General features: G+C 44.5%; 1 protein-coding gene across 1 annotated transcript; it reads left to right on the forward strand.

Moving 5' to 3' along the window:
• Positions 1-37,451: 37,451 nt before the first annotated feature.
• Positions 37,452-99,296, forward strand: SNTA1 (syntrophin alpha 1). Its single transcript, XM_081866799.1, has 8 exons — positions 37,452-37,811; positions 41,795-41,980; positions 88,207-88,402; positions 89,221-89,428; positions 92,252-92,382; positions 95,075-95,271; positions 96,270-96,457; positions 98,208-99,296. The coding sequence occupies exons 1-8, from the start codon at positions 37,538-37,540 to the stop codon at positions 98,298-98,300; spliced, it is 1,473 nt and encodes a 490-aa protein (XP_081722925.1). The 5' UTR covers positions 37,452-37,537; the 3' UTR covers positions 98,301-99,296.
• Positions 99,297-132,346: the final 33,050 nt, after the last annotated feature.

A 132,346-nucleotide genomic window follows, 5' to 3' on the forward strand; every position in this document is an offset into this window, starting at 1 on the left:
TCTGCAGGGGTAGGATTGCTGTGGACAACATTACAATGTTGAAAACATTTCAACTCCAGGTCCTGTGTTTTTTGATGATGCATATTATCCATGTTGCTCCAAGAAGCTCTCTTGTGTTCTGGTCTCAGGAAATCTGGAGATGCCCACATATGGGACAATGTCACTTCAGCTCATGTCACTTTCCTGTCGGGGAGGGAGCTCGAAGTCCAACGCATCCTGTTTACCCCAGTCCTTAGCTTTGCTTCATGTGGGATGCAGCTGCCAGATGTCTGAGCAGCACATCTTTTTTTCTCTCTTTTCCTTGAGATGCACAGCTGGTATCCCTGTGGTGGAATGCAGCATATATGAAGCTGGAAGGGCTTTAGAAAATGTCTGGTCGTCTGTCCTGCCATCTGGACCCAATGCCCATCTTGATGACCGAAGGCAGTTAAATCATCAATCACAGCTCTCACCTAAGTAGCACAACAGCAACAGGTCTCCATCTTCTAAGCTCCCTTCCTGGGAATTGTAGCAACTACAAAACACAGCCAGTGTGGTGTAGTGCTTAAGAGCGATAGACTCGTAATCTGGGGAACTGGGTTTGCGTCTCCGCTCCTCCACATGCAGCTGCTGGGTGACCTTGGGCCAGTCACACTTCTCTGAAGTCTCTCAGCCCCACTCACCTCACAGAGTGTTTGTTGTGGAGGAGGAAGGGAAAGGAGAATGTTAGCCGCTTTGAGACTCCTTCGGGTAGTGATAAAGCGGGATATCAAATCCAAACTCTTCTACTAGGTCTAAGTTGCCCACTTACAGATCGCCAAATAATGAGGAAATGTATCTCTTTAATAAATAAATAAAAAGAGGATGAACAAGGATACCAATTCACATAAAATGTGAAGATGGGAATTTATATGTAAAGGTGCCAATTTAGAAATAATTGCTAGAATTTAAATAGAAAAACAGTGCATCTCACCTTAGTGAGAACAACTGGGACCAGGCAACCAGCAGCTCAGTCTGCTATTGTCTGATGAGCAGCATCAATGCGTCACCTAGTTGTAAAACAATGCTGTGAGGTAAGCCATTATTATTATTACCCCTCATATTGCACATGGGGGACTGAGAGAGAGAAAATGGACTTCCACAAGGTGGAATTCCCTCATGCTGAAACTTGGGGGGGGGCGTGCCAGTGGCTAGAGGCTTCACGCATGTGTGTGTATGTGAACACACATTTCCTTCCTCATTTCAAGAATGTAAGAGGCATTGTCGCAGTTCAAGGACACCCCCGCCAGACAAAAGTGCTGCAGGAGGACCTGGGCACAGCTGATGAGGGGTATCACCTGGGAGGTTGTGTGACTTAGAGAGTGTCTGGATGGCTGCATAGAGAGGCCTGGATGCCTGCAATAGGAGCCAGCTCCTAGGGGCCAAGGTCCCTTCAGCTTCCCCAATAAAATATTCAAGGGGGCCACTCCCCAAGTTGATGGGCATTGCCATTCAATGGTGTGCTTGTGCCGCATCTTGTGATCAGTTATGAATGGCAGGGCTTATCTTGGGTCCCCCAATATTTTATTCAACTTGGTACGCCTGATGCCTACATTTGATTCCCTGTGAAGTGCTAACTAGGCTTTGGGAAGAATGTAGGAGGACTCTAGGACCCTGTCAGAGCCCCACACCTTCTTCCCAAAACCCAGCACTTCATTTATCAGGCTCTGAGAAGGCACCCCCCTCAAATCAGTGCCCAGTGCATGAGCACTGCTCACACAGCTTTAAATCTGCCCCTGCCAAGGCTACCTGGTGGCATAGGTGAGCCTTGAACAGGGGGCATCCTGAATCATTGCTTTAGCTAGTACACCTTTCATTACTTAAGATGTGAAACATGCATAGGATCATGGGAAGGTGCCTGCAAGGTCAACCTATTTGTTCATCTAGCCTAGCATGGTCCACACAGGTGGGCAGCAGCTCCCCAGAGACTTGGGCAACAACCTTTCCCATCATTGGCTACTGGATCCCTACCTTGTCTGGGAATGCCAGCAGCTTACCCTGGGACCTGCTGCAGCAAAGCAGAACCTCTGTCCCCTGTTTGCCTAATCTTGCTTATGACATTACACCTGAACCAAGTGCCCATTTGTCCTGGTTGCAAAACTGCTGTGACAACCAAAATCAGCACAAACAATGGGCTGGGGCTGAGCTGGATGGATAAAAGTGGGGCTGGGTCAGGTGTGCGTAGGAGGCAAAATGTTTGAAGCTTGAGGGAGGGAGGCTAAGGAGGCAAGGTCCAGAGCCTAAGAAATCCCAGAGTCCAGGCTTTGGCAGAAATGTTAGAAGGAACTAGGTATAGATAGATGGTTAATGCATTAAAAGGGGAAAAAAATAGGTTACAATATGTTAAAATTAACTATAAGACAGAAAATAGATGAAGATGGAAAGGACTTGCTGAAATAGTTAACTGAAGTGGAATACAAAAAGGGAGGCGTTGAGGAAGTCAATGAAACAAGTGTATGAAAGTTAAGATCGAAAAGATTGGAAGTGTTTTTAATTGTTTTTGTTTTGTTTTGCTAATTTAATGTTTTATGTAGTGTTTTTGTTTTTGTTTCTGTTTTTCTATGTTTAACTTTTCTTTTTTCTTTTTGTAATTTCCAAAATCTTAATAAATATTATTTAAAAAAAAAAAAATCCCAGAGTCCAGGCTATCAGCAGCCAGAATTCTGGAACTGTGCTTGGAACTGAGTCTTCATGCCTAACCTTGTGAGAATTATCAGTGTAAGCGGGGAAGCCAGGGGGATAATGAAAGCACTCACAATTGAACAGGTGCTAATGAGCCCAGGCCTGCTAAAGATCAAAAGGTGAGCCAGGTGCACAGGTTTCAGAATGAGATGTTGAAGAAATACCAGCTGCAGGCACAGCAGGCTTTGGAAGATGCTTTCAAGCTGAATTTATTTATTTGCAGAATGTTCTTCAGGTAAGAAGTTGTTCCTTACCACTCCGAAAAACTATGGCCGCAATGGCCATTTATACAGGTACAGGCTTTATTATTTTCTCCAAAGATTGTTAAGATTCCTGTGAAGATTTTGGATAAATACTATTTGAAATGACTGAGGTATCTAGAGCTTTGGCCAGTCCTGCTAGCAAATGCTTGTGCTTTGACTTCCACTAGCACAATAAGGCTCCTCTCCTCTTTTCTCCCCATGCACCCACAAATGGCCTCAGGAAGAAAAAACATGCAGGAGGAGGAGAAGGGAGATTGTTCTATCAGACAAGTTGAAAGAGATCCCCCCCCCACTACTGCGTGTAGAGTCAGTGGCCATTTTCAGACAATTATATACTGATTTGTCGAGCTATGACAAGAACAAGCCTTTTGCCTTTGCTGTGAGTTGCCATTAAATCAGGAAGTCTGTAATTAGTTTCCTGTTGCATCTCAACTGGGAAATTATGGTTACCCGCTTCAGACATGGGTAAACCATGGTGTGAAGTTGGGTAGATATTATGGCTTGTTCCAGAGCTGGTAACCATGGCTTCCAGGCTCAGATAAAATGGGAAACCGTGGTTAATTAGAAGGGACCCAATCAGGATCAAAAGGCTTGTGCAAAGCTCAGCTTAATATGTGGATATATATCCACATATTGGGATCACTCTATTTGCAAAGTTGGGTTCTATAAAAGATATATGAGCAAATGGTGCACAAAACGGTTTTTCCTAGAGCTGCGTTCTGCTGGGTGTGTGTACCCTTAAAGGTAAAGGGACCCCTGACCTTTAGGTCCAGTCGTGACTGACTCTGGGGTTGCAGCGCTCATCTTGCTTTATTGGCCGAGGGAGCCAGAGTACAGCTTCTGGGTCATGTGGCCAGCATGACTAAGCCGCTTCTGGTGAACCAGAGCAGCGCACGGAAACGCCGTTTACCTTCCCGCCGGAGCGGTACCTATTTATCTACTTGCACTTTAATGTGCTTTCGAACTGCTAGGTTGGCAGGAGCAGGGACTGAGCAACGGGAGCTTACCCCGTCGCGGGGATTCGAACCGCCGACCTTCTGATCGGCAAGTCGTAGGTGCTGTGGTTTAACCCACAGCGCCACCCGCGTCCCTGTGTGGACCTTTACAGATGATATTAATATGGCTTTGGAGCGTATGGTTTAAGAAGTCTGGGTATTTTCATGCACAGCTGGCTGTTACCATGCACAAACTTTTTTTTTTTTTTTAAAAAAAGATTGCTTTGTACAGTTCATTACCATATCTGGCCGTACATGAGAAGAAGAAGAGTGTCTGTGCAGCTATTGATTTTTCTAAAATGAGTTTAAATTATCTCATGGTTTGTGCGTGTTCATTCATCAGGTTTTACATATGCATGCAGGGGCAACATGGGTCATGCTTATTTTGTTAGCCGAAAAACAAGATTACGATTACTGTGAACAAGGCTTTAAAACATTTACTTCTCCTAATTGTATGGTACATGACAAAGTGCAGCCACAAAGCAAGTTTGAAAAGCACTGTATATCAAACTCAGGTTGTTTCCTTAGCAGGCTTGTTCTACAATCTTGGTTTCTGCCTTCATCATATACAAGAACATTTGTAACAGCAGCAGTCTCGCCCCTACAACGGAACATCCATTTCTCCAAAACAAACTAAAGAAAATCCCCACAATACTAAGCAGGTTCACACAGTCCATGCTTAAAGCATGGAAGGAAAAATAAGGCCCTGGCTTATCACCCACTATTCCAACATGCAGCACAAAACCTCCAAATAAAAACCTGGCAAGCCAAAGGTCCAGTGGCGTAGTGTGGGGGGTGCAGGGGGGGGGGTCGGCTGCACTGGGCGCAACATCTGGGGGTTAGGGTTAGGGGGCGCAAATCCACGGGTTAGGGGGCGCAAATCTACGGGTTAGGGGGTGCAAATTACTTGCCTTGCCCCGGGTGCTGACAACCCACGCTACGCCACTGCAAAGGTCTACACTATCTAAAAGATTTCTATAAAAACCACAAACCCATACCAACACAAGAAATACAAGACAAACTAGGGGACACCCAAATACCCTAGCTAGCACACCACCAACTATACGCCACCTTAAGCAAACCAGCAGTAAAATCAGCAGCCACTAGGCCCTTGACCACCTTCAAAAATCTTCTCCTGACAGCAGAGGGACACAGCAAAGGGGTGGTATCCACAATATACACAATACTGCTCCAGAATCCCACAAACCCCTTGAAAAAGCAATGGGAAGACAGCACAGGCTATGAAATAAAGTCTTCCCAATAGACCAGAATGTGGTCTAAACCTCCGTTTAAATCCATCTCAGCCAAAAGAAGGGAACTCACCTACAGATGGTACTTAACTCCACGGAGACTGGCAATGATACGCCCAGGAACCTCACCAAAATGTTGGAGAGGCTGCAGCTCCACAGGCACATACCTCCACATGTGGTGGGAATGCCCCCAAATTCAACCCTTCTGGACAGCAGTCCTACAAGAAATATGCAAAGTAACTAAACAGGTATTAAAACTCACCCCAGACCTGGCCCTACTGAACATTTTCCAAGATCATAATGACCACTCACATTATAAAGAGCTTATAACTCACCTACTCTCAGCAGCCAGAAGCCTCATAGCCAGACACTGGAGAGACCTGACAGGAGTGAACATGGACAACTGGTACCAAATCGTATGGGAAAATCGTTGGTTAGCTTACTAGAAAAGCTAACCAACAGACTGAAACTGACATGGGAACAAATAGAAGAGGATGCCTTCACCCCAGTATGGCTCCCCTTTATCACATATACAGCCCAACAAGCCAACAAGAAGAACCCACCAACAACACACAAATCAGTCTGGCTAACTTGACCAAACAATTCCTCCCCTCCTCACATACACAAAAATCTCACTGCAGCCAACTAAACACAATCAACCACACCCTGGGCCCCTCAACTCAACCTCTCTCACTACCAAGGAAATATAATAAACAGAAAGAGAACCTACCCAAATGACGTTGACATAAAACCCCCACATACACACTTCTCCCACCTCCTTTTTCTCTTTCTCCAACTTTATTCTGCATACAACACTAATGTCTCTCATCATATGTAACTGACATATAGAAAAAAACTTTACAACCTGAGAAAAGAGACAATGCATGTACTTTTGTAAACCAATAAAATCTTTATTAAAAATAATTCAAAACAAAACAGCAGCAGTCTCTTGGTTTCCCAGGCATCTATCACACTTCTTTTTCTGAAATCACAGTCCCTTACCTGCGACATCAGTTTTCTGCTATAGGCATGATTAAGTTGGCACACACAATGGATTAGCTATCCAACCTGGATGAAAGTGAGATCAGATAAAGCCTTTAGAAACAGGGTCAATGATGTCATACAAAGGACACCGGCAAGAATAAAAATTAGAGAAACAAATCAACCCCCTATAAACTTGCCCACTTTCAAAATGTCTCCTACCAAATGTGGGCAAACCACAGTTTTGAAACGAGCCTATTCAGTTTATACATTCCATAGGCCTCTGTACACTTCCCTGTTGACTCTTCTGTCTAAGCAACAGAAGTTCAACACACACACACACACACACACACACACACAATTTCCTGCCATAGTATAGCAGAAATGCCTTTGCTATCAATCTGGCTGCAAATGTGAGTAATTCACAAGTACTGTGTAGATTTCAGATGCATTTGGGCTGTAACAGTCCTCAGAACCTGTGTCAGGAATGTTTTTTTGGAGGCCAGCTATCAAACAGTTAAGACACAACTGTATTCTTGGAAGGATTCACTGGAGGAAGTGTAAAAAAGAGCAACTCAAATTATCTGAGGGATGGAGCACCTTTCTTATGAATAAAAAAACTTTAAAAGTTGCATATATATATATGGCTAAGGAGGACCATGACAGATTTATAAAATTATAAAGATGTAGCGGGAGGGGTTGTATCCAACTAAGTCCCCTCCCTTTCCCCCTCCTCCCAAATCTGCTCTGGGGTTTTCCTGACCCTTCAGAGCAGTTTTCGAGGGGAAGGGGGTTGACACAGGTAGAGGAATTTCTGTTGTAGGATCAGAAGTCATTCCTCTCATTACAGCAACTTAGAGATTCCAAAAAGAGTGAGCCTGACAGATCTCTCCAGGAAGGTCATTCTAGTAACACAGACTCCACTCATTGCCTACTTTAAAGTGGACAAGCCTTTGCATGAATGGAGAGTTAAATCTATTACTTCCCCAGGCAAGCAATTATGATGTCTTCACGGCAAGGTGGGAGCCTCATCTGGCTATAATGCATCTTGTAGAGACTTATTTTGCAAGATGCTAAAGTGGACAGAAGCAAAAGGAGGGCAGGGCTCCTCTTGTATGCACCAGAGATGCACAGAAAATGGCATTGCAGTAAGTGCAGCTGTGCTTGCTCATGTGTGGTCACATGTGTGTGTTGTTACCAGCACACGCCCTGATTGGTGCACCGCAGAATTTTTATGGGCATTGCAGCCCTGGGCATCATTTTTATGCCATTTCTGCATTTTCTGCATTGTGTTTTTCCCTCCTTCCACTCTTCCAGCAAAGCCCTCTACAGCGTAACGGGAGTACGTATAGGATTGCTCTGCATTTGGAGAGCATTTGGAGCGTTTGGAGCCCTGTGACAGATGGAAGATGGAGGTTGGGAACAGATTGGTCCAGATGACCCTGCTGTCACTTAAATCTGCCACTAGCCTAGATTGCTTTCTCCTTAAAAAGCACGTGTGCAGGGTGAAATCCACAAAGCAAAGAAATTCTTCCAGAGAGATGTGCCTATGTTTGCACAACGTTGTCTTCTGCTGTTATTCCCGAACCAGGGTTGCATGATTAAAATGTCAAAAATGAAGGGAATTTTTGAAAAAATGAAGGCAACTTTTGATCTAGGGAGTCTGCGTCCAAATGAAGTTCGGTGGTGTTCATTAGCCCTGGGGGGTGGGAGAGCAGGTGAAAAGAAAAAAAAGAACATCTTTCCATTATCAGCTGTGGAACTGAATTGTTATGAAATAATGACCAAAGTATTCAGAACTCATAGGCAAACAGTGAACTATTAGGGCAGTAGGGATAACAAATCTATGAAAATAAATAATCAGTCAGTGGTGGGTGGTGCCCTTGGGACTGATAAGGCAGAATTCACTGATGGTAGGTGGAGCTACAGTAAATGAAAGACGGAGTCAGCTAATTCTAGTTTCACCCTCACCCTTCTCCCTGCTTAGGTTCTGCTACAAGGGGCAATACAGGGACTAAGGAGGAGGAAGCTGTCAGGCAGAGCCATCCCTTGGACTCGTGTGAGAGTTGGGGCCTGGTTAAGAGCAGAAGGACATTGGTTGGGCAATGCCCCACTGACCCAAATAAACCAGCCTCCATTTTCATCAGTAACACATCAACCTTTGCATCATTGTAATGTATACAATTCAATTAGGCTACAGGTATTATCTCTTGAAATAGAATTCACAGTGGCATAGACTCCAGTTGTTGTCACCCATCTGTCTCAGGAGACAATGGAGGAATGTGCCTTTTGGGGTGAGGTCAAACCGCCAGAGTTACAGCACCTGCTGTGGCTGTAGAGGCTGATACAGGAGACATGTTTTGTTGCAGCTTGGGCAGATGAAGGTGTCTGGTTGTGCTGCTGATGATGTACCATGGCATTTATTCTCTCTGTGCTCCTTCCAGTGGTCATTCCTCCGCTGGTCACTGCTGCGGATACATGACCTGACTGCCTGTCTCCAGGAAGATTTCTACATCTTCAAGGGATTTCCACGCGGTGCAGTTGATTTCCAGGGATGATCCCTATTCCCTGGTCCATGTCTTTGGTAGATGATCAGTGACCCTATTTTGTCCCTATTGCTGCCTTTGTGGGTACCTTGTTTTGTTAATGTGAATTTACTAGAATTGTCATTATTCAGTGTTCATATCTAGAAGTTCAATTTCTGACCCTCCTAATGTTGTTGGATTCAGCCAAAGATGATGGAGGTTGTAGTCAAGTTATCTCTTCTTCTCTGGCAATCACTCATAATCGAGTAAGATTGCCTTTCATACACATGGTCTTAACAGTGAGTCTGTAAGTGACCGTGGAGGCCAATTCTGAATCCACACGTCCTTCCATGGTGGGGATATAGGTTTCCTAGTGGGAGTTGGTCATGGTGAGGGTTTGCCAAGTGTGCCTTCCTCTTAGCATGTTTCTCCCTTTAGTCCTGAGTTTGAGCATCTTCAAAGTCCATGACACCTTTGATAAAGGCTGTTCTCCAATTGGAGCATTTGCAGGCCAGTGTTTCCCAATTGTCGGTGTTTATACTACATTTTTAAAGATTTGCCTTGAGAGAGTCTTTCAACCACTGATTTGCCTTGAGATTTGCCACTTTTGTTGACCACCAGTATTACGCTTTCCATTTTTAAGTTAAGAACAGAATAGTTGTTTTGGAAGATGATAATCAGGCATCCGAACTACATGACCAAATGGTGTTTCCATGCGCTCTGGCACTTGTCATGGTGTTCTGTTGCACCAGAAGTGGTTTAGTCATGCTGGCCACATGACCCAGAAAGCTGTCTGTGGACAAACACCTGCTCCCTCGGCCTGAAGTGAGATAAGCGTCGCACCCCATAGCCACCTTTGACTGGACTTAACAGTCCATGGGTCATTTGCCTTACCTTTAGTCAAGTAATATCTGGTAGGCCAACAGATTGTCCAACTCTGGAGTAGATTGATAGATGTATCTTCCTCTAGTGCACATGTAAGGAAATAGATGCACATGAACACTACAGCACCATGCAGCACACAGACTACCACTTCACATACTTGCAGGAGCTGATCACTTATTGCAGGACAATTATGGGTCTTAGGGTGCCATCAGCAAAAACACTTCCTGACTTTTAAATCAAGTCAAGTTGACACATGGCTACTATAGCATACAGCAGGTAGAGCCTTTGGTAATATGGAATAGTGGAAGGGATGAAGCTTGCAAAGTAACCCTTGGCATGTGTGTGTGTGTGTGTGTGTGTGTGTGTGTGCTGGGTGGAGCGGAGGGCAGGGAGTTAAAATGCATGTCCCCATTTACGATCATAGTGAGGAAACCATTCTCATTCTTAAGTTTCCGAGTCACAAAGAACAAATACCAGTTTAGGGATCCCATTACCAAGGAAGGCTTAGCTGTTGTGAGCAGCTCTCTTCTGTGATGGCTGTTTAAGAATGGTTGTAAAACAAGAGAGATTTAAAGCACATTCAAAGCACATTTCTCCCCTCAAAGAATTCCAGGCACTCTCCTTTGAGAGTGCTGGGAATTATAACTCTGTGAGGAGCAAACTGCAGTGCCTGGAATTATTTGAGGGGGGAAATATGTGCTTGAAAGGTGTGTATGCAGCTTAGATGTCAAGATACTCTCCTTGTCTTTCAGACTTGATCAGCTTAAATCAGTTAGGTTCTCCAGCTTTTAGAAACTTTCCTCATGAACTTGGATTACAGTCCTAAACACTCTTATGAGGGAGTTAACCCCAATGAGGTCCATGGGACAGACTTCATTGTGTGAGCCTTAGTTTCCCCTTCCCCTCAGTATTCAGGATGTCATCTTTACAGGTGCTGCCCCTGCTGGAAATGTTTCCATTCTCTGCAGGCTCCCTTTTAAGTGCCTGGCTAGGAAGAGCAGATCTGCTGGTATGGCAGCTGCTGCCACCTCCATCCATCGCCGCTTCACTTCAAGCTCTCACTGTGAGCTCACCCCACTGCAGCTTCCCGTCCTTCTGCTTCCTGGGCCATTGCACGAGGCCCAAACAAAGCAGGCCTCAGTGACAGGCTCCCTTCTGCAGACTGACAATGGGACACTCACACTTCTCCCATGTGACCGCCTTGGCAGCTTGGAGACGGATGATTCCGGAAGACTGTGGGGGATCGCTTTGGCTTTGCTTTCATGAATAACAAATGTCCCAGATCACCACAGTGTACTAGTAGCAGAAGTAGTAGTAGTAGTAGTAATAATAATAATAATAATAATAATAATAATAATAAATTTCACAACAATAACAATAACTATAGCATTTTACAAAAAGAGAGAGAGAGAAGCTTACAGTCTACAGTAGACTAAGGTTAGAAAGAGATATGGAGATAGGGTAAACAATGGAAGAATACAATACAACTTTAGTTATTCATACTTATAGGCTAAGAATGCAATCCCAATCTGAGGATCAAGTGGAAGATGGAGAGCACTCTGATGTGGCCATGAAAACCTCCTCAGAAATAGAACTACTGCCAGTGGAGTCTTTGCCAGTATTTCACCATGAAACAGAACATTCCAGGGGTGGCCCAGAGGGGGTCTTGTATCCATGGCATCCAAAGCCCCTTTGTTCCTTCAGGAAATGTCTGGACATTTTGAAGCTATGGGGCTTTTGTGGAGGGTTGGAAATATTGGGTGGGTGGGTGCAATACTCTCTTTTTTTGGTATTTGTGCATATTGACAGTCATTCAGCTATTTTACAAACGTAAGATGTATTATGTATAACTTAGTATACCATAGAAATGTCATGTCTGGTATATTAAAAGTACAGTTTATTCCTAGAATAATTACAAATTGAATTTGTAACAATAAAAAATAAAAAAGGGCTGAGAAAAAGAGGCGAGGGGGAACAAAACTCAAGGAACACTACACGAAATTTAATTACCGGTAGTCTCCTTTTCTAAATGATCACTATCGGTTTATTTCTTCATATTTGTCGTCATATTTTTTCGTGGACTTCTAAAAGCTGAAGGTTTGTCTTAACTGAAACAAGCTACTACCCTTTCACATGCCCGTTTATTTGTTGATTTGGTGTCATATTTCCAAACACCTGAAGATAATATGTATAGGTCAGTGACATCTCTTAGAGTTAATGTCTTTCTCAGCTTTCCCCAACAACTCCCAACAGGGCCAGGTGCAGGGCCAATGGTCAGGCACATTGGGAATTGTCACCAAAAGCATCTAGTGGGCACCAGGTTGGGAACAGCTGGCTTTAGTAGTTCACTAATACAGTATCACAACTATTTAGGAGGAAAGTATCAGTTTTACATGTGTACAGATACTTGTTAAAACAAATTACATTATTACATCAATATCCCGGCTTTCTTCCAAGCAGCAATACCCACCCTCAATAACAACAACACCCATTTTATCCTCCCAACAATCCTGCGAAGTTGGCCTGAGAGGCAGTGGCTGGTCCAAAGCCACCAAGCGAACTTCATGGCTGAGTAGGGATTCAAACCTGGGTCTCCCCTGTCAGGTACTCCAGACACACAGAACAAAACCAATGAAACCAGTTGCAAGGCAATGTGAATAATGCAGAGGGTAACCACGCAGATAGTCAAGCTAAGGGAATGCAAGGCTTTCAAGACGACCTAATGAGACCGTGTCAAGTGGCAATGATAAATCTCTCTCTCTGCCTAGTGCTAGACAGGGTGAAGTTAGCCATGAACTTTGGCAGAGTCAATCTCTGAATGGCGGCTGTTTGGGTCTCCTGCTCCCGAAAGCAGTCTTCAATAGCAAGGCAGATTGAAGGAGGGGTGGGAGGTTGCATTATACTGCTGGGGGTTAATATCATTTTCATAGAGGGCACAGGGTCTCAAACAAACAAGGGGCCATTGACCAGATGGGGAGATGTGTCTGTTTAATCATGTGATTCAGGCTCCTATTAATCACAACAAAGGAGGGTGCCTTCCTAGCAGCTGGCCCCGAGAAAGAGGTTAAAGAGACATGTGTTGGGGCAAAGCACCGAGGAAGCAGGGTGGCAGAGTGACCAGACCCTTTGTCTCCAGGGTCATTAGCCATCTGACTAGAGGAGCAGGTGGGGAGAAACCTATTCCAAGCATGATCCTCTTTAACTCCAAAAGATACCTAGAAGCTGCTGGAGCTTGGCAGGGATTTGGGAAATGCAGGATTCAATCAAGGGCTCTGGAAGTAAAGGGGTGGGGAGCAGACAGTCTCCGGGGAGGTGGGGACGTCTGGACAATCATGTTCGGCGAATGTGCTGCCTTTGTTGCCCAGGCTGATAATGAATAAATTTGAGTTAAGGAGCCGGATCCTCCCAATTATGCACACTCAGTGTCCTCTTCCTGATCCAGCTCGCAATGCCATGAGCGCTCTTATCAACCCAGGGCCCCTGGCAGAGGGCGGAAAAGCAGCGCACACAATTGCAATCAATAACCACCAGATGAATCTTTTCCTGTGAAGAATGGAGCTCTCACTTGGCTGCCCGTAAGGAGAGAGGAGGAGGAGGACACTCTTTATTCCGATTAGGCGCCAGTGCTCTTCTTCAAGCTGATAATAAATAAAAGATGTCAGCCAATGCCAGATAAAGCAGATCTTTGGCTGCAACGGCTCAAATAAAAAGGGTGGTGGTTTTGGGGTTGTTGTTTTTTAAGGAAACAAGACTTTCCTCTAGAGATGTTACAGTGAGAGCTAGTTTATAACTTTGCAAGGAAGCACGTGGAAGCATTGCCAGTGTTTAGGATCTCATTAACATGTCAGCATTTTACTCTGGATGTTTTAAAGCCACAAAAATAACACGATGCATGATAATAGTACCTATGTATATCTGTCTACACTCACTCACCACACTGTAATTCTATTTCCCTTTCATCTTGGAAAATAACTATTAATTATCCGTGTAGCATTAAATTCAGAAAGTCTAAAACATCTGTCTTGGGTGCCCATAGTCTGAGCCGCAGGAGAAATCTCTCTGATTAACTGGGGCTCTACCCTATAGCTATTTTATTCTGCGGTTAACCCAGTGTGAGAAGCTTTATGTTAATAGCAATCACATCACCCAGATGCAAGTGACCAAAGAGGCTATTTGCAGGATGTAGTGGGGTGGCAGGCCTTGGGTGCTGAGAACTTATAAGAAGGGTGTGGAACCTGTGACTTTCCACAGCCTGTGAACATTAGTTATGCTGGCTGAGGCTGGTGGGAGCTGCATACCAAAAAGTCTGGAGGTTTAAAAATTCCCTGCCCTTGCCCTATAGGCTTGAGAGTGTTTGGGCAACTGAATCTTGCACCTCTCTTTCTCAAATGACAAAAAGATCCTGAATCCAGTAAATGAAGCATGCTCCTTGACACTCTTAACATGCAAGTGTCACTTATACAAGTAAATGCCATGGCTAGGGAAGGAAAGGATCACGTGTGCAAGATTGGGAGAAAGTAGGCACCTTCTTGCTGCCATCCATTGATCTCTGCACTACTGTGGGCACTCAAACCCAGGCAGTTCTTGAACCGAGAAGGCTTCAAGCTGTGTAAAATACAGCTATTGCCCTAAGTCATGGATGGAGAACCTGTAGGCCTCTAAACGTTGTTGGATTCCATCAGTCCTAGCCAGCATGGCCAAGGGTCAATAATGGAGTTGTCATCTATGGTGTGTTAGGGGAGGGGAACATATTATGCTCCTTCTGGGGTGGTTGGTCCATCTTATGGTAACTTGAAGCAATGGGCAATCAAGCCCTACACCACCCTGCCCTGCACCTAGTCTGGAGATATCCAAAACTGAGCATCCTTGGGTTCCTCTGTTTGTGCCTTCTCTAGAAGCATCTCCTAGATTAAGCTGGCTGTGGACTGAGTGAAGAAGAAAAGAGAAATATCAGGGATTTTCCTCCTCTCTCTTTGTCCTTGCCTGGACAATTTCTCATAAGCCTTCATTTATAACAGTGGTTCTCAACCTGTGGGTCCCCAGATGTTGTTAGACTACAACTCCCATCATCCCTGAGCTCTGGCCTTGCTGATGGGAGTTGTAGTTCAACAACATCTGGGGACCCACAGGTTGAGAAAGGCTGATGTTCTCTTTCGAGTTCTCTTATACTTCTTAAATTCCAGCCTAGAGCAATACTCTGTTGCTTCAGTATTATAGTGACCTTGGAATGGGAAGGTCATTTCAGCTCAAGGAGTGCATTCCCTTCTGCGCAACCTTCCAGGGACCACATCCACAATCTAATAGAGGGTGGGGGCAGAGGCAAACTGGGAGCAGCAACGAATGTAAATCTTACCTTTGTAAAGTTGGCTACACAGGTTCACACAACCCTCTCTATTCTCAATTGAAGCAAGCAACAGGCTTAATCAAAGTTCAAGGACACCACACAACCAGGCAAAAACACTCAAGGAGAAAGCAAAGTGATAATTGCTAACTGTGGCCTGGGGAGAGGACCCAGAAAGAGAATCTTGGGCAAGGGTCACATTTGGACTCTAGGGCTAGGCTAGAAGTTCCTCATCTTCATGCAATTGGATTACCTTAAACCTCCCACCCCTTTTTGGGTCTGTTTGTGTAAACAGACCTATGCCTAGGATGGGGAAACTTTGGCCCTCTATATGTTGTTGGACTAGAACTCCCACCAGCCTTGACTATTGGCCATGCTGGTTGGGGCTGATGGGAAATATAGTTCAGCAACATCTGGAGGGCCAAAATATGTTTAGATGGTAAATCACTTGATAGAAAATGGGATGGGGTGGGTAACAGCAATGGGGATTAGAGCACTGTTCTGTTTCTGTTCTGCTTGTTTAATACACAGACATTAAAGTTTAAAAACTCTCAAATGTTAGCTGATTGTGCATACTGCAGCCTTTATTCTTTTATACCTCCTGCTACTAAACCTAGCCTGGAAAACTGTTATTGTTGAAAACTCAAAAGGCACCCTTAAACAAAAGTAAACATATTTTATTTTCATATATATCATTATTTAAGCCAGCCTCGTTATTTTGAGAATGGTGGCTCAAACTGTGCTAATCCCACATGTCCACCCCTTTGCCTTCCCTGAAGAAGAAAGCATTTTAAAAATAATTCCTCCTCATGAAGCAGGAAACACATCATCTTCCAAGTCCCAGGCATAACCTTTCCAAGTCCTTGCTGTGTGAATAGGAGTCGACTGCAGGCTTGCAGACAGCACCTCATTATCTGGACTAAGCCTTGATTTTCAGCGCCTGCAAATCTCTCCTTAGCAAAGACAGCAGTGGGCTAATTTCAATTAGCTGCTCTGTGCCATATGAATTCTATTAATATCGAAGTAATGAGGTAATTACTGTGATTTGAAGAAATTACTAGGGAATTGCTCTGGATGAAATCTAGCGAGCAGCAAATGAAAACATCTGTTTTCAAAGGAACAAAAGAATATTTTAAGAGGGAATTTTCGCTCCCCCACCCCACCCAAATTCCATTCTTCCTTTTTAAAAGGAATAACACATTCAACCTCTCTGATATTATCTCTGTGGAGAGTGGCACATGCTGAAGAAGGGGGAATGGTGCTGAACCTTTTGTACTTCCGTACCTGACTGGAACTGACTGTGATGACCTCAGAGTCCAGCAGTGACCTGGACACCGAGGCTAAGTGGTGTTAATGCAGAAATCACCAGGCCCAAGGGCCACCAGTGAACTGGGCACCCCCCAAGCCTCAAAAGACAGACACCACCCTGAACCGAGGTGTCAGAGACACCTTTGAGAGGGAGTTTGGGAGCACAGGTGCAGGATCCAATACAGGCAGTGCACGCAGCATAACCTTATAAGGTAACTGTTCCCAACCTTGGTCTCTTCAGGTGTTTCAGCCTACAACTCCCATCCCATCAGCTCCTGCCACCATAGCCAATGGTGAGGCATGATGGGAGTTGTAGTCCCAATATATATATATATATATATATGAAGGGAGCCAGGGTAGGAGAGACTGACAGAGTAATGACAGACAGAGTGCTAGGCCAGAGGCCTAGACCTTTCATGCCTTCCACTTTTCAAGGCATAGAGAAGCTGAGAGGGGCATTTGGATGTCAAGGCATAAAAGACTCCAGCCAAATCCCAGATGTCTGAGCAGCAAGTTGCTCATTAGGAGATCTCTTTGGAGCTGTGACAACGGCACTGCCTTGTTGCATAGGCTCTTTTGCAGGAACAGGACATGACAAGGACAATGCAGGGATGCGTCAGACAGGGCTTGGAGGACACACCAGTTAGGAAGCTAGAGGAGAACCATTTAAACCACTGTGATGCCTCTCTTACAGTCCTAGATTCCCCCCAAGAATCCTCAGAACTATAGTTTGTTAAGGGTTGTTAGGAAACCTCTGTTCCCCTCACAGAGATACAGTTTCAGAGTAGTTTAACAACCAACCCTCTTATGTACTAAAATGCTGCCGTGTAAATGAGATCCTCAAGATTGTTTGTGTTTCCTTGGTCTATAGAAACTGGAATTGTTGGGTGTTATCTTGGAAGTGGATGTTTCGAATAATGTTCTACACAGGCGGTGACCATTTTGCATGAGGGTTCCGTCCCCGGCCCCCACGCGCGTAAGCAGGCCTCGCCCCATTACGCCCCCTGTTCTCCCTTCTTCCAGGTCCAAAAGGACCTGCACATCAGCAATCGCACATCATTTGGATGCGCCAAAATGCTCACTGTGTGTATATAGTTGACAGGTGAAGAATCAGAAATTCTTTTTTTCTTTTTTAATCCCCTTCTGTCTTTCTTCTTTCTTCTTTTTCTTTTCCTCCTTTCAGTTTGTGTTTTTATTTAGATTAGTTGGGTATTTGATATTAACCTTTGTATAATTTCTTTCAAACCTTAATAAAATTTATTGGGGGGGGAGGAGGACTGATGATGTTTCCAGGCGATTTGTGGGAACTGCCATTCCTAGGATTCTTTGGGGGCCCCATGGCTGTTAAAGTGGTATAATGCTTTAAGTGTAAAGTGTGCATGTGGCCTAATTACTATCTCCTTCTAACGAGAACTGAACGATGAGAGTAAACATCTGACTCCAATATAATTAAGTCTAGTGCAGCCTAATAACTAAGCTATATAATGACAACACCCACCCCAACTCCCTTTTGCTTAAAACAGTTTAATAAATCAGCACTGTTAAAACATCTGTAGCTCAGGTAATCAGTCACTCATCTCTAAATCTGAAGGGCCTCCAAATAACTTGATTGGGACGATCGCCAATCTGAGTGGTTTAACTTTGCTGCCAGTCTTACGAGCTGTGAGACTCAGGCAGAACCCCAGAAGAGTCACTTGGGTTTTCAGCATCTGTGAACCTGATTATGTACTAAGAGAATAGTTCATCAAGCAGGCATAGGCAACCTTGGCCCTCCAGATGTTTTGGGACTACAACACCCATCATCCCTAGCTAATAAGACCAGTGGTCAGGGATGATGGGATCTGTAGTCCCAAAACATCTGGAGGGCTAAGTTTGCCTATGCCTGCTTGATGAACTATTCTCTCACAGTTATTGTTCTCCATTTACGGTATATAACTATATAATAAAAATCAATAAGAGATATATAGAGATATATATTTACAAAAACTTGGGTTTTCAACTACTAGGTGCCTTCACATTTGGTAATAGCACTTTTCAAGAACCACAAGAAGTTGTAAACAATTTATGTTCAGTAATTAACATTCAGTCTCAGGTATTTCAGCATCTGAAGTCTGCTGAGCCTTTTCTCTTATCATTTTGATATAATTTCTCTCCCCCAGCAATAAAGTTAGTATTTGTCTGTTAGGTCCCATGACAGCAGGCTGTAGTGGATCAAGAGCTGGAACCAAAGAGGGCAAACCAGCAGAACAAGCCAAGCATAAGAACTGAAGAGCAATCAGGATCAGAGCAAGGCTAGATACATCTAGAGTGCAGGTAGAGCTTGTTGCTCAAGCAAAGCACCTGAGCCAAGAATCCTCTTATATTCCTTCCAGCCCAGGAGGAGCCAATGGCCATTCTGGGTGGAGTCGGGTCTTTCCTGGGAAGCTGCAGGGCTGATCATTGCACAGGTCAGCTATTGTTCTTAAAGTGGTTAAACGAGGGTGGGGGTCTTTGGTCCTCCAGATGTTGAACTGCATCTCCCACCCGCATGGCCAATAGTCAAGGCTGATGCGGGAGGCGGTGTAGTCCAACACAACATCTGGAAGGCTAATGTTCCCCATCCTTGCTAAAAAAAAAAGCCTCTGGATTATTTGGAGGTCTGTTCTAAATCTGTACTCTCTCTTCAGGAGTTGTGCACTCAGAGAACTCTTCCCACATTGTTCTGTAGTAGAGTGCCCAGCAATGACAAACATCACTGTTCCCAGAGGAATAGGCTCCAATCTAACACACAGGCTTTCCCCTCTTGACTCACAGAATAGCTCTTGGCCGACCTCTGCTGGCAGCCTTAAATGGTGCGCTCAATCTCTCTCTTCCTGCCTCCCTCCCTCTCACTCACTGTACCAATGCATTTTGGCAAGCGTGTTACATGGGTTGGTTCCATGGTACGATCCCACTCTACTGCACCCAACCATACCTATGCACCACCCATAGGTTTTAGATTGTCCCTCTAGTCTCCTTAACCTCCCCATGTATTTCAACGAGGACCCTGTGATCCTGCATTGCAGGGGGTTGGACTAGATGACCCTCAGGATCATCCAGCTCTACAATCCTATGATTCCTTGATCATCATCTGAGGCCCTTCTTTGTGTGTCTTCTTCTGGGGTGTGGCAACAGAGGATGGGCCTTTTCTGTGGTGGCTCCCTGCTTGTGGAATGCTCTCCCCAGGGATGGTCGGCTGGTTCCTTCATTCCTCTTTTCCCAGGCCTTTGGCTAATTGAACGATCTATGGCCTTTTAAACTGGGACACAGGGGGCGGTATTGTTTTCATTTGTCCCTATGTGGCACGATTTCCTGCTTTCAATATTGCAAACAGCCCTGTGATCCTCAAACGAAGGGTGATATAGAAAATTAATAAATAAACAAACCAGGGAAGGGAAGATGCAGCAGAATTCATCTCTCTTACTCTGCCATCGCTAGCCAGGCCCGCGGGATTTCCTGGCCCTATCTGGGCTCTTTCTCTGGGATCTTAACACAGCAAAGGGGCAGGCTACAGACAACCTCTTACACCGCTTCATGTTCTCCAAGTACCTGGTAGTACCACCGCCACCACTCTAGGGATCACTTACAGCCCAAGATACCAAGAGTCCTACAATCTCAGTTATTACTGGAGACGAAATTAAATTTCACACAAATTCAAAATCTGGCAACATTCCAGCACTGTCATTCGGTTGTTTAAATTCTAAGAGAGATCCCACTTTGCTTCAAAGTTCTGCTTTCAAGGCAACACATGCAGGTACACACACACACACACAAACACATATTACAGTATGTATACGTCTTGCCAATAAATTCTACAGCATTAATGTAGGGTTGGTGAGAGCACCCTTTAATTCTCTAGCTTGCTGCTGCGAGCCTTGGGATTCTGGCTGACTCAGGGCAGGGGTGGCAATTGCTCTCATATGAGAAAGAAGAGGAGGAAAGTGGGAAGTACATAGGTGGGGAGCAGCCCAAGAGAGGGGACAGCACCTCCTCCCCTTACCTTTAGAGAGCCTCAGAGTAGACAGATTTCCTAGCAATGGGGGAGGGCATCAACCAGCTGGGAGGGGAGGCTGGGCAGCTGGAGGAGAAGGACCCTGAGAAGCTGACTCCTGTTTCATCACCAATAACTGGGTTTGCCTCTGCTCTTGGCTGTGGACGCATCAGAATTGCATGCCACCAAAAGCACAGGTCGTAGTGTGCCTATCTTGTCTTTAAAAGCTGGCAGTAGGGGCATGACCAGTTGTTGATAAATCTTTACAACTTTCATTCAACCTTACACCCCTGATGTCCTTTTCGTATACTGTCCCCACATGCTTTATATCAGGCACCCCAAAACTCAGCCCTCCAGATGTTTTGGGACTACAACTCCCAACATCCCTAGCTAACAGGACCAGTGGTCAGGGATGATGGGATCTGTAGTCCCAAAACATCTGGAGGGCCGAGTTTGGGGGTGCCTGCTTTCTATCAATAAAATATAAAACAATACAATCAGTGCTATTTTCTAGAAAAAGAGGGGCTGGAACTTGTCATGAACACCTCCCTCGCTCTCTTAGAATGGCAAAAGTGCCCATTTGAGAGGTGCTGAAACTGTGAGTTCCCCCTAAAAAAAGCCCTGATTACAATAGAATAAAAATCAAATGTAATACAACATGCAGGAAAAAAGGCAGAATGAAATTATCCACTGATTTCATTAAAATTTGAGTGCAAAAAAATGACAGGTAGTAGAAGCACCAATAGTATATAACTCTACGTATTCACAGGCCATAGCCTGAAAGCATATTCTTGAAGCTAAGCAGGTCCAGCTTTAGTGAGTATCTGGATAGGATTCAATCTCCAAACACCAGGTGTGCCGTCTTAACTTCCATGATGGAAGAAGTCAGGGCATAAAATTGTAATTTTAAATGTCTCCCTCCCTGCTTTTATTCTCTTACACACACATGGTAAACGTGGTTAAAAGATTATTTCCTCAACATGGGAAGCATTAGAGATCCCTGAAGGGATTAGCTGGTTCTGATTCTGAACACCAGCAAATGGATCCCACTCAGTATTTATGCCAGTAATGGGATGAAGGCCTTCTAATTTAATAATCTAGATAATGTCAAATTAATCCTATCCCACAAGAGGTTATGACATCCCTCGCATTCTGACTGGTAGCTCAAAAGGGTAATTATGCCCAACAGCCATCTCTAGACAAGAAGAGAGGAAGTGCCAGTTACACACGCATGATTAGCTGTGTAAATAAATCTAAAAAGAAATTTACCAAGTCACTGGGCCATTAGACTCTGGTGTAAATGTCTGAAACATTTGCAAAGGCCAAAATCCAATGCAGAGTTAAGTCAACAACAGGCCCTGCTTCTTTATCCTATGAAATCGAACAACTGTGCAGTTTTTCTTATTCTTTCCCTATGTGTGTTAACTCAAAGTGTGTGTGTTATACAGTATTCCCTAAATGATTCCTAAAGGTTCCCCCCCCCCCAGATTAAAATTAGAAACATACAGTACTTCACCCTACAGAGAGAGAGAGAGAGAGAGATTTATCTGGACCAAACTAAACACAAGGGGGAAAATGTGATTCTGTTTGCAGTTTTGAGAAAGTACCTAATCTGTCCTTCCCAGACTGACAAAGCTTGCCCTACACAGTCATAGTCCTCTCTTCAGAAGTTCACCCAGTGTGTGGATAGCAGTGTTGGGGATGGAAGAAGACAGGGCAACAGTGATAGTACAGCCCCAATCTTCCTCACACATGGCTGTTAATTACGAGAGAAGCAAAAAGCGAACAAGGCCAGGCATGGGAATTCTGGTTTGGAGCCACACTAAGGCTGCACCATGGGATTAGTTGGTTTCTTGGGAAGATGTCTCTGCTCATACCTGATATTTTGGCAGGTGATGGAGCAGAAGACTTCCCCATGGCAAAAGTATGGAGCATCCCAGACAAACTTATCATATCTCACCCCCTTCTGTGCTCTGGCATGCATTTTGTGACTCGGTGCTATAATGGTTGTGTATAAGAGGGGATTTCAAATATTTGCAAATATTTATTTTGGTTCTACTGTTTTCCTACATCCTATTGGATGAGTGGCCATTCCTTCCCCAGCAGCACAGCACAAACAATGCCAATGAGAGGGAACCAAGCAAACTTCACATCTGCCACAAAGTTTCTTGGACAATTCAATTTTAGTCTGGGTTCTTTATTTGTAACAAATGCCGCCTGTTATTTTTTTATATCATACTCTTCCTCCAAGAGGTTAAGGAGGTTTACATGAAACAATCCCATTTTATTTCCACTACAACCCTGTGAGGTAGGCTAGGCAGGACATACTAACAGTCACCCAATAAGCTTTGTAATGGAGTGAGATTTCAACTTAGTTCTCCTTGTTTCAACCCCAGCACTCTGTCCACTGAATCACACTGGCTTTTATTTAAAATACTAAATACACACTTGGAATGGGTTTTCATGTCCCTACAAAGAAAACAACATGATGTTCTGCACAAACCCCAATGGATTATTAAACTATTAGGCATGTGATGTATATATTTTATAATTGCCCAGATTTCCACCGGTATCAATTATGATGAACAACATAGGGAAAGAATCACATCCAAATCATACTGGGTAATCAATCATTCTTCTCAAGCCTATCTTTCTCTGTTAAACATTGTATTTTTGACCAGCAGGGGGAGCCTAAAGGCTAGAGCGAAACTTTATGGGTTATTGAATGCTTCCACACCTGAACATCATCCTGAACATATTTTGTCCAGAACAGAGCATGGAGACATTCCACCTGATACACAGACACTCTTTATAAAGCATCTGGATAACAATGGTCTTTCTATAGATTATGTCAATACCCTTTAAAAATGCTCCCACACTTATTACAGGTGCCATCAGGGTAACCCAGCCAGATAGAACCAGCCAGATAGGCAGGGTATAAATAATAAAATCATCATCAGTGGTTCATCACACAAAATATCATGAGAACTGCCTAGCTGGGTGCCAGTAGGAAATTCACACAATGTTTTCGTTGCTCAAATGTTGTGTGCCCGTCCCACTCGTCTGTCCATTGATTAATATCAGTTTGCTTTACTATCATGTTCAGCTCATGGCTATTGAAAAAGCATGCTGGCTAACAGCTAATCTGGATATTCACAATGGTGATACTGTGAATCTGAAACCAGCACAAGTGGCCATGTTTTGGTTCAGATACTGACCCAGTGAATACTTCAACATACAGTACATCAGGAAATACATTGAGATCACTGCTCACTAGTAATGCGAAAACATCCAGACTTTGAGATGAGGTGGCACATGTTTGCCCTCACCTGTCGGAGGTAGTATGCTGCTGCACCCAGATAAGTAACTGGTTGGCCATTGTGAGAACAGGATTCTGGGCTACATTGCCCGACAGCCTGATCCAGCAGGCCCTTTTATGTTCTTATCTTCTTATGCTAATGATCTTGACACACATTGGAGCATTCACAAGAAATAATGGCAACTGATGTTGCCATACACAAATAATAACGTGAACTGATAGCCCCACCAGGCATAAGAATACAGTAATGCAATCCCCATCCCCTGACCTCTGGGAGAATATTTGGTCTCTGAATGCACAAAACTCCCTTGAAAGTTTTGTGACTTTTGAGAATTTCTTCTCAGTGGGAACATTTTTCCACTCTCTGATCACAAGCTCTTCATTTCATGTCAGTAGCAGTTAATTTAATTAATGTTACTAGGGGAAAATGTCTAGCCCTTTTTCTATAAATACACATGAGGTTTTGAACACAGCTCCTTCTCTATGCCTGGAGTCTGGCAGAGAAGCAAGGTGCTATAACAGATCTGGGAGTAGCAGAGTTTAGGGGTGCAAGGGCATTCATAACTGCTAGCGTTAGTGAATGTTAGAAATTAATGCAGGGTAGAATTTAGATAAGATTTGGAGTTTTGAAGGAAAAATGTCTGGCCAGAGCCTTACCTGCAATAGAAGTCATTAACAGTGACAAAAGGTGTTGGAAGCAAGTCATTAACACATCAATGAAAACTATGATGAGGGCAAGAAATTCTCTCCCTGTGGACAGAGGGTTGAGTTCCCATGGTTACTGTGGAAGGAGAAAGGTTTAGGATTTCAGCTCCAAAGTCTAGGAAAACAGGGGAGGGGGCAGGCTGAGCCCACAGGGCAAAAAAGGGTTGCATTACACAAGGCTTGGTTTTTTTCCTAGCAAGTGTTTCTGGGAAGAAGGGGGTAGAGCCAGGACTCCAGACAGAGGCCACTTGAGGCAGAACCACGATCCTGGCTGGGTGGGACAGAGGCACAGAGTTGGCGTGCAGGATGCCTTGAACTCCAATGCTGCCCTGCTGTGGGGAACAAAACCCTCCTGAGATGTGATGCTCTGAATTCTCTCCAAAGAAGACCCAGGTGTAAACACGTGTGCAACAAATCATATTTCTTAAAGCCCCTGGTCTCCACTGTGCCTTGACTTCCCAACGGAAACACAACCCTGGGTGTTGTCAGGGCTTCAGGAATTCCACTCCTTCCTGTTGGCAGCAAGAAGCAGAGAAACAAGATAAAGGCCCTTTTAATGAGTTTATTCATTCATAACAGCAAGAGACAAAAGAACTCCCGTCTACCCTAATCATGGCGTTGCTCCAAACTGAGCTCCTCCTCCCTCCTTCCTAGCAACAACATCTCCCTTTACGGTGGCCCCTCGTGGCCAAATGTCTCTGATTCCTTTGTTCCTGCACTCTTAACGAACACAGCGTTCCGGGAGAAGGGGGATCAGAAATACTCTCCAGTGACAACGGGTCAGTTGGCTGCTCTGCCAGAGTTTCCACCCCTCCTCCTTCTAACACTTCCCAACTCTTCTCCTTGCCTATCTCTGAGCTGTGACTTCCCTCAAACCCCTGCTGTAAATCAATGCTGCATTCCCCTTCTCCAGCGGCATCAGGAAAAGGGGGGGGGGTCATCTCCACCATTCCTCCTCTCTCTCGCCCTCTTGAATCCAATCCCTGACAGGTGTGTGCCTGGAACCCCCCGCAATCTTGCAGCCTTTGTAACAAGTACTACAATTAGCCAGAAGGTGAAGCCTGTCTTTGATATGACCTTATTTCTTATTGGCCTGTGTGGATGCTGTTAAGAGGCACATGCTTGGAGCAGAAATAAACCAGGAAAGACGTGGGTTGTATACAGCATTAATCATCTTCAGAGTAGACCTTCCAACATCAGCGGATATGAGTAACTTAGGTCCATTATTTCCAGTGGGCCTAACTCACTTAGAAATAGCCTAATGCTCTGTAAAGCTGTATCACAGCCTTAACGGATGCAGTTAAATATTATCATTTTATGCATTATGCGTGCTCTAGGGAGCTCCAGGCAGTGTTTGTAGGGTTCTAAGGCAGCCCAGTACCATCCAACCACAGCAACTGACCATAGCCAAACGCAGGCTGCATTCAGAAGTGGAATGTATTGTGTTAGTTTTACTGGATGTAATGCTAGTATTCCTGTCTCAATATCTTATGTTCCTTTTACATCACAGTATCTGTTTACTACTGGAACTGTGGCTTTGTGATCAATATACGTACCACCATGTCGGACTAAATGATGAACAACAGGAAAGAACCACATGCTAGATACTGCCTCAAATTGTGTCACATCACATTACAAGACAAAGCTGCTGTTTATCTTAATGGGGCTGAAAATGGATTCCCCCGTAAACAATTAACATGGAAATTAGCACTAAACTTCTGCTAAATTCCAGAAGTTGCTTTGATATCATGTGAAAGATCACATAAAACGTGAAAATTAACAGGCAAAGAAACATCAGAAAGGCAGAATAAAGTGCCACATCTGAATACAGCCCCACATAGGATAAGGGAAATTGCTGCATCAGGTGCCTTCAGAATGTTTTGCCTCAAGAAGAAATTCCTGAATTATTACAGTGTTCTGCTGGGAGACACAACAAAAGGAAACTGGACACCAGTTCTTTTCTCCTGTCAAAAATATTCTCAGTACTGGGGATAGTAGATTATGGCCAGAAACCACTTATGACTGGGGAGAACACCATGCACAAATGATGTAGGCATTATAAATGCAGAGTTGCTAGCAGAGCAGCAACATGTAGCCAGTGGCAGAGGAAGCCGCTTGGGTGCTGGGGGCGGGGTGAGCCGCCCATAGGGGTAGGGTGCACCACGGGGCCTCTGGAATCTGCCTGCCTCCTCCCACTCAGCCGCCCTACAGCTGGGGGGAGGCAGCGGGTGGACCATTTGGGCAGCACAGAACCTGTATGTGTCCAAGCCACTGTGTCTCTCCCAGGAGAGATGCATGACTTGGCTGAACTGCAGGTCCCGTGGTGAGTGCTGCCCGGCATTTTGTCACCCCCCCCCCTCAGTGGTGACACCTGGGGCAGACAGCACCCACCACACCCTCCCTTCCTCCACCCCTGCATGGGTGGAGTATAATCTGAGAGTATTAGATGGAAGAGGTCTTAGTGCAGTGTTGGGGAGTTTTTGACCCTTCAGCTGTTGTTGGACTCCCATCAAGCCAGTGGTCAGGAATGATGGGAACTGTAGTCCAGCAACACCTGGAGCCCCCCAGGGTCCCCATCCCTAAGTTAGCAAAAGATTAGTCCCAATTATTGCCATCTTCAAATATATCAAGGGCTGTCACATGGATGAGGGAACAAGCTTGTTTTCTCTTGCTCTGGAGGGTGCAACTCGAACAAATGGCTTCAAGTTACAAGAATGGAGATTCCAACTAAACATCGGGAAACACTTTCTGACAATAAGAGCTGTTCAAGTGGAACAGTCTCCCTCAGGAGGCTGTGGACTCTCCTTCCTTGGAGGTTTTTAAGCAGAGGTTGGATGGCCATCTGTCATGGTTGCTTTAGCTGAGATTCCTGCATTGCAGAGGGTTGGACTAGATGACTCTTGGGGTCCCTTCCAATTCTGCAGTTCTATGATTCTAATTAGTCTAGCCCAAAAGTGACTCGCTTCTATCTTCCTAGTGGCCTACTTTCCAATAGTTCCACACAGTGCTCCAGACACCAGTTTGGGGCAACTCTGCAGTTGGGTAACATTATAAGGCAAAGATAAAGGTTCCCCTGACCGTTAGGTCCAGTCACGGACGACTCTAGGGTTCGCGCTCATCTCGCTCTATAGGCCGAGGGAGCTGGCATTTGTCCATAGACAGCTTCCAGGTCATGTGGCCAGCATGACTAAGCCGCTTCTGGAGAACCAGAGCAGCAGACGGAAACGCTGTTTACCTTCCCCCCGGAGCGGTACCTATTTATCTACCTGCACTTTGCCGTGCTTTCAAACTGCTAGGTTGGCAGGAGCAGGGACTGAGCAACAGGAGCTCACGCCATCACAGGGATTAAAACTGCTGACCTGATCGGCAAGCCCTAGGCTCTGTGGTTTAGACCACAGCGCCACCCGCGTCCCTTGGGTAACATTATACTCTCTAACAATCTTTTTGATTGTAATACTTTTGCTTCAAAATGTGGGAAGCCAGCCCTGTTGCACTGGGGGACCCCTCCACCTCACCCTGCTGAGCGGGGCCCTGGACCTTTGTCCTAAAGCCCTGTTCTGATGGCACCACTGGTTTATGGGGCTGAACAATCCAACCCTCTCACAGAGCACCGAGGTTTGTGTAATGAAGTTGGCAGTCAGCTAGAAGCAAAGTACACTCAGGCAGGGAGTGCAGATGTTCAGATGTTGAGAGGTTATTAATTTGTGGGGGCTAGGAATGATTGCAGGGGTACATCAAGAAGAGGCAATGTGTAGTGATCCTTTGGCTTCTCAGAATATACAATAAAACCCCAAATCAAAGGTGGTTTGAGGATCAGATCTGGGCTGTGAGCTGCTGATTAGTCACCTCTAGTCTAGCCTGAAAGAAGATGTTTTGCTCCAAGCAAAAAAACATTGGCAGGTGGGGAACAGAGCTCATGGAATAATCTTGAACTTGACAGTGGTGGTCTTGTAGATGTCAAATATAGATCTAGCCTCTTTCCTTCTTTAAGTTGTGCTTAACCACAAAAGTAACTTGTTCTATGCATTACAGATAATCTATCTATCTATCTATCTATCTATCTATCTATCTATCTATCTATCATCTATCTGCAGCATTTATATTCCACCCTGTGGCCAAAAAGACTCTCAGAGCTGCTTACCATTTCTGAGATGGTCCCTACCCTCAGGCTCACTATCTGAAAAGACATGACTCATGAAGAAAGAGGGAATGGGAGGGCAGAGGGATATGCTGTGGTCTTTAGCCCATGAAGTCTTATGCCTCAGTAGATATTGTTACTCTGTAAGATTTTCAAGACTCTTTGCCATGTTTGCTTTCCGCTAATCTGTCAGCCAGCTTTGGCATTTAAATGCTCTCCCATCCTAAAAAAGATATGCATCCATTTCACTGGATTAGCGTGGCAGAGCAATTTCATGATAGGAGAGTTGGGCGGATAATATGAATAACTTATGACAAACACTTCAGCAGAGTCACCGCAATCGCATCAGAGGGCAAAAGAGCTCTGAGTTAATATGGAGAAATGGAGCTTAATGAAATGTCACTGCTGAAGTGCCTGAACGATCTTTTAGCTTGATATATAAGATACACAGCAGAAGCGAGGATGCAGAAGGGAGCCTTTCTGTTAGCAAGATGTGCTTCATGAGCATAGCCAGTTCCCCCTCTTTCTCGCCCAGCTTTTTAACTATCAGAGAAAGAAAAATAAAAGCTGCTTCTATGTGCAGCTGAAAGAGGATTTAGTAATTATGCATCTTTCCATCCCGCCTATCATTATGGTGACAAACAGTACCTTCTAATAATGTGCTGAGCAACATGACAGCCATCTCTTGCATCTTCTTCCTCCAAGGTGACAGGAGCACAGGTCCTTTCTGTCTGGGCAAAGCAAGGGCCATTCACTCACACCTTATTCAACACTGACTTCGCCATTGAATATAGATTTGGTAGAGGAGCTGCAGCCAATGTAGATGAAACACAACTCTCCAAATACATGCCACCTGCTTTCATGAGTTCATCTAAAGCCACCTCAGGTGTGCATGATGTCTGAAATGGCCATAAGTGAGGAGAAGGCCTCCAGTGATTATTAGTCACAAAGGCTATCTCCATATTACTACCAGCAGCAGAAGTGTTGTGCTTCTGAGTACCTGTTGCTTCGAATCATGAGCAGGAAAGCATTGCTGCATTCATGCCCTGCTTTGGAGCTTCCCGCAGGCATCTGGTTGGCCATTGTGAGAACAGCCTGCTGGACTAGATATTTATTTATTTATAAAAACATTTATCCACTGCTGCATCATAAAAAATATATCACAGCGGATTCCAACAATATAAAAACCAGAGAGAGAACGAATAAATAGATTAGGTGGCAGTCCATTAAGTTTTACTCCAAAGGAGACCCACAGAAATCAATGAACATGACTAAGTTCTGTCAATTAATTCTTCTTAGTAAAATTTAGTTGAGTACCACTAATTTTATCCCCATGAAACATCTTTAGGTATGTACGCTTAAATAATCTAAGGTACAAATTTGCCTGACACCCTGAAGGTTGCTCCTCACAATAGAACAAGGCTAAGGAACCTGTGGCCCTCCAGATGTTGTTGGGAGAATAACTACATCTACCCTGAGCATTGACCATATGCTTGCTGGCCTGTGGCTGTTGGAGTCCCACAACTTCTATAGGATCACAGATTCCTGCATCCCTGCAGTAGACAATACTATGCTAGACAAACCAGTACTTTCATTCAATATAAGTCAGTTTCTTGTGTCAGGAGGTGGTGGCGCAATTACCCAGTTTCATCTTCATCTTCCTCAATTTATAGCAGCAGCCTTGAAACAAAGCCAATTACTTGGAAGCAGCTCCACTGATGGTGATTTGTAATTGATAAAACAAATGGCCAAAGCACTATAGGAGAGCTCCTTCGCCCCCGTGATTTTGCTTTTTAGTTGAAGTCAACAGTAATTCTTGTGAAAAAGTAGTTTTCAGGGCCACAGGGCAAATGTCTTCTGTCCTGTCCATGGGACAGCATGAAAATATATTATTTCTTTGATCTAGGGAAACTGGCATCAATCCCTGCAATAACAGTTTCAAAAGTGTTTTAAAGTTCTGATAATTCATTTGCATCTAACAAGGATGTCATACTACCTGCTACCTCAGGGATGAGGAAGCTCTGGCTCTCTGGCCATAGCAAGACTACAATTCCTGTCATACCTGAACATTGGCTAGGGGATGATGGGAGTTGGAGTCCAACTTCTGAGGAGCCACACATTCCCCTTCTCTATGCTAATGAAAAAGAATGCTGGGAAATATATAGGCCGGGACCCAGCCTAGTCCTTTAGGATGCAACCCTATCCCCATTTACCTGGGAATAAGTACCACTGAATGTATGGAAGTGATGTATGGAAGTGAGAGCTGGACCATAAAGAAGGCTGATCGCCGAAGAATTGATGCTTTTGAATTATGGTGCTGGAGGAGACTCTTGAGAGTCCCATGGACTGCAAGAAGATCAAACCTATCCATTCTGAAGGAAATCAGCCCTGAGTGCTCACTGGAAGGACAGATCCTGAAGCTGGGACTCCAATACTTTGGCCACCTCGTGAGAAGAGAAGAGTTCCTGGAAAAGACCCTGATGTTGGGAAAGATTGAGGGCACAAGGAGAAGGGGACGACAGAGGACGAGATGGTTGGACAGTGTTCTCGAAGCTACCAGCATGAGTTTGACCAAACTGCGGGAGACAATGGAAGACAGGAGTGCCTGGCGTGCTCTGTCCATGAGGTCACGAAGAGTCGGACACAACTAAACGACTAAACAACAACAAGAATCACTGAAAATTATGGACCTGCACAGGCTTGCACTGTAGATAATAATCCAGAAGAAAAAGCGCCACCAGGACCAACAATTTCCAATGCAATAGGAATCCCCTAGCTGTTACCTTCGTGATCAAAATTATTTATTCCATTTCTTTAACATTAAGAAGGCATTATCCTAGATGCTTTGCTATATGTTAGCTGACAGCCCTCTGCTTTCACCATATGAATGACAGTATTCATAGAAACATTCTTCCTTTAATGCATTGACAGTAAGTCTAAAATCCCCATGGTATCAACACTTTGTAGTCATCTAAGTCCCTTTGAAAGGTCTCTTGCTGTCACCTGAGTGAGGAAGAGAGAGGGAGATGGGACTAGATTTTCAAAAGAGATCAAAGTTCAGGCTTTCAAGTGATCATCTCAACTGAAGGCAGAATTTCAAAAGAGCTTTGTGCATGTTGCACTGTTTCACACTGAACCAGTTATTTTGGCATCCCTAGTTTTCGAGAAAAGAAAAGAAAAATCACGAATCTTAAAAGCAAGCTGGTGATTTCTCTACCTCTGGATCAAAAGAGGAGGATGAATAAAGAGCAGAACCTTGTTTACTTGCAAAACAAAACTTTTTGGCTGTCTATATAGTTTGGAACTTACAGTTTTATAATATAGCTGTGTGTTACAGTGTGGAACAGGGCAGTACTTCCAAACATGTGGGTCTCAAATCCTGTGAAAGTGGGTTGTGGGAATTTTATAAGTAAACCCAAAATTATTATTTTGGTCTTAATTGCTCTTAACTGGCACAATGAACGCTTCTTAAAACTATTTGCTTTGCTGGCATATCATAATGCTGTGTCGACACTTGTAACTGAATGTCAGAAAGGCTTGAGTCTTACATATTAACACCTGGGAACTGCTCTCTGGTGACAGTTTGCCACAAGCTGTGCATGCAGGGAGTTGTTTTGAGGAGCCTCTGCATCAGAGGCAAGCTGTAATAATCACCCAAAACAACTCCCTGCACAAGCACCTTGTGGCACATTGCCACCAGATCTTCTGCCAGGGTTAATAGTTAACCCACAGGAGATTTGAAGCCTGCATGGTGAAAATTTATCCACTGCATTCCAGCTTAAGGAACAGAGAAGTTTGAGTGATGGCATTCAGAGTCGTTGAACTGTCATCGTAAGCTGCTTTGAGGTGGTTTGTTGATTATTATTATTATTAAGCCGTGTATAAATTGTATGTATGTATGTGTATGTATGTATGTATATATATGTGTGTGTATATATATATATATAAGTAGTAAATGTGTTATGCCTCTCAAAGAGAAATTTTTGAAAGTGAGGTTATCAATTTTTTGGCTTCATTTCCCAAAATACTCAGTTACCGCGGAATAGCCTGAGCTTGCTGATGAAGAAGTACCTGTGTTGCTGACATATCTTTGCAAGACAGGTTTTTCAGCAATGACTGCTATGAGGACAAAATGCAATAGCAGGCTATGTATCAATAAAAACTTGAGACTTTGTCTGACAACCATCAAATCCCACACTTAACCCACTCGTTGGCAAAATGCAAATTCCACCATCCCACTGATACTTGCCAAAATGGACTTCCTCATGAATAAAACCATTAAAAATATCCATAGTTTGTTATATCTAGCACTGCTTGTGTAACCGTATGTTTTTGGAATAAATATTTATAGATTATGAAGCAATACCCAGCAATTAGATGGTTGGTATTCTTCCATTCCCATAAACAAAACTGTGAATAACTTTGTAGGTACTATAAATATTTCAACAAATTCCACATTAATAGGAGTGTTAAGTAAATTTGTGCTTAAGTAAACTTGTGCTTGGTTATAAAATAGGGAAACTCGCAGTTAAAATGCACGAAGCCCCAGCAAGACCCAGAATTCACAAGACAATAAATCAATGGGTAAGCATATCAAGTAAATTTGGACTTGTGGGTTGTCATACCGAAAAGGCTGGGAATAACTGGAATAGAGGAATGTCAACTACAAGACAGAGGGGTGAGCTTAGGGGCCAATGTTTCCCTATCCCATCCCACACACCTACAATTCTGTATACCTGCGTTCATCTCCTGAACCACTTCCTACAATGATTGGAGGACGACCATTGCTCTAGGACAGGGACGGAAAACCTGTGGTTCTCCAAACCCAGCAAGTCTGACCAATGGTCAGGGATGAGGTGAGCTACAGTCCAACAACATCTGGAGGGCCACAGGTTCCTCATCCAAACTCCAGGAACCTCCATTAAATTCTGGGGTTGGAGAAACAGAGATGTTTACACATCTCTGAGTAGAGAAGTTCCAGGGTGCAGGGCTTACCAGATTTCGTTTTGTTTTGAAGGAGCTCACTGGAAGCTTATGTGGCATTTTTATTTATATTTTTATCCTTAGAGAAGTGGGGCAGTCAGGGGAAGAGCTCCAGCTTTGATTTAAAATGCTAGGCCACATCCACACCATATATTTAAAGCACATTACTTCCCCCAAAGAATTCTGGGAACGGTAATTTGTTAAGGGTGATGGAAGCTGTAACTCTGTGAGGGGTAAACTACAAACACCTGTGAAGGCAAGGCTATGTTGTGATGGCAATTCCTGTCTAAGGCTGCATTTAAAGGTAGGAAAGGCTGCGTAATTATGGAGGCAGCTGACCGGAGGGCACCTAAGGTAAGAACCTCTCCCCAGCCTATTTAGTCCCAGAGTCTAAAGTTACCTTACTGCACAATAATAGCAAATCGGTTCATGGCTCATGTTCTGCCATGACAATAAATCTATCGCCACTCTGTCATGCAATGTGAAGTGCTGAAAAGACAAAAGCAGCATATTAGTGGGCAGGCAGCAGCCATGAGGAAAGTGGCACAGAGCTTGCTCTCGGATATGCAAACTCCACAAGTCTCCAGAAAACAGGCAAGTACAAAAAAACAACAACAACCCCACAGAATTGGGATGGAGTGACCTGAAAAGTAGTGTCAGGAAGAACCTACATGGAGTGGGACACAGATGTTCTAACTGGTCCTCTCTGCTGATGAAATTGCAGACACCACAGTTCCTATGGTGCACCTGGGCTAATAATAATAATAATAATAATAATAATAATAATAATAATAATAATAATAATAATTTATTTGTACCCCGCCCATCTGGCTGGGTTTCCCCAGCCACTCTGGGCGGCTTCCAACAAAGATGAAAAGTACACTAAAATGTCACATATTAAAAACTTCCCTGAACAGGGCTGCCTTCAGATGTCTTCTGAATGTCAGGTAGTTGTTTATCGCTTTGACATCTGATGGGAGGGCGTTCCACAGGGCGGGCGCCACTACCGAGAAGGCCCTCTGCCTGGTTCCCTGTAACTTGTCCTCTCACAGTGAGGGAACTGCCAGAAGGCCCTCGGAGCTGGACCTCCTGGGACCACAGCAGCTCTTTCCTGAGTGCATCGCTTTGCCTCTTGAAGTAGGAATGGCAATGTGAGATTTTTATTTCTTTATCCATTGCATTTCTAAACTGCCCATATTTTAAATTGTTGTTACTTGCCCTGGGACCCACTAGTGAACTGTGGGTAGTAAACATATTTATTTATTATTATAGCTTAGCTCTCTGGGTGGCTTACAATCCCATTAAAAATATGAAACGTGGCCCAAGGTTTAGACAAATAATAACAATAAAACCAATTATAAACAACAGCAAAAAATAAGATAAAAAAAACTAACAATGACATAGCAGCTAAAACAGCTAGGAATAAAGCCAGAAAAAGGACTAAATTGGTGCAAGAATCTAAAAGCACCAGTTAAATATATCCACTGTAATTAAAAGGCCTGGGACAACATGAATGTCTTCACAGGGCATCTAAAAGTCCATAGAGTGGGCACCAGGTGAGCTTCTCTTGAGAGGACATTTGATAACTGGGATGGGATCACCAAAAAGACCTCTTCCTGGTAACTACTTGTCACCCTTCATTAGGTAGGGTGACTTGGGAGAAAGCCCTCCAGTGAGGCTCTCTAGGGCAGGGGTCAGCAAACTTTTTCAGCAGGGGGCCGGTCCACAGTCCCTCAAACCTTGTGTCGGGCCAGACTATATTTTTTGGGGGGAAATGAACGAATTCCTATGCCCCACAAATAACCCAGAGGTGCATTTTAAATAAAAGCACACATTCTACTCATGTAAAACAGCAGGCAAGCCCCACAAATAACCCAGACATGCATTTTAAATAAAAGGACACATTCTACTCATGTAAAAACATGATGATTCCCGGACCGTCCATGGGATGGATTGAGAAGGTGATTGGGCCTCATCCGGCCCCCGGGCCTTAGTTTGCCTACCCATGCTCTAGGGCCATACAGGCGTATATGGGAGAAAGTGATCTTACACTGTAAGTTGTCCTGCTAGAATATTCCAATGAAAGCAGTGCTTTTCTGCCCCTAAGGCAAGTTTCCATGGAAACAGGTCAGGAATTACTGAACCTACTGGCACCTCTGAGTCTTGCCTCTTTTTTCCTGCTTTTTCCTGACAGTGCATACAGCCTCTCACAGAGCCTAAAGAGCACCAGTTGCTGGTGTATCCTGAATGTGTACCTAACACAGCGCATCACATTTTTCCATATGATGCCATCTTTCTTACTAAACATTACCAGCACGTACCGAGCCTTCAAACTCAATGTGCACAGCATGCTAAAAAACGTTATCAGTTTGTGATAAGTTAGAAACAAAACCAATGTCTTACAAGATTGCATTTTTTTCATCCACCTCGAAGGAGCTCAAAGCAGCGTTTCCCACTGCCTTTGTTATCACAATATTGTGAACAAACAACAGGACCGGGGAATCATTATCAGCCTGAGGGCCACAATCCTTTCTGGGCAACCTTTCAAGGGCCGTATGCCAGTGGGGGCTGGGCAAGACTGGGCAGATCAATGAATGTTAACTTCACCTTTGTTGGGTAGGCTAGTTTCTACACATCCCTCTTTCTATTCTCCATCCAGGCAAAGCACAAAGCACCCCAAGAGTTGAAGGACATATGTGAAGGCAGGCAAAAACACTCAGTGTGAAAACAGGACCAGTGAGAGGTGTGGTCTATGGAGAAGGAGCGTGGCCACAACAATGGCTCTCAGATGTTTCTGATGTACATTGCCCCCTATCACTGTTATTTTTTAGATGGTAGGGGAAAGTATATTCTGAAACTGAAAAATTCTTCAGTAGGGTGCGTCAGCCATGGGACCTGACTGAGATCACTTGCACTTGACACTTGCTTTGGCACAGTGGAAAGCTGCTCTTGTGGTTAGTAATGTAAAACAAGTGTGCCTATTTTCATCTGACAAATGTTGAAAGAGACAGGAGTCTGTCTGCAGCAGTGCAGCCAAGGAAGGCAACGAAAAAGATCCAACGGTGATCTCCCTCTGCTTGCTCTGTTCTGCCAGAGTAACAGGGCATCTCTGAAAGGCTAGCATGAGAGGGATTCAAGTTCACACTGGGAAATGTTGGTTTGCACCATTAAAGTGGATTTAAAGCTGCCACTGTAGTACAATAAATCTACTTTAGGAAGAAAAAAAAACCAGAAGAAAAAAAAACCAGGAAATGCATGGAAAAGTGTAGCATGAAGGTTTAACGCGAAGTCGTATAAACACCCCACAAACAAATCAGATTGAACGCTTAAAAAAAAAAAGATGGATATAATCTAACCTCCGCATATGCTTTGTGCAAACAAATCAGGATACTTACAGAATAAATTGGTTATCTGAAGGAACCCTCACCAGCATGCCTTTAAAAATAAATAGGTAAAAATCAACAGGTAAAGCCTTTCCCCACATGGAAATGCAAAACTGTGGGAGATGTTACCTGCTGAATTTCATCCTACCAGGCAGCTAAAATGCTGGGGCCCTGCACAGTGATGCAGTCAGGTGATTGTAGATTCCAATCTTAAAGGGTCTTAAGGTTAGATGCTTTAGATCTAAGGTTAAATCCCTTAGATTTAGTCACATATTTCAAAGGGCCAGCCCTGCTCCGTTTAGGGCTCTGCACTGATCCGAAAACCCTAATGTGGCGGTTTCCTGGGCAGCAGCGGAGGCTGAATTGCAGCTGATGCCCGTTATATCCGGGTCGCCTGAGAAAGCGTGCGGCGGACGGTCAGTTTTCCGAGACGCCCTCTCTCCACGCCGTCTCCTTTGGCCGGGGCGGCTTCCGGGCCTGCGCGAAATGAGTCTGGGGTGTTTCTCCAGACGGGGCGTCGCCCGACCAGCGCCGACGGGCCACGTGCCGGCGGGTCCCTCCCCCCGGGCTTGGAGGGGAGGGTCCGGGGGCGGGTCCGGGGGCGGGGCAGCGGCGGGCGGTGGCTGCTGCTGCTGCTCGCTCGGCTGCCCGTCCGCCCGGCCGGTGGCTTCTCGCTGCGCGTCCCGGCTCCACTCCAGGCAGGCAGGCAGGCAGGAGGCGGCGGCGGCGGCTAGCCGAGGAATGCGCTGAAGATGGCGGCCGGCCGGAGAGCTCCCAAGAGCGGCTTGCTGGAGCTGCGGGCGCCGGGCGAGCAGTGGCTGCGGGTGCTCGTCACCCTTTCCGACGACTTCTTGAGCGTCAGCCCCAGCAGCAAGGGCGCCGACGAGCCGCTGCAGCCGCCGCCCAGCCCCGTGCAGCTGAATGGCGGCGAGCCGGGCGCCCCTGTCCCGGACTCCCTCGCCAACATCAAGCGCACCGTGCGGATCGTCAAGCAGGACGTCGGAGGGCTCGGCATCAGTATCAAAGGTCAGGGGCGAGGGACGGGACGGGGGGCAAGAGCCAAAGGACCCGGTGGCTCGCCAGTTTGAGCAGTTTCGCTTTTCCCGCCCCACTCTTTTCTCGCTCTCAACCTGCTGTGCGCCCCGGGCGCCCGGACAGACTTGGGAACGAACCTGCATATCTCTCCAGAGCCGAGTTTGCCTCCGCCGGCTGCGGGAGTGGATATTTTTGGGCACTCGGCAATCGCCTCGCCTCTGCCCTGCCCCTGCGGTGGCGGAGATGACACTGGGCAAACTTGAGCCGTGTGTTCGCCACTTCGGGGCTCTTGCAAACATGTCAGTTTAAAAGGGAAAAAAGCTCCGAGGGACTGGGGCGCATAAGCTTCTGGGGGAAGTCTCCATTTCAGTTCTGATGAAGCGCGGGGTATTAACTGCAACCGCTTTGGGAGCTGCTTAGCTGCCCGGAAGGAATTGGAACGGTGTTAAAGTTGGGAACGTGGTGGTTAGGGACCCCGAGGAGTCTTGCATTCTTCCTGTAGGTCCAATCCAGGCATCTCACGAACGTGCTAACTGAACGTTTTCTAAGAATTTTATTGCACAACCAAGTGGAGAAGGCATTCTGTGTTGCTCAGAGTTTGCATGCTTCATTGGGAACGCTGGTTAATTAATAAGTGACTTAAAAAAAATAAGACTGTGAATTTGTAGTCTGCTGGACCAACATAGCTATCTGATCCTGATTCCATCAGTAGCAACATTGTAATCAACACAACATAGTATCAACACAAATGTTTCTTCTCAATTTAGATTGTTGCAGAATGCAAACAGAATTGTATTCAGTGTTACTCCTGCTCAGAGCAGATCTGTTGAAATTGATGAACATTTGTGTTAATTTCAATGAGGCTACTCTGTGTAAAACACAGTTGGAGACGACCAATTGATTAGATTTACAAGACATCAGTGCTGCAAAGGCCTTTGACCATATAAGCAACAAAAATTGACTTGGCTGACAACTGAGCTTTGAATCTCAGCCACTTAGTACTGAATTTAATGTGGTATCTGAAGAGCCACTTCATAGGATGATCAGTTCCCATGCAGAGATGATTTACATGTAGGGTAAAAAAAACTTTGGGTGTGAAGTGACCCTGGCAGTGCAGTCTTATACATGTTTACCAAGAAGTAAATTCTGTTATGCTCACTGGGACTTAATCCCAGGTAAGTGCGTATAGGATTGAAGAAGAAGAAGAGAAGAGTTTGGATTTGATATCCCGCCTTTCACTCCCCTTCAGGAGTCTCAAAGCAGCTAACATTCTCCTTTCCCTTCCTCCCCCACAACAAACACTCTGTGAGGTGAGTGGGGCTGAGAGACTTCAAAGAAGTGTGACTGGCCCAAGGTCACCCAGCAGCTGCATGTGGGGGAGCGGAGACACGAACCCAGTTCCCCAGATTACGAGACTACCACTCTTAACCACTACACCATACTGGCAGCCTAAATGACCTGAAAACTGTGTAGATTAACTTTGTGGCTGTATAAAATCCCAACTTTCTAATAATGGGACTGCTCAGTGCTCAGGTGTGCACTTTGGCTTCAGAAACTTTCAACACCCATGTGTGTGCTTTACACACACATTATGAACAGTCCCATCAAACGGAAGAGGTCAGTTGTCTGATAATACCAAGTAAACTGTCCACTACTTACTCGCAACTACACAAGCTCAGCTTTGTATATGCAATATTCTCTTACTAGTTATTAGTTAGGAATCTAATAACATCTAGGGGAGAGGGTCCCCTACCCCACCTTACCCCACTGGCTAGATCTAATAACATCTAGTCAGAAGGTCCCCTACCTCACCTTAAGAACTGGGTAATGTTCTCTGCAACCCTAGAAATGCCACACAAGTGGAAATTCTGGGAGGCCTGAAGTTAGTTCTGGCAGCATTTTTAGCGTAACATGTGCCATGTGAGTTGATGCAAAGCTTTGCCCTCCATCACATACAGCTGCCTTCTCAACCCTAGCCTCTAAAAAGGATTTGGGCTGCAAATGTGAACACCCTTACTTTGGACTATGCCCCATTGTATCTCAGTGGAACTTAACTCTTAAGTAGATGTGTACAGGATTGCACCGTCAAACACGTAAGGCTAGATCCTGGAAAACCTCTTGTATGATAAATGATGGTGTGAAAATTGAAACTGCAGAGAGATCTAGAAACTGAGACATTTGCCAAGTACATTCTTTATTTCTTAGTTGTGTATTTACTGGTAGAATGCATGCCTGCAGTTGGGCTAGATGGAAGCATACTTTTGCATCAGAAAAGTAGGCCATGTTCTCACTTACTTTTTAGTCTAGGGAGTTCATTTCTTGTAGGTCTAGAAAGCAGGACAGGGACACTTTTACAAATCAAATATGCATTCCAGTCACCGGAATTATAAATGTCAAAAATTCAAGTACTACTTGTCAAAAGTGCCAAAGATTTAACGAAGAAAATTAGCATGATAGAAGATTCCGTGAGTAATGGGAGATCCATGGGGGCATAAACTTGAAGATTCAGGCCCCTTTGTTTGACCTTCAGAATTGGGGGAGACAGCACACCTTGTGGAGAAAGTGGGTCTCTGGTTTTTTCCTGCAATAGCAATTGTGTAAGGAGGAGATTTATGACTACATTAGTAACATTTTATTTGGCCTTTAAGTAGCAATGTAAGGTGGAGGAACTGACATTATTCAGACTCATGCATCTGATGAAGTAGGCTCCAATCTCAAAGATTTATATGCTGCAGTATATCTGTTTGTCTTTAAGGTGCAACAATGCATTTTGTTTTGTTGCAACCAATGAATGCAGCTGCTGCTCTGAAATCCATTTAGCAGCATTAAATGACTTGAAGATCATGCAGGTTGAACTTCATGACTGCATGAGATCTACTAATCTAGATTTCTTGGCAGTGTGGTTGCTTAATGCACAGGTGTCCTCAGTTAAGATCCTTTCAATTAAGAGCTAAAATAGAGTATTCGTGTAAAATTTAGACATGCATTTATATCTTTTAGATTAACTTGTGGACCCCATTGTTAAATTACATTATGCATGTAAAATTAGCATACTATCTTTCTGTCTGTGGGGAGTTTTTTTGCTTTTCAAAATGAAGGTACATTCGAAACATGTAATACCCTTGACTATTGGAGTTTGACCATTGACTCAAAGCTTGTGTTTCTTCAGATATTATTGGATTCAGCATAGTCAAAGATGCTGGAAGTTGGAGTCCAGCAACAGCTGAAGAGCCACAGGTTTTCCACCCTGCTCTTAAAGAGCTACCATTCTGTTTAGCTAGTACAGGGTAGTGACTCTGAGCAATATTCAAGTGCATTATTCTTGAGCTTCATGTCCACAGGACACTCTTCAAAATTTTTAAATGTTTTTTTTAAAAATTGCAAATAAAAATCAGCATTTTTTCCACTGAAGCCAGTGGCTGCTAGGGTTGATTCATTGGCCCCTAATGTCTTAGGAGAGGGGATATTTTTGAATATAAATCTTTGGAATAAATGCATAATTCATTTATATGTTGCTCACAGCTTGGTACATTTGATTGCTGCAAACTACAGGGCACCTGTATGCAGCTGTTGCTGATCCATTGATCTATAAACATACTAATATAATTGTAGAATTGGTCCATGGGGCACAGTCTAGAGTGATAATCTTATAAAATACTGTGCAATATGGCATCTCTTAAAACGAAGCAAAAAACTGCACAGGTAACTTCTATCTTCTTTCCTTTTACTAGTGTACCAGTTGGGGGGTATGGAAGCCTTGCACACTGAATATTTTGTTAAGCCATGTGTTGCTCCTTTCTACAGCAGGACTGGGAACCTGTGGCATTCTGGATGTTGCTGGGCTCCCATCAGCCCCAGCTGCAATGGCCAGTGGTTAGGGATGACGGAGAATGCATAGGGTCTTCACTCCTCATCTTCGTATTCTTTGAAATGCAACACCTGACTTGTTTTCCTTTTTTGGCTTTTGCTTCAAGGTGGCCGGGAAAACAAAATGCCCATTCTGATTTCCAAGATTTTTAAGGGGCTGGCTGCAGATCAGACGGAGGCCCTGTTTGTAGGAGATGCCATCCTTTCTGTCAACGGTGGTGACCTCTCTGATGCGACACATGATGAGGCAGTGCAAGCATTGAAGAAGACTGGCAAGGAAGTGGTCTTGGAAGGTAAGCAGGCTGTATTGCGGATGGGCTGAGATGTTGAGGATCCCTGCCCTTTTCACTTCTGAACTTTTACCAACAGAATCCTTGGTTCACTCTGTTCCTGTGCAGTGCACAGGTGAATAATCTTCCTAGTGATGCTCCCCAGGTTTACTGAAGCAAGGGCCAACCTGGAGGATGTGTGGTGGTGACTAATATTTTAAGATAGTTTAAATTAATAGAATGCTGGGGTGAAACAAGTGCTCTATACTACTTGCAATCACGCTAGCACATTTCTGTTCTGTGCCAGGAATGGGGAATCTCTTTCAGCCTGAGGGCCACATTCACTTGTCAACAAGTGTCTGGGGTCCATATTCCAGAGGCAGAAAGGATGCAGAGCAATGGATGTGACTTTCGGACCTTTGAACAGGAGTCTGTATTTCAGCTAAGGAAAAGTCTGAGCTTTCTGTACACACTGCCACACATCTCTCCATCCAGACATTCAAGAGGCATTTCCCCCCATTCAGTAACATGCAGTGATACCTTGGTTCTCAAACTTAATCTGTTCCAGAAGTCCATTCCAAAACCAAGGCGCTCTTTCCCATAGAAAGTACTTCAAAATGGATTAATCCATTCCAGACTTTTAAAAACAACCCGTAAAACAGCACTTGAACATGAATTTTATTATCTAACGAGACCATTGATCCATAAAATGAAAGCAATAATCAATGTACTGTACTGTCAAATAAATAAGACAGTATTGTAGATGATAAAAAAATTAAATTAATTTTTTTTCTTACCTGCACTGATAGTAGTCATTGTTTGGATGGGGGGCTTTTATACATTTCCCCAGTCACACAATCAATCAGTCAGTAGCTGAACTGGGTTCCACACAGTCACAAAAACAAATTAACCGAAAAGGACTCAAAAATGCAAAATAAATAGCAAAAACAAAAGCTTCAGATACAGTGGTACCTTGGTTCTCAAACTTAACCCATTCCGGAAGTCTGTTTGACTTCTGAAATGTTCAAAAAACCAAAGTGTGGCTTCTGATTGGTGCAGGCGCCCAGGAAACAAAAGCCGATAACCACATCAGATGTTCGGCTTCTGAAAAACGTTTGAAAACCGGAACACTTCCGGGTTTTTGGTGTTTGGGAACCAAGGCATTTGAGAACCAAGTTACCACTGTATTCCAGGTAGAAGCACTTGAACATGGCTGGTGAGAGGGGCAGAATCCCAAGGCCTGGATGGAGACTCCTGCAAAAATGCACCTGGTCCCCAGTCCTGAAGTTTCCCACTCCTGTCCTATTCTGTGGCTCCTTTCCTGGCTATGCCAATATGCTTTGCAGAGATACCAGCTGTGTTGGAACACGGAGGCACCTGGGAGAATAGTCTTCGCTGGCAGCTTGCCAGGAGCCTTAGGAACAGACCTAATCTGCCTGCAGATTGGAATACTGGTCCCAGATAAAAACACACGAATGTGCCAGCCTATCTGCTCACACTAGAAATTCTTGCTTTTATCTCCCTTAACAGATTAATTGCAGGTGCCTGCTCTGTCATTCTCTCCCCGCCCTTCATTCTCTACAACAAAAATCTGCCGACTCAACATCTTTGTGAGGAAAAAGTGCAACTCTAGGCTATGTCTCTTAAGCCAACTTGAGGTGCAGCCTTTGTTAACTGCCGAAATCCAGATTTAGCTCTGGAGTCACTTGACGAAAGCAGATATGTATTTATTGTCTCATTTTAGTGAGAGCTTGAATCCTGATGCCGCTCTCTAGCTCTGTAACAGTACAAATCATTGTAGATAGCATAGCTGGTTGTCCTAAGAGGAGTGAATGGCTACAGTAAAGCGCTTCTATCTCTTTGAACATAGGACAAGATCCCAAGTAGAACCGAGATTACTTTTATGTAGAAACATATTGAAAATCATGGTCTTAGCTGCTGTCCCGAGCTTTGAAGTAATCAGAAGATTAATCTTCTAGTTAGTAACTTGATGGGGTTTGATTGTCCGGTAATGAAAGAATATATTGTAGCGTCTCTGTTCTGGACATCAGGAGTTTTATTGATTGGAGAATCTGTAATCTGTAACAGTAAAGAGGTGGAGGAGAGACCCTTCTGAGTCTGTGTTTTTTCCAGATGTATTAGTCTGTCTTTTCTATCGACCAGGAGGATAAGTCTGGTACTGGCTTCATTTCTGCAAAGTCCTCTTGTTACCTGAGGAAACCCAAACAGGTTATAGATCATGTTCAGCGGAGATGTGAACTGCCACAAACAGTTGCAAATATCTGAAAAATGAACTCACTGGCTCAAATATATGGGTCTGCTGCCTTTTCCCTCTCCCCTCCTTGTGTATTGCACATGCCCTTCCTTTTATTTATCACTTGAAATAAATTTTGGCCTGGTTCACCTGTCACACTGAGCCAAACCATGACTTAGCACAAACATTCCTTGGTTGTTTCATTGTTGCACCAAGCTGAGCTAAGCTATAGTTTGGCATGGCATGTTGTCTGAACCTGGGCTTGTGGTTTAGCTCTCTCCACGCTGGCCACAAGCTGTAACTAAGGTTCATTCTTTGACTTGTTACTTGTGGTTAGTATAGAGAGAGGTAAACCACAAGCCCACGGTCAGACAATACGATAAGCCAAACCATGGCTTAGTTCAGTTTGAGGCAGCAACAGAACAACAATCAAGGGGCGGCCACAACCTCTTCCCTATTTAACCCCTGCACTTGTATGCTTGCCCTAAACCATAGTTTGGCTTAGCATAATATCCAAACCTTTGTTTAGTTGTCAGATACAGTGGTACCTCGGGTTAAGAACTTAATTCGTTCTGGAGGTCCGTTCTTAACCTGAAACTGTTCTTAACCTGAGGTACCACTTTAGCTAATGGGGCCTCTTGCTGCTGCTGCACAGCTGCCACACAATTTCTGTTCTCATCCTGAAGCAAAGTTCTTAACCTGAGGTACTATTTCTGGGTTAGTGGAGTCTGTAACCTGAAGCGTATATAACCTGAAGAGTCTGTAACCCGAGGTACCACTGTATCTGGAAAAAGTCTATGACAAGCCTGAATGCAATCAAACAGGGGAAACACAAGCATTCTTAAGAACGACCATCTTTAAGGATGTTATTTATTTGTTTGTTACATTTATGTGCCACCTTTCCTCCAAGGAGGTCAAGGCGGAATACATGGTTTCCCCCCTCCTCATTTAATCCCCACATCAACCCTGCAAGGCAGGTTGGGCTAAGTGGCAGTGACAGGCCCCAAATCACCCTGTGAGCTTCATGGCCCAGTGTGGGTTTGAACCCTGGTCTCCCAGGTCCCAGTCTGACACACTAGCCACTGCACGACACTGGCTTTTCATGGAGGATAAGGCTACCTGTGGCTACTAACTCTCATGGTGATGTTCTGCCTCCAGTGCCAGAGGCAATATGCTTCTGAATACCAGTTGCTGGAAATCACAGGAGAGGAGAGTGCTGTTTCCCTCAAGACCCACTTGCAGGCTTCCCATAGGCATCTGGTTGGCCACTGTGAGAAGAAGATGCTGGAATAGATGGTCCATTGGCATGATCCTGTGGGGCTCTTCTTATGGTCTTATCTCTACTGGATGGGTCTGATGTGAGTTGTAGACCAAACAATTAATGGACACTAGATTGAGGAAGGATGATATAGAATAGTTGGCTCACTCATCGTTGCTGCCCCTATAGTTGTGGACCTGAGGTTTAGAAATTGTGGCCAGCTTCAAACCATGTTTTTGAAAATCCATCTTTCCATTGTGTATAGCTTTAGGGTGGTCTTTGGTACTCGCCCTACTCAAGAGGAGACCCACTGAAGTCAATGGACATGGCAAACTTAGGTTTGTTCGTTTCAGTAGGTCAACTCTTGAGTTGCAATTAGTGCATTTCCACCCTAAGGTTTGTAGAGAGAGGGGAAAGTCTTTTTCTAACTTAAAGGATCGTATTGCTTGCCATAACAGCTCTAAATATTTAGACATTTTTTGGTTTTGATCTAATGCTGAACAGTATAATTTAAAAATTCTCAATTCAGAACCCTCTATTCCTTTTATTAGTATTCCTTACATTTAGGTGACTAGTTTATTGTTGCTATGGTGACCGGAATTGCTTAGAAATTATTGGTTTTCTTTGTAATGCCGTGTGGTCTTGTTTGCTTATACCTCTAAATATTTAAAAAAAAGGGGGGAGTGGTCATTCAGTGGATTTCCTGCTAAGCTGGGATGTGATTCCTTAGTGCCCAAGAAAAAAGGAAGTTTAATGTAAGAAGAGAGAGACTGGGAAGAATTTCAGCTTGCCAGATGGAATGCTCCCCATCTCCTCTCCCTGCACGCTGTTCTCGGTGTGGGGGAGTCCTCTGATTCCTTCCAGAGCCAATTTGGGGTGCATGCAGGGTGGTGAGGGGGCAAGAAAGCCCCATTGTGCTAGTGGAAGTCCTTGAATGCAGCCCATTGAACTGTTTCCAATGTTAGTCCTACTCAGAGGACACCCACTGAAATTAATGGGTGTGACTAATTAAGGTCCACTAAATTCACTGGGTCTATTCTGGGTAGAGTTTTGCTGGAATCACCCCTGGGGCTCCAGTCCTTGTTTGGCCTTGTAGCTCATTGAGTGTTTCCCTCGCCCAAGGTTTCTCCCTTGGCCTTGTCCTTACATTTCAAGCTCACCGGGAGGGATAAAACGGTGTGTGAGAACAGGGAACACAGCATGCCACATCCTGAACTTCTTGAAGGAAGGGTGAACAGGACAAAAATAAGACACATGCAGCTAATCCCATTTCCATCAATAGAACCTTTTAATTTGAGATGTCATGTATACCTAACAGTACTTGGAGGCATTCGACAAAGCAGTCTGTCTGTGCCTGTGAATATCTTGACAAGTATTTAAAACAGGTCCTTCTCCTATCGCAAACCACCAGGCATAGATCCCCTTCTTCCATGGCACTGTCCACTTTGATTATGATGAATAGGCAACTGATGAATGTCCAGGGACCTGAGAGAACAGGGTGCAGGACTTGGTGGAATTTGTTCTGGCAGGGCGACATGATGCTCCCTAGCTGCTGTTCAGCTCCTATCATGTCCAGCTAGCATGGCCAGTGGTTATGGAAGTCAGAGTCCAGCAACTGGAAGGCACCACGTTGGCTATTTCTGAGTTACACATTTTTGGTGCTCCCTGGGGTGTTAAGTGTGAAGATCTCATAATGTTCCAGGAGGTGGGTGGAGAACTAAGAACTTGCTGTGTTTTGTTTATTTTGCTGTCTTGAAACTGAGAGCGCGAGGACTAGAAGGGGCAATTTGCAGGAAATTGATCTTTCTGTTTCCACTTAACAAGCAAGAGGTTGCTCCGAAAGGGTCTGCTTTTACACGGGCTTTGAGGAAATCACAACACATTCTTCATCGTACATTGCGTTGTGTGGTTGTGGCTCTCTCAAACGTTTTCTTATTTGTTTCATTTAATGTAGATTTATGTCAGGTTTGTTATGGCCTGTGGTTGAGCAAATAAACTTCTAAAAATGTTATATAATAGCAAATACTAAAAAAAAAAAATATAATTTTTTACGTCTCTGTGGCTCTTTTGCTGAAAGGAAACTTAAGTCTGGGAGGCAGCTGGGAAGGTGTGATAGGTTTCATTTAACAGTACCATACTGATAGTGGTCACTTAGCCCTGCTTCAAAAAATTATCTTGAACTACTGGGAAGATATCAGTTAGTTGGCATAATCCTGTTGCATGTAGTTAACATTATTTGCACATCATGTTAGTTAATAAGACCACACCTGCATGCAATTGTTTGCCACGTTGCATTTATTTTACTGGTAACTTTGTGAGTGTTCTCCAGGGCAAAATACCTCAAGTAAGTCTCAGAAAAATTACAGCTGAAATATCTTTTTTAAGTGGAATCCATTTCTGACCGCCCCCCCCCCCAGCCTCCTTTTCAGTCACACTTCTGCAAAACAGACAGGCTGTTGCGTAATTAATCAGTTGCCCAGTTAAATCTGCATATAAATTAAGCTGACGATGGGGAACCAGATTTCGATGGAACGCTGCTCCCATCATTCCTGACCATTGGCCATGTTGGCTAGGGCTGATGGGAGTTGGCTAGGGCTGATGAACATCTGGAGGGCACCACGTTGACTGCCCCTGATATCTCTATCAGTTTGTGTTGGGGCAAGGGGTACTGCTAGTGGGTGGGCAAAATCCTGTGCACCCCAAGGGATCATCATGCCCTAAGGTCCACCTCACATGGTGGTTCCCTGCAGCAACAGCTGTTTTCCCAGAACCAGACCTTAATTTGTGAGGGACACTTGTGGTTTTTAATCCCCTTGGGCATCCATTTCACATATTTGCAGAAGTGTTTGCAAGCAATGCTGGCTCAAAAACCTCGACCATTTTTCAGCTGGACATGGAGCTGTTTGTGCATCCCTACCAGTTACCTTGGCTGCTCATCACCCTTCCTAAAGAGATCTGTATACATTCTGGGTCTTTGCTAGACTCTCCTGTCTATTTCTCCCATTCTCCAGTTTGTAAGTTATTCCCCTCCCCACTTTCCAGTCTCTGCTGAGTCCAAGCTGATTTTAGCTGTGCTCAGCCGTTTCAGCTGATTAGCTGCGTTTCCCCTCCTCCCTTGTTTTTGCTTCTTCTTTCCCCAAAGCCCACAGAACCACACATAGCTTTGTGGAATGTGCTGCTCTGCCCTGCCGATCTCATTGAGTTTTATAACCTAAAGGGAAACACAAAACCCCTTTCTTTCGGACCTTGCAAGCATTGCTTCGTCAAGCTGCTAGCTGGGTACAACACTTTCTTTGTTTCTCTTTTATTTCCTAGGCAAAAAGAAAAACGAACTTAAAAAAAAAAAGCCCCAAGTTTCTGATCCAAAAGTAAAGTAGAAGAGATTTGGCCACTTAAATAGAATTGTAGAGTTGGAAGGGACCACAAGGGTCATCCAGTCTGACCACCTTGCAAGGCAGAAATCATTTGCCCAATGTGGGGCTCGAACCCACAAACCTGAGATTAGGTGTCTCATGCTCTACTGACTGAGCTGTCCAGCATCCTGGAGGGCTTGTAGGAGGGCTTGTCCTAAAAGGCTAAAAACGTCGTGAACCTAGAAAGCTGCTTTATACTGAGTAAGACCACAGCAAATCTAGCTCAGTATTGTCAGCACTGGGAGTGAGGAACCTCTGGCATGCCAGACCTCCCCATTTGGTCCGCCAGGATACCTGCCCTACAAATATGATTTCAGGTATGGGGGCAGGAAGAATCCTGGCTCAGCTGAAAGGGCATTTGCAGTCTTAACACCGCAATTTTCTTGCCAACCCAACCAACCACTGCAGCAAATTTCTTGCTATCAGTATGCCCATTAGTCAGAGCCAGTGTGTGTGTGTGTGTGTGTGTGTACATTGCACAGTTATCCCATAAAGGTAAAAGGACCCATGACCATTAGGTCCAGTCGTGGCCGACTATGGGGTTGCGGCGCTCATCTCGCTTTATTGGCCGAGGGAGCCGGCGTTTGTCCACAGACAGCTTCCGGGTCATGTGGCCAGCATGACTAAGCCGCTTCTGCCGAACCAAAGCAGTGCACGGAAACGCCATTTACCTTCCTGCCGGAGCGGTACCTATTTATCTACAGTGGTGCCTCGCAAGACGAAATAAATTCATTCCGCAAGTCTCTTCGTCTTGCGAGTTTTTCGTCTTGCGATGCACGGTTTTCCATAGGAATGCATTGAAAATCAATTAATGCGTTCCTATGGAAACCGCCTTCCCCCGACCTCTTCTGGCGGGCAGCATTTTAAAATCGCCCGGGACAGCGGAGGACTTCTCCGCTGTCCGGGCGATTTAAAAGCCCCTGGGAAGGCAAGCAGGGGGGACAAAGACTTTTGCCCCCCGCCTGCCTTCAGAAGAGGTCCAGGACAGGCTTCGCGGACCTCTCCGCAAGCAGCGGGAGCGCTCCTTGCGGAGAGTTGCCAGCGCGCCCAGGCTTCGCGGCCCCGCCGCCCGGCTTCGGGACATTGTTCCGATGCCAGGCGGTGGGGGGAGGCTTTCTCGCCCCGCCGCCCAGCATCGGGACGATGCCCCGAAGCCGGGCGGCGGGGGGAGGCGTTCCTGCCCCGCCGCCCGGCATCGGGATGATGCCCCGAAGCCGGGCGGCGGGGGGAGGCTTTCCCGCCCCGAAGCCGGGCGGCGGGGGGAGGCGTTCCCGCCCCGCCGCTCGGCTTCGGGACATCGTTCCGATGCCGGGCGGCGGGGGGAGACTTTCCCGCCCCGCTGCTCGGCTTCGGGACATCGTCCCGATGCCGGGCGGCGGGGGGAGGCGTTCCCGCCTCGCTGCCCGGCATCGGGGCATCCTTCCGAAGCCCGGCGGCGGGAGGAGGTGTCCCCGCCCCGCCGCCAGGCTTCGGAGGAGGTCCGAGGACAGCGGGGAAGGCGAGCTGCGCTTCCCCACTGTCCCGGAGATTTCCCTATGGGCTGTCGTCTTGCGAAGCAAGCCCATAGGGAAATTCGTCTTGCGAAGCGCCTCCAAAACGGAAAACCCTTTCGTCTAGCGGGTTTTCCGTCTTGCGAGGCGTTCGTCTTGCGGGGCACCACTGTACTTGCACTTTGACGTGCTTTCAAACTGCTAGGTTGGCAGGAGCAGGGACCGAGCAACGGGCGCTCACCCCGTCACGGGGATTCAAACCGCCGACCTTCTGATCGGCAAGTCCTAGGCTCTGTGGTTTAACCCACAGTGCCACCTGCATCCCTCAGTTATCCCATAGGAGATATAATTGGACACATGCCCTCATCCCTAAGTGTTGCATCCCTAGTTATGGCATAAGGAAGGAGAGCCTAAGCTGAATGCAATTGTGGTCTTTACAGTTCACCTATTCCCTTAGTTGGTGTTGTCTAGAAGCTGTGCCACAAATTATAAGCGATAGGTATGATAGCTCAAGCCCAGCACAGTAAAATGAATGCTGTAAAGTGATCACACATTCAGTAGGCTGTGGGGTTAGGGAGGAAACTCTTCCATTTTGCCTTTAGTTGTCTTTTGGAAACACTCAGTTATGAAACAGTTGTATCAACTTAAAAATGTGAAAAGCCCATCTGATCTCCTGCTATCACAGGCTGTTACATTGTGGGGTGTTGCATAAAGCTGTGTGTGTGCTTGTGTGTGTGTGTGTGTGTGTGTGTGTTTTTACTTGGCACGCCTCTCTGGCTGAAGACTTAATCTCAGCAACAGCCTTCTCCGTCTCAAACACTTCCAGCTGTGCAGTTTTTGCATGACTGACCTGTGTATAGTCCTTGAAAGATCCCACCAGAGAAGAGATTGGTAACAAAAGAAAGGCGATGGAAAGAAAGTTAGAGTGCTTGGATGGGGGAAAGAAATAAACAGCTGTGGGGGTTGCAGATTGGACAATCCAGGATGGCAGTAAATGGCGTCAAGCTTCCCACCTAGCTAAAGACTGAGCTGCCTTTGGGTTGGTTAACAACAGCCTGGAGTAGTTTATCAGAAGACTATTAAGAAGAGATGGAAGGACCATCTGATCTGGGATTCTGTTCCTAGAGGGACCAAGCAGATGCTTCTGGGAAGCCCACCAACAGGAAATGGGCACTTTCCTGTTAATGCAACAGCTATGATGAGTCATACCACCTCTGATCCTGGCAGTACTATGTATTGTGACTAGTAGCCATCAGTAGTCTTAGCTTCCACAAATTTGTCACCATGGGCATATTGATTCCTGCAGCATCTGACCACAGCACACAGCTGTACAGTGATGTGTGCTTTACTCATCATGTCCATTCAGTTGTGTGTGTAATAACATTTGCTTCACCACAGGGTTGGATGCTACAGACAGGTGCCATCGGGGGCACACACACACAAAGCAGGGAATTGATTCAAAATGGTTCTAAAGTCCGGTACTCTTCAGCTATCGGCTGTTTCCAGGTGCTTCATGAGTATTCAGTAATGTTTGCCAACACTCCTAAATATAAAAGAGGAAGATCTAGGCTGAAGCCTTGACAACCCTCGGTCACGCATCAGCTCAGTTCAGGCATTGCATCCAGCCATGGCTGAGGAGGTTGAGCTATACTCTAGTAGCGTTTTGTTTGAATTGATAAACCACAGTGTGAGCTCAGCCAGCAAATCCGAATTGGAAACTATTATTTGTTCTGCCTGTGGCTTGGCATAATGTTTGAACTGATGAAGTATAGCGATCATTCTTTCTCTGGAGGCTGCAGCACCATGAGTATAGGAGTGGAGTTTTTTGGACTTATGAAGCAGAGTGCTGAGAGGAGGGGAAACTAAACCAGATAAGCAGTGCTAACCCTTGATTTCCCTCTTGTACTCTTGGAAACTGGGACTGTCGTTTGCATCCTGAACAATGGCTAGTGCAATCTCAGGTTTGGTATGAGATCTGAATTGAGTAGCCAGACACCTACACATCACTAGAGCATGTTAAAAAAAGTAAAACTAATAAAGTTAAGGTAGGTTAATATCCAGATTTTCCCTGATCTGTTCTTAAATTATGTCAGAAATAAAAAGATAAGGACTTTACTATACAAGGTTAAACACTCTGTTAGAGATAGACCATTTATATCCCACTCTTCCTCCCAAAGAAATCCAGCCAACACATCTTAGCCTAACTCACATCACTGGCTTGTTGTGAAGATGAATTGGGAGAACCACATAAACTACTCTGAGCAACTTGAGGATGGGATATATAGATGCAATAAATCAATAGAAGAAAGGAACAATGATGTGTTGTTAAGCTGCAATTTCATAATAATAAAGCAACGTACCGGTACCAAAGTAGCTTCAGGTCATGCACAAGTATGCCGTTAACTCTTCTTCTCATTGATTAAAGTTTGCCATCACCCAAAGATCAACTAAAGCTTGAGATAAACAAATCTACCAGTTTAGCTTGCAGACATACTTTTGAGACACAACGGCAGTGCCTCCATTTGCTTTTTGTCCTGATCAGTTTACTATATAGAGTGACATTAAATGCTTAATTTTCATCCTGGGAAGTACCATATTTTTCACCCCATAGGACGCACCGCTCCATAGGACGCACCTAGGGTTTTTTTTGGGAGGGGGAATAAAGATTTTTTTTTATTCCCCCCCCCCAGGCACGGGGCTGGCACGGGGGAAGCCCGATCCGACCCCAGACCCCAGAACAGCCTGCTATCTGCAAGCCTAGGGAGCCGCGGCGGTCTCCCCAGGCTTGCGGAGAGCTGTGCGAAGCCCGGGCTGTGGGAAGCCCGGGAGCGCAGGCAGCTCTGTGCAACCCTCAGGAGCCCGGCGCGAAGTCCCGCCGGTCTCCTGAGGGTTGCGCAGAGCTTCCTGAAGCCTGGAGAGCGAGAGGGGTCAGTGCACACCGACTCCTCTCGCTCTCCAGGCTTCAGCGAAAGCCTGTCTTCGCCCCATAGGACGCACACACATTTCCCCTTCATTTTTGGAGGGGAAAAAGTGCGTCCTATAAGGCGAAAAATGCGGTATCCGAAGCAGTTCAATTGATGTTCTTTGTGAGAGCCTGTTTGCTGTGTTACGGATTGTATTATCTCCAGAGCCACCCCTATTGATAACTTGGTAATTTATATGTAATCAGTTTAATTATCAGAACCATTTAATATGCCTAAATAAAAAGGCAGTGTGGGGTGGAGGAAATCAGTCTTAATATTGAGGATCATTCCCGTCCCCCCAATAGCAGCTGGCTGGTCTGAACCTATGGATGTCTCTTGTAATGCTGAACCCATTGTTATGGCAAAGAAGTATGCCATTTGGAGCAAATCCCCATAAAAATGGATTTATCTAGCGATTGGTTTGAACCATGTAACAATTACCATATGAAGCCTTCTTGTGCCTATGATTACAACAATTGCCAAAAGCAGTTATGAGGAGCCTGCGGCCCTACCACCCCCGTCACCCCTGAATGTTGGCCGTCTGTTCTTGATGGATGTTGGAATCAAATAATGTCTGAAGGGACACAGATTCCCCAGCGACTGTAATTCTGCATCCAACGGCTTTTAGCACACAGCCACGAGTTGATAGTTCTGACAGTGCGTCTTGTAATTGGGCCATGTAGCTTGAATACAGTGTTGCTGGGCAAAGAAATATAGCGGCATGAGCCTTCCCCTTTTAGCGGGAGCTGATTTGGATTTGACAGAAGCAGTGATGTGAGTCGGCCCGCACAAGATGGGTGAGAAAGTAAGCGGTCGTGCCTCATCTGAATCTGAACACGGCTGCCGAGTCTAACTTTAGGCCAAGCAGTTTATTTCCATTTTCTATTACAGCAAAGCTGCTTCTATAATATTGCTAGAGTTAGCACAGTGGGGTGTCTGCCATCTGCTCTTTATAGCCTCTCATGCTTGTTCTCCTCCAGCCAGCCTCACCCACATGAGGGTTCCTCCCCCCCCCAACCTTAAACAAAACTGCAAGGGAAGAATATTGCATGCACAGAGAGGCACTGGGATTTGCCTCTTGGACAGCTGCTCTGGACAACTGAAAACCGGCAGTCTTCTCTGGTTTGATCTGTATTTGTGCCAAAGCTTAAAGAAAAGTGACAACACTGATAACTGTACAGAGGCCTGCCATTTGCTGATATGCCCAGTCAAAACCTCTCAGATGGAAGCTGTCTGAAGCCTTTGCAGAGTTATAGGTTGTACAAGAGAAGAAACGAGGGTTCTGTGTGCTGCTCTTGAGAAGGAAACTCAACCCAAACAGCTCCATGACTTGGCTTTGCCAAGTGGCTCAGGAGAAGAAGAAGAGGAGTTTGGATTTGATATCCCGCCCGCTTTATCACTACCCGAAGGAGTTGCAAAGTGGCTAACATTCTCCTTTCCCTTCCTCCCCCACAACAAACACTCTGTGAGGTGAGTGGGGCTGAGAGACTTCAAAGAAGTTGAGGGTTTTCTGCCTCCTGTTTTCTCACTCAGCCTGTTACTCTCTGTGCCAATTAAAGGGCAACTTGTACATGTGCATATGTTTAAATTAGTTAAACAGTGTGATCCTATCCTTGCCTATTCAAAAGTAAGCTACATTCACTTTGCATGGGTTTTATGCCCAGCTATGCCTTTCGACAGGATTGCAGCCAAATATGGACAAGTGGGCTGCTTTATTTTTTGCATTTACACCCCACCTTTTTCTGCAAAGAGCTGAAGGTGGTGAACATGGTTCTCCCCCTCCTTGTTTAATCCCCACAACAACCCTGTGAAGTAGGTTAGGCTGAGAAGCAGTGGTTGGCCCAACGTCACTCAGCTTCATAGCCGAGTGGGAATTGGAACCCTGGTCTCCCTAGTCCTAGTCTGACATTCTAACCATGGATGGCTGCCTGCCATTCATAGCCTTGAGTCATAAGTATTGAAGAAGCTGGACTGTGTGCACAGTCAGATGAGCTGGCTAGAAGGGAGAATCCCAATCTCTAGTGTATAGAATCATTGAATTGTGGACTTGGAAGGGCAATGAAGGACATTTCGTCCAATGCCCTCCAATGCAGAAATCCTTTGCCCAACATGGGGCTTGAACCCACAACCCTGAGATGGAGAATCTCATGCTCTACCAACTGAGCTATAGATAAAAGCCAGCGTATAAAACAAAGCCATTCACTAGTATGCTTTGGAGTAAATTGCCTGCTGCTGTTGCTGCAGAATGTCCTGAGGTCTTTTGAGAAATTCAGGTTGTAGTTTTTATGTGGTTTTTAAAGCCTTTTGAAGCATAACTGGAATGGCCAAGGGGAAAAAGCCTCTTTTTTTCAGAGGCTGTGTTACAAAGGAAGCTGTTACCATTGGCCCATATAGCTTGGTGTTGCCCACACTGACTTGCAGCAGCTGTTCCAGGGTTTTGTGCCAGAGTCCCTCCCAGTCAATGATTCAGAGTCCCTCCCAGTCCTGCTTGGAGATGCTGTGGATTGTGCAGGGCCTTCTGCATGCCTTCTGCTCCTGAGCTACTGTCCTTCCTCTTTAGTTTGCCCAAGAAGATGGTGCCTTTTTTTGCACCACATGTATCTATGAATCCTGGGTGGAACATTGGCCAGATGGTATTTGGTCATGGACATATATAGATTAATAGGGATATTTATGGTGCTCTTCCACCCATTCCCTGCACAGTCATAATCTGCATAATTCTCTGTATAGGTACTGTGTGTACAGCACAAAATCAGTATTAAGCTTAAGAAAAGTAAACTCCCCCTTCAGGTGTGCAGATTAACTTCAGGTGTGGGCGGATGGTGATGGTGGGGTTTGGGGATGAGTGTGCCAGCTCTGCTTCTCCATGTCTTTGTCCCCATTGCCCTTCAAGAGTTGGACAGTGACTGTGTGAACGGTGGAGCCTCTTGTGCTCTTGAAGGCTTCCCATGCATATTAGAGTCCTGGAAAATCAGGGTTCTAAAATGCACTGGAAGCCTAAACGAGTAGAAATGGTTCTTTGCTTCACACAAGCTGGCTTCCAACTCCAGGAAGTTGGTGAGAACCACAGCTGGGAGCAGAGCTTGTCGCCCCCTGTCTGCCCCCACAACTTGTGTGCTAAGTTAAACCAAAATCCTTTGTCTCACTGTTTCCTCTAGTCTGGAGGGGCTTGTAATTTTTATTTTTATCTTTTTATAATACAGAGACTGTTTACCAAAGACAAACGCATGCACACCAGAAGTAGCAACCACTCTTCAAAATTTCTTTGCAATGGTCTTTCAAAAAACTATTATCATTCTCCAGCCTGAAGCTCCATTGGGGTCTAGTTATTATACCAGCCTTCCTCAAGCAGGTTCTCTCCAGATGTTTTTGGACTACAACCCCCATCAGATGGGAGTTGTAGTCCAAAACATCTGGAAGGCACTTGCTCAAGGAAAGCTGAATTAGACCATGTGAGTTTACTCAAGCATTATTTTAAAAACTGGCCTCTTAATCATATAATACCCTCCTTTCCGCCCTTTCTTTCCATTTCCATACTGCTTGGGAGAAGGAGAGAGATTCTTTCAGCAATCCCAAGCATGCTTTGCCGGTTCCTGTGACCACTGCATGTTTTTTCAATTAGCTCAAAAGTTTTCCAGATGCAGCTGAGACCTCAGCGTATCCAAAATGAAATGCACTAAGCTGAAAAATAAGGCTGAGTCAGCTCTTTCTCTCTCTGCAATGTTAATTATGTCAGCCCACACACCACGGAGCCTGACCTCTAACTAAGAGCGACCTCCTTGCCTGTCACGAACCTTATCCACTATTATCAAAACAACTCCTAATGTGCGCTCCTAAAATATCCATGTACATGGTTTGATCCTATCTATTTGCTAATTCTTTCAATAATGTGCTGTGGCACATGATCTTATTATCGCCAGGTTAGGAACAAGGGTATTGCCTTTCCTGAGCTGGTCAGGTGGAAAGCCATTGATTCACATGAGCCTTGCAAAAATGTTTTCTAGAGTATTCTGGCTGTGGTGTGTGTTCTGTTGTAGTGAAATCATATTATCTGTCTTGCAGCTGTGTTTGAAATGAGCAGATTAGTCTTCTGGAATCAAGCAGCTTCAGTTCATCATCCCAGTCATCTATTTTGCCTCACTTTCCTTTTTTTAAAAATATTTCCCTTCTTCACCTGTCCAGTGATGGAAATTTTGACTTCCTCCTCTATAAGCTCTTGTCTCCTTCACTTGTTTTTGATTTTTTTTTAATTAAAAAAACAGACTTTGAGTCAAAGATTTCATGGTTAACCAGGTTGTATTTGGGACCTGGGCATCTGAATAATTGCCTCCTTTTCCTGAATACATGCTTGCACACTCAGATTTCCCCTAGAGACCCCACATCATATTCCGCTTCTAGTTAAGCTGCGGTGGGTGAGCATGAGAGACAAGGAACCTTGGTGCTAGTGCTGTGTTTTAGATGCTTTACTATGGAATAGTTGGTCAGTTTCCTCCCCCACTTGTCTTCCTAGGCAGGGTGTAGGCCAGCCTTTGCCAGCTGCACATGCTGAGGCTGATGTGAAGTGTAGTCCAAAACATCTGGAGGGCACCTGATTGGCAAAGGCAGATCGAGATGCAGTTGCTTCAGTGTGCATTAGGTCTGGGCATTAACTTTCCCCTTCATTGGATTCTGTTTCTGGTTTTGCTGCTTCCGTCTGTTGAGTTTTGCTGATCTGATGCTTTGCTTTCTTTTTAACTGATGATGTATATTTTTTATGATTAATTGCTACCCGCGATGGATGGAAAGGCACAGTGAAAAACGTTTTAGCAACATAAAATAAAATGAATGCCTCGCAGGGGTCATATTGCAACACTGGAGAAAGCCCTTTTTCTGTAAAAGAACATGTTTCAGCTACTTTTCCTCTTCTGTTTTGAACAATTGATGAACCAGCTAACAACGGCTATGTTTCTAACTGTATGTCTGCAAGAGAGAAGAACTTTGCCAAGCTTCTGAATGTTAGTCGCTTCCTAATATTCTATTCTAATTGCGCAGTTTCCATCTCTTAAAGGTAGGTCAGTGTCGGGTGGGATGCAGTTTCATGTTCCCTATATGTCTGAATTTGCATTCTTTGAATAAACTCTCTCTATATATATTCATAAAGAAGATTTCTGAATTTTGCCAAGGGTATTCAGAAGTGCTTGACCGAAGCTCGCAGAAGCCTTGGTCTCAGTGACACCATGTTATTCGAGGTATATTGTCAAACGAGGTTGAGACTTCCTGGGTTTCAATAAAGATGAGACACAAAGAGCTTAGAGTTGTAGCCCTTCTTCTGTCAACCGCTTACATTTACTTGGGTGTAGAGTTGTGTATTGGAGTGGTAGTTGCTACTCTGGTTCAAACCACAGAGTAGACTTAGGGTCAAGCTACACATTACACCTGTGCAGTTAGTCAGGAATTACAGCCAGCCAGGAATTGTTTTTCGGGATCCAGCATGTAGGGAAGAAAGGTTTATCCCTACCCTCCTTAGCTATAACCCCCCCCCCGCCAATTAGTTAGGAGGCTTAGAGTTGTATCCAATGCTAGTCCTACACAGAGTAGACCCACTGAAGCCCATTAACATCAGTGGACCTGCTGTGTGTAGAAGGAGCATTGATTACAGCCCAGAGGAAAGAAAGAAGTTTTAATTGGTTCTGCAGCCATGGGGAAAAGAGATTTTTGTCTAAATCATAGCTGGGGAGGGAAGGGAATAAACCTGCTCCCTTCATGCTGTGGTCCTGATAGCTATTTGTTATCTCTAATTAATTAAAGAAAAATAAGATGCATAGTTCGCTGCTGTGCATTAAATACAGTGTATAGTTTCACCCTCGGTTTGTCATTCTAAAATTTTTAGTCCCTCTGGGGCTGAGCCTGAGATGTATGTTGGCTCAACCTCCTTCCTGTCCAAAAGTGCTTTTTCCACAGATCAGTTGATCTTGCTTGAAGAAGGGAGCGGGGGGGGGGGGTAAAGAAACACCAGCCCTTCTGCTTGCTGATGACTTTTCTGGCTAGGATTGTTGAAAAGAATTGTGGCATTTGTCCTGGGATTTATTTCGCTTTAATATTTTTGGTTCCTTTGAAATTAATCCATGCCTGCTGGCAAAACTAACAGTCTCTCGGTGCTCTAAAAACTTAAAAGACTTACAAAAAAACCCACGAAGTTGGAGCACTTTTAATGCCCACATTGCAGTGGGATTGCTACAAATGCATTTAAATCTCACCCACTGAAATCAATGGGACTTAACAGTGGCTTGTACCGCTGTGCTTTATATATTTTATATATAAAGAATGCATCTATTCATTGTAAATGCTTCCACTTCTACTTGATGGGTATTTAGATACCATTTGTTGCTATAAAATATATTCTGTCTCTGAATAGTGTCTAATTTGATGCTATTTTGAACTTCTTTGTTTGCTGGCTTTAGTGCCCCCTTGAATTGCCCTTTATTGTGGAACTGAGTCAGTTTAGGATGCTCAGAGACCCAGCTTTGTTGCTGGGGTGGTTTCCGTATCACAGAGCACCTTTCAGCAACTGGGTTTGTGTGCCAGCTGTATCCCCTGCTGTGTAGAGAGACAGCCTGACCACAGTTAACCATGCTCTGGTTATCTCCAGATTTGACTCCTGCAGTTCATGATACAAGGGGGCTGTCCTTGAAGACAGTTCAGAAACTCCTGTTGGTTCAAAATACAACCACTGGGCTGCTAACAGGGCCAAGTGCATATCTCACCGGTTGAATAAACAGGTTTGGTGCCTGCCAGTTAATTTGCAAGCGCAATTCAAAGTGTTGGTGTTTGCTCTTTTATAAAGCCTTACGTTACTTGGGAGCTACGTACCTGAAGGATTAACTGTAACTGAGGCAAAACATAAGCCCTCACTTCTGAATATGTGTAGGTTTGGAATGGGGCGATGGGTGATCACAGTGGCGTAGCGTGGGTTGTCAGCACCCGGGGCAAGGCAAGTAATTTGCACCCCCTAACCCGGGGCAAGGCAAGTAATTTGCGCCCCTAACCTGCCGCCGCTGTCAGCTTCTTCTTGCTGCTGCCTGGGCTGGGGTATTTACGGTAAGGTAGCCACGGCGGCGGCGGCGGGTCCGTGTCAGGTGATCTGAGGCGAGTTGCCGCTGGCGCTGCCGTCCAAATGACGCCGCTTGCCCGGAGGAGGAGGAGGGCAGAGAGGCGAGGAAAATGCAACATGGCCCAGCAGCTGCAGCAGCAGTGGTGGCGGCGGCGGCGCCGCCGCTGTGAGGAGGGGCTGCCTGGTGTGCCCTCATGCGCGGGGACCACGGCGAGTGCTGAGAGCTGCTGCCGGACGCCTTCAGCCCGGACGTGCACACAGCTCGTCGGTTCCGCGAGACATGGGGCTCTGCTACAGCCTGCGCCCGAGGCTCTTCGGCGACTCCGGAGGCGGCGAGCGCGCCCCCCCCCCCAGATGTTGCGCCCGGTGCGGCCGGCCCCCCCTGCACCCCCCATGCTACGCCACTGGGTGATCAGTCAAAGAGCTTAGTCAAATCTTCGCCAATCTGATGCCATCCAGTTGTTTTGAACCACAGCCCTCATTTGCCCCAGTCAGCATGGCCAGTGGTCAGGAATAATGGGAGTTGTAGTCTAACCTGGTGCTCTTCAGGACCCCACAGAGCTAGCTTTCTTTCTTTCTTTCTTTCTTTCTTTCTTTCTTTCTTTCTTTCTTTCTTTCTGGTAACATCCTCTTGATTATTCCATGTGGAGGAGGATTTTTGTTCAATACCACTGGCATGGATAAGGCTGCCAAGAAATAAGGAAATTGTAGAACTCTGTCATTGAGGGAAGCTGTCGTGATTGCAGGATATCATATAACGAAACCAGTAGTTTCAAAAATTAAAAAGCAAAGTGTTTCAGGCCTCCTCGTTTGGCTTTCTTGGATGCATACATGCAACTGATCTATATGACAGCTATTTGGGGGAACTTTAAAAAGCTACAGCCTTGCCACAGGGAACCCAGCTTAACTGATTCCATGTGCAACTTGCTAATAAAACGCTCACTGCTGTAATCTATACACTATTTATATCAAAGTAGTCCTTGATGTCTCATGAACGTCAGCTGCATCTCAGTTAAGATTCCTTTAGCTTAAAGTGATTTTTTCCTCCGAGTAGTGAATTTAGCTGTTTGAGGACTTCTTTAAAAAAAACAAAAAAACCTTCCATAAATACGCAAATACTTTTAATATAATTACTGATGATGAAGCAGCAGCGGCAACTTCTCCCACCTTTCCCTTTCGAGGTTCTTTTATTTCTACATCCACATCTCTTCAGTGGTGATTAGAACCTCAGGTGTGCTGCTGTAGGTGGGGAAGGGGTAGGATGAAAAAAACTGGGGAAGGAATGGGCAGGAAAAGCTTTAAAGCAGGAGTCGAGAACTTCTTTTCCTACTAAGAGCCATTAGCCCAGGGAAAAGTCCATTGGCAAAGCCAGTGGTGGATGGAGCCAGACACAATATTCGGTGGAGTTTTCAATATTGCAGGATTATATAACTCACTCTTTGTGCTGTTCCATTCCTTCCTCCCTGCCCTTCACACACATGGAAGTTCTCAGAGGAACGGTCCAGAAAGCAAGAATGCAGATTTCTTACCCTGACTGTAAAGCCATATAACATATTGCAACCTGGCATTGCTGCTTTTGCAGCCAACATGGAGCTTTCTGTATTGAATGCAAGCACCCAGACTCTTGGATCAAACAGCAGTTCTCATTCTGAGAACAACTTTAGCTCAGTGATGATTGTCCCTTCTAAGTGAGGAACCAGGTGTTGTGCGTTATATATTAGATACATCCTAGGAAGCACTCTCAGCTATGTGTTAAGGATTATTATTCAGTGTTGCATAATCAGCATGACTGTTACCGTTGTCTTTCATTTACTTATGTTGGGGGGGGGAGGCAGGTTTCATGGAAAGCAGTAGGGAGTGACAAGACATTTGGGAGTGCAGTTGCAAACACCTATAATTCAATTCACGTTGGCAAGCACCATCTAATCTGAAGAAAATGAGGTGCATTTAAAGTCCAACTGAATAAATAGCTACCGTTCAATTCACAGCCCCATTGATTTCAACACAACTCACATTGAAGGATCAACTAGACATGGGGTTGATTGTGTGAATGACATCAACGTGTGCCTCTTTTCTATGTGTAGATAGAAGCTGGTGGGGAGCCTGAGCAGCCTCAGGGAAGGAGCATTTAACTCTTTCTCTCCCTGTCTCTGTCAGACCAGAATTGCTTCTTGGAAGCTGCTCTTGCATTTCAAGGGAAACTCCCATTGGCACCAATGGTGGCTCTTCTTGAAATGCAGATGGCATCTTCTCAGGCTGCTTCGACTTTGCCAAAGCTGCTATTTGCCTAACAAGACAAGTGCACATTAATCGCATTCATGCAATTAGCACAGAATCTAGTTTGGCCCTTAGTACACCTGCCTTTCTTCGGATTGTCCCAAAAGGGTGTACTGAATAATGCTATATGTACCATGCTGGATCAGATTAACGCCTGCCTCTTAGTCATCCGACATTCGGTTTCAGCTACCTTTGGAAACTCACTAGCACGGAATGCACATATGTTTGTAGTTCCCTTGGCAAGGTATACAGCAATTTGGAAATGGGATACTCGGCTCTAGCAGCAAGGGAACTCACCCTAAAAATAGAGCAGAAAGTAATTGGCAGAGTGCAGTGCCCTGCTTCAACCCCCTGTCCTGGCTATTTCACTTTTCCTAGCTGAACATTGCTCTGAAAAAGTGCCATACTGTACTAACCTCCTCCTGGTGTGCCTGCAAACTGCGTCTTACACAATATTAGAACACAGATCTGAATTTGCAGCTCAGAACTGTGAAATCCTTGACATTGTGGGGAAACCAACCTCGGGCTTTATGATATTAAAGTCACAGTTTTTCATTGCAAACCATAACTCTGGACTGGGTTGTCTTGGGAAACAAAACTTTCCCAAGCATTTTTTTGGGGGGGGCGGGTGTCTTTTGGAGGAGAGGGGGAAAGTTGTGCATAGTAGGTAGAAAATTGCTTCTGGTTCCTAAGACTAGCAAATGAGATGGTGGAAATGCTGTTTTTACAACCACAAGGTCTAGAAACTTCAAAATTTCCAGTGTTTTTACGTGGGAAAAATATGCTCAAGGCTCCATCAAAAACCTATAGAGTGCCTCTGAATCTTCGAATGTCGTTTTCCTTTTGGGGAGTTTTCCTCAGCGTGCTCTTGCCTCTGTTCCATCAATTCTCTCCCTCTCTCTACTAACCATTAAATGTAGTTTGAAGCAGGCACAGTTGTTTTTAGGAGCCAAAGGACACTTTCAGTAAGCTGCAAAGAGTCCGTTCATCTGTTTAACAAGGCCATCTCCCTATTGATACTTTATTAATTATTGAAGATATATATGAGCTCTTTGTTGACTGTGTCATCCAAGCGAAAGTTTCATTATTAAACGGTTGGACTGGCTTTACTAATGGCTCATTTTGGAATCCATGCATCAGTTTGTTTTATTGACTACATTTTAACTGCTGAACAAGCCATTAAAGAAGATTTAAGTGAGTCCTGTGGTTGCACGAAGGTTTCCTTCTGTAGTTGTATTGAGTATCCCTGAGAGTTAAGAATCACAGATACAGACAACTCAGCTTTTTTCCTACCTTTTCAGTAAGTTTTATTCGGGGCTGGTGAAGATGTAGTATTTGTCGGTGATGTTTGGAAGTAGTTTGCTAGATTTCTCCTCTAGCCCTTCTCCTTTTTGATGTCAATCTCCTTTCCCTTAACCATGGTCATGCATTATATTGGCACTATTAATGGCCCATAGTTAACAGTTTGAAACCAGGGGTTAAAAAAGATCAGCAAATACAGGATAGGAGGGAACCCACTAAGGGTCTGAGCTGGAAGCACTTGTTATGTTTCATGAGCATTTTTGGCAACGTTGAAAGGCATGCCCCACCCTCCTTTTGCTTTAGCAGCTCAGGTAACAATGGTCTTCGCTTGCCATCAGTAGTGTCTGCATGTCGTCGAATCTGATTGGCTGTGTTGTGACTTCAAGTCATCCTGTTCACTTTGTGATCCAAACTTCATGGTGAGGGAAAATCAACCACGTGACTCACCCAGCAAGCATTTTGTTCACTCTTAATTGGCTTTGCTTACCCTCAGTGAGAATTTATATCCAAATCTTACTGACCGCAAAACTTCATCTTCTCATCTGGCTTATTATGGGATTCCTAATTGGCTGGGATCAGCTAAGTAGAAGCAGCAACAATTAGAAAGGAAAACTGGCAGCAAGCAGGGTTTTAAAAAATCAACATCATAACAATTCATTTGTGGGGATGTCAGGAAATATTTCTGCTCTCTCGATGCACTGCTTTTGAGCAGACATTTGACACTGAAGAACACTGGGTTCATCTCTAGGGCTTTAATTGTCAGTATCGCTATTGGCTTTAATTGTCATTGTCACTTTTTGCCTCTGTAGCTTTTAACCATTGTTAGAGGAGAGGAGAATTGGTGCCAACAGCACAGCAAGGGAGTTTGTATGCCTGAGGCCTGCTCTTTCCATGGGTAGGAATAAGTATTGTCCGCTTTGAGGTTTCCTAAAAATGTTACTGGGAAGTAAAACAAACAGTCCAAGGCCTTAGATCCCAGCAAGACAAAGCCAGCTTGTGGGCAAGCGAACCTAAAATAAACCACAGGAAGTTTGATCGGCCAGGTTAAAAACAGACCCTTTTTCATGAGCTTCCTTTGCAAACCAAGTTAAGCCTTGTCAAACCTGAGCTGCCAGGTAGCCAGAACCCCTCAGATCTGAGGTAACAGTTCACTTGCTGGCAAGTTAAACAGGCATTACGTAGGGAATGCAGTAGTTAGATTTTTTATTTTAATTTCTTTTTAAAAAAGCAATTAGGAAAAACAGATCAGTTTTAGAAACTGCCAGGACATAAAGACATGATCCCACTGTCTTCCCCATCATATTTAGTGTGCCACATATGTGAATGGGAGCCCTGTGATTTCACCCACTGAGCTCCTATCTCCTGACCTGTCTCCTGTAACTGATTGGGCCTTCTGAGGGCTTAGATGTTTGCTTGAGGTAATACCCATCTGAAGTTTAGCTCTCTGAAGTACCACATGTATTAGATTAAGCAGTGGGGGAAACAGATGAAAGTGATTCAAGCTCCCAATAGCACGAGGGCAGGGAAGTCTGATTATACAAGAGATTTTCAACAGAGGAGGTTTGTGTGCTTTCCTATTTGCACACGCTTAGCAACAATATGAATTAAGGTTTTCAGAATTTCCAGTTTCTTGTTTTCCAGGTTGTCAGATACGACCACTGTGATGGGCACTGCAAAATGCACAGCATTGTAAAATGCACAGCATTCCCTGAGTATTCAGACAGGCCCAAGGCTAGGAGATGAGGTGGCCTCCTTTTGAGTGAGATACACCAGCCCCCAGCCCCCGAATTTCTAGGGTTTTTCTTAAAAGTCTCTGGCACTTCTCCTTGCAGAGATAAAAGGGAAAATGCACAAACAGAAATCCTCCCAGTTGACCAGTAAGGGATAGGGAGGGGAAAGCTGCTTTGGAACTGGTTCTGCTCCTGATTCTGTTAAGTCATCTCTTGCCAATGTGTCCCCTTTGCCCCCTTTTCCCTTCTTTCCTGTGCACATTCCCACCTTGTTAACGTCAGCAGTGGTAAGCGAGGTCAGTGGGTTGAACGGGATCTAAGTGAGGAATGCTGGGGAACTTTGATCTTTGCCGATTCTGAATTCATTAGCATCCTTTCAGACTGGAGTGCAGGCTGGAACCTGTCGTCCACTAGCTTCTGGAGTTCTTGCCTCTGAAAACACATCAAAATACATTGAGGAGAAGTGTATATTTTCAGAGAGTATATTTAAAACTATGTATATAAGCACATGGGACACGGGTGGCGCTGTGGGTTAAACCACAGAGCTTAGGACTTGCCGATCAGAAGGTCAAATCCCCGTGACGGGTTGAGCTCCCGTTGCTCGGTCCCTGCTCCTGCCAACCTAGCAGTTCAAAAGCACATCAAAGTGCAAGTAGATAAATAGGTACCGCTCTGGTGGGGAAGGTAAACGGCGTTTCCATGTGCTGCTCTGGTTCGCCAGAAGCAGCTTTGTCATGCTGGCCACATGACCCAGAAGCTGTACGCTGGCTCCCTCGGCCAATAAAGCGAGATGAACGCCGCAACCCCAGAGTTGGTTACAACTGGACCTAATGGTCAGGGGTCCCTTAGGGACATGCTAAGCGGTCTTGTGCTGAGTCAGACCATTCCACCACTGGAGCTGGGGCAGTTTATTCTCATTAAACATTTGAGGAGTGTGGAGGGGGGAAAAAACTCTGCTCCTCCACCACCTTGGCCACCGTGAGCCAGCAGGGCTTTGCATTATCAAGTGGGTCCTTATTAAAAGAGGCTTTCAGTAGTGGCAAGGCCAGCCATTAAATGGTTGGCAGTGCCAGACCAGGGGAGAAACCTCTGTTGTGCTCAGTGAAATCTGCCTCTGAATGGCATGCTTAGAATTGGGCTATTAAGACAGTGATCCAGGTCTCTTCCCAATCCTGCTGTAGATACCCACAACAACTTCTAAATCTTCTTTGGTTTCCCATTCAATGGGTTTGGTAGCCATGCGTATCAGGGTGAATTATAACCAGGGAGTAAAACAGGGATATAGTTGAATTCCTTCTCCCTATGGCTGCCACAGCTCCTTGGTCTGGTGAACTGGCCATCTCAGGAATGTCTCTAGAGCCATCTCTTCCCCTTGAGGGTCTTGCTTACATGCTTGGCAGGAGTGAAGACATGCATAGAACTGGAAAAGCTCAGGTACAGTTTGATATTCTAATGCTCCAAAGGCTTATTTGGGGCTGAAGGACATGCCAGCTTCTTCAGATGCAATAGAGCTTCACATGACATCTGCAAGAACATTACTCCTCGTCTTCTACACTTCAGTTGGAAATAATAATTATAATGTTAAACCAGAACAAAACCTGTTGCAAAATCTTGATAATGATTCATTTTGTTTTATGTACACAGAGCAGAATATAAACATTCACATAAAACGTAAAAAAATCCTTACTGAAAAATTAACTTGCAGTTCAAGCTTCATGAATCTTAATACCGTCTGGTTTCATATTCTGGAATGTGCTGGAAAGTGATACTGCAATGCAATGGAAATATTCATAAAACCCCAATCTTTTATTCTCTATGACAGTCACGCTGCAGCTTCCAGAGGCTTCCAGCTGTTCTCCAGATGTGATTTGTTGGGTTATATCTATATCTATCTACATCAAAGTATATATAGCTGTTCCATAAATGCAGTTTGTGTAGAAAAGTACTTTAAATGTTGGGGTGTCAAGTTGCTCCTTTGAGCAGTAAAAGAGTAAACATGATATTCTGATTTTCTAAAGATATTCTAAAGTTTTATTTTGTTGTTTTTGTGTGTGTGTGTGCGTGCGTGTCACTTTTCTTCCGCTAAGCCTTAGATGACAAGTTATTGGTTTAACTTCTTAAGAAAATGGAACAAGGGGGAAAAAAATTAAAAAAAATTCTCCCTGTTTCTACTAGGGCAAAACCCCAAGTATAGGGTCTCTGCCAGCACACATCATTTTCACTTACTTCTATGGGGTAAATGATTTTGCTTCCAGAGAAAACCATTTACGCTACTAATGTGGTAGAAGTGGGAACATGATAATGGTTGGGCAGCAGTGCATCAGAAGTCTACAGAGCTTTGGCTCAACAGACCTGGCTTTGTGCAAGATGTGACCTAAATAGTGAACGCTGGATGTGACATTTCTGATTGTTCTTGACTATTCATAGCCTGGACTATCTGAACTTTCTCTAATGCTAATTAACAGAAAATAAACTCACTTCCAGAATTATGCTCATCAGCAGCAATGAGGCTACAGAGAGTACAAGAGTGTTTTAATATGCATGTAAATAATCAGCATGCGATTTCATTACAAAAATAATAGGCAAGCAAGGCTTAAGTAAGCCTTGTAAGGAAGCTCTGTGCTGCAGAGCAGAGATTTTAATGTCCTATTGTTTGGGTTGTGGATAAACCGAAACTGGCATCTCTGGTCAAACTGTGATGGCAGTTCTGTGTTTCAGAATTTGGTGGTTCTCATCCATCCACAGTCATGTACAACAAGTTTTTTTGTGCCCATCAGAAGGCCTGAGAGAATGAATGAGTGAGAATGTGCATAAGGAGGTTGTATTCCATCAGAAGGGAGAAGCCTTTTTCACCCCAAGGGGCACATTCCCATCTAGTCAACCTTCCAGGGGGCCACATGTCAATGGTGAGCACAGCCAGAGGGAAAAGTGGACAGAGCACCAAATGGGAATTTTACCTTTGTATAGTAGGCTAAAGGGACACAGGTGGCACTGTGGGTTAAACCACAGAGCCTAGGACTTGCCGATCGGAAGGTTGGCGGTTCAAATCCCCACTTATGGGGTGAGCTCCCGTTGCTCAGTCCCTGCTCCTGCCAACCTAGCAGTTCAAAAGCACATCAAAGTGCAAGTAGATAAATAGGTACCGCTCAAGCAGGAAAGTAAACAGCATTTCCGTGCGCTGCTCTGGTTCTCCAGAAGCGGCTTAGTCATGCTGGCCACATGACCCGGAAGCTGTACACCGGCTCCCTCGGCCAATAAAGCGAGATGAGCACCGCAACCCCAGAGTCGGCCACGACTGGACCTAATGGTCAGGGGTCCCTTTACCTTTACCTTTACAGTAGGTTAATTTCTACAAACACTGCCACACACGCCTCTCTATTCAGGTAAGCAAGAGACATTGATCAGAGTTCAAAGACACATTCCAGCCAGGCAAAAACACCCAAGGGGGATAACCATGACACAGCCGGCATTTTGGACATATTCTTTAAGACTTGCTTTATTTTCTTTTTATGCTGGCTTATCTCCTATTATTAGTCTAACTTTACTGTTGGTGTAGATCTTATTCTAGTGATTCTTGGTGGGCTGTCTGTTTAATTAATTGCTGGTTTCCTAATATTTATTTATAAGTGTTTTATTGTATTTCTCTGTGTTGCTGTAAGGTGCTACTCATAAAGGAGCCATATATATGTTTAGCAAACTGGGAATGTTAGATCTGAACTGGGGACTTGGCTACACAGCTGCAAATAAAACATTTTAAATGTGTTGTAAAGTGCAATGTGCAAATGTGGCACTGGATGGCGACAGTGAGCTATGCAAAATTCAATATATTTTTCAAAACTTTTTTTTTATATGCGTGTAGATTCCACCTGGATCACTGAGAAAGAAATTGACCCCTCTTAGAAGTAAGTGTGGCCTTGCTTGCCAGCATACAATACTTACAGATACCCTATCCCAGTTCACCTAGGTTTCCTGTGCAAAAGTCATCTAGAACACTCCTTTTTAAAAGAGTTGCATTTGTATCATCACCACACAGCATTTTCAGAGATGAGGCAATCGTCTTTGCAAATGGGAGTGCGAGTGCTCAGAATGAGTTTTACTAGTGTGGAAGGAACTGTCTTCCAAAATAGATTGCAACCCATTTTCCATAGTTAAAACACTATACTGTATAAATAAACATTTTTGCCTCTGTTACTCCTGGCTGTGCAGACCAAGTAAGCGCTCCAGAAAACCCGTTATTCAATTCTTTTTAAGTTGCCCAAAGTGACAGCTTTCACAACTCCCCTAGGTAATTGGTTGCTTAATTTTACCATCATGAAGATGTTTCTTCTTGCTATTTGCCCTCATCTTTATTCTCTTAACGGAATCATGTTATTCTTAGCTGCACTCAGTATCGTAATGCTAAATATTTCCTCTCTCCACCCCCACCTCTCACATTTATCAATGTTTGCCACACCTTTACATTGCCCGGATGACTTACATTTTATATTTATGCCAATTTCTCATTGCCTCCCATTCAGCATTCTAATTTCTGTGTTTCAGTAAATTCTGGTTGACAAACGAAATACGCCCCTCACGCTTTTCAACACCAGTGTCAGATGGTGGGGATGGTTTAGTTACTTATTTTTAGTATTTCTAGGCTTCTTTTCAGGGCAAGCTCTCCAAAGGCACCTTACATATCTGATTAAAAACATGTTGGACTCTCCTTCATTGGGGGTTTTTAAGCAGAGGTTGAAAGGCCATCTGTCATGGATGCTGTAATTGAGACTCCTGCATTGCAGGGGGTTGGACTAGATGACACTCGGGGTCCCTCCTGACTGTACAGTTATATGATTCTGTGCTGAGGCATGTTACTCTTTGTACAAGGTAAATTGCAAATATCTGCTCCCAACGCTCCCGTATCACTGCTTTCTCAGCAGGATTTTTCATTTTGTTAAGTTTGTGTTAGGAGAGAGGTCTTCAGGTGCAGATAACTTGGGGAGATCCAAATGGCTATAACTGGCCAAGCTCGGGGGGCCACCAGGTGGCGCATTGGAAGATGGCCGACAATAACATCTCTCTGACCCATACAAGGTAATTAAGAGGCTGCTATGGGAAGTATGCAGTCTTCCTACCCCCCCAAGGAGATGGGGGGCTGCCTTGCCAGCGGTGTCCACAATGCACCCCCGGATCTGAGAGTCGGGGGTGCTGGTCACTTGGCACGAGCCCTCGATGAAGTCAGCTCTTCCTGACGCCGATTCCAATCAGCGCGTGCTGGTTAGCTTCAGCTCGTAATTATAATTGGAAATATATAATTGGAATGAAGCTGAAGCACTTACATCAAGCAAAGTTCGAGAGATAAGGCTGCTGATTAATGCATCTCTGTGTTTGGAGCGACGGGAGGAGACAAATAAATCAAGCGATGAACCACCATTATGTGTGGAGCGAAAAAAGAGGGGGGTGGAGGAAAAAACTTTTATTTTCTTTCCCTCATGTGAGTATTTATAAACCTCCACCCCAAGAGAGACGAATCGTCGCCTTTTACTAATCGCAAGCAAGAATTTAAGAGCTGTGTGGAGTGAATTATTGATTGAAGAGAGGACTGGTAAATATGGAGTGTGGAAGGAAAATTCTGTGACGCAGTTGTTAATGGCGTCTTGCTAAGACAGGCTTGTCGAAGAAAGACGAGGGGAGGAGGACCAGGGTCATTGGAATGTAAATGATGGATTGTATGTGATAACCTGGCAGAGCCCCTTTGTGATATATGTGGCAAGCTTGGGAAAATTAATAGGACGGACCGAGGACAAATTTTTGAAGAAGGGGAGTAATGGCGGCTGTCCTTATGAGATATGACTTTTGGAGTGTGCAAAATCCACGCAGATGTTGTTTGTTCCTAACCTGCTTGCAAAGATTATCAGAGATTGCAAAGAAAGGAATACATGATAACAACAAGAAGATGAAGAATTAATAAAGAGACTATCTGGACAGAGCTGGATAGAATCGTTTGATAAAAGCATTAACAGAAGTGATGTTTTGATTCTCGTTCAGAGCTTGATGTAAGGGTACCCCCAACAAAATTTAAAAATCTGGCTGTATAATTTGGAAGTAATATGATTTGGAAATAATGAAATTGGATTGGCCTGTTAATAAAAATTATGTTTTAAAAAATAATAACTGGCCAAGCTCAGCAACATTTGCAGAATTCTCTATCATTAATGGGTGTGTGACACCCTGACCAACTGCTTCACCTATCCGTGAGGAATGGTGATTCCACTGGATGCCCCTGGTCTCAATGGGGCACAGGTGTATCCTCAAGTGTTTGCTTAAAAACTGGATCCAAATTGAGCCAGGCTGCATTTCGTATCTCATTTTTAGGGGTTGGATATATGATGCTTTCTAGGGCCAATGATTTGGCATTTTTATAGTTAGCACTGTGCCTTACCCCCACCCCATCTTTTAACTCCCAGGGGATAGGGGGAGAATGAAGAACAGAAAATTGACTGCTAAATTCTTACCATGACTTTTTTATTCTTTATTAAATAATAATAATAAATAATAATAATAATGATTTTTATTATTTATACCCCGCCGATCTGGCTGGGTTTCCCCAGCCACTCTGGGCGGCTTCCAACAGAATATTAAAATACAATAGTCAGTTAAACATTAAAAGCTTCCCTAAATATACTTAACATATCCTACTCATCTTCCCTTTTTTGTCTTTGCAACAACCATGAGCAGTAGGTTCAGCTTGAAGAGAATTATTCACCCAAGGTCACACAGTGAGTTTCATTACCAAGCAGGGAGTTGAACCCAGGCTGCCTCTGTCCAAGGCCCCCTTTCTGTCTACTGCACCAAACAGTCCAGCTGAATACATCTAAAATGTCATGTCTGTGCATTGTTCCTGCTTCTGTGCTCTCTGATACGAATAATGTTCTTACTGATAACAGAACCAGGTGCATGCCGCCTTCATAACACCTGGCTGGACTTCTCAGGTGGATAAGCTTGATGCCTCAGCCTTTCGAGGCTCCCATGTTGGCTGCTTTTCAGCTCACATGACAGTTTCCCTTATCCAAGCCAATCTCAATTAGTTTTTCAATTAAGATTTCATGAGACGTTGTATCGAATGCTTTGCTGAAATCCAATTACCCTGCAGCCTACTACCATCTTCTTGTCCATTAATCTTTTAATTCCATCAGAAATGTCTGGCCAGCAGCAGCTCCACTGGGCTGCTGTAGCCTGTGGTTATATTCCATGTGCCGATTTGCAGACCCTTCAGAATCCCCACTGTGTGCAAAGCCCTCTTACCCTGCATAAGCCGATGCCTGGAGAAAAAGGTTGAACTAAGACCAGCAGGAGGTTTAGAGGGAACTCAGGTTATCTATTCCATGAGTGGGGCAGGCAGGGGGCTGGAGAAGCCATTGCACACCCGCTGTATCTACACCCCCACATGAATTCAGCCCCTATCCCCTGCCATTGCTCTGCAGGTTAATAAAGGAAAGGTTTCACCTGCTGAATATACAGATATGGGTTTAGAGGTGATGGTCACTGGGTCAGCCATCTATCCCTTGAATCAGCTAAAGTCTGAATTGTGATTTGTTGTTCTGTTTAAGAGCAGGACCCTCCAGAGCCCAGATATTAGTTACAGGAGCACATTAGAGGCTTGGCCCTTCAGGTGTTTTCATCCTGACTGCTCAGAACAGATCTTTGTAGCTTTTGCTCTATGGGGGTCTTTTTGCAGATGGCACATCTCTACGAAAAACACGCCACCTCCTAAGCTTAGCAGGGACATTTTAGGCACCTTAATGACGTTGGAGGGGAGAGAAAGAAGCCCTGCTGAGTCAGCTCAGCTTGAAATCTGCTTCCTAACGTCGTGTTCCAATGCAAGATCCAGGCAGCAGGTTTTTATTTTTGCACAGTATGCATGGTTTTCAGATCATAAAGTGAGAAACCCTGTTCTCCAGAATAGGATATATATATTTTTTGCTTTGGGTGGAACTATGAAATCAAAATAAAGCAATAATGAACTCTAGTCCATTATTACCACCCTGCACTGTCTGTTCTAGGATGATCATTTTTAAGCAAGCTATTTTCTGTGGATTTGGATTCCCTCCAGTCATTCTCAGTGTTTTGGTCTCATCCACACCATTGCTCCCAAGAGCTCCTCGGATCTGGGCCCATTCTTATGCCCCAATGCTACACAGTAGCTCAACAAACTTGGAGACGAGGCTCAGCTGTGAAGCTCCCTGGTGGCCTTGGACCAGGCACCATCTCTCAGCCCTAACTTTCCCAACAGGCTTGCTGTGAAGTCAATGTGGAGAGGTGAGGAGAGCTATGTATACCACCTAGATCTCCGTGGAGGGAAGATGGGGTATCATTCTAATAAAGAAGTAATTCATTACCACAATGGGGCTTATGAAGAAGAAGAAGAAGAAGAAGAAGAAGAAGAAGAAGAAGAAGAAGAAGAGGAGGGAGTTTGGACTTGATATCCCGCTTTATCACTACCCGAAGAAGTCTCAAAGCGGCTAACATTCTCCTTTCCCTTCCTCCCCCACAACAAACACTCTGTGAGGTGAGTGGGGCTGAGAGACTTCAGAGAAGTGTGACTAGCCCAAGGTCACCCAGCAGCTGCATGTGGAGGAGCAGAGACGCAAACCCGGTTCCCCAGATTACGAGCCCCCTTCCCCATCTCAAGTTGGCATGCCCAATTCTCTCTCTTATATGTTTCATGCAGCATAGCTGTTGGAAATAAATGTATTGGAGCAGGAAGGTGTTTGGAAGTGCACACCAATGTCCTAAATAAGGATGTTATAGTACCATTCTCTAGCCAGGTGGAGGGGCAGCTAAGGCCATATAACGTATTGCGTTTGCATTATCTCGTTTACATTCTTGCTTCCTGTTGCACAGTTCAGCTTGTCTTACTAGAGAAGCACAATGGATTGTTGGTTTTTAAAACTTCCCCTCCTTCATCACAGTCATCAAAACAATTCTAAGGAATGTTAGCCAATTCAGTCTCATTTTGTGGGCCCAAGTAAAATTCAGTCTCTGTGTGATGTCACTGTCTCTCACTCTACAGAAGAAGTGTCAGCAGTGAGTTTATTTCAGTATTCCCAAAGACAACACTTTGATATTTTGGAAATAATAGTCTACTAGACTTGGGGGCTTTATGTTCACAAATGGGTGGTCCAGATCAATTCCCCCCCGTGTGTAATTGGTATGTGGCATCCACACACACTGTTTTTTAAATCACAGTTTTTGTGTTTGGCCCTGCTCCCAATCTCTGCTACATGCTTCCAATCTGGACATGCATGCAGGTATTTCTGCAACTGTGTGCATCTTAAAATAAAATAAAATCCACAGGAAGTGCAAAGAGCAAACCATGCCAGCTTCTGGCCGCCATGTTTCACTGGGAGCAAAATGGAGGCTTGAAGGGGCTGAGGGTTAAGATGGGTCAACATTCATTTCTAGTTTGTGCTTTTCCTAACAAAAGAAAAATTCATTCTGAAGTCGTCTTCAGAACTGATATTCAGCTATACCAAAATTCTGATAAAGACACTTTGCAAAAGACCTCTGTACTAACTTTAAAAAAGTCCTGCAATTACAGTCTCCAAAATAAGCTGAAAGCTTAACGGAACTAATTCTAGCCCAGTTTTCTCATTGGAAAGACACCTTTCCCAGCAGACTTTTGGATGAGAGGAACTTTGACAGCATGAATTTATAAAGTATTTGCTGCTACTGCTTTTATTATGAGCTTTATTGAGATACAGTGGTACCTCAGGTTACATACACTTCAGGTTACAGACTCCACTAACCTAGAAATAGTGCTTTAGGATAAGAACTTTGCTTCAGGATGAGAACAGAAATCGTGCTCTGGCGGCGCGGCAGCAGCAGGAGGCCCCATTAGCTAAAGTGGTGCTTCAGGTTAAGAACAGTTTCAGGTTAAGAATGGACCTCCAGAACAAATTAAGTACTTAACTCGAGGTACCACTGTAATTGTTTTAATTTATACATAAGTAAGTTACATTCCAACATGCCTTGTGGTGTGTGGTAGTCCTATCATTTAGGTCTCCGGAAACAAAATAGCAAGGTTGTGCTCAGGTGAGGAACAAACTGAAGAAGTGATGAGGCAGAAGCGGCCCCCAGCCGAAACATCACAGAACACATGGCAAAATACCAACTTAACAAACATGTGCTAATAAGCTTCTACACCTGCAGAGACCAGATTGTTTTTTACTTGGATTGAATGGATTGTTTTTTACTTAGTGGATTTTCTTTGGGAAGAATAATTGTGGATTTTTAAAAAAAAAATTAAAGAAAGACTAGCATTTTATTATGATGACACCATGGGGACAATGCAGAAAACTTTCATGCTTGAACAGCACCAATTCCACAGCAACCCCACTCCTGGGGTTCAGATTTGTAGGATTTGTGTAACATTTTCTTCTCCCAAAGATTCTTTGCAAGGCTGTGGAGGTTTGCAATTAGACTTTTCCATCTCTTAGATGGGCTACTTTCCCAGGTTGATGAGCCCTGCGTGCTACTTGTTTCCCTCTAAGGTACATGCAGAAACCACCTTCTTGACTATTGGACCCACTATTGGTTTCATCCACTCAATCTGCCACCTGAGGAAGAGGTCAAAGTGGACCTGCCACATCTGTACACATGACTTGGAAGTTGGCAGGTTTTTGTGAGAAGGCTGTCTTTCAGATACCCAGATCCCAATGTCTTTTGGGCTTTGAAGGCCAACCTTGAACTGGGCCCAGAAGGAAACTGTTCGCCAGTTATGCTCTTTAGTGGTGTAATGGGGGAAGCCAAGCAATTTCAATAAAAACGTCTCTCTTTCATAACTTTCTCTCCCCCACACTATCAATCTTCAAGAGTCAAATGAGAGCCCAACATGAGAAGCGTTCATTAAGCTTGGCAGTGATGGATCTTTCGTTCCAGCCCCCAGGCCACTAACACCTGGAGTTCCGGACATACCTTCAGCAAACAATCACTTTTGTACATTAAGGGAATTGAGTGATGACGTTCCATTTCATTGCTTCTTTACCACTGAGGTGCTCCCTTTCCATATCATCCCACTTCTGGCAGCAGATGAGAAGGATGAATAAAAGTAATCCTTGAGAACATCCTAAACCCAGCTTTACCAGAATAGTTTCAGTTTCCCATAATGCTGTGGCTGTCCATGATAGAATATGAAGAAGGAATGTGCCCCCATGCCACAGTTTTTCTATGGGTGTTAGGAAGTAAATCAGTAATATTAGCAATGATGCTTCCTTTCAGGAGAGACTGATGATTAAAGTGCAGTGCTTTTTATAGTCTACTCTAAATCACTGATGTTTTCAGGAAGCCCCATGATTTAATAGCACCAGTGGATGCCAGGCTTTTGGGTTTTCATAGACCAGATAGGGAAGGGACCTGTTAAGGAGCTGTCATTTGTGTAGTTTCTAGCCTGCTTTGCAAGAAACTGCTTAAGAGATGCCGTGAGCTTGCTGATAAAATAGTGACAGACACAGAGGTTGAAATTCCCATCTATAGCGCTATTCAGTTTGGTCTATCACAGCTTTTGGCAACGCTGTGTGTTTCAGTGATTTTGCCTTACAGCACAATTTCAAGATGTTGAACGCAGGTTGTCCTAGTCTGTGGTGGCTGGGTGGACGAGAAAGCCTGTAAACTGACTCCCAAGAATGGACCTAATAGCCAATAATAATAGCCAAGCAATACCTGGGGCAAATTTGGGGATACCTTTCAAGCTTCCCAGAAGAAAATGGTTACTGGTCATGGCAACCAAATGAAGCCTCCATATTTGGAGGTATATCGCAACATAGGAGATGGTTGTCATCTTCATTCCTTACTGGTGAGCTTCCAGTGGCATCTGGCTGGCTGTTGATGGAAACGGTATCATAGATTCCTGCTTGGCAGGGGGTTGAACTCGATGGCCCTTGTGGTCTCTTCCAACTCTATAATTCTATGATTCTATGATTATGTTAGAATTCTAGAATCCAAGGGGTCCTCTGTAGATCCTTTGCATACCATGTTAGCACATGCAGCCGAGAGCTGGGATAAGCCATTGTGCCATTTTGTATTTGCAAAACCTTACCTGCACAGTTTTGCTGGGACTGATGGGCATGTGACAAACACACTACAGTGCAACCTGCGCCTCCTGTTTCTGCCTGAATAAGCTTTTGTCTAGAGAGAGCTTGCTCTTGTCACCCCATGTGCCTGTTTTATGCTGATATATTTCTGTAGCTGTCTTTGATTTACAAGCAGAATGGAACCTGAGGTCACTCTGTAGCAGTTGAGCAATCCATTTGGAGGAAGAAGAAAAAACCTGAAAATTTTCACACATGCTCCTGATTCCATTCCATTCTGTTATTGTTATTTATTTCTTTTTTAAAAAATCCAATTAGTTTCTAAGCACTGTAATCATCACTGGCAAGTGCTGTCTGCCTGGATTAATGACTTGGGACGAAATCAGAAGAAATATCAAATGTCTGAAAGAGCGGGGCTGCTATTTATAGTAAGATGCAAAGAACATGAGGATCCCTCCTCCATGCCATCACTCCCTCCCCCCCCCCCATCAGCTCCTGTCCCATCCAGGCTCTGGGATTTGAGGCTTCAGTTGTGAAACTCAATCCTGCAGCAGCAGCTTTTTTCTTTTTTGCAAACGGTGCCCTTACCCTTTTATAGAAGGTTCAATTCTCTGGTTAAGTGTGTGAGGTCAGCCTGTGCTTGTCGTTCCCAAAGGTGGCTTGTGTGACGGTATGCACTCAGAAGAGACTCCTGCAGTCCCAGGGAGAAAGGGTGCCTTGGGGTAAAATCAAAATCAAAACCACCTGCTACCATGAAAACTAAAATAACAGTGTGAGTTAACCCTTTGTGGCCCACTTTTAATGTCCACATCAAAACACTCCCAAGTTGATGTTATAATTAGGGTTGTTTTCTACTATATAATAAAGTAAATATTTTACTGCTTGGAGCCATAGACCATCGCATGCAATGCAGGGGCTTTTTTTGGAGAAGAGAAGAAACTACCAAAAGTGGGTTTGTATAACTTCCAGCCCATGCATGAGCCAGATGCAGCCTTGCTTCTCAGATACCTCTCCTGCGCCCACCATCAAAAAGCAAGTAGGCTTTCGCATAGCCTCAATTGGTGCCAATGAAAACCACGTAAAAGCTGGCTGCTGCACGGGAGCGCCAGGATATTTTATTGCCATGCTCAGGGACTATTTGAGGAGAATCACAGATAGGGAGAGAAGGGTTAAAAGGTAAAGGGACCCCTGGCCATTAGGTCCAGTCATGACCGACTCTGGGGTTGCAGCGCTCATCTCGCTTTATTGGCTGAGGGAGCTGGCGTACAGCTAGTCAGCATGTGGCCAGTATGACTAAGCCGCTTCTGGTGAACCAGAGCAGTGCACGGAAACGCCCTTTACCTTCCCGCCGGAGTGGTGCCTATTTATCTACTTGCACTTTGATGTGCTTTCGAACTGCTAGTTTGGCAGGAGCAATGGGAGCTCACCCCGTCGCGGGGATTCGAACCGCCGACCTTCTGATCGGCAAGTCCTAGGCTCTGTGGTTTAACCCACAGCGCCACCCGTGTCCCTCATAGAAAGGTTAATCCCACCCTTTTCCATTTCCCCACACTTAGGCTTCTTACATGCCTCCATTGGTGCCAATGGGTGCTCTTTAAAGTGCTAGTGCTTAAGAGAGGCCAGGGAAGTATGGGGAGGAGAAATGAAATGAAGAGAGAAAGAAAGTGAAAGAATTGGATGGATGGAGAGTTTGAATGGGTGTGGGAGGAGTGGGGTGTGTGGCTTTGGTCCACCTGGGAGAAGATTCCCACTGAGGGAATGTGGCTCTCTGGCTCTACAGGGGTGCCCAAACTTTTTTCAAAGAAGGCCAGGTTTGATGAAGTGAACATGCTTGAGAGCCGGCCAATGTTGCTGATTTTTTTTTTAGGATTTTACCCCAGGACATATACTGCCATGGGGGCTGGATTTAATTGACCGGTGGGCCAAATTAGACCCCCAAAAGGGACTTTGGACATGCCTGCTTTAAGAGGATTGCCGCCCCTGGTCTAAACACAAACTTAAAGCAAGAGCAATTAAGCCTCCTAACTCATTTTCACCAAACAAAAAGGCTGCCTCTGTATTGGAACTCCTCTTAGATTTTTAAAAACTGTTTTATCATTTGTGTGTTTGCTGCTCTGGGCTTCTTAGGGAGGAATGGGCGAGATATAATGTAAGAATAAATGAACAAATCCTTAATAAAACTTCTGATAGTTTCTCTTTGTGCTTTTAGCAGGACCTTGATCTGCCCAGAAGCAGCAGCCACAGGTTTCCTGGGCACAGAGACCGAGTCTTTCCCCTTGCAGAGTCAAGCTCTTTGTGAAAGTGGAAGGGGCCTGGAAAAAGGTGCCCAGCTGCTTTCCCTCTTAGGCAGCAGGTTTCATGCCTTGTGCCTTAAAAGAAACCACAAAACAGTACAGCATGACATTCCCAAGGAGTTTCCTAAGATAGAGGGTAAAGGTGGACAGCAATAACATCCGTCAAACTCGGGGGAGGCAGAGGTGAAAGTAGGGCCAGTCAGGGTCAAATTGGGATGAAATACATTTCAATTTAAGTGTTGCCTCTGGACGTGGCCAGTAATTGCTGCTCAGGTTTAAGGCTGACAAAAGATGAAATACACCGGTAGCAAAGGAATGCGGGCAGGAGCGGGGCAGGTACTCAGCAGAGTTTCATTGAGCAAATGAGCTTGAAGCACATTAAGACAACCCCCCTGGCGAACATCCCGATGTTTGAAGACACATGCCTAGTAATAATAATAATAATAATTTATATCCCACCCATCTGGCTGGGTTTCCCCAGCCACTCTGGGCGGCTTCCAACAAGATATTAAAACACAGTGGTCTGCTAAACATTAAAAGCTTCCCTAAACAGGGCTGCCTTCAGATGTCTCCTAAAAGTCTGGTAGTTGTTTTTCTCTTTGACATCTGGTGGGAGGGCATTCCACAGGGCGGGTGCCACTACCGAGAAGGCCCTCTGCCTGGTTTCCTGTAACTTGGCTTCTCTCAGTGAGGGAACCACCAGAAGGCCCTTGGCACTGGACCTCGGTGTCTGGGCAGAACGATGAGGGTGGAGATGCTCCTTCAAGTATACTGGACCGTTTAGGGCTTTAAAGGTCAGCACCAACACTTTGAATTGCGCTCGGAAATGTACTGGGAGCCAATGTAGATATTTCAAGACCGGTGTTATGTGGTCACCAGTCTAGCTGCCGCATTCTGGATTAGTTGTAGTTTCTGGGTCATCTTCAAAGGTAGCCCAACATAGAGCGCATTGCAGTAATCCAAGCAAGAGATAACTAGAGCATGCACCACTCTGGTGAGACAGTCCACGGGCAGGTAGGGTCTCAGCCTGCGTACCAGATGGAGCTGGTAAACAGCTGCCCTGGACACAGAATTGACCTGTGCTTCCATGGACAGCTGTGAGTCCAAAATGACTCCCAGGCTGCGCACCTGGTCCTTCAGGAGCACAGTTACCTCATTCAGGACCAGGGAGTCCTCCACACCTGCCCACTTCCTGTCTCCCCAAAACAGTAATTCTGTCTTGTCAGGATTCAACCTCAGTCTGTTAGCCGCCATCCATCCTCCAACCACCTCCACACACTCACACAGTTCTGCTATAACTATTCATGCCTCTTACTAGCAGGGGAACTGGCAGATGCAGCCAAAGCAGCAGGATTTAACCCTGCTCATCAGCTAATGAGCAGAAGTTGAATCCTGCCCAGTTTAGCTGTGGACACCAGTTCCCCTGCTGAGAACAGGAACACACAGCTCTAGTATAGTGTGCAGCTATTTGAAAGCCCTTTTGCAAACTGCCCCACTTTGTTTTTTCAGAGGATCAGAGAGCAGTGCAGACCTGTTTGAAAAAGGGCTTACAAACAGCTGGATCTGCCTTTTGAACCTCTGAAAACCAGAGGTTTAAAGAGCTGTGCAGGGCTGTTTGCAAATGGGCTTTTAAATAGCCCATGCTGGGCTTTGACGTTCCAAAAGTCGAGGCTTTGAGCGACCTTAGGTGTTTTGATAGGTGGGTACCCCCACCCACCTGTCAGATTTAGGCCAACAGGGCTAAATAAACAAAACCTCTCCCTTGTTCCTTTTATTGGGCTGCTACTTTCCTTCCACACTTGGCGATCATCGTTTTGCTATGAAACAGTGTTTGTAAGCTGCCTTGAGCTTGTGGGGTGAAAAAGGCCAGGGATGCGTTTACAAATATATATATATAAAATCTATTTAAAAGAGAAACAGTTGGTATATTGATGCACACAGAGAGAGATGTTGCTGCTTTAAAAAGAGATGGTAAACAATACCTGCCACGGTCTAGAGCATGATCCTCCAGTGTGTGTCATAGATGGTTGACGCAGCTTGAGAGAGGGAGAGGAACAATTGGCAAGGTGCTTCTGAACATGAGAGCGTTTGACTAAAGCGACTGCTTTAGGAACACAGGGACACAGGCCAAGGCTTTGGGTGATTGTTGCTGCTGCTTTTCCCCACAAGAAGTTTGTACACTTAGAAGCGGAAGAAATTCAGCCTTGCAATTTACAGAGGAGTTGGCACATCCTCTGCTGTTGCCTGAAGCAGCAGTCCTTCAGAGCATTGCCTTAACTCAGGGATGGGGGACTTATGGCTCTCCAGATGCACTTGCATAATCACTGACCATGCTGGCTGGGACTAATGGGAGTCATAGTCAGACACCATCTGGAAGGCCACCAGATCCCCATCTCTTCTTTCCCTAGATCAGCTGCCCCTTCTGACACATGCCCAGCCCAGACGCTTTCCTGGTAAGAGAAGACAGATTTGAAACACAGCGCTGGTTGCCAGAGGGCTGCAGATGAATGTATCCTCAGATATTTCTGACCTAACTGGCACATCTTGACCATCCTTAGTTTTACTTTTCTCAAGGAGAAAGTCCAGTAATTAATATAACCAGTGCTATTTTTCTAGAAAAAGAGGTACCGGAAATCACTACAATGGCGCCCACCTGAGAGGTGCCAGAACTAAGTTCAGGTGAGTTTTGGCTGAGAAAAAGCCCTGAATATAACTCTTTTGGAAGAGCAGTGCTTGATGGCGAACTGTAGAAGCAATTCCATATTAGGCACATCACCCAGTAGAGATTGTATACTGTATAAGGAATCACAAATGGCCCAAGATGCATTGGGTTCCAGACTCGGTTTTTTGAAGAACAGACACCACCATTTTGTAGCCCTCTTTGCTTTGTTGGCTGTTTCGGTAGAAGCAGAAGGCACACCAGGTCGTCAGGCTTCAGCACAGTTGTTGTGTGAACATAACTGAAAGGGTACAATTTCCTGAGGCAGGAGTAGATAACAGTGGAAGCTGTCTTATAATGATTCAAACCATGGTCCATCTAGACACAATACTGTCAACACTGACTTGAAGTGGGTTTTCTAGGATTTTAGGTGGGGGTCTCTGGAAAACAGATGCCTTACCCCCACAGCACTCCCCCTAATAAATGTCTTCAGCATGTATGCTGAATAAGGCCATACTAGTATTTGCAGGGGAGAAATGTGCAGCCCCCCCTTTGTGGCAGACCACAGCGTTGGCTGTTGTACAGTCAGCAGCCTAAACCATAAGTACATTGAATGGGGCTGGCACAGTCAATACAGAAGTTGCACAACTCCAAAGGAAAGAGCGACACATGGAAACATTTGGGGTTAATCTGCGGAAAGCTTGAGTCATTGGCCAAGGCTGCACCACTTCAAAAAGGGACAATGTTCTTTGGTTAAAGCCGCCCTTTGCTACAGAGAGATGCTCCAGAATTGTTTGTGTGCCACTACAAAATTCCAGGCTCCGGGCAGGCTGACTGAATCTTGGTTGCTGCTTTAGTAACCAATATATACAATTGATTCCATTCTTAAAATTGCACAATTGGGCATAGGACTAAGAGGTTTGGAGGGTTTTTTTAATGCACTTCCCAGTTTGGTTCATTTTAAAAAAGCCAATGGCAAAAAGACTCCATTAAGTGCTGAATGCACAGGTTTGGGAAATATAAAACACAGGAACATGCAAAATTGAGCACATCTCGCTTTGGGTGGCCAGCACAATAGCTGCCATCTGTGCAGTCTTATGCATGCAGTATTAAAAGGAACAGAGGTCTCTTGAACCATTAATGTAATGGCCACCACCGTAAGACTCAAAAGTGATTAAAAAGATCAGTGTGTAAATAACAGATTTCACATCACCATGTTCCTTGATGGATTTGGATCAAGTATTTTTCATTTATCTAAGGTACTGTTTGGGCTTATGACTGCTGGTTGTGCTCATTTAAAAATCCAGGGCTGCAGAGGCAAGCCATAGTTCTATTTAACTATCATGAACCTGTTACAGATAGGTAGCCGTGTTGGTCTGCCATAGTCAAAACAAAACAAATTCCTTCCAGTAGCACCTTAAAGACCAACTAAGTCAGTTCTTGGTATGAGCTTTCGTGTGCATGCACACGTGTGTATCTGAAGAAGTGTGCATGCACACGAAAGCTCATACCAAGAACTGACTTAGTTGGTCTTTAAGGTGCTACTGGAAGGAATTTGTTTTGTTTTATCATGAACCTATCATTTATATAGCACCTTTTGAACGTTTCAAAACAGCTTTTCATATAATGGGTGGTTTTTAATGCTAGCCCTACTCAAGGTACACCCATTGCAGTAAATGGACATGACTAACTTGAGCTCATTAATTTTAAAGAGTCTGCTCTAAGTAGAATTTAGTTGAATGCAACCCATTATCTTGATAGCCTAATAATAATAATAATTCACAGGCTAACAAGTTTTATTATTTATTCCACAGGCTACTGTCCACTTCATTAGTTTACACCAGGCTTCCTCAAACTCAGCCCTCCAGATGTTTTTGGGCTACAACTCCCATGATCCCTAGCTAGCAGGACCAGTGGCCAGGGATGATGGGAATTGTAGTCTCAAAACATCTGGAGGGCTGAGTTTGAGGAAGCCTGGTTTACACCATAATAAAATTTGTTAGCCTTTAAGATGCCACAAGACCCTTGACTCTGTTGCAACAGATTCAACAAGCATGGCTGCCTCTCCAGCACTTGTAAGGTGGGACATTGTTAGTGCCCTGGTGGCTGTTGCCCCTTGGAAATGGTGGGGCGGAAGGCAGGGAGCCCGACAGTAGGTCCATGATAGGCTGAGCCATAGCCAATGATGGGGGAACCAACATTTGTCCCCCGTCCTCCTGAGTTCTTCAAATGCAGCACTGAGATGGAGGAAGGGGAAGGCGACAGGCAGTGCCACTCCCCGGACTGGTTGCAAAAGGCAGGCAAGTGGGGACAGGTTGAGGGGGTGGCTGAGGTTGGGGGGGCGGTCAGTGTGGAGAGCCAGTGTGGTGTAGTGGTTAAGAGCGGTGGACTCGTAATCTGGTGAACCGGGTTCGCGTCTCCGCTCCTCCACATGCGGCTGCTGGGTGACCTTGGGCTAGTCACACTTCTCTGAAGTCTCTCAGCCCCACTCACCTCACAGAGTGTTTGTTGTGGGGGAGGAAGGGAAAGGAGAATGTTAGCCGCTTTGAGACTCCTTCAGGTAGTGATAAAGCGGGATATCAAATCCAAACTCTTCTTCTTCTAATGGAGTAGTCTCCACTGCCTGAGGCAGAGAAGGGATTATAGGCTGGGTTAGGCCACGCCGCGAATTATGTCAGAGCAAATCTCACATGATCTGCCACTCTTCCATCCCCGCTGTGTCACGTCTTTCCCCCCCACAGATCCTACACTTGCAGTTTCCCCTGCAGTACCCAGTTTCTGCTGCGCGTTGCCCCACTTCCAGTTAATACAAACAGAAGTGTGTTGCTCTGCGTACACGAGCTATTTCTCTCTCCTTTATATGAGCTGATCCACTGCAGTGACAGAGGCTCCCACTAGACCACACTTGGAGCAATCTTGGCTGGCATCCCGGTGCCTTTGAACTGCGTGTTGGCTGGCGGTCGGAGAACAGCTTGCACAGGCGGGAACATTTATCCGACGTATTGGGAACAAGTGTAAAAAGTAATCTATTTAGCGCACTGTCAGATATCTGCCCCAACTGCCCTTGTTTCTTCGCGGTGCCCCTCATCGCTTTAAATAGCAGTTGCGCTGATTGCAAAGTGATAGGCTGAGAACTGCGGACTCGGCTTTGAGGTCCAAACTTAAGGATCCGCTGCAGCACTTACTCTGTTTTAAATAGTTGCCATTGAAATAGGATCCTACGTCCGTTCCTCCGGGGTTTTTCCTGTCTCACAACCAGGAAGAGCAGGCTAGACAGCCACTGCACATAGAGCACACAAACGGTGCATTGAAGAGATAGGAATTGTCTGGCATATCACAATACATAGAGGACGTGCGCAGTTACTGCAGTGCGCTCTATGTGAGGCTCCCCTTGCTCTTGACCCCAGAAGCTGCCGGACAATTGCTGACAGGAGTGAGAACCTGTCAGTATATAACACCTCTGCTCAGAGATCAGCGCTGGTTGTCGATTTGCTGCTGGGCCAAGTTCAGGGTGTTAATATTGGTATATAAGGCCCCTTACGGCTTGGGACCAATTTACTTGCGAGATCGCCTTACTCCATATGTGCCCACTCAGCTGCTTCGATCTGCAGGAACTGGCACCATTACAAGCGCCGCATAATACTTGTTCTGCATTTGTGATAAATGGATGTTTTGGTGTGGCAACACCCACACTTTGGAATTCACTGCCTGTTGGCATTAGGCGGGTGCCTTCACTGTACTCTTTTTGGCCCCTGCTAAAAAACATTTTTGCTTAGGCAAGCTTATCCAGACACATACAGCGGTACCTTGGGTTACATACGCTTCAGGTTACAGACTCAGCTAACCCAGAAATAGTGCTTCAGGTTAAGAGCTTTGCTTCAGGATAAGAACAGAAATCGGGCTCCAGCGGCGCAGCAGCAGCAGCGAGAGGCCCCATTAGCTAAAGTGGTGCTTCAGGTTAAGAACAGTTTCAGGTTAAGAACGGATCTTCGGAATGAATTAAGTACTTAACCCAAGGTACCACTGTAGTCTGTTGACCTGTGTTTTAGTGTGTTTTTTAGCTTAGCGTTTATTTTGATGATTTTTGAATGTTTTAAAAGTTGTTTTTAACTGCTTTTTTCCTGAAAATTTCCTTCTTTTATTATTTTTGTAAACTGCTTTGAGGTATCTTGTTCTTTTTTTTTTAATGGTGAAGAAGTGGTATATAAATTTTGTGACATAAATACTGGTGCACAAATATGCTGCTTATCTGAGGCAGGCAAGATCTTGAAAAATTCAGAGTTACTTATGCATTTGGTGCGCTGAATAGGAATGCTGTGTGTTCTTATGGGTATACCACCAACTAGAATAGGGAACACTGGGGTGATATATATATATATATATATATATATATATATATATATATATATAGAAAAATGTTTCCAGTAGACTTTAAGGCAGCAACATGGAACACAATCAGGTTCTAGAAGTATTGATTTTGGCATGAAGTGAAAGGGGCTTGGGTTTAGTTGCCATCTGGCGTATTTGCATAATCACTCTGGCATTTTGAGAATATGGGCTGAGTGGATCTGTGCAGAATTTTTGGCTTGTTTGTTTGTTTGGCATGTGATAAAACCACTGCGTGATTGACTCACCATGTCTGTAGCTAGAAACTCAGTCTATATTTACCATGCCATCGCAGAGCTGTAAAAGCTTCGCTGTGTAGGTACAGGGTCACTTGCAAGCTTTTCTGATGCACATCTTCGAACAATGACATATTTGCTTGCCATGTCTGTAAAGATGCCACTTCAAACTCTGCCCTGCATTGTGTTAGACATTTGGGCTGCCTTTGAAAAGTGTTTAGAAATTGCAAACAAATGGATCTCACTAGGGATGGATTAAAAATAAATAAATCTCAATGTCAAGCTTATCTGCATGGATATTTTTTTCTTCTAATTACTGTCTTGTTTTTCATCTTGACAAGAAATGAAGCTGTGGTTGTTTTAACCTACCCTGAAATTGGTGAGAAATTACTTTTAATTTTGATTTCTCTTCTGTGCTAAGAACCCTTGCAGATGATCTAGCAATACAACGGTACACCACAAACCACAAATAGAAAAGGTGTAGAGTTCTTTGTGTTCTTACCTGCATTAAAGACATTCTCACCTTGCACAGCCTATAATTATAGGGTGGTTTAAAAGGAGAGCAAATTCTGTTCTTGTTCAAGAATGACTTTGGATAAGGAAAACATTCAGATTTCCAGCTCCCAAAAGAAAAATTCATGAAGAATCTTTCACTTAAGAAACCTTGCTGATGGTAGGCGCACAGGGTGTTTTGGGAAGCACCTGTGAAATCTGTCTTAGTTGATGCCCGGACTATAGATCACTGGAGAGTGGCAGGATTGGAAGCAACCTGTTGCAGAAGTACCTGGAATTGTACACCTGAACATTCTGTGTGTTGGTTTTCTCTTTTCCAGTAAAATACATGAAGGAGATCTCTCCCTATTTTAAAAATTCCTCATCTGGTGCAACTGTAAGCTGGGACTCTTCGCCAGCCTTTCAGAAGCAAGCTTCACCTGCTCTCTCCCTACGAGACCTCAAGGAAGGCAAGAACATCCCCTTAAAAATGTGCTACATATCACGGAAATGTCTCCCCAGCGATCCAGAAAACAGGTAATGTCGCAATTCCCTTGACTTTTTCTCAGTGGTGTTTATGCCACCTGTAGAAGCATTTGTACATCAGAGTTGCACTTTGGCATGTAATCTTGACTGATCTGTGTGGTTGCAGAAAAATGGAATAAAATGTACAGAACGCCTTTCTGAAAGCTTGTATCCACAGCCTTTTTTCCCCTTTAATGCTCAACTTTGTACCCCTCCACATTACTGAGATGTATTTTAAAGTGCCTTGAATTCTCAAAATGAGCTGGATCAATCCTATTAACTGTGTCAAATGAGTGGGATTACATCAATATAATATTGTGAGTTCACCCTGCATTGCAAATGTCTTGGGCTCTGAGACCTAAAGGCCATGGCTTTCAGTAGGACCACATATAGGAGCCACTGTCTCCAAAGCAAAGGCATTAGTAGAGCAAAGACTTGGAAGCCATAGCATGGCAAATCCAGGTCAACTCCACCTCACCTACCAAGAGACAGGGCAGAGCACTCAGTCCTGATCGCAGATACACCTGAAACTGCAAGCCCATGTAGACAAGAACAATCCCCATGAAGGCTTTGGAACTAGGGATAGGGCAGAACTTTGCTTCAGTCCACATTGAAAGGTTTGTAAACGCACTAAATTTGCACCTCTCAAAACAATATCCGCACCAAAATGCATTCATCCTTCGGAATTTGTACTTCTCCGAATTTTGCAATGCACTGGAATAGGGGGCAATGTTGGCAAAAATGTATATTAGGCAAAACTACATGTAACAGTTTGTGTCTGGGCTGCCAGAAGTGTTTCATTCTCAAGTTAAGTGAGATTCTTCATGCAGATACCTGGAAGTGTGCTCAGCAGATGGACGGATCCCCTTGTTCCTTCGAGCAAAAGATGAGGTGTCTGCCCAGGCGTGGTTCAATGCCATTCACAGCAACATCAGTGCCCTGCTGCCAAGAGTCAAAGAGGAGCTGAGGACCTCACAGTCTGGAGTCAGTGTTGCTGGAAGTAGAGACATCAAGCACGTTGGTTGGCTGACCGAACAGGTAATGGTGATCTTCTTGGTTTGAACTGCACTGCTCATGGGGATATATATATATATAAATGTCTGTAGCTACCAAACACAACTTGAGGAAGGCAATGCAATCCCTAGGCAGTCCTTGGCCAACAAATCTTATCTCAGATTATGCCGGTGTGTGCATATTCTTAGTCTGCACACTATCCCAAGTTTGAGTTGTATAATGTTTGAAGTAGGGAGACTTGTCCAAATTGGCTCTCTTTCTTATTTTATTCCACTTGTGCAAATGGATTCCTAATAAAACATCTGTGGAAAAGTAATTTTTATTGACCTACAGGGCAATCCTATACATCTCTACTCAGAAGTAAGCCCCACTGAATTCAGTGGAATTTACACCCAGTTAAGTGACCATAGGGTTAGTTATCAGGGCTGATTTGGGATCCTGCATAATTCATTGTATTTGGTCACAGGAACATTTGAGCTTCTTCAGGCCTCTTGCCTGATCACTGAGAACTAGATGCCTATAGGTGGCTGAGTGCCCAATATCTCCTGCAATGCCTCTAGGTTTGGTTTCTGACTCCGTATAAGGCACCTAGCTTCCCATCTCCCTGGAAAGAGTCCATATTATACTGAAAATTCACAATGAACAAGAACTCTTCTTAAAATGGGACAATTAAATAAAGGAAATGAATGAAAAGAAGCTGAGATTCATTATAACATTATATTTTTGTCATTCCTACATCCATACATCAAGAGTCCCCTCCCCACCTCAGAAAAGCCTCTCTTATTTGTGTCTGTGGATTACGTTGCCTGAACAATAATCTGTCATAAAAATGGCAAGCGTATCCATGGACTGCTGATCGACACCTGTCCTGTACCAATCAGTAGTGGCCCCCTCTCATTCTTTTATTTTTGAATTAGTTGTCGGTGCTAAACAAAAACACCCGTCCTTTCCAGACCATGTAGCCTACTTTACAGTTGTTTGTTTGCTCCACATGTGTAAGAGGAGATTAGTGATCAGTAGGTGGCTTTTCCTAATAATAATTTTCCTGATATGATTAGTATTTCTGTCACTTTTCAGTGCACCATGTAGTGCCTTAAGGGTTCTCATCTCATCAAGCTGGATGAGTGGCTGAATGGATTCAGACAGCCACTTTAACAGCCTGGTCACATGGCCCCCATTTGTGACTGTGGCTGTTGCATGGCAAATAGATGGTTAGGTAACAAATGCTTCCTATGGCCAACTTGGCATCTGCATGAGCTGCATTAGCCGCCCAAGTTGAGCTCACTCGGTTCGCAGCAGAGTAGGATCTCATCTTCATCAAAACCCTGAACGGTAATCCACTGCACCCACCACTGGATCCTTAATGCTGCTCTTCTCTAGAGCTCCAGCTGAGCATCTGGCCTTTATAAGTCACAGCTGATTTATATTTAGGCGGAAACTCCTGTCTCCTTCGATCTTACGCATTTTTATAAACATGCTCATTGGTCCAGGAATGCCTTGGTTTGGATAACAGCCGGTTTTTACGTTTCTCAAAAGGGAGAGCAACTCTTGCCTCTCTGCCCTTGCTTGCAGATGATCTGTTTCTTAAGCATCCATCTTGATTTGTTTGTACAAGGTTTGCAGAGAAGTTCTACGTTGGTTGTTCATTAAGCTTTATTTTTAATGTGTTTGTGCAGAGGTTATGTGGTTTTGCCCGACGTCCTTGTTATCCGGCACATTTCCCCAACGCTTTTCTCCCGAAATTGAATTTTCTCCTCCTCCCCAGGTGTTAAGAGTCTGCCACACATATTACCACAACATCACAGGTGCTGCTTCCCCATGACTTCTTCCAGTAAGGTCTGTAAGTTGAAACCACCTGAGTTGGGTCAACTATATGGCTCTTCGTCATGCGATCATTTCTTGCTCCACCTTCAAGGAAGGAACTATAGGACCTGCCCTGCATGTATGGTTTCAGCATACATGAGTTACCTGAGAAAGGAAGAAATCATGGAGAAGTGGTTCACTGTAGAAATGTCTGAATCTGACTAGAACGTATACGAACAATATTCATATAACCATCTCCATTTGAGGGTTACATCACTGTAAGACTATAGACAACTGTGTTCTGTCAGTTACAGAGTCTGCTTGATAGCTTCCATGTGTCTATAGGGATGCTCATGGAATGTAAATGTCATGAATCTTGATGAAAAATGTCCTCTGCCCCTCTTGGACTCATGTGCACATTGGAACTTGGCTACCCACAATATTTCATCCTTCTCTGGATTTTGTGATGCAGTTCTCAGCAGTTTAAATGATTCGAAAGAGGCATTTACATACCAATTTTGCTAGCAATTCACAGATTAATACAGAAACAGAATGGAATTATGGGTCAAAACATGCAAAAGTGGCACAGACCAGAAGCAGATAAGGCCACCCATCTTTCTGGTAAAGCCCTATATTATGGATGAGGAACCTGTAGCCTTCCAGATGTTTTTACACTACACCAGGCCTGACCACTAGCCATGTTGGCTGAGGCTGCTGAGGAGTTGGGGCCAAAACATTAGAGGGCCAGAGGTTCCCCACCCTTGCCCTATAAGCCTAGCATGTCTTGGACAAAACTGTTCCTACACCCCCCCCCCATCAAGTTCTTAGGAGGTCGTCTTTGCTCTGGACTCTCATCTGCCCACCAAGTGTTATAAATCGGCTACTGTACAGAACAGGGCCTTCTCTGCACTGGCTCCATAATTAAGATATTCCCAAGGACAACATATCTACCCTGCTTATAGTGTTTCTTCTTCCCCTGTTAGCTGTGACAATTTGAGTGTTTCCGTCGGTTCTGTGCTTCTGTGACTGTTACTTTGTTCCCAGCTCCCCGGTGATGGGACGAAGAATATCCTGGCCCTCCTCACTGAGAAGGAACTTCTCTTCTATAGCAGCCTTCCGCAAAGCAGAGAGGCCCTGAATAAGCCAACGCACAGTTTCCCTCTCATCGCCACCAGGTAATGCAAGCCGCAGTTTTGGAACATGCGTGCTGCTCTGCTTTCCTGTTTCGAACTCGATTTGCTGGAGTTTGTAAAAGCTTCTTACTGAGTAGCTGGGTTACACAGTCCTGGCTCCAGGGATGTCATCCTCTTTAACTTGATACCCTCTTTCTCTTGCGTAGTCTCTGGTCCTCTCTCTGTCACCGCTTGGACTGTGTTGCTACAAATAGAGCTCCGCAGTGAAGAGAGAGCTTGGATGCAGCAAACAATCTTCTCTTCACTTGGTTATGATGGTTAAAAGAGTGGTCCCTTCCCATTTCTTATGGATGGATTCAGGAGCAAGCAGTCATATAAAGGCTGTACTAATTCCAGCATTTTGAAAACATCTCCATTTAACGGGGTTGTCCTTTCCTTCCCAAGTTGCCACATGCCATCCCATCCCCAACCTGGTGTTCTCCTCATCCCTGAGCATTGACCATGCTGTCTGGAGCTGATGGTGGACCAAAACATTAGGGGAGCACTTCAAACATTTTAGGGGTGCATTCAGACCAGGGCAAAATTGTGTTAGTTTTCCTGCTGATAATGCTTGTGCTTCTGTCCTGTTTTCTGATGTTCCGCCCATGCTGCAGTACATGTTGGGTTAATGGAACTGTGGCTTTTTGACCAATATTACTGTGCTAAATTTCATCCCTTCCCACACATGTGTGCTTCTGTCCCCCTATAGATTCCCTCATGAAAGCAGCAGGAAAGAACTGTATGCTAACATACCACCCCAAAATTTGTCACTTTACTTATTTATTAGTGCTATTATTAATTTGTATACCACCCTTCATCTCAGGGCGGTTTGCAACATAAAAATACAATCTAGAAAACACAAGCTATGGAATGGAAACAAAACCAAATGAATACCCCCTCCCTTGATTACCCCCATGATTTCCCAAGTTAAGGGGGCTTCAATTCCACCCCCCATAATCAAATAACGCAAAAATGAGCAGCAAACATGTGCTACATTCCATTCGTTTTCTTGATGGCTTTTGTGTCGTATGAAAAACTCAAATATAGTGCAGAAATCAACAGTTAGGGAAACGTCGGGGAAATGGAACAAACTGAGGTGTGAATGCAGCCTAGGAATGATACAGCTAAAAAGTGAATAATAATAATAATAAATTTTTATTTATATACAGCCCTCCCCAGCCGAAGCCGGGCTCAGGGCGGCTAACAACAATAAAAGTCATCCTGGTGCCTGGCTAGTGACTCTTGGTTTATCTCCCTTTGCCATTTGTGGACTGACTCCCTCTGTCAAGTCCTCTTTCCTTGTCAGAAAGTTTCCTTACTCTTGCTTAGTAGAACTCTCTAATCTGAGTTTGTGTATGTTAGTCAAAGTGAAGAATATATGAGTGATCTTACTTGGGGAGAAGGGTCTGGGCTCTGTCCTACCATGTGGTTCCATCTGAAGAATTGTTTGTATGCGTTTGTATACCAAAAATAATATGCAGCCATCACTCATGGAATGGTTTGGTTGGATTTAAAAAAATGAAGTTTAAGAAACTGGAGATTGGGTGTTCCTTCTGTTTGAAGCATTTCTATGGTTCTGCTGCCCCCTTGTGTTTAGGGTCTGAAATACAAATTACCAGTCAGCAGAAATATATTAAAGGATTTTGCCTTTTTTAAATAGGCCTGTGTGTGTGTGTGTGTGTGTGTGTGTGTGTGTGTGTGTGTGTAAGAGGGGGTGGAGGGAGAGAGGGAGAGGGAGAGAGGGATGGGTTTCAGAAAATATACTTTGCTCCACGGATGGTGTTTCTGGGCCGTTGATGGTGCAGCTGAGTTACAGATGTTATTAGGGTGACCTCTAGTGGCCATTATGTCACACAACTGTTCTAGTGACAGAACAAGAAACCAAAATAATAGTGAGGCTTTGCCACCGAGTGTACATTTAATAGAGGGCCAATCCCACTTGCCTTCAAGATGCGCACACAAAAACCTCTTGCATGCGTATCTTAAAAAAGTGCCACATGTGAAGCAGCCCTGTAATCCAGCACAAGTCCATGAGCTGACAGGATATTGACAGTATACAGTTGCAGGTAATGCAGGCGTTGAACAAGCACCCCAGGTTATAATGCAGCAGCTTGAAAGCAAACATGCATGTAAGAATTCCTATGGGGAAATCTGGATTTGGGCTTCCAGACTCAGTATGGGATGAAGCTTTGTCCTGTGCCTTTAATGCAAGGGTGCGGATGCAGAACCTGGAATCCTCCACCCTTCTGTGGTCCATTTTGACACCTAGGAGGGGTCCACCCATCTGACAAATCCCCTGATCTCACTAGAAAGTCAAGTTGCCAGTTTTTCCTTTGAAGTGTCCAGCCAAGCTTGGAGTTACCCCCACTCAGCTAATTGGCACTGACTTCAGCTCCCACCAGCACCAGACACCATAACTAACATCAGAGATGATGGGAGTTGTAGTCTAACAACACCTGGAGGCTGATGGGTTTCCCACCTTTGCATTAGCCTTTGGGACAATAAAATGTATTGGACTTCAAGCTACCACACGACCTCTTGGTATATTTAGACTTCTGCTGTGTCTCATAAAATGCACACTCGATGGCTCGCTGTACATTGGCCTAGTCCCAGGCTGCAGTATTGGATAACTGGTAATCTGACCATGGAAAGAGTTTGTTGCGCTGAAAGGCCCTTTCTGACCCAATCCCTACAGGCTTGTGCATTCTGGCCCATCCAAGGGTTCTCTCCTCTACGACTCAGAGCTCTCGTTTGCTTTGCGGACCGGAACCAAGAAAGGCATAGAGACGCACCTGTTTAGCGTGGAGACACACCGGGACCTGGCCACGTGGACAAGGATGCTGGTAGATGGTTGCCACAACGCTGCTGAGTGTGTCCAGGAAGTGTCGACAGGTCAGGAAGCAGGCGGAGCTTCGCACATGGGGACTTGAGGCTTTCCAAGGAACGGGAATGAGTCCATGGGCCCATTTGCTTGGGGGGGGGGGTTCTCCAACTTGCCAGTCCTGCATTGTAGACTGACCTAGAACCAGGGGTTCTTTGGAGAGAACCTACTCTTTAGTCCAGCACCCCAAGGCATGACTGGGTAAACTGGGTTAGGATAGGAGACTGTTATCCCAGCAAAATAAAAAAATTCCTTCCAGTAGCACCTTAGAGACCAACTAAATTAGTTATTGGTATGCGCTTTCATGTGCATGCACGCTTCTTCAGTTATCCCAGCATTACTGCCACTTCTAAGCTCACCATATGTGAACTATCTGCTGGATAGTTTATTTACCCTTGAATAACGGGAGAGTAGCTTAGATGACAGATCTTTGCCTTGATTATGAAGAGCTGGGGGGGGCACTTTCTGGTCTCTCTATATGCTACTCCCAAATGATTATAGCCAGCAAGGGATGTGGGTGGTGCTGTTGTCTAAACCACAGAGCCTCTTGGGCTTGTTGATCAGGTCGGTGGTTCAAATCCCTGAGATGGGTTGAGCTCCCATTGCTCTGTCCCAGCTCCTGCCAACCTGGCAGTTTGAAAGCATACCAGTGCAAGTAGATAAATAGGTACTGCTGCGGTGGGAAGGTAAACAGCATTTTCATGCGCTCTGGTTTCCATCACAGTGTTCTGTTGCACCAGAAGCGGTTTAGTCATGCTGGCCACATGACCCAGAAAGCTGTCTGTGGACAAATGCCAGCTCTCTTGGCCTGAAAGTGAGATGAGCACCACAATCCCATAGTCTCCTTTGATTGGACTTAACCGTCCAGGGGTCCTTTACCTTTTTTACCTATGGCCAGCAAGAACCTGCAGTAGGTTTCTGTGCCTCAGCATCAGTCCATTCTCTAGAAAGCAAAGTTCAATGCCAAGTTCAATGCAGGCTTTTCTCTTTCTCCACCTCCCGTCCCCAGCATGCACATGGAACGGGAGAGACTGCACATTGTCCATTCACATTGAGAAGGGTTTCACCATCTCCACCCTGGAGCCAGGCCTCACCAAAGTCATTCTGCTGCAGCAGCCTTTTGAGAGGCTACAGATGTCCTCAGACGACGGGGCCAAGATGCTTTACTTGGACTTTGGCAGCTCAGAAGGAGAGATTGTGAGTTCCCTTTCTTGCCTTTCTTTGCTCTTCCAATGAGTTTTCAGGGAAGCAAGTGAGATGTAATATGTAGGAAGCAGAACCCGTTGTATTGTGTCCTTGGGGTATTTCCTGGAGCTGGCTAAGGGTTGCCCAAACAGCGGCTGATGGGAAACTGTTGATACTAATCATTGCCATTATTTGCACATCGCAGAAGCTCACAGGGGGAACCAAGGCTTTAGAATGAGCATTTAGAATTTAGGGAAAGAAGTGACAGGGTAATAAGTGGCCGGAACCACTCACAGAGGTTGTTTCTGTGGCACAAGTCTTAAGTAGAGGCAACATGACAGAAGAGCATGGCTCAGAGGAATAGAGCAGGGTCCTCTTGCTTTAGAGCAGAGATGGGGAACCTCATCTCTCCAGATGTTGCTGGACCACAACTCTCATTATTCATGACCTTTGCTTATGTTGGCTTGGGCTAATGGGAGTTAGGAGTCCAACATCTGGAAGGCCCCAAGTTCCCCAGCCCTGCTTTCAAGTCAGAAGAGGCTGCCTTGAACCAAGTGAGAACATTGGTCCATCTCTCTTAGTATTGTCCACACTGACTGGCAGCGCCTGCTCCAAGGTTTCAGATGGGTCTCTCCCAACCTCTCCTGGAGAGGTCAAGGATTGAACCTTAGACCTTCTACATGTAAGGCAGATGTTCTACCATCGAGCTACAGTCCAGACTCAGCGCAGTGGTAAACAGGGCTTGCCATCTTAGGAGAGCAAATTGGGCTTTGCTTGAATGCAGTTTTCAGGCCCTGAAAGGCATATGTGTTGTCCTGGACTTTGAACTCATCATTTTAAACTCAAATGGGCAAAGCCCATGGCCCTACCGGCCTTTCAGAAGGCTGCTGAGGGTCAGCGTGGCAGCCCAGGGTGGCAGAATTCCCTGTGCGTATGCTTGGTTTTTGGAAGTGATATGTTTGGACTAAGCAGATAATTGTCATTCATGGGTTTGTTTGGTCTTGCTTTTGGGGCAGGAAAGTGCCAGGACGTGGCAGTTTCTGCTATTTCAGTTTTGGTAAAAATAAACAAAAAACAAGGCAGTAGAATAAATTATGCAAAGCGAGGAAGTGTATGCAAACAACTTAATTTGCATAATATATCACAAGTACAGAGTTAGAGTTTAGGGTTTTTATCCTCTTCATGAAATTTTGCACAGTATGCAGAGTCTTGGAGAAGACCAGCATGGGCAAGAATCACACATAAGTCAATGTCCTTGGTCTTAAATTATTATTATCTTCCTTGCACCAGTGGCAGGTTGTTCCTATAGCACATTCACTTATCTCCCAGTGCTGCACTCTTTATTATGGGTTATATCCAATGCTATTTCTAGTCAGAGCAATCCCATTGAAATTAATAAGCATGACTAAATTAGGTCCATTAATTTCAGTGGGTCTACTTTGAATAAAACTTAATCGACACAACCCAGTGTTTGGATGAGGCATCCACTGTGATCCCTGATCTATCCTGAATTTTCTTCTCCTGCGATGGAGAAGAGACCATAGCAGCCTATGGTCTGAAATGCTAGGTGCAGCCACTTTTTCTCTAGAGGGTTCTGCAATGGATGATTAATGTACTTGCCCAGTTCTTCTACTTTCTGAAGTCATTGCTTCTTTGTTGCACAGCCAGCTGTAACAAAGAATCAGATTTTCTAGGGAATGTAGAATGGTGAAATGCTCTGAACCAGCCCCTCATCACTGTCTATGTTCTTCCTTCATTGCAGCAACTAGATCTTCATTCCTGCCCCAAAACCATTGTCTTCATCATCCACTCATTCCTCTCTGCCAAAGTGACCCGGCTGGGGTTGCTGGCATAGGGACACAGGGCAGAATCTGGAGAGTGGCAAGACTCCATGTGATCTATGCACTACGGCTATGCCTTCATGGCCAAAGCACATTTTTAAGAACGCCATAACAGACTGGAACAAGGACAAAGGTTGTCATGCATCGAAAGCCAAAGGAAGCCAGTAGACTTCCCAGGCAACTGATGGAAACTCACGGACAGGCAACTGCCTTGGCACGCAAGTCCCAGGATGGACAGCCCATGCAATAAAAATGCTCCTGTAAAGTTGCCCATCAGCACATGATGTTCCTAGAAAAAGAAAGAAAGAAAGACCATCACTAGCTTGGAAAATATGAGACTGCTGAAGATGTCATACCAACCCAGTTCTGCCATCACATTAGTGCCTTGAAGATGATATTTTATATATATATATATTAAAAAAAATGTTTGTATCAAGGTTTTATATTTATATAGCTCAGTTTATGAACCATAAAGGGATGCTTACAGTGTTGTTTGCTCTGCGTTTGTCATGACCATTTTACACTCAAGACTGCAATGCTGTGCACATCTGTGTGGGAGTAAGACGTAGTGGGACTTACTCCAGAGTAAACATGCTTAAGGGTTGAGTTGAAAATGTGGTAGATTAAGCCAGATCTCTTCATTACCTGTAACACATATAATCTGGGAAGGGGGGGGGGGAGAAACACTCAAGCCATTAGTCTGACATGCAGCCGGCATAAGCTGAAACATGGCTACATGTATTTGCCGATTTATCCAAACTTTGGGGATAAGCTACAGAAGCCATAATTTTAAAAGAGATGCTCGAGTTGAAAAAGATCAGGAAGATGATTTTTATTCTTTATTGGTTTGCTAACTCTTGACACCTCCATTTTTGTTTGTCGGACATATGTTTTAACTGCAGGTGCTCTTGAGCGGGGGAAGCAATTAGTTTTATGAGCTGCAAAATCATGCATGGAATTATCTTTATTATTTTGTTTTCCTTTTGAGAAAATAAATACAGATTACTAAAGATGACTAAAGCAGAGTTTGTTTCCCTATCTGAATTGAAAACAACATTTGGCGTTGCCCACCAAGCCTGAAATTTACCAATTTTTGACACAACAGTGGCTTTCTCATCTCAGTTTAATTTTAATTGGCATAGCTTTCTGGCTGCTTCCTGTATACATGACTATTATCAACTAATCAGAGTCCTGTTGTTCAGTAATGTTTAGCTCCAGTAAAACTGACTACATTACTTTCGCTCTTTGCTCATCTTATCTGCTCTTAATTCATTTCTTTAAAACTTTTTGCGGGGGGTGGGGGGGGGATATGGGAATTCAGTAATTGGTATACCTCCCCAACACAGCATGACACATACCTTACACGTATCATTCCAAAACAAGCTGTGATGCTTGCCACTTACATGACTCTTAACGCAACCTATGCTTCTTGCACGCATGCAGACATTTCAGAGGTGTTCGTTTCTGCTGAAGGGAACAGCGGGAGGGACAAGAAGGTGCTACTGCCAGCGACTGCCTTGCTACGTGGCCTTGCTCATCGTGAAACAGTTCACATCATAATGCAGAACACTCCAAAAGCATTTCAGGGAACGCCAGCCAGCTTCTCACCAGCACTCCGATTAGGTGAACAGGGAGAATTTGCTCACTGCAAGTCCTAAGCAAGAGAGAGGACATTTATTGTAGCAGAAGGACATCAAATAAGAATTCTCTACCCTGAAAATAAATGCTGCCTTGAGGAATTCAGAATGCAAGTTCAAACGACTTTTCACCAGGTTCAGAAGAAAGTAGGGTTGACACAAACCCACTCACAATTTGAAAGCAGATGGGGTTTTGGGGTTTTTGTTTTTTTTTTTTGCCATAGTGCCCTGGCCAGGCCCCTCCAAGCGCTCACACATGAAGCGGCCTGTGTACTTCAGCCGCCACCCTCCATTCGAGGGGAAATTTTGACAGGTCCAGAATATCATCTCATGTAGAAGAGCCGTACACCCAGGGACAAGCCACTTCACACAGCTCCAAAACAGGCAACTAGCAGGCTGAGTGGATGCAGCAGAAGACCTTAGCTAGCCAAAAAAAGCACTAGGGCTTTAATCTCAATCCAATTGCCCCCGGAACTGCACCTTTGTTTTTAAAGGAGATTATGTGCTGGATTGTTTGTCTTATTTAGTTTGGCCCTCAGATTTCATTCTCTCTCCCCCCCCCCCCAGCTCTTCTGCCTGAGATCCTTTGAACGGGAAGTGGCACCAGGGATCGTGTCTGGGGTTTTCTGCATGCAACGATGCAATTTACATGCCTACAGTTCTTACTGTTATACTTCCCGCATAATATTAACATTCACCAGAGCCCAAATGGATGCAACAAATGGATTATTGTGGCTAAATAAACAATGATTAGATTATATCATATTGCAGCATGACAGCAACTTCAGCTGACGGGATAATAGAGATTACTTGTGCAGTCTTGCCGTGTGTGTGCATAAATATTTTGTGGAAGAGATACACGCATCGGTGTGTTCCCTGGAAAGAACATCTTGGTGAAGTGTGTGTGTGTGTGTGTGTGTGGTGTTAAGAACAAGCAGCCTGAGATCCTTAAATCACAGGCATTGCCTTAATCTGTCTTTTGCCTGGCATCAAGTGGTCCAGCTGTTTCCATGCCTGACCCCAGATTTCTCTCATAAGGAGACTGCAGAAACCTGCCAGGGAGAAGATGACAACTTCAGAGGTTGATGAGTCCTTTCCAGAATGGCAGTGCTTCCTTTGATGCTCAAGGCAGGGGGCTGCGAGTTGGCTGGTCTCGCCTATTAATTTTGATTTGTACTTTTGCCTGCGGCCCAATGTGCCATCATTTGTCGGTTACTTACCCACCTGAACGGAGCAAGACCTTCTTCACAAATGATCCGAGAAGTGGTGAGAGGAAGCACCCCTTGCTACCAGTCTCCTCACAGCAGATGCCTAGGCTGGGTACCTGCCACTGTAGTAATAACCTTAAGGTTTGGGTGTCTGTTAGGTTCTTGCTCCTCTCTAGGAGAAACAATGTCAAGCAGGGACCAAATCTGGAAAAAAAGAAAAGTGGGGTAATTTGTATAGGTTTGCAGAATTAAACTTTTACTGCATTTGGGTTACTTTAGCGCAAAATTTTGACAACACCCCACACCTTCCTTTCAATGCAGCACACACATGTATAACTGGAGAATGCCTACAAGAGAAAGTGGTTGGTTCTGCATTAAAATTACTCCAGCCTTATGATTTTGCACTGAAGTGAAAGACTGCAAACTGTGGTTGTGCATACAAATCTCAGTTATGAATTAAAACTCCCAATACATGAGCTACTGCCCCCCCTCTCTCTCTATATATTTTATATATATATATATATATATATATATATATATATATTTTTTTTTCAAGGCAACATATCTGCCCTTCATTCCAAAGAACAGGAGTTAAGCGTGGAATTAAGACTTGAACTTAATGCAAAAACTCAAGCCATTCCTATTGTCAGTTTCCCCTTGGGAAGACTTAATGCAAAACTGGATGTGGAACCGGTGAGCCTTTCCTGTTGTGGCTTGTGTATACAGTAGTGTGGTGGCAAATTCAGATGTTCAGGGTCCCTTCATGACAGACATGCCCCCCCCCCCGCCACATCCTCTTCTAAGATTATACAAGAACCCCAGGAGCCAATCCTGAGTGGCTGGCTTACTTTTCACTCTGATTGGCTCCAATCAGCCCAAAGGGTATGAAGACTTCTCAGTGGCTGAAAAGCTCCCCTTTCATGCTGACTGGGTGGTTCTAGGGCCCTGGAGTTGGGGATCCTGCTGCAGAAACAATAGCAGGTCTTCAACCTTCTTGTCATCCTGGATTACTGCTCCTCTGTGTTTATATATAAAAGCTCAATAGAAAAGCAATGCTACATAGGTGTAAGTAGTTGTGCCATACAGGTAGGCCCCTGTGTTTGTATCCATGCTCTCAGTCATCATTGGAGAGGAGAGGGAGAGAATCATGACTCATTAGGAAGACAAAGGCTCCCATTATCTGGGGAGAAATGTTCGTTTTTTACGTATGCAAACCATTAGCTCAGATACAATCTCATCCCAAGTGCCAGGTATTCTAAATATATAAAGAATGGCACTCTTGAGCAACAGTAATAAATTGATTCTGCAGCAAATGTATTCTTTTTCCCCTTGGCTGACGCAATTGCTGGTTAGCGGTTGTCATGGTAATGCCATTTCTATACTCTGAAAAACTATTAGATGGTGCTGATTGCACAAGCCTCTCACAAAAACAATGTTAAGAGTAGTAACAACAAGAAGAACCGAGAGCATTTGTCATTTTTCTTCTGCAAAAGTGTGTGTGGCTGTGTTAAAAAACAACAACAACTATCAGGCCAGTGTGTAAATCAGAATGTGCGGCACTGTGCAGTCATTGAGTGCATCTGCAAAGTGTGTGCATGGATGGAAGCATTCTCAGCACGACTTTCAGACAGATGGCCTGATATTGACCTGGAAGAGTTTTCTGTAATGTCTACACCAATCTGCAAGGGAAGATGGCCCAATCTACCCCTCCAATCACCCCAATGCTTCCTTCCAGGAAAACCCACAGTTTGTCACTGAATTGGAACAAATGGCAATTGGGTTTCCGTTTGTTCCAATTTAGCTCTAAAGAGTGGGTTTTCCAGGGGAAAGCAGCAGGACAAAGGCAAAACCACTCAGTCTCATGCCTAGACAGCATGGGACAAGTGGAGAACCGCTCAGATCCACGCTTTCTAGGCATGGCACAAGCAGAAGTGTGGCTGAGCCATGGGTGATTTCAACAGTAACCCATAGCTTAGGTTTGGGGAAAGTGTGGTCCTCCAAATGATGTTGGACTACAGCTCCCATTATTAGTCATGCTCTTGGGGTGCTATTATTATTATTAATTACAAAGTGTACACTACCCAGGGAACAAGGGCTATGGGTATGAAGGCCCATGATGAAGCAACATTGCTGAGTTAAGATTTAGGTCTGGTCATTGCCTGGCTGGGAGACTTAAGGGTGCTATTCAACTATGTTTTACTCCAGAGTTGACCTATTGAAATTAATGGACCTAACTTAGTCATGTTCATTTATTTCAATGAATCTGCTCTAGGTAAAATTAGTTGACTACCATCCTAAACCTGGAAACCTTCTACATGCTGGATTGAATTGCAAGGGAGGACACAAGTATAGTAAGAAATACCGTCACTGTACAGAAATATCAGCTTCTAGGATGTCGAGTAAAACAGAAGATTTATTATTTGAAAAGTGCTCACCATTTCACTTTAGAACCATCTCCCTCAGTGGTTCCAGTTTTACATTAGCCGTGACCATCAGAGTGAAGTGGATGTTCATGTTTCTAGAGGAATCAGAGTAATTTGGGGGGGGGAGGGTGAAAACAGGATCCCATTTGAGGGAGAACAACTGGGCCAAAAGATTGGTTCAGCTCACCTTCATTACTAGCCACAGCAGCAATCTTATTTCAAGATTAAGAGCGGTCCTATGTTTTACCACACACACATGTCACATTCCCAGAAAGCCTGGCTAATATGGATTGGCAAAAAAAAACAACCCACCACCCAACAACCCCAAACTTACTAACTGTTAAATCAATACAACAAAGTAATTCAGAAACAGATGGCGTGTTTTTCCTCTGATCAAAAGCATGTCTGTTCTAGGAAAAAATATTATTATAGTAATTTAGCTTCCTGTTACTGCCCCGCTGCTATTATCATTTAAAGCTGATTTCAATAAAAGAAAGAATCACTCCCAATCCACAGCAAGCTTTCATTTTACTCCAAAGGGCGACAATTCCACTTCAGAGAATATAGGCTGGGGGGGGGGGGGAGAGGTTGACCTAACATTCATCGGAGTTTTCAAGGGCGACCTACACACAGCAGCATGGTTCTGTGCACAGGTCCCTGTGGTCACAGCAAGTGTATACAGCTGATGCATCTAGCTAGACCTCAGTAAACATGACTGAATGTCTGCTGATAGGTATGAAGAGGCACATTCCCATTTGGGGGCCACTGGTCTGACACACAGCTGGAATGCAGTCACTGAAACAATTCAGCCCAAACCAAATGCTTCAGGTCCCCTTATTTTCAATGGGAAAGAGTTAAGCTGAGGTAAGACTTCATCCGAATAAATGGACTTAGCTTTGATCATGCCCAGTCACCCCAATCCAGCCAGAGAGATCTGTGCATATTATTGTTGATGAACAGCCTTGATAATAAGAATAAGAATAAGAATTTATTCTTTCCACCCCGCCCATCTGGCTGGGTTTCCCCAAAGAACACATGCAAAAGCCAAAGATACCTATAAAATAACAAAGCTATTCAAAGAGGGGGTGGCCATCCCCTTTTCTCTCTGCCACCCTCCCCCCCCCCCTTGCCCTGAAACTCCCTCCACAGCAGGCTAACTCCCCCCCTCCTTGCCCTGAAACTCCCTCCACAGCAGGCTACCAAGGGAGGGACAGATCATTCTTGCCAGAAGTCCAAACTGATCCCTGGCAGAGGGCATTTTCTCTTGCCTTCACCTACTCTGTCTGGCTCAGCTCTCCCTGCTGCCCTCCAGCCCTCGTTCCCTATAGGCTCTGCCACTTACAGGAAAAGTGGCTGAGGCCTGTGTGGTGCCCCTCCCTGCCATAAATTAGCAGGAATAGGAGAGCAGGCAATCTATCTCCCTAGACAAGAGATTTGCCGCTGTTGGAGCAGCAGACTTACAAGCCTGTCTGTTGATGTGCTTCAGGTGAGCCTCCACCTATGCCCAACCAGTATATTTGTAAATAAATGGAAATACTGCAAACGTCTGGATAAAGCACGTGCACCTGAAACTTCTCACTGCTTGGAGAAGCAAGAGGGAGCATGAGAATCTATTGCTAAGCAAGACAAAACCAGAAAAGGCTCAATTCCAAAACTGTCCCTCATGCTCACGAACGTGGTCCATTCCATTCCTAAACACGGGCATTGTTTTGTTTCTATTTATTTGTGCTTTTATCTTGTATTTTTATCTTGTAAACTGATGAAGGGCAGAATAAAAAGTTAAAATAATAATAATTTAGACCTCCTCCCTCCACCAGGAAAACAAAACAAAACGTGTTTAGACCTCAGAGAGCTACAATTCACAGCACCCTTAACAAACTACGTTTTCCAAAATTCTTTGTGGGGGTGCTTCAAATGTATGGGGCGTATAGAGCCACTGTTGGCTCTGCTAGTTAAATAGCATGAAAATTCTGCACGTTGGCAAGCGGTGAGACCTCCTGGCAGGCATCTGAGAGAAAGAGCTATACTGTAACTTGGGGATACAGGGAAATTGGCCTGCTTTCAACTTCCTCCGCCCACTTGATTTTAGCTCACTGGTTTTTGAGAACAGGATAAAATGCTAAGTAACATGAAAGAAACGAGCTTCTTTTTCACAAAACTCTTCCACTAGTCAGTAATTTTAATCAGAAGAGGTACTTACTCTGCGGTGGTTTTCTGCGGCTCCTGGCACTGAATAATTCTCCCTCAGAAACCCCACCTCTTTCATCTGTTCTTTTACTTTCTTTTTTTGAGAACAACACAGAACCTCCTTTGGAAACACCCGTGATGCCACCACACAGGGAAACTTTCCTTATTTAGTGTTGTGGGTCAAGTAAAAGCAAGATTGCAGCTACCGCGAATTCTCTTAACCAGAGAGAAAAGGCTTCTCATGTTTCTGTCATCTCCTGTTCATCCTCTAAGTTGGTCTTCCTGCTCTCACAGGGCAATATTGGCTGTAACAGACTTCTGTTTCAGTGTAAAGATATTGATATCTTCCACTCCGAAAGTTGCATTTTGGAGGAGAATTTAAGGAACTAACATTCTGCTGATTATTGGGTGTGTGAGACAAGGTTAATAAAAGGTAAAGGTAAAGGCGACTATGGGGTTGTGGTGCTCATCTCGCTTTCAGGCCAAGGGAGCTGGCGTTTGCTTGTTTGTTTGTTTTTGTTTAATATGCTTTTTATTAGTTTTCTTACTTAAAAACACACACAAGAAATTAACAAAAATGATAAAACATACATACATACATACATACATACATACATACATACATACATTCTTACAAAAGAACTTATGCCACCATGTTCTTAATTTCCAATTCCTTATCTTCCCCAATAGACTTCCACCTTCCTCAAAGCGGGTCTGTCTTATCTGTTTAATAAACTGCTTCTTTAATCATTTTGCCATTTCTTCTGTTATCTGAATACCATACTTATAATCCAATTAATCAAAGCATGTCCAGGTTTTAACTTAAGGGCACTGGTTTTTTTAAATATTCTTTATAAATTTCCCACTCCTTTTTGAACTTTTGGTTTGGCTGTCTCCTAAATGTCTCTGTAATTTTTGCCAGTTCGAGACATTCAAATAATTTATCCTCGCACTGCCAGACCTGAAACTTTATTACCAATTGGTTTGCTTATATTGGTTAAAGGATTGGATGACACTGCAGAACTCAGATTCACTAGATTTGGAAGGTTCTGATAACTGTTTTGGGTGGTATGCATACTTGGGATATGAGAAAGTTAAAATACATAGAGGCATCCTGAACCATATTATAAGGAAACCACTATATAAGGTATGGAAAAAAATATAAAGATACACAGTAGTACCTCGGGTTACAGACGCTTCAGGTTACAGACACTTCTGGTTACAGACTCTGCTAACCCAGAAATAGTACCTCGGGTTAAGAACTTTGCTTCAGGATGAGAACAGAAATCGCGCGGCGGTGGTGCGGCAGCAGTGGGAGGCCCCATTAGCTAAAGTGGTACCTCAGGTTAAGAACAATTTCAGGTTAAGAACTGACCTCCAGAACAAATTAAGTTCTTAACCCAAGGTACCACTGTGTTGGAACCCAAAACTCAGTGGTGGCTATCCCCTTTGGAGGCCATAGCAGTGAAAAGAAAAGAAAAATGGAATAAATTCTCTATCCACCCACCTGTCCCCAAGAAATCACTGTTTGGCCTGTTGGAGGAAATGAAGGTCTTTTCACAGCACTTCGTACACTAAAAAGAGGGCTGCGGAAATTAACAACCATCATGATACATGTTAAGAAAGTAACAGGATGTTCTACTTCTCTACTGGTAAAATGTTGCTACATTATGTATGTCATTATGTAGTTTCTGACCTTTTAAAACCAGGAGAAATGCCGTGTTGAGGCATAAGGTTAAATGCCAAAGAACAAGAGCCAAAATAAAGTCACTCAGTGAGGACAGTAGATTTCACTCTGTGTCTGCAATGCAAAGAAGTAAATGGGACACGTTTGACCATGAAGTTCTGGTGCCAGGCAGAGTAGACCACAGCAGGCAAGATGAACCAGTGGTCTGATCATGTCTACAGCAGCTTCCTAGGAAGATCATGGCAGGGGTGATCAACTGGAGAAGTGAAATGAGATTCAGGAGTGAAGAGAGGAAGAGGACGACCAGGTCTTGATCCAGCCTTCCCTAGCCTGGTGCACTGATGACATCTGGGTGTCATCAGACTGGGGAGGACAAAACCTTAATCAGTTTCAGAATTTAGTACCGGAGCCTAATTTTAGTACCAGGATTCATTTTTGGAATGGTTCAACTAAATAAAATAAAAATAATAAAAATCTCTGACAATGTACCAACTATGGTGTGTGTGTGTGTGTGTGTGTGTGTGTGTGTGTGTGTGTAAGTAAAAATGTCTTCCCTTGGAAAAAAAAAAGCAAAAGTGTCTAATAACAGTGCTATACACATAGCACTGATCAAACCTATCCATTCTGAAAGAAATCAGCCCTGAGTGCTCACTGGAAGGACAGATCCTGAAGCTGGGACTCCAATACTTTGGCCACCTCGTGAGAAGAGAAGAGTTCCTGGAAAAGACCCTGATGTTGGGAAAGATTGAGGGCACAAGGAGAAGGGGACGACAGAGGACAAGATGGTTGGACAGTGTTCTCGAAGCTACCAGCATGAGTTTGACCAAACTGCGGGAGGCAGTGGAAGACAGGAGTGCCTGGCGTGCTCTGGTCCATGGGGTCCCGAAGAGTCGGACATGACTAAACAACAACAACAACATGCACATATTTAGGATTGTGCAACAGGATATCCTAGTGATGTAGCTCCCAGGCAGACTCCTGTTCTGTTCCCCTCTTTTTTAGAAATTAACAGGGGGGTACCAGGAGGTCTGGCATGGTGAAAAGAATGTGTGCAGAGCCCTAGACTGGAGATTGTTCTGGACATTGTCAGGTCAGGACTTTGATGCAGAAGTCCAGGGCCCACACAGCAGAACGAGCAGAAAGACCCCCAAATGCATCAGGGTTATCTTACCCTATGTTGAAGTACGTGAAGTCATGCCCATTGGCATTTAAAGGGGAGAGGGGAAGGCTCTGCAATATCATTAAGCCCAGGGTCTAAAATTTCTTAGCCATGCCACTAACGGGAGACAAATTCTGTCCCTAACAGTATGGGTGCAATGGCTGTGGTGGGCACTGGAGGGCAGCAAAGTGCCTATGGCAGGCCCTCAGAGAAAGAGACAATGAAATCTCTGATAAGGTTGTCCTCCGCTGTTTGCTTACTGCAGCAGTACAGCATTACCCTGGCAATATCACTTGTACTTTTCATTAGTCATTTGTGACCTTTTACTTCTGTAATCAAACAAGACAACCTAACACTTAAATCTGAGCATTTAGGCCTGACATTTACAATTGGTTCTCAAGTTAGGGAGACCAAATGAAAATTTCCTAGCAGGCAGCACACAATGGGGGGAAGGAAGGGCCAAATAATTCATTTGCTGAGTAACATGTATGTCATCCCTATTCAATCATCTGTATCTGACTGAATAATATCAGTTGATATTTGTACTGGAGTGGCTGTCATTAAACAGTCAATATTCATCTGGAATTACTGGCACACCGAGGTATCCAAGATATCGCATCTCCGCTGCTGAGGACATGGAGATTGCATTTGATTAGTGTAAAGTGCGGCTGATATTACAGGGGCAATGGCATTATAGCACTAGGCAGATCATTTCCTTCTTTAAATTTACGGGAGCCGGAGAAGCAAAGGTATCATTCTCTGTGTTTCTGTAAAACAAGGTTTCACATTAGATCTGGAAAACAGCTCTTTCCCTGAAAACGAACAGTTCTCTCCTTCCTTTTGAAATGTTTTATTGTGGAAGGAAGAAGAGCTCTGCTGGACAAGCCAATGAGCCATCAAGGCCGGGATCCTCTTCACAGAGTGGCTGCTCAGCTGCCTACGGGAAAACCCACAAACAGGAGCCAAGCACAAGAGGTTTCTGAGGTTTCTGGCAACTGGAATTCAGAAGCCTATTGCCTCAGAGCATAGCCACAATGGCTAGTAGCCACCGATAGCCTTTACCCTCCACGATTTTGCATTATGTTTTTAATCACTGATGTTCTGTAATGTGTTTTTGATGTTGTACACCCCTGGTCCTTCTGATAAAGGGTAGTTTTTGCCCAGTCCTTTTTCAAAGTTTGTGGCCATCACTGCCCCCCCCCCCCCGCAGGAGCAAGTTCCACAGTTTAGCTATGTAAGGTAATGAAGAAGTACTTTCTTTTATCTGTCCTTCCAACTTTCAGCTTCAGTGAATGTCCACAGGTTTTAGTGTTGTGAGGGAGAATTCCGCCCCCCCATCCATTTTCTCCATGCCATTAGTGAGCTACAATTCGTCTCTAAAAAGGTTATCGTTTTGCAGCCCAACTTTGTAGGTTATTGGGGTGGGACGTGGATGCATAGATTAAGCCCTAGATCCCAGTCTGGACTCAGTGACACAGAGGAAACTGCTTTGAGACAGAGTCTAACCATTAATTCATGTAGCTCGGTATCAGTAACATAGCAAGGGTGTTGCAGCAAATGTAGAAACACCAGGTGCAAGATGAGGTGGGGTGAGGGACAAGACTGGTTGCTGATGCTGTTATGTATTTTAAAACCATAATAATAGCTTGAATTTCATAGACTTAAATGTGACTTACATATTTATTTCATTACCAACAAGGCAGAATTACCCACATGTAATTAATAAAACCATTATAAACAGTCAATAATAGCCTTATTAATCCTATGCGGGTAATTTTGATTTTTTGATAATGGAACAAATATGAAAATAATATTTAAATGTATGAAATTAGTTCAATTTAGATCTGGTTTACCATTAATTAGTAAACTGCATTAATGTGATTTTGCAAAATGCTGGGGTGTTTTTCGGAGCTTCAATTTAATTAGAATTAACTACCTTGCTTTCACAAAACATTAGCTGGATGTTGTAACCAGTGGGGGCTTGTCCACTTGAGCTACCGGGGCACAGCCCTCCCAATGAGAATGTCAAGCAATCTGAAAGTCACACACTCTTTTCTGTCCCCTACCCCTCTTTTTATACTTGCATGAGTTTGCAGAGGCTTGTGGAGGCATTTCTTCAATCTCCTCTCCTCTCTATTGGGAAGGTTATCCTGTAGGCACCATCCCATATTAGGGAGGATTGCTGGAAGAACAGCCTTGCACCAAGTGGCAGCCTATTGGAATCACACACCAGTTCTGAGCATGCTCAGAACTGTTTCCTTGAAGGCTAGATTTCCTCATGGTTTGTAGCATGTCCCGGTAACCAGAGAAGCAACAGGGAATGTCTCCTACTTTGAGGAGCATTTTTTGTTGCTGTTCAGTATGTGTTTTGTGACCTTGCTAGAGAGTGAGAACAAGTGACAGTGGACACAGTGTAAGTCTCTTTCTGTAATAAAGATGTACTTTTTTTAACCCATTAATAAACCAGCTTGTGAGTGGGTGCACTTGAAGCTAGATAAGTACCCCCAGCCTGGCACTTTTAAGCAGCAAGCTGGCACTCATACCTGCTAGCAGAATTGCCTTTCTGGGACAGTTCATTTCATTTGCGGTCTGCAAATATACGCATATCAGCACATCCCAGAACTCTGAAGTGCAAGTTATAAAATGATATCAGGCACTGCTTCAAGGCGGATTACCTAAAGTGAATTTCAGTTATGTATGTTGAATATTGGGTTGCCAACTTCTCAGTCAGCCTCTGTAGCTGTGGCAGCTGCTTTTTTTCTACAGCATTCAGCGCATAATGCATTTCTCTCCAGGTATCAAAAAGCTTCAGCTTCTAGTTCCTGCATGCCAAATTGCTGTTAAAGGCATAATTGCAAGAGTCGGTGGAAAATATTGGCAACCACTGCTGAATATTAGCCAGCTCACTGGTGGAGTGAGATTGGGAGCAAAGGATGGGATTGCTGCCCTAATTCAGCATAGGAAATATCACACCTGCTGTGGTATATTTGTCAGCTCCCCAGTAATACTTCCAGTTTTTTAAAAACGTAGCATCTGCTTGGCTGTCACTTGCCTCCGTTTCCATTTTCTTCCTTTGTTTACGAAAAATATTTGTTTTCTCTTTCTCCTTCTCCTCATCGCGCCTATCTGCTGTTGTATTAGACTTCCAGCTCCCATCTTACGTGTGTGACATTTCCATGGCAACAGCCTGTGATGTGAAATTGAATGGATAGACCAAGAAATGAGTCATGAATAAGCTTTTTGTCCTCTCCCTCTCCCCCCCTCTCTCTCCCACCCACCCCCGCCCAGCCTGATATTAAAGCTAAATCACATTTTGATGAAATGTGCTTTAACTGGGCGACAATGTTAAAAAAGAGATTCTAAAAAAGGTGTCACGTGTGGGGTGAGACAGTTGCATCGCCAGTAGCCCCAAAATTGCTGGGAGCATCAAATGTCAGGGCAAAGGGTGTCCTTTGGAACAGAAATCAAATGAACTTCAGATTGATGGAAGTGTTGTCTACTAGTAGGAAACCAAGACTAGTCACTCCTCCACTCGCTTTTCTTGGGGATTGCTAACACCCCATATCCCAGTCACTTAATTTGTCTTTTCCTATCAGTTACCTTTGTCTAGTTTCTCCACAGCTATGAATTCACATTTGTTAACCAATTGCAGTGACAAGAGGAAGCAGCTTCAGCAGCCTTCTACAACCTGGAACTGTCCAGATGTTTTGGTCTACAATTCCCTGGTTCTGGGGATGTTGAGAGCAGCAGCAGTCGATCAGGGAAAATGGGACAGTGTCCTGCCAAGCTCAGTCTCTCCTCAGCCATCCTGCACCTGCCTGCCTTCTTACTTCCTACTGGTTCATGTTAAGTATAATTGCTTAATCGTACATTGGAAAATAACTTTGTATATGCCTATATGTGTATTGCTAACTGGACAAATTCCATAAAGCAACTGGATAACTCAGCTGGTTAAAGCATGGTGCTTGACAAACGCAAAGGTTGCAGGTTCGATTCCCCATATGTGACAGCTGCATATTCCTGCATTGCAGGGGGTTCGGCTAGATGATCCTCAGGGTCCCTTCCAACAATACAATTCTATGAGCACCTCAATGGGTTGATAATTAACATAGGATGTTCTCTGCTGGCTCTCATGTGGTGTAACTTGAGATCAAGCATCCTCAACCCGCGGCCCTCCAGATGTTTTGGCCTACAACTCCCATGTTCCCTAGCTAACAGGACCAGTGGTCAGGGATGATGGGAACTTTAGTCCAAAACATCTGGAGGGCTGAAGGTTGGGGATGCCTGCTTTAGATCATGTGAGAGGTATTCAGTTGCACATGATGCTATACAACTATTTTGATGTATCATTATCTGTTTTTGTATCTGTTTGGAACAAGCTCAGTTAGTAAAGCTTTGAAACCATATTATGGGTCTGAACAACTTTTGACAGTTTTTATTTATCCGACTGCTTCAAGCCACTCAATAATAATATCTGCAATAGTTTAGGGCGGGCATAGGCAAACTCGGCCCTCCAGAAGTACAATTCCCATCATGCCTGACCACTGGTCCTATTAACTAGGGATGATGGGATTTGTAGTCCCAAAACATCTGGAGGGCCGAGTTTGCCTGGTTTAGGGGGTGACACTGGCACTGCAGGGAGGAGGATGGGAATAAAAACAGGATTAATTGGCTCTGCCAATCATTGGCTCCAGTGCAGGCATCCCAACCTGCAGCCCTCCAGATGTTTTGGCCTACAACTCCCATGATCCCTAGCTAACAGGACTAGTGGGATGATGGGAACCGTAGTCCAAAACATCTGGAGGGCTAAAGATTGGGGATGCTTGCTCTAGTGTCACCAGCCATTGGGCTCAGGCTCCACCTACTATTAGCCACCCTGCCTTAAACCCTATCAGCATCAATGGGTACTAGCTGCCATTAGAGAGTTGTGGTCTAAAATATTTAGAGGGCACCAAGTTCTGAAAGATATACCATATAATGTTCCATGAAATCTTATGCACTACCAGCAGAAGGAGCTTTGCATAAGGGCTTACCCACACCTCCTCTTGTCTGTATTTATTATCTTTCAACATTATATAATATGCTAATTCCTATGTAGGTCCCAATTTTATCATGCCATTCTTTGTGATCGATGCCCATCTCCATTTACTAGCGTAAAAAATTCCAGCAGCTTCTAAGATGTAAGAAATCATTTCCTCACATTCTCACTTTATTGAGTCTTCCAAATAACTCAATAGACATATGACTGGATGTAGAGAAACTTCATAACCTCATATTCTTACTAATTGGACATTAATTCCCCCCAGCCCCCAGAATTTTTCTGCACCATTTGCCACCCACATCACATGCAAAAGAAACCACCTTTATCCTTCTGGCATTTCCAACATATGGGGGAATATTTTTTGTTTATTTCCTTTCTCTTCTCAGGGGTGCTGCGCCACCTACTCACTATTCTGTAGCAGATTTCTCTCATCCCTGCATGTGGTAATTTAAACGTATAGATGTAAATTAAGTCACAACTGCCATAATTTAAATAGAAAAACAGTACTTCAGACCTTAGTGGAAAGACTGATCGGGGATTTGTGTGTCTGCTCGCTCTGCTGTCCAGGCACTAATGGCTGATGGGTAACCTCAAGGCCTCTAATGGATCTTTATCTTTGATGGGGCAGCCTGTCAAATTACAGGACCACCATCTTAAAAATAGGACGCATGGCCTCTCTACACCAGCTGTCTGAAGCGTGATTTTGCTGGGCATGCACAGAAACTGATCTACAGGTAGTTTCGTTCTCTTGATAGTAATATTTTCTTGTTGTTTTTTAGTCGTTTAGTCATGTCCGACTCTTCATGACCCCATGGACAAGAGCATGCCAGGCACTCCTGTCTTCCACTGCCTCCCACAGTTTGGTCAAACTCATGTTTGTAGCTTCGAGAACACCATCCAACCATCTCGTCCTCTGTCGTCCCCTTCTCCTTGTGCCCTCCATCTTTCCCAACATCAGGGTCTTTTCCAGGGAGTCTTCTCTTCTCATCAGGTGGCCAAAGCATTGGAGCCTCAGCTTTACGATCTGTCCTTCCAGTGAGCACTCAGGGCTGATTTCCTTAAGAATGGATAGGTTTGATCTTCTTGCAGTCCATGGGACTCTCAAGAGTCTCCTCCAGCACCATAATTCAAAAGCATCAATTCTTCAGCGATCAGCCTTCTTGATGGTCCAGCTCTCACTATTTTCTTATTATATTTTCTTATTATATTTTAATTTGAGCTGTTGCTACCTGCCCTGAAATCATTTATGACAAAGGGCAGGGAAACAAACAAGAGATATTCCTTTTCATACTCTCTTTTTCTGGTCAAATGGCAAGTCGTTAGATTTAATGATGAAACAAGAAAGCTGCTTTTGGGGAAGAGAAAACAGGTGGGCTGAACATGGATGGGAAGATTCCTTACATGAAGTGAGACCGCTGGTCCAACGTGCTCAATATCGCCATCTCTGACTGACGGTTGACAGCGTTCTCAGGCACAGGCCTACTGCACAGCATTCCTCCCTGAGATTCATTTAGCCTCGAGGTGTCAGATTGAAGCTGAGGCCTTGAGTCCCAGTCTAGGAATGAGGTGGGATATGTTGTTGTTTGCATCATCTGTATGTCTCGGGAGAAAATGGAAGAGTGTGCCTTTGGGAGTGAGGTCAAACTGCTGGAAGGTTGCAGCACCTGCTGTTGCAGTAGAGACCGAAGCGGGAGAGACATGTTTTGCTGCAGCTGGGGCAGATGAAGGTATCTGGTTGTGTTGATGCAGATGCACCGTGGCATTTCTTCTGTCTACTCTCCCTGCCAGCAGTCATTCCTCCTCTGGTCCCTGCTGTGGATCCATAACGTAACTGATTGTCTCCAGGTGCTGCCATCATCTGCAAGGGTTAATGCTGCAAACTTTCTTGTCTCATTTGCAGACATCTTTGTAAGGTAGGGTTGGTCTGCCAATGGGTCTGGTGCCTGAAGCCAGCTCCCCATAGAGCACATCCTTGGGGTGGGATGGGATATTAATTGATTGATTGATTGATTGATTGATTGATTAATAATAACAATAAATGGAGCCTCCCTACTTAGCAGAATTAAAATTAGGACTGCAATTGAATTATTTTAAAGGAGGTTAGGGTTGCCAACGTTTTTTCCTGACAAACCTCTTTTGTCTTTAACAACGCACAACAAGAAATTCATAAGACTGAATCTGAGACAGGAGGTAAGCATCAAATGCTGATTTTCTGCTCAGCACACTAGGCAAAAAGGTGAAAACCCAATATGAAACTGAATCGGCCACTCCTGCAATAAACAAACTGGCGCAATAAATAAATCCCATTGCACCAGTGGCAATCCTTGCTCTCGCACAACCATTCCGTCGACTGCCCCAAATGTGTGCCATTTCTTCAAATGCTCCCCCTCTCCCAGTTTTCAAAGGTTTTGAGAAGACTCGGCTCTACTTTAGAAAAATGCCAAATACTGTTGATTTCTTTCTTTTAAAAAAGCATTTGCTTTCCTCTTTAATGCACATAATAAATAAGTAAACTGCAAATAAGCACCTAGCTGCCTGTTGAGATGGCACAGTCTGGAAATTATAAAGTAAATAAATAAAGAGCAAATATATCCACCTCACTTTCTCTGCACTTCTAGATAGATTAAGGTTTAAAAAGGCTATGGAACTGAAAGCAGACGGGCTGACAAGTGGAAGGTAGAGGCTGGAAACCACAGAAATTGGAATTCATTTTATAACACCCATTCAAAAGTCTTGAAGTCTGGGGATAGGATTTAATGTATAATATATAGAGAGAAGAGAGACAGATGAGGCCCAGCTGGAGTTTCCCATTTATTACTTTTTTTATGTTGTTGCTGTTTTTGTGTGCCTTCTCTCCTTCTCTCTCTCACCCTCCCTCCATCCTTCTCTCTTGGTATTTTTGGGTATGTGTGTCTTATGTGTAAAATGAAAGGGGAGGGGTGTGTGGAAATAGCAGAATTTAAAACATCCAAAAACCTCCTATTCCAGCAGTGATGTAACTATGGCAACCAAGAGCCTCACTGTCATTATATATATATATATATAAATTTTCAAGAGCTCTCAAAGGAGAAATATACATTTTGTTGAGGTGTATGATGAAATATTGGGCAGCAGAAGGGGGAATGATGCTGAGAAGTCAGGAATGTAATCCCGGCAATTCTTCAGCTGGAGTAGGTGCTGAAGAGGAGCTTGTTGGTTCAAAGGCTACTGGGCAGATATAAAATTCATTCAAGTCTCTACACTTTTAGCTGCAATCAGAGTAAGCTGGCACCTGACAGCTGGGACATGAGTGCCAATCTCAGAAGGGTACTTTTCAATGAAATGAAATGAAGTGAAAATCTCGATTTGTTTGGACCATATTGTGTACAACACTAAAGGGAGAGAGAGTTGCCAACTGATCAGAAAAAGAATAGCTTAGGCTTACTTCTATGTTTTTAACAGCAACTCAGTTTACAGAACTCTAGTAGTTTTGGGGGTTTTATTCATGCTGCGAAGATAATTATCACCTGCTCATGTAATGTCTGCACATCAAACTGATGTTAAAGACAAAGAAGCAGGCTGGTTTAAAAGTTGGCAAACATTTCCTTCCTGGAGAGTCACTGATTCCCTAAGACAAAAGTGAGAACATGCACGAACCTCCCCATCCTCCACTGGACAGATTTAGCTAATACAACTCAAAGAGAGAAGCCTCATTTTAACCATAGAGAAGCTAAGTGTTAAAAGATCCAGAAATCCCCCAGGGACACTTAAAAAAAATAAAAATATCCAAACACCAGTGGGGATTTTCGGTTAGGAAATTGACAGGGAAATGTCATGTAAAGTGTGGGATGGCTGACTGAATAACGGGAAGATATATAAACACAGTACAAGCAAATCAGACTGAGGTTAGGATGATGCTCATTGTTGTACAACCTCCCAGCAAACAAATAAGAATGAATGTTCAATTCTATATGCCACATATAGTCTAACCCACTTTTAACCCAAACATGCATTTGGAGACTCACTTCTTAACCTTTTACCATATATTTGCATGGTGGTAGTGCTCCTGCTGTGACTCACCTTGGATCAGGTCATGACCCACTAGTGGTCCCAATCCACCAGTTGTAGACCAGAGATCTAACTTCATTGTAAGCCTTCCGCAAGCAAATCAGGATGAATGTGCAACAAACATTCATCTGGAAGAGCCATAAGACACCCCAAAATACGTTTAAAATACTGTAAGACTCTTGGCTGGTCTTGCAACAACACAACTCCCCTTCAATGTATTCATTTCCACTGCTAAGTGTAAAAGCCCTATGGGGTGAGAAGTGCAGGTGGGTTCCCACAAGTCAAGACATAGTGATAACAGCAAGAACCTTTATTGAACTACAGAACTGGACAACAGGGGCAAAGTAACTGCTTATATACATTTCTGGAGGCCTGGGCCACTCCCAACATGATTGACTGTCTAAACTTCCAAGCTGCAAATCATAAGTCAGAGTTTAAGGGCCAATGGCCCAAATCCTGAAATGTTCTGTGATTGGATATCATGTATCGAATCAGAACACAGGGGCTCAGAATCCTTAGTTCAGACTCAAGCTCAGGCAACACAGACCACTGAATACATAACGGGGGTGGGGGCAGGAAATGTCAAAGCTCTGAAGTCCTTGCTAGAGTTATGCAAATGCATTTCTCTCAGCAACCAAATATTGCTGTTTTGAGTCCTTGGGATGATATGACATCCCAGAAACAGAAGTACTTTTACATCACATCTTTACGCGCACACAAACACACGGTTTCTGGCAAGGTACTTAAAGTACTTGGCCTGCTTTTGCCTAGAGGCACCTGCTGCAGTGAAAGATTTGCCAGCCTTCTGACGTCTCATGGGCCCAGAGGAGGATTCCCTTGCTTGCAAAGATTGCGTGAATAATAAACACAAGGAGATCATGCAGTTAAACATGCGGTGTCCTGCTGCTCATTCTCATTCACAGCCAGATTAGAACTGCGGGAAGTTAATGACTTTCACCACTTCACACCACTTGGAACAAATCCAGCACTCTGAAACTCTGGCAAGTGGGGGAAAAGCAATTTTAACAGGAGATCTCCTCTCTCTTCCCCATCAAGATCTAGCAGACGCATTAATTCTAGAGTGAACCGATACACACAATGATGGCCCAGGATGTTACCAAGCAACGGACAATTCACATGATATCATGTAATATGGCACAATATTTAACTCCACAGTAAAGCGCATGCATTTTGATATGATAATCACAGTGCGGTCTGCTTGAAACATGCATTATATGTCAGCCGGAAAAAAAGAAAAAGACTTTCATTGTATTAGTCCAAGCAGAGTATACTTTGAGAAACATAAGAACATACAAATTAAAATTAACATGCTGGTCCCTAGCCAATAATCATTCTTGGTTAGATGTCTATCAACAGGTTATAGCCACCCAAAAGCCTCTGTGAAGCTTTGTCTCTTTTTTTAATGAAGGAACAGCACCAGGAAAATGTGAGGTCAATTCAGCCTTCAGCCAATGTAACTTCTTCTGATGTTCAAAAAGGAGCTTGCAGTGGATCCGTCTCCGTCTGCGTCTGACACATTTCTCACATGCAAGTTCTCCTCTGAATAGCAAGAAGATGCATCTCCAGCCAGACAAGAAAGCTACTTTTGAGTTTGGCTGGTGATGTATACGATAACATCCACAGCTGCTGTAAGGGAGGTTTACAACCACAACAAAATGACAATATCCATTTCCTTCAATCCCAGCATCTAGTAGGACTGCCAGCTGTTTCTCTTTTTTTGCCAGGACTCATGTGTCTTTAACAGCTATAGAGCAACAGAAGGATTTATTTTGGATTCTGACTTTGGCCTGGGGTTAATCGTGACTCTTCTTATTAAGATATGAAGAGCAGCGTTTGCCTTATCAAATATTCTTGTCCATAAATATAGAAAGGGTAAGTCTAGATTTTCTCTTTAAACCCTTTCTGTAGTGATTAGATTTCTGGGTGTCCTTGCAATACCTGCACTTCTAACAATTGCTTTTAAAAGTCCAGATGCAATTGCTGGAGATAATAAGTTGCAAATCCTTATTGAAGGACTCCCTAATAATTTTAAACTTATTTGAAAAAGAGAAGGATTGTAGTGGACTTTACTTCCTTGGTGAAGCTACAGTGGACACGAATTGGCCTATGTGTTTCCAATCCTACAGTACTTCTTAGGGGCAGCTAACTGCTGTTTTCATCTTCATGTGCTTGCCATCTCCAAACTACCACATGGCATAGCTTGACTACAGTTGGCCATGCATTGATAGACTCATCGCTGGATTACTGCAATGTGACCTATGTAGGGCTATCCTTGAAGTTAGTCTGGAGGCTCCAGATGGCGCAGAACATTGCATCTAGGTTGCTTATGGGAGCACCTAACACTAGCATAAAACATTTTGAATGTGGGGCTTGCAAATGCAAACATGATGCCTGGATTTTCTTGTCTTCCTGTCTTCCTTCTTTTGGTCCCTTTTCATGCTTGGATTCCACCTATTGAGTTATAAGCCATTGCTTTAAAATGTGAACTATTGGCAGAAAGGCGGTGAAAGAACAAAAATGAAATAATTCCTGGAAATATTCTGCATCCATTACAGATCTCCCTCCCTGCCCCCCTCCCACACTTTCCCTGCCTTGGCAGAGATTCTCTCCCTGTAACCAGTTCCTGGCAAACAAAAATTCAACAGGGGCACCATTGTGTCCCTGCATCTTCATGCTGGGAAATGGATCTGCAGCCGTCAATGTACAGCTATCATGTATGCAACAACTGTTTTATGCTACTTAAAATATTCTAGAAGATTCTAGGTCAGGGTACAACAGTGGGGATAAATCTAATACACCCACAGGATAAAAACACAATTTAAATTAAATTATAAACATTGTCCATGGGGGGTATTGCTGTCAGTGGAGAGAGACAGACAAAAAACCCTTTTACTTCAGCAGTTTTTGAATTCACCGTCTACTCTGTTTTCCGATGATAAAAAGGTTATTCCGTTCCAGGTGAAAATGAGAGCTGGGCTGCTATTGCACATTCAATAGTCAGTTTTTCCCCATGGGGGGACACAGGGGGACACATACCCCTAAACATTTTGTGAATCTAATGGGAGAAGAAACTTCTTTTTTTAAGTTTCTTCTCTAGCCGGTTGAATCGTCAGTTTCATTAAATAGCACAGTGAATCGTCAGTTCCATTGCTACCCCCAATGGCGGCCTTATTTCCTGTCATGGTGTTTCCTGAATCTCAGTACCTCTAAAGGTTTTTAAAGAAAAAAAAGCACTGTCAATAGTTATGTAGAAGAGGGAATTTCAGCAGGTGTAGTTTACATCTCACCCTACACCCAGAGCCGGGCTGGTACCAGTGGCAGACTTTGGGCTCTCAAATTTCAGCAGGGCCCAGTTTGATGCTAAAATTTGGCACCCTCGACTCTCACACTCCACTCCGCAGCATTATTGTTGTGCCCCTTGCAGCATGCTGCCCAGTGGAGCTGAACCAGTCGCGCGACCCCCAAATCACCCTTGCTACCTTGTTCTCTGAAGAAAAGCAACAAAATCCCTCCTTCTAGCTCTGATTTTCTGAGATAAAGGCTGTGCACACACTCCCCTTTACTCTGCATCTATTGTGCTGCCACCACTGGTTTTGGAAGTGGGGGGTATACAGGGCCTCTCCGCTTTTCTGCTTCTCCAGTCTCAACCAACCTATTCTGAAGCAAAATTCATCTCTCCTACCACAAATAAAGATAGTCATGCTACCATTACAAGCATAGTTTGGCCTTAAGACATTCTTATTAAAGTAATCAGTGGGCCATGGGTGTTTAATTTATTTAGTGTTAGATGTGACCTATTGATTTGTGTGTTGCTCCATGAATGTTAGGCTGCTTTGATTAACTTGCACCCTTGAGTTTGAGAAGAATTGGTGGGGATCAAATGAAATGGAACAGCCAGCTCTGTTTTCTCTCACCACTACAGTTCTCCAGAAAAGAAGCCCAAAGCTACCACAAAGCACAATTGCTGTGAAGTGCACTCTATTTCAAAAAGAAAGAGGAAAAAAGTACTAGTCTGCAATGAAATAGAAACTCCTGGAGCTATGAAGTTGCATGAAATAGACACTTGGACACAGGCACTTAAAATTTTCCCATTCTTCCAAAGACCACTTTGTTGCACAAAAACACAGCACACACTCATCAGTACAGTATTGCTAAACTCTTAAGTGGCTAGCTTACAACCCTCCAAAAGTTTCTGGATTTCAGTTCCCATCATGCCTGATCATTGGCCATGCTGCATGGGGCTGATGGGAGTTGGTCCAACAAATCTGGAGAGCCACGGGTTCCCCATCCCTACTTTATGGAAATACAGTAGTACCTCGGGTTACAGACGCTTCAGGTTACAGACTCCGCTAACCCAGAAATAGTACCTCAGGTTAAGAACTTTGCTTCAGGATGAGAACAGAAATCATGCAGCGGCAGCAGGAGACCCCATTAGCTAAAGTGGTGCTTCAGGTTAAGAACAGTTTCAGGTTAAGAACGGACCTCCAGAACATATTATGTTCTTAACCCGAGGTACCACTGTAGATTCTTCCTCATTGTTTCTAATCTAATTGACACTGTAAAAAACCTGCAGGAGGAAAGTGGTTCTCCAAAATGCGTCACTCACTCCTTAATGTTGAGCAACAGCTTCATTATCCCCTATGCTGACAAGTCAAAATATTATTCAGTGATATTTGAAATATCATCCAAGAATCAAACCCCAACAGCAAACCTCTTTCTGGCCTTTCTATCTAGGTGACTTTTCCTCAGCTTTGTTTTAATTGCAGTCACCACATTTCAATTTTGTTTCCTCTGTTAAAAGCGACCCCAGCTTTGTATTTTCCTTTTAAGCTGATTGAAATAAAGTATTTGAACAAATGTCACCAGCACTTAGAAATCTCTGTTTACTCTGCCTCCTGCTTTTATCCTGTCTCGGTAATGCCGTGCCAGCTCTTAAGGCCCTGAGTGCTGTCAATCTAAATTAATGTACCTCGTAGCCAGGATACCATACAAAATCATTAATTGTTGTCTTTTCAAAATATGCCTTTATTAATTTTCTAAGCTTGTTCTTCTGGTTGTTGAACAGCAGAACCTTTTGTAAATCAGCTGCTGAGAGTTCAGAGCTCCTTGAGATCCATTAGGTACATACCTCTGGGATTGTATTATTCATCTGACAAGTATTTACATTCATTAAAGGGAGAACAGGACTCAGTATCTCCTGGAAAATGGCTTGTTTTTCTTCCAAACTTCTTGGCATTTTATTATATGATGATTGTGATCATTATGAAAGATGGAAGACGATGTTAGCCGAGACTGATGATTTCTACCAGGGTTGGTCAAATCCAAAGCTAAGGACTTACAAGACGGTAAGTGTTAAGGAAGTGTGATGAATTTGTGCATAATGCCAAGCCATATAACTATGGCTTGGCATTATGCAAGATTTGTAAGCAAACAACAGACCATTGCTTCAGATCATGCTTTGCCTCTTCTTGCAGGAAGGAGGCGGCTTTCATCCTCTGCAAAGAGCTTCAGTTGCACATGCCTGTTCTCAGCAGGGAAACACACAAGTAGTCAAACAGAACAGGGTTGCTCACCAGCTAATGAGTGAAGGGTTTGAGCCTGTTGGCTGCAGGGATGTGCTGCACAGGCATGTTCCCTTCAGGGAACACACTGGTGAAGCAGCATCCACCAGAATTAAAACCTCTTGATCTCTCCAGGGTGGCTGGGATAGTTGGAAGGAAGAGTTGCAGTGGCTCCTCCTTCCCCTTCTCCTCCAGTGGTGCCAACTTGAATATTATTATTACAGTATTTTAATATTTTTTTGGAAGCCGCCCAGAGTGGCTGGGGAAGCCCTGCCAGATGGACGGGGTATAAATAATAAATTATTATTATTATTATTATTATTGAATAAAATAATTGAGGGGCCAGATAACCCCCCCACACACACACACATAATCGATCACATGACACAGTGCATGCACATGCACACCATTTGAATGGCAATGCCCATCAACTTTGGGAGGGCCCAACCCCCTCAAATATTTTTTTCTGGGAGGGGGACTGAAGACCCCTCATCCCCCAGGAGTTGGCTCCTATGTTCCCCTCTCAAACATATGTTTGATTTGGATTTTTAAAACTCTAATTAAACATCAGCTCCACCCCCCAGTTGATTCCAGATCCACAGCAGGCATTTCCTGGGTTGGCCAAGGTTGGGTTTGGGGGTGGGGCAGAGGGTGGGCACAGTCCTAATAGTGGTTTACTAATTATGTGGATAAATATCCAGGGCTGTTGAACTGGCATATTGCATTGCAATGCAGTCAGCTTGCAGGTTCTTCAGTGACTGCCTGTTCACAGAGACATCGGATATTAGCAAAGAACATCAATAGTACAAACTGGTCTTGAAAGGGCGGTGGATTGGCGCGGGGGGGGGGTTACCTTGTACGTCTGTGATGTATTCATTTTATAATGTGCTTTTGTTTATTGAGTTTACACTTGCTCTTTCCGGAGGCGAGCTAATTTATTTCTGTCCTTTCATAAAAGTCATTGTATGACAAATGAAATGTCAGCTGTAATTAAACAGAATCGCTGGGGTATCCCCTGAAAGAAGCAGCGCAGAGAGGAGACTGAACTGGAGGGAAGGGGGGGGAGCGAAAAATGTGCACATACTCAAAAGGCTTCATGGCTGGCACTCTTGCTTTGTTTCTCACTGTGCTTTAGGCACAGTGAGTGGACCCACTGCCACCCAACGCCACGGCCATCCATCCAGCTTCTCTGCCTGCACCAGGTTAGAATCAGAACCACCTTTGGAACTGCAGCCCAACCATAAGCACTTGGCTGGGATGTAAGACTGGGTGTATTAATGCAGGAAAGCGCTGATGATGAGGCACAGGGGACAGGGTGCTTCTATTTAATGGGCCATGCTACATGGTCACCTAAGCCTGGTATGGGAGACTTGAGGTTGGGAGCTGAAGGCAGCCATCTAGGCCTCTCTATCTCAGACGTCTTCCCAGGCCACTTGCCCTCGTTCACAGCCTAAGGGTTTGTACCTGGCTGGAGTGCACCCTTGAATTGTGATATAACACCTCATGTCGGCTGGATGGAGGATACAGAAGGATGTGCATAGAAACCAAGTACCAACTACCTACAGTACAGTGGTACCTAGGGTTAAGAACTTAATTCATTCTGGAGGTCCGTTCTTAACCTGAAACTGTTCTTAACCTGAGGTACCACTTTAGCTAATGGGGCCTCCCGCTGCTTGCCATGCAATTTCTGTTCTCATCCTGAAGCAAAGTTCTTAACCCGAGGTACTATTTCTGGGTTAGTGGAGTCTGTAACCTGAAGCGTCTGTAACCTGAAGCATCTGTAACCCAAGGTACCACTATACCGCTTTTGTCTCTGGCCCTGTCTGCCACTGGCATGCTGCGCAGAAGGGAATGGAGCCCTGCCTCAGGTCTACTCTCTCAGTCACTGTCTTGGGCCTCAGTGGCAGAGGTCTCTTTCACATCAACTGCTTCTACCTCATCCTTTTAAGTGGAGATGCTGCAGATTGAACCTGGGATCTATGGCATGCAAAGCTTGCACTCTACCCATGAGCCATCACAACAAGATATTGGGGTAAAGACGAAGGATATTGGGGCAGCCATTAACACCTTTAGAATTTCACCGCAACTCAAATCTTCCAGTGTGGATTCCCTGACCACTTAAGTGGCTGTAATAAATTAATTGAAAACAGAAAGCCACATTGCACATGCTCCTGGGTGCTCTTATCTTCGTTATTATGTCATAGGCTCTGTGAATGAACCTTAGTACTGAGAATAGTTCTTTCATGGAGCAGGGGCTGGTCCAGTGAAAGGGAAGCATTTTTGAAGACTCATTGATGTCAATGGGCTATCTCAAAACACTTGCTTAATTTATCCTTGAAATCAGTGAGGCTTCTAAGTATATAGCTTTTGGCTGGGCCATGCCCGAAATGTGCATCTGCAAAAAGCAGTATTTTTATTATTATTCTGTCAAACATTTCTTATAGCCAAATCAGCCTTTATGCTTAATACATTGCATTTGTATTGTTAGCATTTGATACACGTGTGATCATTACAGTCTTGATCACCCAACCCCTATGGAAATCATATTGCCATTTCTTGCAGTACAGTGTAGACTTAACCTATTCATTTCTACCTTTTATTCCAGAAAGTGCTCCATAAATACTTATTGTGTTTTAGTGGATTTTTCACAACAGCCGTTTTAGAATTTCTTATGTGCAAAGATGACTTAATCTTAAATCTCTCATCTCCAATCGGTTGTAAATAGATAGAAAATGGGATCTTTTTTAAGGCATGTGTAAGCTGGCAGCATGGACTTGGTGCATCGACTGTTGTGCAGTAAAACCTGCTTATGATTTGAGGAAAAAGACTTCTCAAAAGAACATTGAAACTGTAATAGAAGAAAAAGCAATTATTTCCAAATGGAGTTGGAGAGTCTATGAGCTGTATTCATGCTCATTGGAAACTCCGCAGCTTGCTTCTTTTATGAACGTGCAAATCAAAGCACTGAAATTGCTGGTAATATGTAGTCAAAACTTGCCTTGAATCTGCCTTAGTTTGCAGATTTCAATCACATTTATATTTCCAAAATAGAGGAGATAACACAGCTCAAGAGAACAGTTCTTCCTGTCAGAAAAATAGCAATATGCCTTTCAAATCATAGCTGTGGAGAGATGCCAGCTCCCTTCACATCCATAGCAGCTGATTTGCAGCTATCAGCAGGGTTAAGGCTTGCCAAGCCAAGCCAGCTAGCAGAGAAGACAGACACATTTTGTACAGAACTGGAGCTGTTCTGGAAGTGCCATCACTACGTTCAACACAAATGTACTTTTCTCTCTAGCATCGAGTGGTGGGAAAGTATTGTTCTGCAAATGGGCAACACCCATGATCAGGGAAGGCTGGCCATTAGAGCAAGGTGGGCCAGAATCCTAATGTGCCCTAAAATCCAACACTGTAGCCCAGCAGCCCTGAGTTCCTCCACAGTCACATTCAGAAATATCCTCTCCTTCAGGGACTCCTAGGAGTCTTTTCCATCTGTCAGGGGCTCAGGAGCAGAAGCACAGGGAAGAGAGGAAATGGAGAGCGAAGGGGAAGAATCTGAGGGCAGCGTAGGAGAAGATGACAGTGGCCCGAGAGATTCCATGAGCCTCTCCAGCGAATCGGAAGATTCACAGAAGGGGGCGCCGGTGGCCAGGGCAAGGGGGGTCCCAAGGGGGACACTCCAGAAGCAAGGGGCCAGCGGGGACTCCCAGAGCAGCAGTTGGAGATCAGGACCAGCTTCCCCACCAGAGCATAGTGGGGGGGAAGAGTCCCAGGTATCGGGGTCCGCGTCTCCCCCAGCAGGGAGAGAAGATGAGTCAGGGCTGACCACGCCTCCATCGGAGAGTCAGGCAACGGAGGGGAGGTCAGGTCCAGCTAGCATCCCGGAAGAGGGAAGCAGTGACAGAAGCAGTGTAACGGTCAGGAGGAAGGTCACTGGGTTGGCGCGAGAGCCAAGTTCAAATGTACAGGCGCGCGGGACAGCAGGGAACGAGGATTGGGAACCAGGTCCTAAAGCCCGTCGGAGGCAGGGGGAGGAGTCAGGGGACTCAGCGTCAGAAGAGTCCAGAAAGGGGAATGCCCCAGCGGACAGGAGGACCCAGAGGAGGAGAGAGCAGAGGAAGAGGTGGAGCAGGGCTAGAGTCTTAAACTGGTGTCAGGGGGGAGGAGATTCAGACGGAACTTCGGCGGTCTAGGGTTTAAGACGTAAAGCTGCGCGCTACGGCTTTGAAATGGAAACTGAACTTCAATAAAGACTTTTGTATATAACGACGACCTGGCGTTGGTCCTCTGTGAGCTGGGACCTTGGGCAGCTTTGACACCATCTCTCTTCTTTGATGGCCAGTCACAGCTATGGACCGTACACTCAGTCACAAACTTCACAATGGCCAGCAGGTTCCACTCTCCACCCTTTTCTCCAGGGAGATTTAAACTCCTGGAAGAGGAGTCTCTCAGCCTCAGGACGGATGCTAACATGGGTGTAGCGGGGGGGAAGGGGGGCAGCTGCCCTCCCCAAATCAATAAAAATCAATAAAAATACATAGCTAACTGAGGTTCTGCTCCCCCTAACAAAAGGCCTGCCTCCCTCTAACAAAAATCCTGGCTACACCCTCACATTTTATTGTATTTTTAAAATAAGGCTGGCTGGTTGGTTGTTTTTTTGAGGAGTACCTTGCTTTTCCCATGTTTATTTGTTGGGGTACTAAATATTTTTCGGGACACGGGTGGTGCTGTGGTCTAAACCACTGAGCCTCTTGGGATTGCTGATCAGAAGGATAGAGGTTCAAATCCCCGTGACGGGGTGAGCTCCTGTTGCTCGGTCCCAGCTCCTGCCCACCTAGCAGTTTGAAAGTACGCCAAAAAAAGTGCAAGTAAATAAATAGGTACTGCTCCAGCAGGAAGGTAAACTGCATTTCCGTGCGCTGCTCTGGTGTCGGTGGCCACATGACCCAGAAAAACTGTCTGTGGACAAACGCAGGCTCCCTTGGCCTGTAAAGAGAGACGAGCGCCGCAACCCCAGAGTCATCTGCGGCTGGACTTAACTGTCAGGGGTCCTTTACCTTTTTAAAAAAAATTCATGGGCAGGGTTCTGAGCACCAGCATATTTTCTTCCATGAAACGATAATTTCCTAGAAATCCAGAGACCTGTCACCAAACTATTGTCCCGAACTCCTGGCTTACCTGGCAACCAGTCAGCAGGCCAAGTTCAAAGTCCACACAAGCGAAGTCTAAAAGCCAGGAAGCAACGTTCAGGGTCAATCCAAGTAGCCAAAGTCCAAAGTCTGCAAGACCCAGTCCAGAGTCAAACTGGAAGCACAGTCCCATGGAGGTCCAGGAGCATCCAAGTCAAGGTCCATGAACATGGACAGTTGGGCAGACAGAGCACCTCAGCTCTGCTGCCCTATTATTCTTTGCATGCTGATTGCAGCATCTGGGCTTGACGAGGCATGTGACCCTCACCTGTTCCAAGCCTACTTCAGCTGAGGAATCACACTCCTTCTCCCAGAGTTAGCGAGCTCCACCTGGCCAGTGAGGGAGCTGTGTTGTGGGCCCTTGCCTGTTTCAGTCTCCTAGTGCTCCCTATGCCTCGGAGCACACCACGTTCAGGGAGAAAGGGGCTCCTCTGGCTCTGGTGATGAGTCCGGCCTCTCCGGTTCCTGTGCGTCACGCCGTGAGTACTTCCTACACCAACCTCTCCTTCCCCATCCCCAGCTTGCCCCCGTGTGTCCCAGTCCTGGCTGCACCCCTCACTGGGATCCTCCCCCCCCCCCCGTTGCTCTGCCAGTTCATTACAACTATATAGAAACTGAATATATGCAAAACTATATACAAAACTGAAACTACTAGTAAGACCATCTTAGCATCCTTTCTCTGATGGTGTCACCCATAACTGATCCCCCCAATACAACTATTTCTAAATCATGTTAGTTCCTGCTCACATTACAACCCCTATAAAAGGATAAACCTGTGCATATGACAGAATGGGTAGCCCATCTGAAGTGAAAACAAAGTCTGGGGGCTGTACATCTGTCATGCAAAATGTGAACCCTAGCAGGAAGCAGGGCTCACACTACAAGTAAAGAACTTGCTAGGGCTTCTCTTTCAAAATTGCATTTGTTGTGGTCCTATGGTAACGAAGCCTCCAATCCTAAACACAATGGGGAGTAAGCCCATCAAATACAGAGGGCCTTACTGCTAAGTAACCATGCACAAGAAGGAAATGGGCATATGAATTTAGCTGAGCATCCTGCAGTAGATACTTGCTCATTTTGTTAACACCATTTTCTAGCATCCCTTAGACTGTTGCTGATGTCTGCAGCCAATTCCTTGCAGATCAAAGGATATTCATTATTAAGTGAGGTCTGTGAGGGGTAGAACTACCATTAGACCCCAAATTATGGGCAGGGTTCACCTAGCAAACCCTGTCAGCCCTGCACAAGGACTTTTGCTTTCACAGTGGAGCTTCCCCCCTTCTCCACACCCCCTAATTGGCTCAGTGTGAGCCTAGGAGAACCCCTAAACAGCACACAGGGTAGAGGGGATTGTTTTGTTTGCCAAGCTGATATGTTTGCACAGACAAGCACAATGATGAATTCCATGCTGAGTATTCAGAGCTATGATTCAGTGAATGCATTGACTGTAATCTTAAACAGAGTAAGGTACATTGCAGAGTACTGGAATCAATAGGTTCAAGTATGCTTGTGCTGGATTATGATCATTGCATTATTATTGGCTATTTTGCTGCATTTGGTGTATATTCCAGCTTGTGTTTTACATGAATTGTGTATTATATGTATTGTGCTTTGCATCTTTTTTTAAAAAAAAATGCCAAGGGCTTTGGCTTGTGCACTAATAAATTTGACTGACTTGCATCATAAACAAATGCTTTGGGTGAACCACAAGAGGGAGACAAACACCTGTGATCTTGGAATGTGAGAGACATACATAGCAACATTGCTACATTTTTCATGCACATATGCTTTGTGCCATAGAGAGCGAGATGTGTCAGTAACATGAGTGATGAGAATTAATCACAACGAACAACAGGAAATGGTAAATGGGTATTTTCTAGAAAGCTGTATCTAGACTAACTGCAGCTCTGCACTGTACTGCAGGTAAGCAAAAATTCAAAATTAACAGAACTCACCTAACCCTCATCATACAGGCATTAATTCCAAGTTCTAGCTTTGAAGTTGAAATAGAAGTTTGTTTTTCACTTAGATCCCTACCTCTCAAGCTGTACACATGTGATTTTTAATTCATTATTGTGTACCTGCAAAATCTACTGATCTAGTGTATTCTTTGAGTGTTTACAGTTTACTGTACAAAATGCTGGTGTGTGGGAAACCCTGTGAAATAAGCAAGTTTAGGCTGAAAACTAGACACTAGGGCACACAATTATTATTTGCTTCCCAACTAAGCACTAGATTTTGTAGTCTCTAAGCTGTGTAGATCAAGGGCATCTTAAAAAAAGATTATTTGAAGGAATCCATGAAATGACCACTTGTCATTTCAAGTGAATAGTCATCACTGGATCCCTTCTGAGAATATGTTTTGGGATTACAAAAGCCAATGCACATTGAAGAGAAATAAAACTAGTTGTCTAAATCAGTACACATTCCACACTGGCTTGAGTGGAATGCATGATTTACCAGAGATCCATAGAGCATTTCACAGATCAAATAGATAAGCTAGTAATTGTTCCAATAGCTGACCCAAATCCATTTAAGATGAGATTTGTGCATTAACTGATGGTGTATTAAGAAGGTAGCCACAAGACGCTTCCTGTCACAATGTATAGATGGCCCCACAAGCTGCACCATATGTTGGGGACCTCAGCCAACATACATTTGGCAAGCAGCTTGCCAAACATGTTGGGTACCTCCCACAGCCCAGTTCCATGGTGATCTCTACCGTGAGAGGACAGCAATCAATCATATGGCATATGGGTTGTGGGGAGAGGAAACTGTTGTGAGAGCTGGACCTGCATTTCCTCTGAAGCCTTGTGTCAAAGGTGCTAAACAAGCAGTCAAAAATCACTCTCAGGTTTTTCCACTGCTATTGATCTTCTAATAGCCTGTTGCTATGTTGACATCTTTTATGTGGTTCCTCAAGTATAGGTATTGACCAGGGAGGAAAGGAAGGTAGAAACAGAACACCCAAGAACATAAGAAGAGGTTGTTGGATCAGGTCAATGATCCACCTTGTTCAGCATCCTCATTGTGGCCAACCAGGAAACATGCAGCAGGGCTTGGATTTCGCTCCAGAGGTTTCCAGCAGAAACATACTGCTTCTGGCAGTGGCCTCATAAAAAGCCAACGGCTGTTTTTGCACAAGACATGAATCTATAGTTAAGTTTAATTGTGGGTTGACATGAAGAAGCAGGGTGCTGGTATGCTCTGCTCCGAAGTCCCCACTTTGTTCCTCCCCCATGCCTGGCTGTGTTGCAAGCCACGGAGCACCTGCCTTAGCGTGCTGTGTTGTCAGAAATTAGTCATGTGCTTTAAAATGTGAACTGACTCAAATTTCTTCCCCATTCAAACTCCTGGTTCCCAGCTCCTGACTCCTTTTAGACAGCGGCATACAGGCCAGGCCTAACAGACAAGTGGGGAGACAAGGAGTTTCAGTACATTTTTAGGTTCATGCAAATGTGAAAGAGAAATCTGGATGGAAATCATGGAACGTGCTTTTGCAGGCTCTTTATCTTTGCAAACACCTACACTCTTCCTGTTTCCTTCAAAACCCCAACTGAATAAGTTACGTGAGTAAGTTATGTGAACGGCAAACCTCTGCAGACCTTTTTCAAGTGCAAATTATTCTGCAGCAATGGTTAAGGTGGTCTTTTACACCACCTCCAGCCCAACCCCCTTCCTTGAGAATGTCTTGCCGGAAGCTTGTAGCCTTCCTGTAAGGCAACCACAGTCCCTCCTAATACCTAAGAAATGTGTATCACACAAGCAGAAGTTTCTTAAAGCTCTTGCCATTCATGGTCATTTTCTCCACCTAAGCTTCTGCAATCTCACTCAAGCATGTTTGGAGGCCCCAGCTGCTCAGCACTCTTGGGCTGGCCTGGAGTTCCTTACAATTGTCTC

The sequence above is a fragment of the Podarcis erhardii genome (assembly GCF_964252035.2).
Source record: "Podarcis erhardii genome assembly, chromosome: 6".
Taxonomy (NCBI): Eukaryota; Metazoa; Chordata; class Lepidosauria; order Squamata; family Lacertidae; genus Podarcis; species Podarcis erhardii.

Coding starts and splice junctions, on each gene's coding strand:
- SNTA1 (XM_081866799.1), top strand. CDS start 37,538: ATGGCGGCCGGCCGGAGAGCTCCCAAGAGCGGCTTGCTGGAGCTGCGG. Junction 89,429..92,251: donor TTGGTTGGCTGACCGAACAG/GTAATGGTGATC, acceptor CTTTGTTCCCAG/CTCCCCGGTGATGGGACGAA. Junction 92,383..95,074: donor TTCCCTCTCATCGCCACCAG/GTAATGCAAGCC, acceptor CAATCCCTACAG/GCTTGTGCATTCTGGCCCAT.